We start from the raw sequence: 141627 nt of genomic DNA on the forward strand, positions 1-141627 counted from the left end.
CAGAAATGCCTACACACCTGGCCGAAAGCATTACTGCTTAGCGTGCTAAGATGAAAAGGCTGTGGGTTTCCATTGCAGTCTCTATTGCAAGCAATGGAAGGAGACTCTGCTCTGCCTCTGCATTGCATTGCGAGTGATCCAATATCGTTTTTATTGGCTCTGAACAGGTGTGCATCGTCCTGCTGTTTTGGATCTCAGATGTTTACCGGAAAGCAGGGCAGTAAGTGGATTTCCACTCGAGCACAGATCCCACCTGCCTGCAGGTGCTGCCTTCTCCACAGCAATGGTTAGTCCCAGAGGAGGGCTGAGGAGCTTGCAGAGAAAATCTGCCAAGGGCTGGCTCAGTGCCCACTGCAGGCCATGCAAGGGGTTACGACGACCCTGAGAGGATGTGTGTTTGGAGCTGACCTTGTGCTTTCCACCTCCTTTGCAAGGGTGACCATGTCTGCATGGGGCTGGAGGTTTCCCAGCCCAGCCTGTCTCGTCCACTTGGTCTGCAAGCAGAGACAGTCTGTCCCATTGCCCGCTGCTTCTACACCCCAGTCTCATCCATGGCACCCAAATTCCACCTTAATGCAAGTGGAAATATTAGTAACAAGATTTAGAAACCAACCTTTTTAGTCCCTGCTGCCACCACTCCAGCATGGCCAGGTCTCATGCTGAGCAGAAGGGAGCAAGTACACCACAACGATCCTTTACTTTCCATCTTGTGCGGTGGTACAAACCACGTAGCACAGGCTGGAAAACAGCTGTAGAAGCATCCTGGCATTCCTGCGTACCTTGCCGGGCAGTGCCACGTCAGGCCCGGCTTGGGCGAAGCCGCTGGCAGCGCGCGCAGCGCGGCTGGGCTGCACGCGGCCTCCCGGGGCTTTCACGGGGCGGCGAGGGAGAGGCTGCGGGGTGGGAGAAAAGACGACAAGCTCAGATGGGGCAGCGAGAGCCGCAGAGGCAACTCGAGTAGCGGTGAGAAAAGCCCTGCGACGAGAGCTGCACAGAGCTGTGCTTAACTTATTGAAAAAGATGAGAGAAGAGAAATTTGCATGAATACTGTTTTCAGAGGGAGAGTGTGCTGCTAGAGGATCCCCTAACGCAGGAGAGAAGGGTGGAAGATTAAATCTGTGGCTGCCAGCTGAAGCCTGGTAGAGGCTCCGGCTCTCGATAGCTTCGGATCCGTGCTCCAGGCACGTAACCCGGGCTGCGAACCCGTGCCAGGGCTTGGGCTAAGCACCCGGGCGCCGCCGGGATGGGGGAGAGGGGGATGTCGAGCTCTTTCATCGCTGCCTTCTGGTTTTAAGCTGAGCTAAGCTCTGAAATCGCTCGCTGCAGGAGCTGCTGGCGTTTCGCACCCCCACGGCCGGGCGAGCGCGGCCGCCGGGACCCCGGGAGGAGCCGCGGGCCCCTCGGGGCGCTCCGGAGCCTCTTGTTTTGTTTGCGAGTCCCACGCGGAGGCCAAAGGCACCGTCGTGCCTGCGGATGCCGAGGGCCCGGTCACGCCTGCGTTTCGGTCCCGTCTCGCCGGGGCGGGAGGAGGAGGAGGAGGAGGAGGCGCCGCGCCGGCGCTGCCGGGACCCTCCCCACCCACGGCGGTGCGGCGCCCCGGGGGAGGCGGCCGCCGGCCCCGCGGCGTTTGGCTCTTCCCCGCTCCGCGGGCGCCGCGGAGGGACGGAGCCTCGGCGGTGCCTTCGGCGGCGGTGGGCGCGCGCGGGGCGCTCCTGCCTCCCGCTTTCTTCCGCTCTGACTCACGCAGCAGGGGCTCGCTCGCGGGGCTCCTCGCGCCGGCCGCTATTTTTAGGAAGCCGGGAGCGGTAGGCGCAGCCGTCGCAGCGAGAAGTTTCTAGCGCGAGCTGTGGTTTCGCAGGCTCAGTAAGGTTCGGCATCAGCGGCTGGAGGCGAAGAGCCCTGCCGCGGCGCGGCCCAGATGTGCGGCCCAGATGTGGCGCTCTGGGGCCCACCAAGGCATCCCGAGGGGCTCGCTCCCCTGCTCCTCATCCGGCTGGATCCCCCAGCACGGCTGTCCCGGAGGCGTCCGTGGGTGGAGTGGCAGGGCCGGGCGCGAGGAAGGATGGAGGGAAGGGGACAGGGTGGGCGGCAGCCCTGGGAGAAGGACAACCACGGACAGCCTCAGAGGGACAGCAGCGTCCCGGTGCCTCCTCCAGCAGCTTCTCCCATCGCCCCTTGCCGCTCCGTGGGGCGGCAGGGAAGGACGTCTCTCACGGCTCCCAGCCCAACCTGCCTGCACTGCCCCCGAAGTGTGGTCAAAATAGCAGGAGCCACCTCAGACCTGGGTGACAGTGTGGAGCCACCGGTCACAGCGTGCTGGACCCCAGGGCCGCAGCCTGGCTCTGCTTCCAGCAGCTCCCAGCAGCAGGGTTTGGGGCTGGCAAGCCCCAGCCCCGGCAAAGCTGGGCTTACTTCACTCCTGCCAGAGCCCAAGACTTTTGGTAACCTCCGTGCAGGTGTCTCCATGGGTGAAGGACCATTTGTACAGGTTGTGAGTGGGCTGCAACCGCTACAATGGTGGCTGCTACAGCTATTCCCTGCGCTTTTCTTCCAAAAAGAGGTGTGATCATCCCAAGTAGTAACACTTTCTCCTATTCCTGAGGTTGTTTCTTGCCACTCTAGACACTGAAAGCTTTCCCTAATTAATACCAAGCTAAAAAATGATCAGAAATTGCAATAAAACCTTTCCGCAGATGCTTATGGTGTTTGCCAGGGGTTTCTGGCTATATGTGTTCTCTCCTTTGGTCTATTGACAAGGTTAGTCCTGGAGACATTAGATCGCTGAGGATGCAGGAGAGAGCAAACCTAAAGAAATTACAAAACAAAACATGGAAAAGCTCAAATTTCCCTTCTGCCCATAGCCCTATGCTGAAGGGACTAATTCAGATCTCATAGGTTCCCTTCTGAATCCCTCCCACGGCATTGCAGGCAAATGTCTTTCTTTTGTGACTCAGAATAAAATCTTCTTTCTGAATGTATTGTTCTCAAAACCCAACTTTTATTAGCTGTGAAGAATATGTGGGATAAGCATATTTTAAATAGCCAGTTACAAAACCACAGAGAGCACCCAGAAAAATCACTCTCTTTTCATCAGCTTTCACCTTACTGCGTTCATAAATGCTACTGGCATTTGACAGCTCACCGGGGCAGGCAACCGGATATTTTCTCGGTAAACAAAACTCTGAGCGCCGAGTGCAGTGGAGACAATTTGCTGATCAGCGGAAATACCACAACTAGGTCAATAGGAATGCAAGCGATGGATCACATTTTCCCATCGTCTCACCCGGCGGTTATCGGGCTGTAGGAACCACGCCACTTTGGCTTCACGGGAGGATGGTACAGCTGTGTTTGGAGTGATGAACTCTCTGAACATAACTGTGACCCTACTGGTTTCTCGGTGGTGGGCTCATGCTGAGCAGACTTCACCTTCCCTGGGTGTGGGCAGGTTCTTTGCTCTGGCATGAGGTCTGCTCTCCATTCCCCAGCATCTCTCCAGACCATGCCTCTCTTTCCCCAAGGATGTATCCCCTCTGCTACGCCCCCTCTGGTGTCTACTCCACCCAAGTGGCCAAAGAGGAGCAACCACAGTGTTGCCTGGACCTGGCATAGGCAAACACAGGTTTTGGCTTTATTCAAGACCTTGAAGACACAGGGTGTCTTTCCTCATCTCCACTATTCCCCATGTGAAACAGTGCGATGGACATCAGAGCACATCCCCTGGGCCATGCAATACCTGCAACTGCCAACAACACAGTGAACCCTGCTCTATCCTCCCAGGTTCTCTGGTGTTGGATGGCCAAGGTGACAGGGTGGACTGAAGGGATCTGCCTTCTCCTGCAGCCAGGACCTCTTTGGCGAAGTGATGCTGTCAGCTCTGCTCACGCTGCGCCCAGCATGGATGAAACCACCAGAGCAGACACCCAAGGAGTTGCTCCTACGCCAGCCTGCCAGGTCTGCAACAGCCACGAGAGCCAAGATGCGGGATGGCGGTGGGCTGGATAGCCGATATGAAGCAATGGTTTCCCAAAGAGGAGCTGTCAGCCGGCCCTCTCGGAGAGGCACACTGACGTAGCTGTACCAGGATTCCCCGTGTCATATTTTCCACCCGTTTCTGTTCGTCAGGGCGCTAGTGACTAGTGAGTCTTGATTTCCTCATTTTCAGAACAAGCTTGCTAGCCCTCTTGCAAAGTTTTGCATTGAGTACTCAAAACCGGAGCCTTTCCCCAGTCACCTCATCGAACCTGCCAGCCCCTCCGAGCGGGAGCCCCCAGCTCTGGCCTCCTCAGCAAGGTGCGTGCTATCCAGATAGCAAAATTGCTAGGGGTTTCCGGTGTTACTTACAGGTTCTTCTTATTTCGGTGAAACGGAGATGGGTAGCTATCCTGAAGCTGCTTGAAACAAGTTTCATCTGCAGGTGACAGCCAGGGCTTAGGAATATCTGTGTGAAACCTCACTTGCAGTTCTCTACACAACTCACTGCTGTGGTTTCACACATTTCAAGACTACCTTGATGCTCAGGATTCGGGGAAGGTATTAGGTAATGACTTCACATATCATTTTGGGTCTCATTTAAAGAGTTTCCCCAAATACGACTGTTAAATTTGGAGAAAATGCTGAAGAGCCTTGGAAAATGCTGATGAATGCCACCTGATTAAGCCATGGCACTAGGACTTGAAAACTAGGAGATAATGGTGATCTATGGTGGGATCCCAGGCCCTGCACATCAACTGGGCCATGGCTCTTGCCACGTGCGCTGGCTTTGGAGACGGCCACCACAAACTGGCTTTTTGCCCATGAGGGTAGCGAACTCTCCATTGCAGGGGCAGTGCCTTGGCACCAGGTTTCAGCTCATATACCTGTGAGGTGGCCAGGATTGCTGTTCCCAAAGATGATGCCAGCTGCAGGGTAAAAAGGAATGAAGCCACTGGCTTGGCAGTGCACTGTGGCTCATCCTTCGCACGGTGGGCTGTGAGCTCCAGTCAAGGACCAGATCCAAAGCCCTGCTGATGCCAAGGGAAACCTCTTTTGCCGTCTAGCACGGGGTGTCCCCAGCACCATCTAGGGTGATGCTTCTGCACAGCTGTGAAGCCAGTCCTGTCCTAGAGAGCTGGCAGAGCCAGGCAGCCCCAGGACAGAGAGATGGGTGGGCACACCGCCATGGGACAGAGAGATGGGTGGACACACCACACCCGCTGGCAGGGCACCCAGTGGCCGCACTGTCCTCTAGAAAACCAACGCAATGCTGAAGAGTGCAGCTGTATTCTCCCCTGGCCCCAGCACTGTCAGCCCCATGCCAAAGCTGCCCCTGGTGCTGGAGAGGTGACAGCCCAAGGGACAGCAAGGGCTGCGTGGCCCCAGGACGCCAGGCAAGATCTTGGCCCTGGGCCAATCGCTGCCCAGCCACTGAATTGCCTGCAGTGAAGCCCCTGGCACTGTCACATGCTTGTGACTTGGGTGCTATATTTAGGAACATGGTGACCTGTCAAGGTCAAATGCTGGCTTGGTTGCAGAGTTGTTTGTGCTTTGTTACCAGCGTTTGCATCTGCAGCTAACAGCGCCCTAACCACACAGGACAGGATGCGAGCAGGTGGGTAGGCAGCAACAGCAGACGCTGGACTCTATCCTGCAGGGTGCTGAGCAGCCTGAGAAGGTGCTGAGTCTCCTCTGCTCCCCAGGCTGCCAGCAAGCAGCACCCACACAGTGCCCTGCTACTTCCAGCAGGATCTGACCTTTTATTTGCTTTATGCACATCTGATAAGAGCATTGCCTTTAGCATATTACTTTCAAAACAACTTTACATGATGACTTGATCACTGCTTTAACACAGAGCCCCGGCCCTCCTTGCAGACAGCCATGCAGCCCTCGTCCTCTGCGTCCCAGCAGATGTCCAGATTTGTTCTCTTTCCACTAGCCTGGAGGATGGGAGATCTGCCCCTTGTTGCAAGCAGTGAGGACCCCTCTGCAGGTACCCCAAACTATTGCATGAATGCTGCATGGCCGGACAGGTGTCACATGTCCTGAGGAGCTCTGAATCCTGGTAAGCAAGGTACACGGTGGCAGGATGTTACTTCCGTGGTGCCAGCTGGAGAAGCAGAGGTTCAGTGTCACCATGGGATGCAAGGTTGAGGTTGCACGGAGGTTATTCGGGGAGGCCAGCAGCTGGCAGGAATGCCCAGCAGTCCCAAGAGCCCTTTCCATGCCTGTATAAATTGATATAGTTATTCCTCTATAAGTGAGGACATAGTCTGAGCATACATGTGCTCTTGGATGCAGAAGCACCTCGCTGGGGTACTGGGAAAGCTGTTGAAAATTTGTTTCCCTGAACAGAGGACCAAGAAGCAGCCTCAAGGTTAAAAGTCCTGCTGTCCATCAAGGGGCATGGAGGCTGGGCCCACACTGGGCTCCCAGGGCCCGCAGAGACGGCCCTTGCTCCAGGAGCATCCCATCCAACCGGGCAGAAGCCTCCTGTGCCCTTCATCCATGCAGAGCACCTGGCAAGGCCAGAAGCCACCACAGTCATCACAGTCCACTCGCTTCAGCCGAGTGGCTTAGCTGCAACCTCATCCTCCTCAGTGAAGGAACTAGAGAGCAAAAAGACTTTCCTCCCCTCTTGAGAAATGACCAGTTTCCACGTGCTTCCTCAGCCCTGGCAGCCCACACTGTGCTTCAGCAGCTCTGCCCAGGGAGTCACAGTCTTCATTTCTTTGAAGTCTATCAGCCGTGAGACAGCCATCCACAACAGGAAAAAAACCACTGGGGTACAGTCTGGAGTGTTTCGAAGGCAAATATGAATATATGGAATAAGAATTTGTAACTGCTTCTGGTAGGACGGTAGGAAAAAGCATGGAAGTGCACAAGAGAAGAAAGCCTAAGCAACCTTTTTTTTGTTGTGGGAGACGGTCGTGAACAAACGTACCCACTACGAAGAGTTTTTTCCAGGAAGTGTAGGTTGCTGCAACCTGTATCCCTTGAGTAGCGAGTGCTCACACAACAGTTCTCATGCTACGTGCAAGCAGCACATTTGAAGAGGGAGCCCCAGCAGCCTGCCCGGAGGATGAATGAACCCTACAGCCCCACAGCGCCCAGACCCATGACCAACACCTCGCCCAGCACCATGAAAATGTTCATGTGCTTCCTCACAGTATTTATGGTAGCACAGACGATTGGGACTGTACTGGTCTGTTTGTATCTTCACATGAAGATGGACAAGGTAAGTGCCGAGATATAGAGCTGGGGCTGCTGGATTGCTAACACGATTTGCCTTCAGCGCGGAGAGACCTGATAAATGCAAAGATGAAAACGCCACGAGGCGATGCCGGCCGCTGGACCGACGCAGGAGCGGCATCGATTGCGCCCGTGCTCTTGGTCCTGCTTTAACTCGCTGCTAAGCAAGCTGTGTGCTGACAACGAGAGATTTGTGCCCTCCTGTAACAAATCGGGGATGGATCGCTAACGAAGAGCCATTGCTAGCAAACCGAGCACTTGCTCTGCAAGGCGAGGAGAGCACGGCTTAAGCACACGCCGGGTTATTTTAGCCTTTGGGGGAGCTGCACGGTGGTTTTTCTGGTCCCGTAGAACTTGGCAGCTCTGTGACACCGAGGGGAAAGGGGGCCAGAAATAAATAACTTTTTTTTTAACGTTTTCATGTACTAGTAGTCATGTTACAGACAACTCGCTTCAGATGTTGTCTTTATGCTCTGGGAAGAAAAGAGCAGATCTCGATACTCTGACTTCTTTAAAGAGACGCTTTGTCAGTGATCGTGTTTCACCCCGGGGACATACTTACCAAAACTTTTAAAACTGAAGATCTGTTTCAAAGGTTGCCATGACTCCCGCTGAACCGTATGACGCTTATAAGCATTTACCTAAAACTATTTTCCTCCCCCCCCCCAAAAAAAAGAAAAAAGAGGCTGCCACTTACAGAAACTAAATGCATATAAACTCCAGAATGATTTCTCCTTACTAGCTACAAAGACACGGTCTTTAGTACTGGTTTTTAAATGGGGTGCCCCAGTTCACACTGAACTTCAAATGGGTGACTGCTGAGCTTCAAGGGTGGGCAGCAGCCCTCAGCGAGAGCGCTTTAAAAGCAAGGCGGGGGGCGGAAGGGGCCTGTCCGGGGCCGGAGGGCTGCAGCATCGGGGGGGCAGAGGCTCCCGGCAGGGCAAGACGGCGCCGCGCTGCGCCCGAGAAATGCTCTGCCTGTATTTCTTACTGCAGTTTAAATGGTTTTGGTTCTTTTCTCAGCATGCTGATCTTTTTCTAATCCTTTTTTTTTTTTTTTTTTTTTTTAACCTTGAAACTCTTGGCAGAATTCAGGCCCAATTCATCGGTCAGTTTGGTCTCTTAGAAACTTTTTGCTGTTAATAAACTTGATCCCAGGGCAGCCGTGCGGGGTCCCCGGTGCCGGCCGCAGCCGCCCCGAGCCCCTTGCTGCCGTTCCCGTGCCCCTCTCCCGAAACACCTTTGGGCAAACTTTTACCACTTGCCTTTTGGAGACGGTAGAGCAGAAACTCTGCTGAAGGAGGTGCTAGACCGCGGGTCTGGCCGGGACACGGAGCGATCCTCCGGCGCGGGCGCCTGCCCCTGCTCCGTGCCGGGGGCTCGTGCCCCTGCCCGGGGGCTGATGCTGGGCTTCGCCGGGCGCTTTTCGTCGCCGGAGGGAGGGGGGCCCCGCTCCGGCCCCGGCCGCTGCGCCCGTCCCCGCTGCGTCCCATTTACCCTCTCTCCTTTCCCTCGCTGGCAGATGGAAGAGGCGCTGAGCTTAAATGAAGATTACGTCTTCCTGCGGAAAGTACAGAAATGTCAGACGGCAGAAAGTCAGAAATCGAGCTTCTTGGACTGTGATAAGATTTTAAGAGGCTTCCAGGATCTCCAGTGCAAGGTAGAGCACTGCTGGAGGGCTGAGGACCCTGCTGCCGGTGGAGGGGGGCTCCCAGGCACCCGCCGCCCCCCCATCACCCACAGCTTTATTGAAAACCGCAGGTGTTATTTTTCCACTTTTCTCCTCGAGACGCTCTTGGCCGGCGCGTGCATGGCTGATGCCCGTGCGGCCGGCCCGCGTGCCTCCCAGGCCTGGCGTTCAAACGGCCCGAAAAGGGTTTTTATTTTTTTCCTCTTGGTGTGTTTTCAAATAACCTTTCCCAGCCGTGGTGTCTGAACTGCATAAAACCGCAGAGCCAGAGGCGCTGCTGGGGGCTCGGAGGCCTGGCCGCGCCGTGCACGGTGCTGCGGGAGCAGTCGGAGGGCTCGGTGGGCTCAGGCACCCTCCGCCGCCGGCCGGCAGGGCTGCGGTGGCCAAGGCAGCCTTTGCACAGAGGCTTTGAAACCTCTTGAGCCCCATATCTTAAAGAAAATTATATATATAAATATAAATATATATATATATATATATATAATTTTTGCTGCTCTTGCAGGACGGCGGGGTCAGCAAGGAGCAGCCGAAGTTCGAAATGCAGAAAGGTGAGCGCGGGGCCGGCGACGCTGGGTGCAGGGCACGGCGCTGGCCGCTCCACCAGCCGCTTTGCCCAAAGCCAGTGAAAATGAACACAAGATTAACCCCCCGCCCCCTTTCCCGTTGCAGGCCACGAGCGCTCCCACTCCAAGGGCAAGAACGAGACGGCGGCGGCAGGTGAGGCGCGGGGCCGGGGCGACGCTGGGCGCTCTGCTCCGCCGGGAATCCCGGTGCTGGGCGGACTGGGCGGGGGGCCGGATCCTGCCTCGCTCGGGGGGGGGGGGCGGGGGGTTTGCAGACCGTCTGGGCTGCATTTGGCCCACAAACACCAAGGCTGGGAGGGGGGGGGGGCATGCTGCTGCGGCACCGCTAACCGGGACCTTTTGCGCTTGCAGCGGAGAAGAGGCAGCCGATCGCCGCCCACCTGGCCGGGGCCAAGAGCAGCAAGGCGGTCCCAGGTACGAGGCAGCGCCTGCCTCGGCGCTCGGGCAGCTCGCCGCGCAGACGGGGCCGCGCCGCCGCCGCCGCCGCCGGCCCCGGCACCGAGGCTGGCCGGAGAGCGAGCGCCCGCGAGGTCGGGCGCTCGGCCCGGCGAGGATTTCTCAGGCTGAGCGCGCTCGATTTACTTAATTCTGGACTAACTGCCAGTAATTCGCAACTGCTCTTTCCATCTCTGACGCAGCAGTTCGCCCAGAGCTCAGTCTACCTGTGGAAAGCTTAGTCTTAGATAAGATCAAAGTGAGAAACTCGCTGCATTTTAAAACTCCCTGCTCAAGCATTTGTTGAGGTTATAAAGCAGAGACCAAAAGGCTGCCTGGAGCGGGAGGCTCGGGGCCGGAGGAACCGTCGCGGCGGGACGCGCCGCCGCCGCCGCCGCCGCAGCCCCGGCCCCGCAGCGGGCTCCTCGCCCTCGCTGCTCCCGCACGGGTCTCGCCGGGCTGCGGGAAGCGGAGGCACAAAAATATCCTCCCAGGTCTCGGCCGAGCCTGGCCCCAGGGCCACACGACCGATCCTCGGTGCCTCTGGCGGCAGTTTCGGTTCTGGGATGGGGGCACGTGAATATAGGGACCGGCGGGTTTTTTTTTTTTTTTTTTTTGGAGGGCTCGGAGGCCGTGCCGCCAAAAGCCGTGGGCAGGGCAGCCCGGGGCGACTGCTCGCAGCCCTCGGCCCCGAGCCCTCCCGGAGAAGACACCCAGCTGCTCCCACGGCGGCCAGAAACGCCGCGTTAAAGTGATCCTGGCCGCGGGCAAGGGGCACCTGCGTCCGAGGTGTCCCACCAGCGGCAGCCTGCCAGGCTGGTGTCCTGCATCTCCCAACTCACCAGCCATGTTCCCCCCCCCGCAGTTTTAGAGTGGAAGACGACGGGATACGCGCCCATGAACAGCCTGATCTCCTACCAGGCCGGGAAACTGAAGGTGGAAAGAGCAGGGCTCTACTACATCTACTCACAAGTCAGCTTCTGCACCAAGGCGACGGCTTCGGCACCGTTCACCCTCTATATTTATTTGTACCTCCCCATGGAAGACGACCGGCTCCTGCTGAAAGGACTGGACACGCACAGCACGTCGACAGCTTTCTGCGACCTCCAGTCCATCCGGGAGGGCGGCGTGTTCGAACTGCGGGAGGGCGACATGGTCTTTGTCAACGTGACAGACTCAACGCTAGTGAACTACAGCCACGGCAGCACCTACTTTGGCATCTTCAAGCTGTAGTGGGGAGGCCCGCCCCGGCTTTGCGGAGCAAAGGGTCTTTCCCTCTTTCCCCTATTTATGTTCCTCTGCATCTTTATTGTCTCATTTCTTAATTTGTATATTTTGTTATTTATTAATGAGGGCCCAGGGGCCTCCAGAACAGAAATGGAACAAAGTTTGAAAGTGTCGTTATTTGCACTTTGCTTTTTTCGTTGCCCCGTGGTTTTGTACGTGCCAGTGTCAAGGGGGTCTGAATCCTCCATGCCATGGGTGGCCCCGTGTGCCCGGCAGGGCAGATGTCCCGATTGTGTTGCATGAGCTTTATTTAGCAAAAACTCTCTCATCAGGGTTTCTTTCCTCATAACCTAGGACATCTCAGGGTGCTCCAGTTAAGCTAGGTTCAAGCTATACATATCTTTTGTATCAATCTGCTTGCAGAACTACGACGGAAAAACATTAAAAGGCTTAGGAACGTCTCCACTAAAGGAATCGATCAGCAGAACACTGTCCTTATGTGGTAACTGCTGGTGATGCATCATTGCCATCCCAACTGTCTACTTGGTCTCGAGAACCCCATTTTTTTCCACCCGTTCTTCTCTGCAGAGCTCAGCCAGCCTCCTTGCCATGTGTGGTGCTGGCTTGGCCCGGCTCGCACTGGCTGAAGCTCACCTTGCAGCAGAGAGGTGAGCGCTGGCCGCCAGCTGCCTGCCGATTTCAGAGCAGAGCTTTGGTGAGGCTCTGGCGGTGCTCAGCTCTCAGTGACTGAATCCACTGGCGAGACCTCCTCCTCCCATCCCTGCAGGGAGAGGACCTTCTGCCTGTGGGTTGTTTCACTCCCCTGTGGAAGGGCCACTGGCCACCGCCATCAAATTTGGACCTCTTCTGGGGCTGCCTCACCCAGGAGGAATGGGAAAGCACTGGGCTGGGTCAGGAATAACCACTCTTTTCTAGCCCTCCAAGATGTACATGCAGGGCATCTTCTGGCTGTCCTCAGTGAGGACATGTCCATGTCAGCATGGCTTCCTGGAGCTTCAGAAGAGCAACACTACGCAGATGGGCCAAGTCTCGTCTTGGGCAGGGGTGACCCAGGCACCGTCACACACCGGCGGGCTCCCTGCCCCTCATCCCTCCTGGCTCGACAGGTGTGGAAGATGCCCTGGGCCATAGTAGAGGTCAAGGATGTTGATGCAGCACCTTTTTTTTTCACCTGAAGATGCCAAGTGGTGGTGCGCCTGGGGTCAGTTGCAGAGGTCACGCTTATCTGAGTGCAGAAGTCTGGAAATACTGCTGGAAGTCACCAGGTTTGCAAGTGGAAGCGTTCTCAGATTCGGACAATCTTTAGGGTTTAGCACGTGGGAACCTGTGAGCTGCAGAGGAACCGCGCGCGGCTGACGCGGTGCAACGCGCTCCGGCAGTCGTGTCTCCACGGTGCCGGCGATCCTGTCCCCGGCGAAACGCGGGAGCGCGGCACGGGGGGGGGGGCGCAGCCCCGCCGGAGCCGCTTGGCACCCCGCAGGGCGCGAGGCTCGGCGTGGGAGAGATTTGCATGGGACACTAGAGGAAACAAAACAAAACAAAAACAAAAAAAAGGCACAAAACAGCTAAATAAAATGCAAGCGGCCGTCTCCGCCTGCACGCGGGGCTCCCGGCGGAGGCGGGGGATCGCTGCCCGCCGAGCCCCTCGGCTGCGCGTCCCGAGGCTTCTGCTTCTTGCGCTGCGTCTCGGCTTGCCAAAAATAGCCCCGTGGGATTCAGACGCGAGGTCGCGCGTGGGAGGGGAGGAGACGCGGTCGCTGCCGTCCCGCAGCGGCTTTCTCCCGAGCAGCCTCGGTTTGTGCCCGGGCCCCTGCTCGGGGCCTCGGCAGGCTCCTCTGCCCGGCCCCACGGAAAGTTTGAAGGTCATTGATACATCGATTTTTTTTCCCCCTCTCCACAGGACCTTTTCTGTGGCTTCTCGGGCTGTGGATTTTACAGTTTCCAAAGGTGATTTTCTTCTTTTTAAGTGAAGCAGACGCCATCCTCCGGTGTGTCGGCGTGAGTGGTGCCGGCAGCAGGACGGTCGCCCGGTGGGAGAGGGCTCGCAGGCGTATGCTGGGGGATTTATTTTTTCCTTTTTGTGTAAGAAATGACCCCTCCAAAAAAAAAAAAGAAAATGTTGCAGTGACCAAGCCGGCCTCGCTCAGCTCGTGCCCCGGCACCGGAGCTGCCGGGACAGCGAGGGCGCCCGCTGCACTCTGCGGCTCTCCGCGCGCCCGCGGCGGCTCGGGCTCACCTGTCTCATTAATTCGGGGTCTCTTTTCACTTTGCATTACAGGCACCGACGCCTTGCGAGAGGGTGCGAAACGCAGCCAAATGCGAAAGCCGGTGCCGCGTGCTGCCCTCGAGGCCGCGCAGTCCCGAGCGCGAGAGCGGGCAGAGCGGGGCGAGCAGCCCGCCGCGAGCGCCAGCGGGAGCCTCCGGGGCTTCCGCAGCCACCAGCCGTGCCGGTGGTTTGGGCTGCACGGATTCAGCTGCGTTTTTCTCTGTTTCCAGGCGGACGGTCGCTCGGAGGCTGCCCCCAGCCCCGGCGCTCGGAGGATGCTTGTGCTGCTGCATCAGCGCTCAGGTCTGCAAGGGGCCTGTTTGCAGTGTTGCGGGTCCCCCGTGGTGTATCCAGCAGGAGACTCACGCATTTGCGGAGGGAGGGCAGGGTTTGACTCCCCTTCTAGCCGTCGCGGGGGAGAGCAGCCGTCCTCCCGGGCTGCCTTTAGACTCAACTTGGCGGCAGCCACCGCCAGGCTTGGGCCTCAGCCGCGGCGTGTCACTACCGAAAGAGTTAAGAATACCAGCAGGCAGGAGAAGTCTTGTCCAAGCGGTAGACCAAAGGAAATCCTGTCACCACACCTAATCCCCAGAAAAAAAAACATGCACAAACTATACCAAAAAAAAAAAAAAAAAAACCCAACACCTTCCAACAGGCAGGAAGTGATTTATCTACAGAAAGCAACCGACCGATGCGGCAAAGAGCAGCTCTTTCTCCATAAAGTATCCTAGCTAGCAAAACGCAGGCAGGGCTTGAGGGATGAAACCGTGTCCGCTTCGCCTCGGAAAGGGCTGAGACGCCGGCGCAACCCTCCGCGCCGTCCCCCGCAGCGGCGTCGAGCGGATCGGGGCGCGCGAGGCGCCGGCACCGCTCTGTATTTCGAGCGGCTCTCCCGACCCCGCCGCCGGGGCCCTTGGGCTGCTCGCGGCCGGCAGGACGCGTCGCCCGGCGCCGCCAGGTTCTCACGCACAGCGCTGACCTGCTTTCCTGGGGCCAGTCCCGGAGGAAAACGGGAGGGGGAAACAACGGAAGCGGCACAGCGAGCTAAGAAGCGAGTTTTATCCTTCTTTATTTGTTGAAAATGTCAATTAAAAAACTGTTCAAAATAAAAACATGTTAGAAAAGTTGAACTTGCATAAGTAGTAACAGTAAATAAACCTACATGACAAAGATAAACTGGAAGGCAGCTGACAACATCCATCTAAAGACAGACTCACTGGAACCTATTTACAAAGCGCTGTAAACAAAGTAAATATGGAAACATTGCTGTCCATCCGGCATGGCTTCTTTTCCTTTTTTATTTTATATTTTCTTGTCTTTTTTGGCTTCTAGCTCTTGACAAACACTTGATCCAAAATGTCCCAGTGTGCCCTCCATCACATTACATCTTATGAACATGCATATGTACACAGCACAGGTTTCAACTAAACTGGGGGACAGCAGGCAAATATTTCTAGCCTTTCCTAGGAGTACAAATGATCCATTAGTTTGCTTCTTTGCACTGATTGCACATCGTGAGTTAGGCCTTAGCCCACTTTTGGGCTTGACTAGATGATGCCAGGAGGCTGCTGCAGCCCTGTTACAGGGTGTCTGGGCAACGCATCCCAAAACAGCAGCATAAGCTGACTTCAGGCTCAGCCACGCCAGCGCGAGCAGCAAAGGGACACCATCCTGGCAAGGGATTAACCAGCATAGTAGCACTTGACTGCTGTCCCAACAAATGTCAAATGCATGCCCAGGTGAGGGTGCAGAGAGCTACCACCTAGCTGGGATGCTCTGGGGTTGGCAAGTGTAGCCAGAAGCCAGAGCAAAAAACACACAAAAAACCCTATTTTGTCCCCAAAACAGCTTAGAATTAAATGGGGATGTTTTTTAAATTCCTTGTGATGTTTTTGGAGTTTAGCTCTCCCCAAACACCATTTGCTATGCTCTGGTTGAATTTTAATTGCAAGGAAGGAGTTTGCAGCTATTGCCTCTATTTTATCCTTCATGAATAATATAATGGTCTGACTGTGTAATGAGCTGTGGTGTGTCTGCATACCCTGGGACCACACTGCCCTGTGATTTTCATAAGACTTATCATTACCTTTAATAGAAGATTAGTTTTATAATGCTGCTAAGAGGAAAGGAAAACTTCAGTTATAAACTAGGGTGTAACACCAAATAGGATGAAGATACCTGATACATATGCATGTTGTCTGTGTGCTGTGCTTGAGGAGCTGTGCAGGGAGCCGGAAGGGTGCTACACGTCATTGCCCCAGGAGCATTCCAGCTCTTGTCAAAGTGTGAACAGAGATACCTTTCCTATCCCAAGAGAAATTTCCTTTTTCCTAGAACAAGCCCCTTTGGGGCGATGGGGGAGAAGTGGCCATTGGGAGCAGGGAACAAGCATATTTTGGGTCTTCTTTTGTCAAGCAGTGTTTGCATTTCATATGGAGAAAAGCATGTACTGCAAGGGGAGCACAGCAAAACTATCAACTCATACAATATCTGGACACTCAAAGTGAAAATGCAGCAGGGTGTAGGGGTTGCAGGTCATGCATAAGAAAAGGTACTGGGGCAGAACAGCAGGTACCTGTTGTGCTAACTGCGAGCTGTTAGGAGGCAGTACTGTGCAACATACCTTCCCATGCGCTCTGACAGGTGCTCCAGATCTGACTTCCCCAAGGACTTAAAATGTCTTCATGGTAATTGCACATTTTAATCAGTATCAAGGCCACATGGGAACCACAGTATTGCTGGGCTCTAATTCGCTACAGTCAACTAATGGGGGGAAAAAAGTGGATGGGAAAGGTTTCCCCAGTTGTGATTAACTGAAGAGAGGAGCATGGTGATTTTTGGTTTTTGCTCAATGCCAACTCAATAACATTTTCATTCAATAAATAGGTACCGGAGCTTTTAAAAGAATGAAAGCATTAAAAAGTGCTTACATTTCCTCTCTAGGAAACTATTGCCAAACCCCTTTGTGAGTGGCAATGATTAGCAGAGCTTGTATTTGCTTCCAGTAGCAGGTAGGATGAGGTATTAGTTGCTGCAGAAGAATTGTGAATTATGGACCGCTTCCTTATCGTTTTAACTGTGATTGTTTCTATGTTTGTTTTATTTCCTCATAGGATAAAAAAAAAAAAAAAAAAAAAAAAACTATTATTTTTCTGTGTGACTTATTTTTTGGTAACAAAATCCCCCAAACCAACAAAATAAGGAGCAAGAAGAGGCAAAGGATCCAGTTCTGCTTCCCGAAAAACACCTGAGGTCACACACCACTGCCAGCAGCTTCTCCCAGATTCAGGCTATCAGAGACGACTTGCGCCCTGTGTCCTCCCTGGCACACTCGTCTGTCTGCTTTAGCAGCCTTCTAACCAACTTCTCCAAGTCTTTCCTTGATTTAAGTTCTTCCTCCAAACACTGCTTCATCCTTTTGTTCTCCTGTGAGGTGAAAAATAAAGGAACAAAGATGCAGCTAACGCCCACGCACTTTATGTAGTGATGTACTTCTGCACGTCTAGCTGCCTGTGGCTTGGAGGTGATAAAATACCAGGATCTGACAGGTTAATGCCAGTTTGCAAGGACAAAAAATACAAGTTATCTGCAGTCAGATAGGCTCCAGCAGAGCCTTACTACCTTACAGACCTGCATAAAAGCCCCAGCAACTTTGAGCAGTCAGAAACATTCTCCTGAAAACCTTATTCCAAGCCTGATTTGAAGATCCTGTCCTCCTGCTGTGGTGTTCCCCATATTCAGGCTTGGGGCTGGAGGGAAGAGGATGCATTTCCCCTGAGCCCACAAGCACCTGCCATCTACCATACTCCTATCAAAAGAACAGTCAAGTTGAAAGAGAATTTAGACTTAGAGGGAAACTTCCATGTTACAGCAAAGGCCAAGTAGTCCCTTCCTCATGCTGGCTCTGGTACTCAAGTGACTACGTGGTGAGCTGATCCAGGGAGCTAAACTGGGAGAAAACTAGCCCAGCAAGGAGTGAATTTTTTTTTTTTTTTTTTTTTTTTTTTTTTTTTTGTCCTGAGTCACCCGTGAACCCACAGCACTGATGTAAAGGGCTGCACGGCCGCGGGACGGCAGGCTGCAGCTCTCCCCCATTGCGGCAGACAGACACACTACCTAAACAGCACTGCGGGCATAGCACCGCACAGCTCCCGCAGCAAGCGGCAGGGGTGACTCGCACTAAGCACCTGTAGGATCAGGTCTGCAATCTGCAGGACTTTTCCTCAGCAGCAGTTAAATATCCTTTTGTTCTCCTGTGAGAAGAACCTGCCAGTCAAACATGATGCCCCCAAGCACCTAAGAGCTGCTCTGGTTGGCTTTTGATCTACCCACAGCACAAACAAAACCACTCAGATTACCTGCTTCAGTTCTTTGACTTCATCTTTCAGTGCATAAACCGTGTCAACCAGGCTCCTACAAAAACAGGAATCCCAAAAAAAACTGAAACAGAGAAAACTAAAGTGCAATAAAACAAGAGAATGGGATTGTTGTGACGGAGACACTAATAGGAAGGTGCTTCTGGCTTCTGTTTTTCTCTGCTGCCCATTGCAATGGCACTGTCATTGCTGCCTATGAGGGCACTCTGAAAACACTGTTCAGAAGCATTTATTGGCCACTGGTCCAAAATTCAAAGATCTTTTCTTAAAACTGGAGAAAAATACCCCATTCTGCTGGCTTTAAATTATCAACAAAGTTCTGCAGCTTTGGCTTCCTTGTTTATGCTACTGCAAAAAATAATAATAATTTTTAAACTGGAAGTGCCTAAGTATCTTTCATAAAATTACCTTGATTCCTTGAGGTTATGTTGCAAAAGAAAAGAAAGGAATGCACTGTCTGGGCTGGAAAGAGAGCAGGCCTGTGCAATCACCCAGACACTGGAGCTCCATGAGAGTGCTCCAAGACAGCATTGCCCAGGTGATGACACGGAAGGGCTTCCAATAAGTAGCAGTAGCCAAGTACATCAGGAGTGCAAGAAAATTCAGCTGGTTCAGTCCTCCCTGACACTATTAACAAAATCAAGGACTCAATAAACTGGCTCTTGGAGCCTGGCATACCAACCCGCAGAGGGCTACAGCCAGTTCAAAGCAGCTGGGAATGTGGCTCTGTTCGCTAAAAGGGACAAATTCTCTACAGAAATAGCCCAGAGTTCCTCGCACAGCCAGGACCCCAGCGAGGACGGAGACTGCAGTCTCTGTCATGCTGTGACCACACCTGGCTATTCTGAGCTCCTCACTAGCTGTGCTGCTCTGCGGAAATGTAGGAGGGGGCATTAGTTCTTAACATCCTTCCAAAAAGCAACACGGGAATCTGCAAGTGGGGAGCGGTCTCACTTACTTTTCCTCTGTGACAGTCTGACCGTTGCTTCTCGTTTCTTCTATGATGATTTTCTCTTCCTCGGGAAGAAGGACTTGGGGGATGGAGTCTTTACGGGAGCCTGGGTACAAGAATTACTCATCAGGAAGAGAAACAGAGACTCTCCCTGACGCCTACGCCGTGCCAGAGACAGCACTGCAAATTCATATGTTGTTCACCTCCTCTGCAAACCTGGGACACAGCGGGGAACTGGGAGCTCAAGCAGATGCACAGCTCCCAGCACAGACCCCTGCGCTGCCCCCCTTGAATCCCCAACCTGTGCATGGGGGCCACCCCAGAGCCCTCTGCCCTTGAGCTAGCAGCCCCAATGCCTTGCACTCAGCTTTTGTTCAAGCCCAGTGAATGCAGAGGGGATGGAGCCAGCCAGGACATGGCTGCTGGTAACAGAAGCTAGCCCTGCTGTGCATCCCTCAGTGCGCGTGACAAGGTATTAAACACATGCACGTGGCCCCAGCCTGGAAACATGCCACGGCTTGAATGCTTGCTGTGACACCCACAGTAATTCCTGTTCTCTATGCAGGAAAAACTGAAAGGGGGGGGAGCACTTTGGTGAGACCTAAACATGCATGTATGCGCTCTACTGTGCAGGGAGGGACTTGGGTGTCTGTCACGGTTAAATATGGGCTTATACACTTTGCTGAACTGGAGCTAAAGCAGCAAGTGGAAAGATTTCAAGAATGCTCAGTGCACCAAAAGCTACATTTAGGTAATATAAATGAAATCATTTGATCAGGGTCAAGAGTCCTTGGGAGAAATATGGTCCTCCATTTTTAAATGTACCATTATTTCCTATTTTACTGATTTAATTTGACATCTCACCAGTAATGTTAAATAGTTTTATTTCCAGAGTTTAAGATGTTAGATAGTCAAGTTCTTATGAAGCTGCTAGTTCTTAAATACGTAGCTGATTGAGAGATAATATTCATGCTTCCTTTCTAAAGCTATATGCAACCAAAGATTACCATCAGGTTTTCATGCTGACAGCCACAGGCACTGACTAGGTTTGTTTAATTCCTAACAAGTGCTAGTGATGTAGCTGTGTCTCATCTACCCTCCTACTTACTCATTCTCTGTGTTTAGAAGAAAAACAATGGCAAATAAACCACTAGGCAGATGAAGCTTCCTTATCTTGAAGATTGAACACCACACAGTTTCCTAGCAGAAGCCTGATTGCTGCATGATGCAACCATCTGTTTTTTCCCAGAGAGGTTATCAGTGCAGCAGACTGAGAAGAAGAATTAAATAATCTGGTTGTGTGCCCACCTGAACTGAGGGCTTGCTGGAAGCCTGCCCCGGTACAGTATGCCTCGATCACCTTCAGGATCTGAGCATCTTCTTCTAATGCAGCAGTACCTGTAAAACATTACAGACAACAACTATCACTAAAAGCAAACTGCTCTGGCTTCATCCCTCCCAGCCCTTGCTCCAGAGACGAGCGTGTTGGTGCCCTAACTGACACTGTCTCTGCAAGCTTGCCCAACTCCTTTCTGAGCTTCTTTACACTTTCTGGCCTTTGCAGCATCCTGTGGCACTGAGCACCATGACTGAACGGTATGAAAACACACTTCCAGCTGCTTATCTCAGCAAAAGTCAGGGGGTGATGAATGACTTTGGCCGAGGAGAGCACTTGGACCTGGGTAGGCAGAGTAGCCCTCCTAGTAACGGTTCCCAGAGGAAATAAGTGTACCCATGACATCTGGTACAGCCGTGCCACAGCAGGATTGGGAAATGGAAAGTCCTCATTTCAAACTCTGGATCAATACTGTCTTCTCAAGTAAGACAACTGACCTCCAGCTTTTTATTGCTGCAGCTCACCAACTGACCAAGGCCCTTCACATAAAACCCAATAGGAGTGTCCCAAAATGGACTCCAGGCAGTTGTCTGAATTACCTTCTTTGCAGGTGAACACTCTGCATGGGTAGAGCCTTTTCTGTTCCCTGGTCCCCTATGAAAACGGATGCAGGACCTGATGGCATGGACAGATAAGAGCTTGTCCAAGCTCTCATCTTGCTCTCTATGATGTGTACTGTGCTCTCCCAGATCTGTTTTGATGATTGTTTGCTGATGTACTTTTAATGCAGTTTTTAACAGCTCCAAAGCGGTTCCCACACTTCATAGCCAGCAAAAGATTATCCACAACCACCTTATTCTGTGCTAGCAATCACAGTGAGGACAGCAGCATTGCTCAGTAGTTCTGACTCAGAGGGCAAGTATACAAGGTGGAAGAACACTGCACTTCCAGTCACCTCCCATGAACAGCAGCACATAGACCTGCTCATGTGTCTCATCATTTACTGCAAGAAAGGAGGCTCTACAAAGCTTGTGGAGATTACTGAGCAAACAGAAACCTCAGAAAAGAAAAGAAAAATTCAGCACTTACTTTTCCTAATAACAAACTCTTCATCAGAAGCTTTTCTCTCAGTTTTCCTTTTCGGAAGAAATTTCTTCATTGTTTTTGGACTCTTGCTGGAATCCTATAGAGAAACAGACTCCCGTGTTTAAACAGAACCAAAGGTAGCTTAAACGAAGGAGCAGCTCAGGTTGAACACAGCTATCCATGTTATGCACAACACGAGAGAACTACAAAGCAGACAATGACAAAATTGGGGAAAACAATGCTTTTTGCCTTCCCCATGTACTACACGTGCAGCCAGGGCTCCCTCTAATAGCAGTGGGAATTGCACCTGCAGATCTAGGACAGGACACAGTTCTTCAGTGAATGCAATCCTTAGCTAATATCCTTTAGCTAGAGAATTCAAAAACACTCCCAGTTCTTTTGGTCTCTTTACCAGTTCTGTGGGCTTTGTTAGAAAACTCTATAATATTGGTTATTTCCTTGACTCCATTTTTATTTCTAATATAAAACAGTTGATAAATGACATTGTTTCTAAATGCACACAATTTATTTGAGAGTATAAATACCCTCATAAACATACATTGGAAACAAATACACATAAAGTTAGTGTCTGCTATGAATCCATAAGTAAGAAGCAAAAGCTTTTATCTCCTTCACTGGATTATGAGTCTTGCTCATTTGGAGCAAATTAGTGTATTAGTAGGTTACATGCAACATAAATTTTAAGGAACATCTTAAAAAAGCAGAAGAGGCACACCAGGAAATTTCAGTATCATAGTCCTAAATTCTTGTTGAGATTTCTCTCAAAATATATTTGCCAATCACAATTGACTCTCATGTTACTGTACTGATATCGCCAGGCAAAATTAGGGTCATGCAAGCACAAGAAGCATGAACAGAAAGAACAAGCATTCTTTGCCACAATAAGTCAAAGAGATGTATCTACTCTTACCTTTAAGATATAAGACATCCTCTACAATGAATATGCAAAGAAAGAGAAGATGAGTGTGAGAGGTTGATGATCTTATTGACCAAGTCCATTAAATCCACAATTCTAAAACACGTTTGAATGTTAGTGTTGCGATTAATGTGTCACGCCCTCTGTACTGGTTTTAGAGCACTATCAGCATGCAAAGGAGCATGGTGTCATGCAAAACCGAAAAAATTACATGTCAAATGCATGGTCAGTGGGCATTAATACACTCTAAACACATCAAAATAGAGCACATGCCTCCTTGGTTAGCAGTAGACTTCTGAAGATATTGCCTGTTTAGGAGAATGCCTCTTGGAAAGGCAGCAGGCGGAGAGGACTGCAGCACCCAAACGCCTGCCAAGAGCCAACTCTGCAGCTGCCCGGTGCACCTGGCTCCGTCCAAGCCCTGGGAGCCACATGGGGCTTGGCTCCGTACTCAGTACTGGTCTCACCAGCTTTGGACTGACCCAGCAGGGTTGAAGGGATGCTCTGGACACCTTGGTGACAATCCCCCAGCACCATGTCTCCTCGAAGGAAGACATGTGCCATGTCTCCAAAGGGAAACAAAGACTGTGCGGTCCCATCCTACACTAGCAGAAGCCAATTAAAGCAACACTGGATGTCTGAAAATGTATAATCTTTTAATCAAACTCCCCCACTCCATTCCCTGCAAATAACCTTTGAAACTTCCCAGAGGGACCTGTTCTCCTCACTGGGAACCTGACAGCGTCAGGCATTGGCGTGGTGGGATTTCCCGGCTCCTGCTCCAGGAATGGGACTTCCCTGGAATGTCCTGGGGAGGGTCCAAGCCTGGCTGTCCCTGGGGCTGTGCAGAGGGCTCTCGGCATGGGGAGCTGGGCAGCTCTCCCGCAGATCTGGCCACTGGAACTAACGAATCCCCAGGTTACAAACCCATCACCTAATGCAAAGCAGGTTACTTAAAAAAAAAATAGAAATCATCTGTAAGTCTTTCTCACTTTGCTAACCTGAATCCAGACTCATCGCTTTACCCACAGCACCTGCTTTGTCATTTCAAATGATTACTGGAAACAGAACAGGAAAAATGACCCAATTTCAATGGAAATAACAACAGTGATGTGTGGTACGTAAGCAGGTTCTGGGGTTTCCTGAATATAGCAAGGTATGAGGAAATGCACAACACTGTGCCATCCCATCCTACACTAGCAGAAGCCAATTAAAGCAGCAATGGATGTCTGAAAATGCATAATCTTTTACTCAAACTCCCCCACTCCATTCCCTGCAAATAACCTTTGAAACTTGTATTCATTTATTTTATCCTCATAATAGAAACATACTTTGCTCTGAGCTATCGGCACAGTTTATTTTCTGTCCTACTTTATTTTTTTTCATTTTTAAATACAGTGAAATACGAGTTCTGCTTAGTGATTGAATATTCTGGGTCTGGAAGGAGGGACACGGCAGACAAAAATCTGCTTGGGCCAACAACCATACGTATTTTATGTCTGGCATCACATGCCTGTCTCCACAAGTCTCTCTGCATTTAAGAGGAGAGCAGCCTGCTAGGCTCGCACAGGTTGGCCTTTAGAGCCTTAAAATCACGTTGTGCACTTTCAGCTCTGCTCCAGCTCCGAGTGGAGTCCACTGGACTTTTGGTTTCCAATGATATGCTCAGCCAACTCGGTCAAGTATTGGAGCTGCCAGGGAGCCTTGAGTCAGTCATGTTTTCTTATAACTTGTTTCAGCTAGCAAAATGTTTGCAACAGGCAAAGCTTCATTTCCCAAGCTCCGCTTGCAGTCTAGGCAAAAAAAAAGAGCCTAAGCTGCTCAGCTGTGGCCACTTGGTCCCATCCAACCAACTGGCAGCTGTGGAAAATGACTGCAAGCCCAAGCCTAATGCAAGGAAAATCTTTTCATTATCTGGAGATTTTCTAGCCTCAGCAGGGTCTTTATAAGAAGGATCATTAGAGGCAAGTGAGGGCTGCACCCACTGCTTTCCACAGTAGGTCTGTGATACTGCTGTTCTCATGCAAACCATGGTTTTGGGTCCTTCTACACCTTGCATGCCACCATCCAGCCCAGGAGCATTGGCACATCCTGTTGGGCTCCCTGTCTGCACAGCCACTGCTGAAAAAACTCTCACGTCCTTTTAATGCAGATAGTTTTAACTCCTGCTCTGTGGGCAGGGAATAACTAAGAAAGTGTAAAGGATTGTGGCATTAATGATATTGCTCAATCTGTGTTTTTGTCCTGTGTTAAAAATAAATGTTTGTACTTTCACACAGAAAAGCTTCTCCTCAAAATAAAGCCCCATCCTACATTTTAATTCACCATGCAAACAAGAAACTGTTTAGTCTACATTAGGGATTTGGAACATGCAAAGATTAAAGGTCATTTTCAATTTGTTTGCTTGTTTTTTGAACAATTTAATTTCCAAACTGAAATTTATTATTTTACGAATTTTAAGAAATAAACATAACAGAACACCACGATGCCACCTAAAATCTCTGCCTGAAGCAGCAGCCCCACAGCTCCTCTGGCTACCAGGCTTTCTGTCCCGGAGAGCCGGGGGGCTGAGCTGGCAGCAGCGTGCGAGCCCCCTCCCTATGCCATGCCGCGCCGCACCACGCTCGGAGCCCCAGGCACCGACGCTCCCAGGGCTGCTGTACCCAGAAAGGCCAGTGACTCAGAACCGGAGTGCTGTATCAGTAAGAGGAACGTTACCTGAGTTACCAGTGAGTAATCCCAAAAGTTTAACGTGAGGTAGGGAAGGAGAGCATTGCAGTTACCGCAGGGGGTGAGAATAGGAGCTGGGTTTTATTTTGGGTTTCCCCACATCACCGTCCCAGGGGCCTCCTACCTCCCAGGCTCGGGGTTTCTGCTGGGGAAGCAATCGCGCAGGCCTGCTGCATCTCAGCAGGTTGCAGGTACGTAAAACACTCAGGTAGGCTGTGAAGGAGGGCTGAGCACAACTGCAGGACTGATGACACCCAGCAGCCAAGAGCGATGTGGACCACAGCAATGAAATCCTTGCACCTGCATCGCAGGGCACTGTCACTGACTGAGAGTGAGCTAGGGCAGCCGACTGAAAACACTGAGAATGGGACACTGACCGTGCAAATGCACATGCTGAAGCTCCACTCGCAGCATAAAGTTGCAGTGACAAGCATCCATCACACATGTTTGCAGGCCGGGGTGTGACTTGCACAGTATTTTCTCTTAACATAGCCATTGACCAAGAGTAATAAACATAAGCTCCTGTACCCTCATCATGAGATAAGAAATCTGGGCACAAACACTGGAGACTGTCATGAAATGATGGCACCCTGCATGCACAGGGGATTACCTCTTTGTAACTCAGCGCTGCTGATGGTCTGAGAGGAGGAGCAGGGCGGAGACAACTCAAGCTCCAAGGCTTGAGGATTTTGGGGGGCTCCAATGGGCCACGAATCTGTCCAGGTGAACTAAATGTCTGAGAAAATAGATGAGAAACAATGAAGACTTGGCCACCAAACAAATTATTCAAACAGAGGGCAACAGACAAAGCTTCACTATGAACTCCTTTAAGACACGTAGGTTGCAATCAAAATAGGGCAGGATATAGAAAAATGCTATGAGCAGTGCTGGTTGTGAACTACGTGGCTACAAACAAAACTGCAGTGATGCAAAAAGTTCTAGAGCTGTACAAATTATCTCGCTATCAAGGTGGCACTGCAGAAAAAGAGAGATCAGCCAGTGCTGAGAAACAAGAGGCAACAAGATAGGCTGGGGTGAAATACACTTACCGAATGAGCACTCCAGGACTGTGTTTTGGATATGATGTTGCACGTCCCTTTGGTGAGCCTTTGCAAATGGTCTAGCCATTCGTGCAAGTCCTGGCTGCTGCTGCAGGACACAGTGATCCGCTCTGTCATGTTCCCTGCAGCAGAGGGTTAAATAACATTCCTTAGCAAATGGCAGAGACCCAGGAAGAAACATAAGATAAGCTCAACTCATTATGACAGCAAGCAACTCCTCAGTTTGCAAAGCCCAGTGGCTTCAGAAAAGCCAGTGCAAAGACGTGACTGCCGGTTCTGTTTTGGGCACTCAGTCCCCAAAAGTATGAATGAAAAAGATAAGGAAAACGGAGGGATGAAAGCGTGCAAAATTGTTTAAAGATAAAAGTGAGCAAATGCAGTAATTCATTGATTAATGGGGCCCTGACACCAAATACCATCAGGCAAAAAGTGCTACTGGGAGGCATGATCGGCCCTTGTTGAAAATTTGTTGCTTATGAAACACTGCTCTCTTGGAAAGCAGCTGAGCACTAACCAGAAACAGAGCTCAGGGACATCAGAAGGAGACTGCCTCAGGCAGGGGGCAGATGCCCAGGAGCTCAGACAACACACAGCAGAGGGGCAGAAAGATGACCATGGCTCAGCAGGGATGCAGAGGTTGCAAGCAGGAGGACCGGTCCCTTTGGTGGCAGCTGCTGTTTGGACTGCGAGGATGGCCCCAGGTAGGGGCCACACTGACCTGCGATTTCAAACGTGTGCTCATTCCCTTCAGCATCTTCCAGCTTTGTCAGTGTCATTCCTGTTAAAGGCAGCTTTCCCTGGAAGAATTGAGGAAGAGTCAGTGTCTGCATCTGCCTCCCAGGCAGGTGTTGTTTTACTTGTTTCTAATGATTCATTTCTCTTTAGGATTTGCCATTAAAAACTAATTTGTGAAGGCTTCAGACTACACGAAAAGTCTCCTTTAATTTATGGATCTAGATTTCCCTGCGCAACTAGGTCAAATGTCTGAGAAGAAGCTCCCATGACAACGGAGTCATCCATCCCTGGCTCATCTGTCACCCTTGAAACTCACTGAGTGCAAAATCTTTTTACAGAGAAGTCAGGAACATGAACTTCCCTTGGTTTTCCTGAAAGCCTTCCATGTCCCTCTGCTTTGCATAGTGAACTGCCCACTTGCCTTACTTCCATTGGCAGACAAAATCTAAGCCCAGCAAAACTCTTCCCAAATTTTTCCTGTCTCCCTCATCATCCTTGCACACAACAAATGACACATCAATACAACAGTATCCTTTCCGGGAGTTTATTTATTGTTTATTGTTTATGTTTATGTTTTATTTTTGTTTATTTATTATTTATTTATTTAGAGAAAGATAAGCTCCAAACAGCCTGACTGCAGCCATTCAGAATGCATCATTTAGGCTGCATTGTACAGTGGAAATTTTGCCTATATACACAGGTGGCCTTTATAATAGTGAAATATTTTCCAAAAATAGCACAACGCTGAGAGTCAGTGGGCTGTTCATGCGGAGCAAAATCCTACAGCTGGGTCAGGACTCCTTACATGGACACACACACGCGTGCACACACACACACACACACACACACACACACAGATTTCACGAGAATAGCAGGTAGGGGAACGGCAGTAGCTGCGCTTGGTCCGAGTTGTTTTTTTTCCTAATTCCACAGCATTCACACTTACACATGCTGTTTAACCAGCCGGCAGGACAGAGGTACTTTCAGTAAGTGCCCGAGCATGTATGGTAAAATCAAGCCCTGCTTCCTTAGCGTGGAGCACTAACACCACAGCAGAGAGATTTGAGGAAGCAGAGGGTTTGAATGTTATAAGAGATATCTGATTTCCTTTTTCACACCTAATGCCTCATAACTTCAAATTAATCATGCCTACCTGATATATGAACCCGCTCATCCGTGGGCTTGCAGACAGCATAAGCAAAACATTTGAAAATAACAAGAAATAGCGCTCTTCTTTCTCCTGCGGAGACAAGAATTAAGGTCAGTCTAGTTTGCAACCTCTCCTCTCAGCAAAGTGAGCTTGTGGTGGTTGGAATCACAGCCTTAGCAGGACCAAGACCCAGACCAATTACTCTGGCTTATTTTCTTTACAGCACCACTTTTCTGCATTAACCACACTATTTTTTTTGAGGGAGCCTCCATACATTTTTGTTTGCAACTTGCTAATCCCAAAGATATTACTGACCTCCCTTTCTAATTCCATATGGTCTCAGAAGACCTTATGTCTCCCAGTATTTCAAATCCCAACCGAGACAGGAAGGACTAGACACTGAAGGGCTTTGTTTTACGGATCTTCTTTTCTAGGGGAAGTTGCTATAGCAAGCAATTCAGTGGTAACAGGCACATTTCCACACAGCAAACACCAAAAACTTGCAGTATTCATGGGTTTAACCCTACAGGAAAACGTCTGTTAAGAACACATACGCGATAATTCAGGACCAGCATTTGCTCTTACAGTACAGGAATCCCTTTAGCTATTTCCACAACGCAGTCAACTCTGGAGTGGGACGTCACGACAGCTACCAGGCTGTGCACAGGATGTTGCAAAATGATTATGCTAATGCACACTTTAAAGATACTCTTGTTTCTTAGAGTAAGTCACAGGGAGGAAGAAGGGAAATTGATGTGTTAAGTGACACTAAACCACCTTTTTTTTTGTTTGAAAAGTGTGTCATTGAAGGCCCGAAGCTAATCCCTCGGGACTTGATGCAGAGCTTGACTTCAAAGACATGCATCGTCCCAATGTGCAGCACTCCCTCAGATAAAACTAGGCATCATTTGTGAGCACTTTGCTGGTCTGGGGTCAGAGTAGCTCTCAGCTTGCATAGCTAATCCCATGAGCAAGTGGGGATTTCTTCAGCCAGGAGAAGGAAGGACCACTGCACTTACCTCACTTCCCCCACACTGTACCATAACCTGGGACATGTAGATTATGCTTCCCATCGTTTTTATGTCTTCTCCTTCCCAGCGCTGGATGGATTCTGAAAGGATTTGCAGTTCTAGTTGTTTCCTCTTCCTCAGCTCCTGGCACTGTGACTGGAAATCACAGCAACAGTGCTTTTTGTTAACAAAAGGTCAGACTCAAACTCGAACCATCCTAACAAAGATGGATTCACCAGCCACGCTTCCACGGCCTGACAGCTTTAGCCAAAGGGGCTCAGTGCTGAGCACGCCAAGGGATTGCACCACAAGCAGAATTTGACTGCAGGGCTCAAAGCGTTAATCCAAAAGAGACCCATGGCAATGAGAGGAACTCAGCAAAGATGGACAGCATCACATGCAATTGGATCTACCATTTTGCAAAAGCTTCATTACTTTGCACCAGGAAAGCCTGTACGGAACCCTGCTATGGCTCTATTACATAAAGTTTGTTTAAAATCACACCTTAGCAATTTACAAATTAATGAATTCATTAAAATGTCCAAAAAATTGCAAACTGCACTGAGCATGCTTTTCTTTCCAAACCAGTTCTATCTGAGAGAAGAGAGTCACATTTTCCAAACCAAGATAGCCAGAGTTAAATGTTTCTGATTTTGTTGGTGCTCAAAGAGACTCTCTCAATTTTGCCCAAACAGCAAATAAAGTCCTATCTGCAACAGTGCAGAGCCCCAAAAAATCATACTTGCAGATACTTTTCTAAGAAAATTTACAAAACACAGACTGGGAGCTTGGCACAATATTGCAGCAGCAGAGTAGAGTAATACAAAAGGAAGCTTTTGAAGCTATCATAATTTAGAAGCCTGCACCAGCGCGTAGCAGTTCTGGACTGGTAGAGCTCCTTGGAACAGCTAGTATTTCAGCAACTTTCAGCAAACAGAGGACAACGCTGACTAAACAGAGATGACCCTGCAAATCCACGCAAATTTTGTTATAATCATTTTTTTATAACCATTCTATATATATAAATATATATATATATATATATATATATATATATATATATATATAGAATGGTTATAACCGTTATAATCATTTTGTTATAACCATTTTGCTAAGGGAGAAAATTGCTGCAAGACCAAACCTGGGCTCAGTTTTCACCTACTTGTTTTTTTAAACCTCTGTTTCCCCCTTCAAAGTCAGGAAGGGGGTCAGTGGCATACAAATTCTTTAAACATCTAGATCTTTTCACAGGCCCAAAGGCAAGGCCATGCTGGGTCTAGCCTGAAAACACGTACAACTTTCGGATTGGACTGTGAGAGATTCCTCTGGTTTTGCAATTGTTATGTGTTTCAAATGGGTCTTTAGCTCCCTGAATGGCTGAACCTAAAGTTCACCTGGTGCAAATTCATAAAAAATCCACAACAATCCATCAGAATCTGTATAGCAGGCACCACTGCAAACCACACAGCTCTGCTCCTGCTGTGGCTCTGCAGGAACATCTGCTGTGCCTTCATGTAGCAGCCTTTCTGATCCTGGCTTCCTGGGAGTCGTGTGTTATGTCGCCGAAGGCATTTCTGCCCATCTCACCTCAAATCCACAGCGAACCACTTTAGTTACGCAGCAACTACCCTAAACTGCTGAGTGCCCAAGTATATATTTCAAGTAAAAATCTCTATCATTGATGAGCATTTCTAAAGATTAATGACATCGTACAATTTAACTGAGTTATTCCCCTATTATCTACTAGAATAAATGGAACGGGAGCTGAGTTTCTAAGTAAATGTAACATGATCGCCCTTTCCTGTTTTCTATGAACTTTCTCCTCCCCATCTTTTATCTGCACTGCTAAGCACTGAAAACTTGCATCTGCTCTGCTAAGGAAGGAAGTTGGACCACATCTGGAGCGGTTATAGTGAAAGGTATTCAGTGGCCTCAAAGAGAGAGTGCATATAGCTTCTTAATAACTGAAATAAGCTTTGCTGAGTAAAATATTTGTGCATGTGGATGGCTTTTCCCCCTTTCTTCATCTCATTGCAAAAGGACTTTGAGGGGTGTAGGTAACGCAGTTCACTGAAATAGGTTCAATATCGCTCTCTGACTCATTCCTTGGCTGCTGTTTGTGCAGCTCGTTCCATTCGCCGCTGATGGCCAGGGCACCTGGAGTGACAAATATCTGCGACGCAGCCAAAGCCTACTGATGTACTGTGGAACAAATCTCAACAAAATCAACAGCCATTCACTGGGCTCCGAGGAGGCCTTTCTGCTGGCACCAGCAGTTGAGTCAGACACCGGTGTTAACCTTTCATGGTTCATCTTAACGAGCAAGGGGTAGTACAGTTCCATGTGGCAAATGATTAGGGTATGAAGGTAAAACGAGATGAAAGAGCCCCGCCACCACCACTACCCACACACGGCTTTGTGTGAGGTGCTCTGCCTCTGCTGCTGGGATCACAGAGCCAGTGCGCGATTGCTGGAACGTGCAACCAAAGGGACAACTCTAGGCTTGAAACTTGAAATTTAAATAATCTTTACAAACCATCTTTTCCACTCCAAAAGACTTTTTTTCTTTTTCTTTTTCTTTTTCTTTTTTTTTTTTTTTTTTTTAAACAAGGAGACAAATGTCAGGCTTGACTCATTCTTTGTGAAACACAACCCTGAAATGGAGCACGCTATTTTAAGAATCACCACCTACCACAAGAGACTTGAAGGATGTGACTGCTTTCAAAATCTCTTCATGATCTGCATGCGCCTCCTAGTGAAGGAAAGAAAAATCTCTGAGCCATGAGCAGCAGCAGCCCTGGGAAGTGCAGAATTGCCCCTGTGCACTCAGGGCTGCAGGGCTTCAAAGGAAGTGGGACGCAGGGTGCAGGCAGCCAGGACAGCACAAGGGGACAAAAATCCCCCTGGTTCCAGACTTGACTTCCTCAATGCCCTGCTCAGCTTGACATGTTTTAAAGCAGCTATGTAATCCATTCATATCAAACTATTCAATGAGTGTTAAAATGGCCAGTGCAAGAGCAGGTCTGATTTTTCTTAGACCAAACAGCTTACAAAAAAAAAAAAAAAAAAAACCCAGTGAGAACAGCCAGACGGTGTAGGGTGAATCTCTGTTTTCAAACTCACACAGAAAAATTCTATTTGTGAGATATTCCAGCTATTGCCCCACCAAGGGTAGGATGTCCATGGTCAATGGGAACTCCACCTCCAAGTTTAAGGGAGAGCACACCTGATGGGAAGCTCTTGGGCTGAGCAGGAGAAAGCAGGATGCTGCTACTTATTTGATTCCAGCTGCACGCTGATACTCTCCCAGCACTTTCTTCTGTGGGTCTAGGGCCCTACATCATAAGCTCTTTGCCATCCAGACCCTATGCCCAACAACCAAACAAATCACAAGGAGTCAAGGCTGTGACGGAGCTGGCCCTGCGGCTGTAAAGGGTGTCTAGAGTCACTTACCCTTGAATCCTGGATTGGGCTGCCCTGAACAGACCTGCCCCGTTTCCAGCAGCGTGGCGGTGCAGGGAATGTTATGGCATACATCTGTACTGGATACATCCATTCTGCATGCATCGCAACTGCATATGCCCATATTCTTCCCAGGGGACCAAAACTCAAAACCTCCCCACCTCACAAAGCTCATCACAAGCTGCTGGACAGCACCAATGCAGGGGAAGCAGGAAATACAAACAGGCCCAAAAGCAATGAGCAAAACCCACCAAGGAGTATTAAATACAACCTTCAGCTTAAGAAGCCTGTGCTGCATGTAGCTCCTGTTCCTCCAGTACCAGCCCTTGCTGGAGGCTGGACACAAGGTGAGATATCGCATGGGTTTGTCAAGAATAGCCCTTCCTACGTCCTCCTCAGCCCCAGACTTCGGTGTCTCCACTGCCAGCACACCAAAATAAAGGGTGCTGCATGTTTTCTGGTCTTGCTGCAAAGGTCCCAATGCAAGAATCCAAACACAGAGGCCAAATCCTGCTCATAAGGTAGCAGTATCATACCTCCTCTTTGCTGCATTTCTAAAGGCACTTGAATACGCTTGCACTGCCACAGCATCACAGAGATGCAGCCAAGCTCAGCTCTGTCCTTGCTGCTTAGCTATGCCAGGTGAGGGCAGAACAGGTCAGTATACGGTCTTGTGGCCTCTCTTATGCAGAAAAAACTGTCTCAAGCACAGAGGTTTTAATTTTCTGGCTGGGATGTAGATTTGAACAAATATGGCTACCCTTGCCAAGTAATTAACTGGTGATTAATGCTGGAAGAAGCAAAAGCAAATCTGGTTAAAAAAAACAAGTTATTTCTGTTTTCTTCATCAGCTTGCATCCCCCCTGGAGATTTGCATCCCCATCGCTGCAGCACACCAGCAGGTGAATGGCAGAGGAATGTCCGAGAGCACATCTGCCACCCACCAAGAAGGTCTCTATCCTCCCCTCAGCGCACTCTTGCTCCCAGGCACTCCCTCCTCCGCCCCCACGTTTGTGCTCTGTGCCAGATCGATGTCTGCACGAGTGTGCTTCAGTTGATGAGCACAAACCTCGGGTGAGGGGGTGGAGCGTGCCTGTGTGTGGCAGGAGTGAGGGGCCGGGGAAAAGAATCTCAGAAAATGACAACAAAAACATGGAATTATAACCTCTGTGCAAATAAGTGTAACTAGCCTGACCGTGAACTCTTGCTTTAGCTTGGGCTAGAATTGGTCCATCTTTTGTGAAGGACTTGGGTGAAGAGCAGGCACTGCCTTCCCCCAACTCCCCCTCACAATCCTCCCTTGCTTTCCTACTTTTAAGCTGAAAGGCTCCCATGCAGGTATAATGCCCTTTCCCACCTCCTAAGCAATTTTAGAGTGTTGGGCTCAAATACTAGAGGAATGCGCAGAACTGCCTCTTGCCATCTGGGGACAGGTCCTGCAGCACCAAGGGACACAGTAGTCCCACACCTCACCTACCTCCATGTGCCGTTCCAGCTCCTGCAGAAGTGTCACATACTTATCCAGCCTCAGGAAGGGTTTGCTGAGGCTGGTGGTTAAGATGAGAATGCCTGGGTTGGCCGCACCCTGGCTCTCCATAAACTTCTCCAGCTCATCGCTATAAATAAAGACAACAACAAGTATCAGGGCTCGCCGCCACTGAGGGCTGTGTTCTGCTGCCTCCCACACCCTCCCAATGGCTGGGGCTCTGCTCTGAGCTATGCTGTTTTAACAGCAATCCAAAGCACCCTCCAGGGACCTCCCAGCTGCAACCCCAGCTGGTAAGGCGGGGAACAGCTAGCTTGTGATTGAGCAAGACCATACCTCCCGGGGACGCTGTGCGGTGGCAGGTCTTTGTGCGTGCAGTGTCCAGGGGTACATCGGTGCCAGCTGCTGGTACCCCAGGAAAGCGATGTGATACATGGCCAGCTGGATTCTCTAGAGCAAGGGCTGTAGGCACTCATGCTACGCGGGAGGATGTCACAGCAATAAGCTGCTCAGGTGCAGGGACCATGCTGAGAGCAGTGATGCCAATGTTAGCATGCACACCACTTTGGAAAATATGGCTTGTGCACATCCATACATTTGCCAAAACTGATTGTTTGCTTGATCAAAGAAAAAGGGTCAGATAAATGAACCAAATGAATGAGTCATTTACAGGAGCCAGGCTTTTCATTAGGCTCAATTAAAGTTGGATTTCAGAAGGTAAGTAAATACATTGCAATCTTCCATTGCAGAAAGGGAAGAACCAAGCAGTATGGCTGCAGTCTTGGCTTTCCCATCAGTGCGGGAAGGACAGCTAAATTGCATTAGAGATGACATAATTGTAGCCTTTCAGCATAGTATATTCTTTAGCATGACATTACACAAATTGAGGTGTCTGCTCAGGCTGCACATGTTGAAGGAAAACGCTATTACCGTGATGTACCAAAGACCCCTTAGAGCAACTGTCGTGTTGAACAGCAGCTTAGTTATTGAATTGGTTAACTCCAGGAGATTTTCTGAGCATCCTCCATTTGCAGTGATGTGCTCCATACCATAGCACCACACATAGGAAAAAATACTCCCATCTGCAAGCATGTGAGCATTTCAGCATCAGGGTTGAAACAGCATCTGGGTCCTTAAGCAAGGAGCAGTTGTAGGAGATGCTGCCGCGTGGCCAGAGTAAGGCAAACAGAGGTTGCCTCTGTTTTACTCAGGATACGAGAGTCTTGCATGTACAGATTCAACTTGTGAGACCAGCTCTGAACACTGGTCGCACAGATCAGTGCACAGCAGAGCTACAGGAGCTCACTACAGCTGCCAGACTTGTCTCCATGCTGAAGCTGAGAAGCCCTGCCAAAGAGCCCAAAGCCACAGTCACTTTCCTGGCAGCAGAATTCCTGTTATCTCCACACCCTATTGCCAAGATCCTGGGCAAAAGCCATGCCAGGCCACATATTAATAACATAAGTAACTTTTTAAAGGAGGAATTTACATTCCAATCTCCATCACTCACCTGTGTTGCGTGAGGACGTTGACTGCAGACGGGTGGTTAGCACAGTATGTCAGGTACAGGGAGCGGAACTGGGGCATCAGGTTCATAAAACAGCCTCCCACTCGCTGTTGATTCTCAGGGAGCCTACAAGCACCGACACACCAATCAAAACGTCAAGGCTCTCAACCTGGCACATCTTCCAGCCTCCCTGGGGGATATTATTACCTCTGATAATCTCCTCTCTTTCCACTGACAATCTCTACCTTTACGCTTGCCAGATCTCCCACCCTGCCCATGTCTGCATCTTTGGGCTTGCGACACTTTTGCGTCACGTGTTTCAGCAGATGCCTTAACAGTAGAAATAGCAAAGTTTCTTCTAGCTTCCCCCCTTTCAAAGCACTACCTTCTGCCTTTCTTCAATCCTGTTATTTTCTTCTATATGTAACAAGCCTAAGACAACAGTCAGGATGAACGTTAATGAATGGGTCTTTCTATTAGTTTTAGACATAGTCTAATAGCTTAACACTCTCAGTGCCACGGCGGGAGCTTACTTTGCAACTTCTTCCAAGGCTTGGTTCAGCGTTTGCTGAAACGCATAGATTTCTTCGACATTTCCCAGTAACGATGCAATGTCCACAGCACTGAGCCTAAAAGAGTCAAATCACCAATTAGCATCAAAGAAATGCCGCACAGTGCCTCTGAGCAGATCTTTTAGGAGGATCCCCACAGCGTCTGTGAGCAGTCCTTCCAAAAAGGCCCAGGAATTTTTGTTTCCCCTAGATATACCACTGAACATGATAAAACATCAAAATCTATGATCTGCGAGCTACAGACCACAACCTCCCAGAGATGATGTCTGCTGTCAAGGATTAACTTAATTGGATTTTAATCACTTAATCACACTAATCTTCTCAGATATTTAGCTGTCTAATAGACACAGACAGATGGGATTTCTTAAAGGGGTGGAGAGGGAGGTATGTGCACAGACACAAAACGAGCTTTGTCTTCACAGATTCATGCTGTGGGTTTTCCTATGTGAGGAGGGTCCTATAACGTGGCCCTTCAGGTATGGGTGTTCTGTTCCATGTGTAACACTGGATTTTTCCTAGCTAAAGGTAATGTCTTTGCTCCTGTCCTCCTCAGAGCCAAATGACTCACTGTCACTGTCTTACAATCCTCATACAAGTGATTTGCTGCCTGTGGCGTAGTTAGGCTGAGAGGATGAGAATTTTTCACAGCTGAAGTTATCTTATGTGAAGATTTGGGGAAGGAAGGAGAGATTTAAATAGACAGGCCTTAAGACACAGCTGTCCCATCTCTCCAGACTGGAAGATGTCTAAACATCTGCCTGCTCCCCATGATGCCTTGGAGTCAACCTGTCCCCTTGACAGCACACTCACACTCAACAGAGCAAACACAAGTGCAGGCTAAACGGTCAGGGCTGCCAACCTGGGTGCTATTTGGGGCAGACAACTGCAAAGTTGAGGCAAAAAGCATGGGATAAAGCTAACTGCACTGAGTATTTTATACACACTGGATCTATTGGTGCAAATCTGTTGATATGCAGAGAGCTGTATATCACCATCTGGATAAAGTGCAAGGGAATCCTACGGATGTGACTGGGTTTGTGCTGACTCTGAAGCGTACTCGTCGGCACTGATGAAAAACACGATGACTTATTTCCACAGGTAAACCTTGACAAAGGCACTCGGTTGTCCAAATGTTGCTTGGGCCATGAGGGACAGCAGCACGCTGTTTCTGAACAAGGAGACACTTCAAGCAGATCACAATATAGATGAGGAGAGAGGGGAAGCACTTCTTGCTCAGAAGCAGTTCAGATTAAGTGAGAGGCACTCTAGAGAGAATATACCTCCTGGCTTACCAAATGAAGAGATGACTAGGCAATGCCACTTGGGGCTGAGAAGTCACAAGACAAATTACAAGGGAAGAAGCCATGCAAGGCATACTGCCAGGAAACATGCATGTCAGGACTGTCACACACGAGCTTGCAAATGAATTATAACAGCCAGCCATCTACCAAAAAGAAATGCCCATCTCTAACACAATCATATGCCTGCATGACCACTGAGGAATAGGAAAAAGCAGAAACCTGTACAAACATAGTCTTTTTCTTGTTCACAGAGAAGTTTTAAGGTTTTACAAGAGCAGTAACAGTCCCTAAACATTCAAAAGAGGAGAAGTATGAACTATGGTCAATTTTACAGGGTTCTGTCCATCTCAGATGCCCTTATATCTTACTTATCATAAGACTGGAGGGGTCTTAAGTAAGTTCCCAGAAGTGACTGGAGTTCCTTCGCATAATCTCGTTCTGTTTCCAGAATATTTTGCAACACCTAGGGTGAGAGACAGAGCACTGAGTAGATCTTAGTACTAGTGACTAGTTACAGGAACAAGACATCAGCTTCCAAGTGTAGAGCTATCATGGAAGTGTATGTTAAGTCCATAAATGCCTTCACATTTGTTAATGCAGAACCCAGAATGCTCAGAAAAGCCCTAGAGATCCAATTTATGGATTTCACTTAGCAAACTGGGGGAGTCCTGAAAAACAGGTGTTAAGGGCTGCTCCTTCTTCTCTGGCAAAGCATGAAGACAATGTAAATTCAGATTTGAGTTTGGTATTTGACCCCTGAAAGGCTCATGCCTAACCCTGCATGCATAACTGGCTGCCAAGGTATGCAAACAAATGATTTGTGCATGCATCCTGGGACCACCATCTGCACGTAGGCAGGCAACGATTTAAATGTAACAGTGGCCAGAATGAAGACAACTCCTGCAACAGCTCAAGTCAGAGCACAGCTCACTTGCTATTTTGAGGAAATGCTGAGTTCAGTTTGGTCCTGCTAATCCATCTCAGCAGCTAAGTTGTCTCCAGCAGTAGGGTAGTCAAACCCACTGCCTTCACAATCTCAAGTTGCACAATGTTGATAGGGCTTTTGAGACAGTGGAGGTGGTTCCCAGTCTTGTAGACAGGTTGTTCCCACTTCGCTTTTTTTCAAATATATTTTGACATGCTGATGAACCATGTCACCTCTGTGACTGAGAGCCAGGGAAGTTCATGCAGGCATTTTAACTCTCTTGCACCAATGGGCTTACTCTAAGCTGGACACAGTAGGGAGGTACCACCCCCCTTTGCCAGACATTACCACTCCTGTAGCAAGATGGTAGAAGAGGAGATGTTTCTCTACCTCTTTTGCTGCCACAGTTCATAGCCTGGCATATTGTCCTGCTCCAAAATGAACTCCAGTTAACAGGTCAGGCTGTGAATTGCAGCAGCTGCTCCTCCTCTGAGCACTGTAACTTCTGGCAGAGGCACAGGGCAGACAGCTCAGGGTGCAACATCTCCAGCCACTGCAGCTAAACCAAAGAAGGGGCTCGTGGATCACAGCTCTATTTTGACTTGCTTTACTCCATGACACAGTTCATTATCTCCCCATCTTTATCAAAGGAAGATAACTGACATTCAAAGGAAAAGACTGGAACAGAAACATAATGACTTTTTCTCCAACACTAATCTCAAAACTGCTGTGTTATCTCAGTTGTCTACTTCAAGTTCTCCTTTAGACATCTTGCAGCATCTTCCATTTGTGGTTTTTTATATTGACAATCTAGTAAACATCCTGAATCAAGGAAATGGTAAAAGCTGCATTTAAATACAGAGTCATATCCCCAATTGTTACAAATTGCTTCAGTGATTTCTAAGGGAAGGAGCCAGTTCAGAAGATTAATAATATGCTACTTATTAAAATGTACAATCAGCGCTTTAGGACTTACCACAGGGTAATAATTCTTTGTCAGCTGAGTGCTTTCAAGTCCTTTTAATGCTTTGGGAGAGAGTGGTTTATCTGTACAAAGAAATACATCAGTAAATTATATTGCAGAACTCCCATTATCCTGCCAGGAAAAGTCACTGCTGTATTGTGTCCCTCAGACTGCAGAAAACCCTTCACCACTGTAAACACACATAAGAGCAACTGCAGGGTTGTCTGTCTGCTTAAAACAAAACAAAACAAAACAAAACAAAACAGAAGCAAACTTAAGGCACGCATGACACTGGCAGCTGGGGGAGACGCACTAGACCCAGAACGCAGCCTCTGCCGCAGACATTTACAGGTTTGCTCTGAAATCCCTGGCGGCAGCCCAGCGGCTGGCACTGTTTGGAGCTACAGTGTGGCTTCACCTAGACCACAAAATTTGGGTTTTAAAACTGGAAGTCCATCAGAAGTGCTGTATACAGGGTTTTGCTCCAGGTAATTCACGAGGTGTCTGAAGCAAACTCCAAGCAGTAAGTTGAACCCTGATCCCTGCGGTCTTTTGTGTTGTAAAATCCTCTGCGGAACGAAGGCAGATTTGAACAAAGAGCTCACACAAACCTGGAAGTCGATTTTCACGTTTGTTTTTTCCCATTTGCTAAATTGCTACGGATGCATCCAGCGAGGCACGCACGTGTGTGCACACGCACACCCGGCTCGATTGTTCCTTCCCTAGAAAAGAGCACTCCCTGCCAGTAAACACCCAACAACAATCAGCGTGTGCTTGCATGGGGGGAAACAACACCTCTGCCAGGAAGCTGCCTGTACTTTTTAGTTCCTCTGGCGTCGTGCTCTGGCTGTGCAATCCCCACATGTGCAGGGTGATGTCCCCACGGCAGGTTCGGTTTGGTCCTTGCTCTCCACGGGAGATGGGCTCTGACAGCACTCCTGGCACTGCAGAGGTAATGTTACTCCTCCAGGCTCGTGCAGGGCAGCGGCACAAGGCTCTAAGTGCAGGCCCTGAACGTGATGCTCTCTCTCGGTGGGCTGTGGGAAATGTGTCTGTGTAGGAAGAGCCCCAAAACTGCTGTGCAGAGCAGCCAGGCCTTCCTTTTTCCCTGCATTCAAGCAACAGCTTCTAAAAGGGAATTATTTTCACACTGATAGCAGGGAAGAAGCTGAAGTTGATAAATTTAGCCCCTGGAAACTGCAGCTTGATGTATTTTCTAATTATTGCCCTTGTGGAGTTTCCTGTCACTTCCAGCCCTGTGAGCTCTGCGCTTCATTTAAAGACTCAGTGGTGATTTGCTCCACGCAGCTGGTTACTACAACCCGAAGGGCGCACTCAGGACACAGAGTGAGCGCAGACACTGCTCAAAAGCAAGTAATTCTATTTAGAGTGGCAAGTCTCGCACCTTGGAGGCGAGGCTCAGGAAAGCAGCTCCTGCTGGCATGCAGCGAGGGTTGTACGCCCCGCAGGCAGAGCCCGTCCTGGGCCACAGCGGGCCGCGGCACGCGGGCGCGTTACGCAGGGTCGGGGTGATGGTCCCTGTGTCAGCCACTTGCAACACAGCCACGTCCCCTGGAGCAAGCGGAGACTGTTTGTGTCTGCACCCCGGAGGAATGAACTCTCCTCCCATATGGAACGGAAGAATGGTGGTTACTCAGCCTCGGTGCTGGAGAGAGCACCCAGAGGGAAAGACTTTGCAGATGGAAAAATCTGGCAAGCGTCCATCAGGAGCAACAGGAGATTTGTCCTTTGCTTCACTGAGGTGCTGCTATTTCATGAAACCCCCATTTGACTTCTCCCATGGGACTGAAGTTTGGTCTCCTTTTAAAAATGTTTCTCTTCTCCACTCACTGGCTTAGTTAGTCATTCCTGAGCCGTGCCAGACAAGCCTTCACTATGCTGTGACATCCAGCTCCAGCTCAGACATCTTTTCCCAGAGGGAAATACTGGGAAATCAAATATTCTAAAAATGATTGTTTTTCATTTAGAATTAAATAACAACTGGCCTAATTCTGAATGTTCACTCCTAAATTTTACTCTTCTATTTTTTGCTTTTTCACTTGCAAGTGCGGGAGCAAGAGTTTTAAATTCTGTATTCACTTTGCAGACTACTCTCACCATCTCAGTGTGTCTGAGGCCAGGACTGATCCTGAAATGTAAGTACATTTAGCACACAAGGGTTCTCTGATGAGGGTAAACCCTCAAGGCACATCAGGAAATTAAAGTTGGATTTTATCAATTTTACTATCACACAATGGTCTGAGAAATCCAGCAGACTGAGTTGTTTGAATGCATGTGGGCCACTACAGGGCACTTAGCCAGGGGTATCTTCCATGCTATCATCACTGCACATCTGGTTAAAATCACATCTCAGAAAATGCTAAGAAAACTCAGACAAAGCTCAAAGAAAGCAAATGTCATCAGACTGGTCATTCTCTCTCTCTTTGTTTCCTCAATATTGCCTGCAGCTTCGCAGCAGGATGCATCTGGGGGAAAAGGTACTAAGTGAAATCAACCATAGCTGTGCATGAAAACAGGGTACTGTTCCCTGTGGCCATATAGTTTTTGTTATCTTGTTCACGGAGATCATGAGCATTCATTCTACCACTGCCAGAAATGGCAGGATGAAAGCCAAATACACGGCCTGACAAAGGCCTTAAACAAAAAGGTAATTCTGTGCTTAGATGCTGGAAAGACCTCATAGCTCCCCATGACAAAGGGGGCTAAGCAGACCCCCAAAGCATTCTCCGGCCTCTTCCTCCAGTGCCAGAAGCTGTCCCTGCTCCTGCGCTGTGCTGCTGGACGCACTGGATTGGAGAAGAGGGAGAGGCAGCTCTAAAACAAGTCATGCGAAAGGCTACTCTTTCCCATTCTCGTCCATTCATACTTCCATTAGCACTGTTGCTTAAAGCACACTAACAGTCCTTAATAAATAGCAGCAATTTCCCAAAGGCATAAGGATCTACACTGCATTATACTGCTGTCATTCAATCAGCCCTTGAAAGCAATTTGCTTACCGGTAGATTTGATTTCTCTGACGTAGTTGCTTGGGAACCAGCCTGTTTTTCCATTCAACGTCCCTTCCCACCAGCCCCCTTCTTCAACTCGGGTAACATAAATAATGTCTCCTTTGTTAACAGACAGTTCATCCTCATTGGTCTGCTTAAAATTGAACCTGGCTTTCACCACCAGCTGATGACTGCCATTCTCTGTCATCTCCTACGGAAAGAAACATGGAAAAACATTAGCAAATCATCCAAAAGGTAAAGCAGAAGCCACTAGGACAAGCCATTGTTTTTTCTTGTTGTTACAGTTGGCTTTTTCAGTATTGCAATTTTTAACAGCAGTAACACTCTTGCTCTTGTGTAAGCACTCCCAGAGGACCACAACGTTGCTCCCAAATATCAATTATGTTTCATAGTGCAATGGAAAGCAGATAAGCATGGTTCTCCTCATCTCGCAGAGAGGAGCACCAAAGCTTGGAGGAGCTGTGAGACTACCTCCAGCTGGGGCAGCAAAGCTATGATGGAGCTGAGAGCAGAATACAAGTCACTTCACCATACATGACCCACAGGTACCACTCACACCTCTCTGCCCCACAGCTATCAAACCCTTGAATAGATTTTAAATAAAGGATACCACAGGCTTGGACTGCCTCCTTAACACCTTTGTTGACTGTGAAGCTGTGCTGTTGGAGTTAGCGTGGGGACCTCCAGCTGCGGAGCTAAGAGACGATACTTGAGAACATGGTCTTTTTGATGGCTGATCTGGTAAAGTAAAAACAAAGTCTGCATTTTACTCAACTGTCTACATTCCTTCTGCATCACAGCAAAGAGAGTAAAACACTTAGAAGACAACGGCAGGGCACAATGGCTGAAGGAGCACCTAACTGAGCAAAATAGCTAGTGCACTGCACCTCTCATGCGGGCATCCCTCACTGGCAGTGAGAATGCTTTTGCAGTGCTGATGGTTTTGCTAACTCTCTTCCATGATGGAGTGAGTTGAACAGCATCCCAAGGCACTCCTAGGTTACACCAGCTCTACAGCCACTCTTCTGACTGCAATATTTTTTTGAAATCTCCCTCAAAACATTGAGAACTAGGAAGAACTAAATCCACACTTAGTCCAACGCTGCCCCCGTGGGAATGTTCCTGGCATCCAAGTTAGCACTGTTGATGGTATTTCAAAGGTTAGCTCACAAGTGAGCCCTCGCTGCTGCAGCTGTAGTGCATGCTTCCTCGCAGAGGAAGAACGCTGAACAGCTGTTAAACACAATCATTTCCCTATTTAGATGAGTCCTTCTGGGTTCATTATATAGCTGGAAGAGGCTATGCACAATTTTGATTACTGTTTGTGGACTGCTGCTATTAACCATGTGAGTGAGGGGTGCAGACCACACTGAGGAAGGGCAGTAGTGTCACCCTCTAGAGACTGACAGCCCACAGAAAGGATCGAACATTTGAGTTGCTTCCTTCCTACGCTCAAAGCTCACTCTCTTGCAAGGTAGTCCCTGGGCCTGTTCCTGACCCCACATGCCTGATGCTGGAGATAATGACAACACTCTGACACATATTTATGTTTCATGATTAGTGATTTGTTTCTGTGTTGCTACTGAAAAGCCTCCTGGCTGGTAGAAAGCTTCCTGGTCACAGCTAACTCGAGCTGAGATTGAACCAGTGGCCTCACCACAAAAAGCAGTATCTACTACTACAGGACCTCCTACCACTCAACACAGTATTCTGCTCGGATACTGCAGATCAGTAAAAACATGGGTTTCATGCCACTGTAATTTCCAGTAGTTCTTTGCTACTGTATTTCATACCACACTGTGGAAAAGTAATCAAATCATCTCCATTTTATGTGGCATCATGCACAAACGAAGCAAAGGCAGCTATTAACATTTCAGTAAACTGTGAAGTGTGGTGAATTTAGAGATCTGCATTATGTCCTCTTTTTAAATTAAAGAACATTTCTCTATTCTCAATAACTTGTTTTCTATCTGCAGCGTGGACCCAGTCTCCTGTGAACCACTAAAGGATGACTGGGAAGAGGAGACTACAGTCCATAGGCTTATCCTCAGTGTGCAACGCCCCTGGAAAATGTTTAGAGTCTCTCTTTGAAAACTTTACAACAGAAGAAGGTGATCAAGCACTCTCCAGAAGAACAGTTACCATGTGTGTCCAGGAACTAGAAAATACAGACTGTAATACTGTTATGCCCCCATTATCCTCCAGTCTCAACATCAATATGGGAAAAACATCCTGAAAGGGAAGTTTAGTGGGAGTTACAGGAACTTGGCTGGGTCTTTTCTTCTCCCCAGAGGATTTTTGTTTAAATAGGAAAACACCTCAGTCTTAGACTGGACCAGGAGCAACACAAATGGCAATTTCTTTGAAGAGGAGACTGCCTTTTGCTTTGTCCTTCTACAGTGCCTTATGCAATGTAGATGAGGTCCGTGACTACAACTCCCAGGCATTGCTGCCTTGCAAACCAACAGCCTTGCTCTGCCTGGTCCATGCAGCCAACAGGGACAACACTCATGTTAAATCTAGAGCGCTGTCCGTGAGTCAGCTCTGCTTCTTGCCTTACTTGTTACACAATTGCCTGATGACCACACGTGGAATTCTCAGCTCTCTGGACTGCAGCAGCAACAGCAAAACATTTCAGCACAGAAAGCCCACTGTGCAAACATAGGATTTTTTCTCTGAAGTATCCTGATATTTGAGCAGGAGTGGTTTCAGCTGTTTCAAGCAACTTGCAGACCAGGAGGGGTGGACAGCTGCCAGTTTGAGATGTTCTTCCCTTGATTTGTTCTAAAAAGGGAGGGCGTAAACCACGAGTCTAGACTTCTCCGCTTATTCAAGCAGTGAGCAACAGTCCCAAGGAAATGACTTGGTTACTGTAGATTTTATGATTCTCCCCACCCCTCCCTATCCTCCAAGCTTTTATAAATATCTGCAGCAACCTAGAAACAAATGTAAAACTGACTTTGACAGTTTGGCAAGGAAGCATATCATTTATATTGCATCATGACAGTGTCCTATTTTATGCCTGGTCCAGCATAGAATGCTTCTGCCATATGTTGTTTAAACTATGGTGAAAATAGCTAGGTTTTCTGTTCACATTCTTACAGTATTTTAGGCAGATCAGCCTAGCCTCATCCATCGCAGCTGCATTTCCTCCCCGGCCATCTCTTGCAGATAAAAGCATCAAGGTCTATATTGCTGTTATTTGATAGACAGCTGCTATGCTGAATTTATACATTACAAAGATGCTTCCAGTTATTTGTATAACAGGATCCATGAAGACACAAGGATTTAGGGTTCAAATGGATGCTCAGAAACCCACTGTCACATCACTTCTTAGCTGTCACCTACTCCTCTCTGTCTCCTACAAGGGTGTCAGGATGCAGTCACTCTGGAGGTAGGGGCTGTATGCACAGGCATGTTGCAGCCCTTGAGACAGCAGTGCTCCCAATCCCTCCTCTGGGACAGCTGCAGCCAGCACCGCAGAGCACTGCTGGGGATCACTGCAGGGAACGGCTGGTTCATCCCCAGGCAGCCAAGCACCACTGGGGCAGGCTTCCCTGCCCTGTGCTGTTCCCCCAGCTCAGCCCAGCACTGCTAAGAGCAAGGTGGAGAAGGAGAAAGGAGGAGGTTTTATCCTGACCCTGCATTCAGCTGTTGGCCCCTCTGGTGAGATGGACAAACTGGGTCATCTGCAGTCGTGGTTTGCAGGACACAGGCTTCAGTTTCTCAGGAACTTGGCCAAGCCACCAAAAAGGCAAGCGTTCTAGACATGTAGTTTTTTTACCCTGTACTTTCCCCAAGGGTGCTCTCTGTCTGAGCAGCTAATTATATCACAGGCATTGCGCTTTTTAATATTTAAACAGAGAAAGCATATGTTTAAGCAGATGTTTGCCATGAAACCAAGAGGATCCCAGCTTCCCTATAGCCCTTTCAGTAATGTGTGGTAGAAACTACTGCACAGTAAAGCCGTATCTCTAACCTCGTGCAGTGATTGTCGACCTCAGCTGAGAAACACCGATGACTGCAAGAACAGAGATGGGGCTGTTATCAAAGGCACCGCTGCAACAGCAGCTTACACCTTTTGCTTTCAGAATAATGAAGCTAATACCATAATTACATCATTTGCAATGGCTGTCTAGGTAACCTGCATTTTATATCCCCATCCTACTGAACCTTCTGATTCGGGTTGCTAGGAATGGTCATTTAATGGACCAGTAAGAGTCTTTAAGAAGATGTGCTGAGGCTGAATTACCATCACTGACTTCTAGGGAGCGAGCTGGCAGCAGCGCTGTGTGCTGCCTTGAGTGAGGCAGCCTAAGAATTCGCATTTCTTCAGAGTAGAATTCAGCAACACACATATATGTGTGCGTGTATATATACATATATTTTTGTATGTATATATATGTATAATGTACATATGTTGCTGCTGTTGATATAATATATGCATTTATGTAATACAAAATATAGTATTTATATATACAACCATACATACATATATGAGATATTACAAAACACCAGAACAAAAAAGATAAAAAGGGGAAGGAGGTGCTTCAGTTCCAGTGATGAGATTGTTTAACTGAGCAGCTCTGCAGCTCTGTACTAGCAGAGAGGAATCCAAAAGCAAAAGCTAACTAGAAAAAGAAATGAAATGAAACCACTACATACCAAATGGGGGAAAATGCAGTAAGTTGAGGGAAGATCTTTCCCATGAAAGAAAAATGGTGTTTGGGGAGGTTTAATTTCTTCTGCTTTTAATCATCTAAAATGCAATTTACAATAGAGAAATCAAGCTCTGATCCTGGTCTTGGATTTTGGTGGATACACAGGACTCTTCATGAAAATATGACGGGGCCCTTAAACACTTTCTCTCCTCTATACTCTTTTCAGATTAACGTGGACCTGTTCCTCAGCCCCTCACTAAAGACCCCTTAGTCCTCTCAACCCTTCACAGAACATCCTGTTATAATGATTTCCTCCAGCTGGTACAAAAGCAGGGAGCTGCCTACAAAAATACAGAAAATCTGTTTGCACTCCCTATCAAACTTCTCCTTTCAAAGCCTATTTGTCTGAATATTAGTACAAAGCAGCATGTAGAGAACAGCTAAATATTTAAGAAGGGAAAAAAAAAAAAAAAAAAAAAAAGGAAAAAAAGAGGAGCTGATGTATGTTGCTTTGGCAGCCGGCTGCTGCACTTAGTGGAGCAGGACAAGTCATCAGCGGCAATTGTCAGCATTTGATTTCCAGTTACGGGAGTCTACTTCACAGACCGAGGGAGAGGAGGGGTAGAAATGTCAATAAAATCGACTGAGCATCTGGCAACTATGTTTGTTTTGACATTCAGTAGAGCTATTATACAGATGGACCTATTTTTCTGTTCAGTTTTAAAACATACTACTTAAAATCTGACATTTGCATTTTGGGAGGTGTGTACTAATTTATGTTCAGGCTCTTTTACAATGACCTACTTTGAGGTCCCTTAATACTGTCAAAATTGTCCAGAGGTCCCTTAGTGTAAAGTGATAATTTAGCTCTGTAAAGTGCATGCAGCAACTGAAATATTACATTTAAACCTAAAATCAGTAAAAATATGAAATGTTGATCCTACTGTCTGGTACAGAGTGCTGGCAGCACAATTAGTCAAACCTCCAGAAATCATTATAAGCTATGAATTATCAAAAAAAAAAAAAAAAAAAAACCCTCAGCTTACATAAGAGACAGCATTTGAAAAGAAGATAGAAAAAAACTTTTTCTTACCTTCAGTGGCTTTATTTACAGCTGTTAATGTGCTCAGGACCTTGGAGAACTGTTCTCCTGTGTACAAATCATGTGGATCAAATAGCTGTGAAAGAGGAATTTTGTCAGTTTAGCATGAAACATCTTACTATCATTGTCTGACCAGCCCACGGTGATATACGGTGACAGTGATGATTAAATAGCCCGCATGTCTCTGCAGGGATGGGGCATTCATTCAGGGCTGACAAGTCCAATTTCCTTTTGAGCTAATGAATTCCCGGGGTACAGGTGACACACGGTACGGGAAGGGCAGTGGTACTCATCATCAGCTGGAGAGTGTAGCACTGGGGACATGAAATCAGTGCTGTCTGCAGAGAAGGGTCAGATCTCAGTCCTTTGAAAATCGCTGAGAAGGTTATTGCTTGCCTTGAGGGAAGGAAAGCTATTTTTGTTATCTAAAGCTATAGAGATTAAGGCTGTGTGTGCACGTGTGTGTGTGCATATATATATACATACATATGTATGTATATGTATACATTCTAAAGCAGAAGAAACAAACGCACAGAATTTTCTGCTATTGCAATATGGCATACGTAATGCATTTACACATTTTTACAGGAAGCCAGAAAAGGTTATTTTATGTGCAAAAAATTCAATCTAAAGAATTTTGTGCTCTAAGTGGGAAATAAAAATAAGAAATAACCTCTACATCATAAATTATTCTTTCTTTTACATCTCAACTGAGTAGTGTAGATGAGGGGCAACAGAGTTTCCAAAACACTGCAATTCTCTCTAACATGTGAGAAATGCCCTCAAGTTCAGACAGCCTCTGCAAATCCTTTCCTTAATGAAGCTAAGATAAGCAATACAAAAATCTTGTGGTATTGGTAGAACCAGCAAAAACTTAACTTTAACACAAGGCACCACCTGCTACTGCACAAATACACACTGTCTTGCAGATACGGAACAGAGATCTGCAAATCCAGGGAACAGGGAAGACAACTTTAAAGCTCTCCTGTCAGACACTATCTGCTTACAAATTCTTCCAATGCACTGAAGAGTATATCCTCCCAGATAAGTACTAGAGCATTAATTATCTTAAAGACGGTTCTGCCCTTTGTAACGGCCCTTTCTTGGTTTCCTTGCATAGCTCCTTCAGTCTGCTTTGCAGGAATCACTAAGAAAGGTGACTGGCCTTTTCTGCGACCCTGGATGCCTGCAGTGTCTCCTTCTCCCTGTGCACGAGCTATGTGTCAGCGCAGCAACGAAGTTCAACACGAGTAGGACAAAGGCTGCTCTTTGGTGAGAGTATTTTTAAAACTCAACTCAGCCATTCAGTACTAGGAGCAAGACCTTACCCGATTTAATCCATCATCAGTGAGGAAACAAGACTGCCATGGCTCACACTCAAATACTACATGTATTAAAATCAGCAGCTTCTGCATCAAACCACAGCGCTCCAGAGCAACCGCTCCACTCGCACCTACAACTCTGCACATTTCAGAGAAGCCCCCACCTGCCTTGGGCTATCTGAAGCTGATCCGCTCCTGCCTGCGCTCACCTGGTTTTGCTGCAGCGGACCCCGCGGACCCCCTCCCCTGTGCTAACTGTTCCCTGGTGCGTGAACCAGTTTTCCTGCTTTGCAATAGGTGCTATCCGAGAATCTCCTCCAGCTTTAAATAGCAACGTTAGAGTCTCCGTTGAAAGGCACAGAGAGCCTGGGAGTCCGCTGACCCTGCTGGCAGTGGCTAACATATGCAACGTTACGGGAGCACGTCTTCACTCTACTGCCACGCAGAAGAGGAAAGTAAACACCGAGGTTACAGTGTTTGCTAATATCTATTTGGTGTGTCGTTTTCTCAGTTATGTCCTTTTTCTTCCACTTCACTAGTCAAGAAAAACATGTCCTGCCTTGAATGGTGGCATCTCTCTCTCTTTTTTTTTTTTTTTTTTTTTTTTTTTCCAAGGGGAAAAGCACATTCCTGGTCTTTTAATGCACAAAATAACGTAAGCTCTGATTCATCAGACTGACAAAGCCCAGAGGGAAATGGTGGCAGGAGGGATGCAAAGGAAATTCTAGCACAAAGCAAACAACTCTCAGCACTTTCTTCATAAAAAATTGTCTGGAATAGCTACTGTGGAACAGAATGTGTCTATATGGAAAACTATTCTGAATCAGCTACTGTTCTTTAAAAATATTTTGCACCTTATTCCAGAATAAACTCATCATAGAGATGAGTCTTCAATTATGAGCTAAAAAATAACTTTTTCCAGCGAAATGCATCCAATAATTCCATTCTTAATTAAAAGACAAGCTGCAAAGCTGGAAGGAAAATACAGAGGGAAGAGGATTTCACTACTTTCATGGAAAAAACTGTACAGAAGTAAAACTCCTCTTAAGCCTGCAGTTGTCATTTGAAGATATCAGTTAAAATGCTTTTTTCCTTCATTCAAAATCACAGACTGCAGCTTCCTCTAGCAAAATATTCCAGCTGCTCAGTCAGGCATTGCACCAGAATAGATAAAACCTGCACTGGGCTGCACTTCCAGTCCTCACTGGAAAAACAGCAAGAAAGTGAGGAAGGGTCAGTGCTTGCAGGGTAGGGACTGGAAGAGCATTCAGCTTTTCCCATGGCCAGGGGACCGACACCTCCCCAATCAGCGCTTCTGAAAAATCAAACCGAGGTGCATTTAGCAGATGACCACAGCCAAAATCCCAGCGCTTGGATGCCAGGCCCAGGAAAGTTAGGGAAAGCTGGGTGCTAAGCCTGAGACAAGCTGCTTTTTATCTGCACAAACTATTTCCACCATTAGACAAAACCCTGGCAAAGCCCCAAGCTGCACACCAAAGCTCAGCGTGAACACGACAGCGAGGACGGGGACCCACCGGCCAAAGCGGAACCGCAGGCTGGAGCCGGAGCAGCCCGAAGCCAGGCAGAGACCGGCGTTTCGGGCGCTTAACAGCCCCCGCAGCTCGGCGGGAGGTTTGCCTCCGACTCCAGCAGGAGCAGCGCCGCGGCCGAACTCTGCCGGCTCTGCGAAAGCCGGTGGGCCGGAGACCCGCGGGCGGCCGCGCTGCCCTTCGCGGAGCGCGGGTCCAGCCCCCGTCGCCTCCAAGGACGGGGAGCCCGGAGCCGGGCCGGCTCTTGCCCCCTCCTCCTGTGCTGCAACGCCTCCGCGCCCCCACGACCGACCGACCGGCCCCCGCACGGGGCTGGGCAGCGCAGCCGGGAGCCGCGGCCGCCTCCGGCCGGCGCAGCGCGGCCGGCACGGGCGCCCCCGCGGAGCGCCCCGGCTGGCGGCACCGCTGCGAGCTGCCGGGCGCCGCTGGAGGGGGGCACACGCGCGCTCCCGCGGACCGGCTCGTGACCGCGCCGCCCGCAGAGCCCCCCGGCGGCACGGGGCGGGGGTACTCACGGCGGCGGGCGGGCGGGCGCGCAGCCCCGGGGCATGGCGGCGGCGGGCGGTGCTGCGGGCCGCGGGGCGGCCGCTGCGGCTCTGACCCGGAGCCGGATCGCGGCGCGGCGAAGGCGACGGCGAAGGAAGGGGAAGTGCGAGGCGGCGCCGGCGCCCCGCTCCGCTCCGCTCCGCCCCGCCGCGGCCGGGAGGCGAGCGGGGGTCCGAGGGGAGGGGACGGGAGCGGGGAGAGCCGGGGGGAGAGGGGAAGGGAAGAGCAAGGGGGAAAGCAGAGCAGAAGGGGGGGGGGGGGGAAGGGAAAGGAAAGTCAGGACAGGAAAAGGGAGAAATAACAGGAAAATAAAGGGAAAGGGGAAAGCAAAGGGAAAGGAGAAGGCAAAGGGAAAAGAAGAAAGGAAGGGAGAAAGGAGAAAGAAGCAGAAAGGGGAAGACGAGAGGAGAAATGAAGGAGAGAAGCAGAAGGAAAAAAAGAGCAAAAAGGACAGGAAAGGGGGAGAAAGGAGGGAGAGAAGACAGGAGAAATGAAGAGGAGAAGGAAAAGGGACAGGAAAAAAGGAGGAAAGGTCAGGAAAAGGAGAAGAGAGGAGAAATGAAGGGAGAAAGAAAAAAGAGGAAAAGGACGGGGGCGGGGGGGGGGGGAAGCGGCAGAAAGGACAGGAAAAGAGAGCAAAATCCAGGCTATTGAATTGGTAATTACAGCACTTTGCAACACTTAGAAATGCTGTGAAAGGACTGCGGTAGATGAGCCACAATTCAGTCGAGGCAGTGACATTCTCAGAAACAGCTCGTCCTCACTGCACGGCGAACGCAGCGCCTCTCTGCTGCCTGTGTCCATCTGTTCTACGAAAACTCCTGCAGGGAGCGTGAAATTCCCCGGACATTTCAGCACAACAGCAGGCTGCAATATGGAAAGGAAATGAAGCACTGGACTGAATCCAGTGTGAAGCCAGGTTTGAAGGGATACAGGACATCCAGAGACACCCTGTAGATCTGCAAAAGCAGGAGGTCTTCAGGACAGTGGGTCCTTCTGAATTCCCGCAGGTGCTGTCAGAGAAACCCCTTCGCCAGTGCTTCCACTGGTGGCTGCTGGGCACAGGATCTCCCTCCTGACGTTATCCAGCCAGGGAAATAGGAATAAAGCCAAAGCAGAGCAGGCCCTGGGGGCACACTGATGGGGAGTAAAACGATGACAATTTTTTCTTCTCCTCCTAAGACAAGACCTCAGTCCTAGCACAAAGAGTTTGGAGAAGATTTGCAAACACTTCCAACTGCAATACAGAAATGATTTCAATTCTGCCCACAACGGCAACAACTAGACGGCATACCATTCTTGGCAGTATAGTTTAATACAGCCATTGATTTATCTTGCAGATACCTTTCTTAGTTCACAAAATCCAGGCCACTGCCAGAGGTTTTGTGGTCATCTTAGTAATAAAATGCTACTGCTGAATGAAGGTTAGGATCTTGTGCTTCTTCAGCAGTATGTGAGGCTGTTGAACTGCTGTTACTATATGCATAGCAGTTTCAACAGCAAAGCAAATACTGTAACAGTTCCTACCCGTGCTGTTAAGAACGGGCTACAGGGTTGTGCAGTACCATTTGATATACTACTCACACTTTACCTTTCAGGTGACATAGCTTTCAGTCTGCTGTTTTAGAATCCCTTGCTTTCCATCTGCTTCATTATTTTCTTTTTCATCACAATCTTTCCATATTTTCTACACTAGACTCCATCTGGCCCTTGGGACAGAACATCTTGCCTTCCTATTCCCACCTTCATCCAAGTGTTACTATTTTAGCAGTACTCACTTAATGGATCAGATCTTGGGTCATGTACACAGCTCAGAAGTTGAAGCCACAGTCTAGATAAAGTACCACCAGGTCATCCGCACCGTTCCTCAGTCCAAATGACCAAATAATTCATCATCTAAGGGTTAGTTCCAAGTGAGTGCTCTAGTCTTCTTTCTCAACAGAGTCAGACTGATAGACATGAAAATTTTGGCACTGAAAAAGCACTGTGAAAATTTTAGACGCCGTCTCATTGTTTCATCTAATTATAGCACTTGTCTAGTTAGGAGTTGATTGCCCTGCTTGCCTTCTTTTTTTGGACTAAAACATTTGAAGCAGCAAACCTTTGCTGAGTTTAGCCCTGGATTGAAGCTAAGGAAAAGTGAAGTTTAGTTATTTACACCCTGGAATGAGATGGACTCTTCCAGCTCACACCACTGCCTGCAGAGCTGCTGCAGCTTGAACGGAGCCACCTCATAGCAGGAAGGTCACAGAGTCCTTTTCCATCCCTTCCACTATGCCCAAATGTTTCACTGTTCCTACACAAAGGGAGAAGGTGCTATTTGCTTTGCTGTGTCTCTTTCTTTCACTTCCTGAGTTACCAGGACGACAAAGAAGAAGGGTAGGAGGGAACTGCGTAGCTGTAGCTCTACAGGGGTAACCTCTTGAATGCCCTCCCACAGGAACAGACTGGAAAGCAGCAGCAATTCAATGGAAAGTCAGACATGGGTTTCAACCAAATTGTGTTGAAAACATTACCCTTTCTAACTGATCTCCTACCCTGCATACTAGCAATGCTTGGTAGAAGTATCTATTCGGCTTCCGAAAGGAAGCTGCACAAACACAACAGAAACAAAAACAAATTTAAGGCATAGTCTGAAAAGTGGCCACTGCTGTAGCAAGGTGTGATGAAGCCATGGGGTACTAGGATGGAATGCTAATATGTATGAAATTTCTCATGCTTGAGATTCCCTGAGATGAGGCCTCTTGTAGAAGTCAGGATATCCAGAACAGAAGTCTGCAACAGGAAGAAAATCTCTGACCTGAACACACACTTATCATCCTAAAGACAGTAGAAGCACCTCAAATGCAACGGCAGGCTATTTCTTTGTCCTAAAGAATGGGCGTCCCTTGTGGCATGTGGAAAAAAGGCAGAATTTGATGGAATCATCAGGTTTTTATTGTCAAATCCAAAGTTTGAGTAATCAGCAGCATGGCATTTAGGGGAATCAAACCTGTTATTAAGATTAAAACTTTCCTTGTGTTACTCTTTCCTCAAGCTAGATTACTAGAGCAGACTGTATTTTCTATGCTATGCTTATCTTCCTTAGACATCACAAATGCCAGTCACTGCAGTTTCACGGCTGCAGGATTCTGGAACAACGTTTCCTATTTGTTGTGATGCTCCTAACGTGACTTCAGAGTAAATGGAGACAACCCCTCTCTGAAGGGCAGTAGCCCTTCCCCACTGAACATCTGACATGAGGGAAAGCCAGCAAAATGTATGCTGCTTAGTCTCTGCCAGGAAGGTCCAGACAGGACATTTAGGGGCAACAGAGATGGCAAAGGACCCAGAGGGAGCTATAACCACTCTGATATGTACCATTTTTTGATCCACCATCTGAGCTGTACCATCCGAAGCATTCCTCTGTGTGGGACTATCGAGGGGAACCATGAATTCCCATCTTTGCTTGGTGTTCTAATATGACTGTACTAATGTATCTGGTATTGTGAAAAAATAGTAAGAAATCATTTTCATTTGTCTGCAAATTTAAATGCTAGCTTGAGATATTTGAGCTTTTATTTAGCTTTAGAGGCCTACTTTCACAGGAACTGAGACAGGGCAATCACATGTGCACTATGAAAGTAACTGAAGGCTCAGAGTATTTCAAAGATTACAGGGCTTATAAATCAGAAAAATAAACAAATTGGAACTCTTAAAATAAAACCAAGAAAGAAAAGGAACAAGTATGATCAGAGCAACATCCAGAGCTGGATGCAAAATATTGCTTGTCCCTGGTATATGAAAATTGTGTAGTGGGGCCGCAATATTTCAGAATTAGCTTAAAAATTACAAGATTTTAAAGCATGACAGAGTTCAGGACTGTCCCCTTGTCTTCTCTTTTTGCAGTTTGGTTCTTATTTTTAATATTTCCCACCACAACAATTATGACTAGTTCTGTTTTTTAAATAGAAAAATAATTTCACAGAAAAACTGAAAAAAACCCCACATGGTTAAGTACCAGAAGACTAGCAACACTGAAATTTAACCGCTGTATCAAAATTTTAAAACACACTTTAAATGCATATGCACTTGTAAAAATACATATGGTAGAATTACCTGAACTCTTAATTGATGCATTTAGACTCTAATCTTGTAAATATGAACTATGCTTAGGCATAAGAATTATACAGGACCAGGAACAGACATTGAAAAGTTATTTTTTGCCTACATTAGGATTATTTGTATGTATAAAGACCAATTTATATGATGTATTTGGCAGAATCTCACTCAGTGCTTGTGAAGGGATAAAAATACTATAGTGTTAAGAATATTTCACCTTTATACTAAAGCAAGACTAAAAATGGCAACCCCTAGTCTCTAATAATGGAAAATGCAAACCGGTTCACGCAGCTCAACTGTGTTTAGACAGGATTTCTGTTATTGCTGTGTATATTTCTATTTGACTGCTTAGTTCTCTCAAAATTTTGGAGGAATCTGTTAAGCTCACAGTCAAAATATTCCATTTCTAAATTCTTCAGCCAGAATATTACATTACCCACATTCTTATTTGCATTACTCAATGAATTGAAGATCAGAAACGACTACCTGTCCCTCTGGTATTCAGCTTCCTTTTAGAGTATGTATTAAACAAGCACATTATGAGAAAAAATAACGTAAAAGATACAACTTGACTTACCTCCACTTTAAGAAGTGCACAGCCTTTTAAGAACTCTTGAATATTACCGATGCAATCAGCTTCATTTTTAGGCTCCAGACAATACTAAAGAAACAAAATCCACCAAGATCACTACGTTGCCTTCTCTACAGCCTCTATTCAGAAGGCCTGCATGAATATTGACATGTGCGTTTTATGCCGAATTAGGGAAGCTTCTTAAGGGGGCGGGTGGGGGTGGCAGGCAAGCTGTCGAACCAGGAAGAAAGAGCCACTGGAGGAAGTGATGCATAAATCGAAATGGTCGGCATCTTGTTTTGAATGTCAACATATGACAATGCCCTAAGTGATGGTGGGAAACTGATGACCTTTAAGAATGCACTGCCCCAAACCACCATATACAAGAGACAAGAAGCTATCAAAAATTTTTTTGCTTTTTAAATAAAGGCTTCTATTTTACAGTGTGTAGGGGGGTTTGTTCTTTGATTAAAACAGCTTCTCTTCTGTGTTGCCATTTCCTATCTCTCATCCTAATCCTTCCCCTTTCCCTCCCCAGTTACTTACCACTGTTTTGAACTGTCTGCATATATGCCTAGTAAAACTGTAATACGGTGTATTCCGATGGCTTAAATGGCTTCAATATAAATGTATTTGCTGGACTTGAAATAGTTCAAAAAGGCATATATGCAAAGTTCATTTATACCTAGCCTCATCTCATTCTCCAACATATTTCCTGAATAGCAAGGTACTTTACAGTGAGAGTTACGAAAGACTGAATATATTTACATTTTTATAATTTATTTATGTAAATACAGAAAAAAATTCAAGTCCATCTACTTAAAACCAAGGGTTTTTTTGTGGTTTTTTAACTTCTGGTAGGCCTAGTATTTCCTCTGCCACTGGAAGGAGATGCCTAACTCACTGAACTACAACCTTTTAGGTTTTTGTGAACGTTACAGAGAAGATCAAAAACCAAAAGCTAAGATCTTGCTTTACCCTTATTCAGAATTAACTAGCAGCTTAAACATACTGATCTTGATACTCCTTGCTGATGCTGCCTACTAAAGAACAACACATCCTAAAATGACCAGTGCAGTATTTTACCAAACAGTGCTCTAGCAAAACAGATCTAAAAAGTTACCTTTTCTGCAGATCCCGGAAGAAGACGATTAATGAGTTTACAAAGCACTATTCCATCTTTCAGAGAAGTTTTCAGGAACTCCTCTGGATCCTCTATTAATTTCTTGGGAGAATTCAAAACTCCTAAAGAAATAAGCCATGTTACAACTTGCTCTTCTGGATTCATCGCTGAGAGTTCTGCCTTCAGTGTACTTCTGCGCAGCAACTCGCTGTAACCCACATCCGTGATTACATCTTCCTGCCTCTTCTGGTGTTTGCAGAGCTTAAGAGCACCAAATTTTAAGAACCGGAACTGTAGTTACTATAACGTAGGAACTATCCTTGTATAATGGTTTCTAGAACTCTGTTACTTTAAAGGGATATAATGAAAGCACATCGACCATACATTATCAGCTTTCCTCAAAACAGAGGTATTCTATGTGGATACTTGCATTGTACCAAGGTCTTTAGTTATTTTCTCCTTCTGTCAGATGACCTCCTACAACCTGGTAAACTTGGTCTTGTGGCTACTGTCCAATGAAGTAAATGCCAGTAATTCCTAGCACACTGTTGTATTTACACTAATAAAATTGCATTTCACACTAAAGATGATTTGGGGGGAAACATGCCATGCAGTATTTTAATAAAATTTAAATTTTAACTTTCTGTAGTAGAAGTCTTTAAAATTTAAAATCATGTCATTTTATGATAGTTTTCTATTTGCAAGGTCTGATCATGATTCTGATCATGTTTGTCAAAATCTTTTTTTTCCCAACTGTTTTATACAATATACATAAAATCCAAAACATTCTTTTGCAAATTACCATGTCAAAGCAAACATCTTGGATAACTGTGAAAACTTCGTAAAACAAATCTGTCTTTTTAATATAAAGCAGAAAATGAAAATTTCCAACTATTTTACTTGTCCCATTAAAGCATCTCTTTCTGCTCTCTGCAGGATCCACTGCATTATGACAGAGTAGTTTAATTTTTTACCCCACTCTGGTGTAGTTATTAGGTAGCACTATTGGTGATGTTAACTAGTAATCTCATGATTTTTTCTTCTTAATTGTCCTTTCACCAACACAGAGAGAAAACTATACCATTTTCTAACCAGCTCATAATCCCTCAGAATTCCTAAAGCATCAGGGAGAGAAGCAATGAAATAGGAACAAGTATTTGTATTAGAGACCAAATATTCTCTGACAATGTTCTGAACTATGTACTGATTCCTAGGCCTGTTCCTTGAAGTAGCTGGTTTCAAGACAGCAGCTCTCTTGGCTTGCTGAGCCTAATAATTTGAGGTGTAAGAAGAAAAGAAGAGCAAAATGAAAAGTTGCATGCAATAAATACGGTTTTCTGTGTCCCCACTTTGCAGGTCTTATGATTGGGACATAACAATTGGGATTATTTTTAATAGCTACCAGCAAGAATTCACAACTGTCCTTTTAGGTTTAGATTTTTGGCCACAGGATGTGCGGACGAGTTACGCTTTATACAAGAATACTGGCAATACTAGCAGCTGCCAGAGTAAATGACTGAAGCTAAATCACAGAATTCTTACTGCCATCTGGTAAAGTTCACCTACAGCTATTCACATGTGCACAAAATATTTACTTCAAATTTATAATTAATTCTAAGCCCCTCAAAACAGTAGTTGTTAGGGCGGGGGGCTTTTTTTTTTTTTTTTTTTTTTTTTAAAGTTCTGTATCTGTAGTAGGCAGGGTAAGAGGTATGCTCATTCATATACTGGGGACCACCATTCACAAACAGAAGACAACCACGTCAGTAATCTTAATTAGAATCCACCAGTTTCTGATGTAGAGCAAGAGAAATATTTCAAAACAGGGAGAAATTCACACCTGCTTCATTATATTCAGTATTACACACCTGAACACAGAATAATACTTTGCCCATTCCCTCTTCCAAAACAATTGATCTTTTTTTGACAGACAGTCTTAATAAGAGTTCCATGCCTATTCTGCATGCCTCAGTTGCAACTATGATTAAATGAGTCTACATTCTGGACACTTACCAACAGCCTGAAAGATGACTCAGAGCCATTTGCTCTCTCACACAGACAGCCCCAGAAATGTAGGTTACTCTGAAAAACCACTTTGAGGCCAACTTTCACATTTTTCAGAAGATAAGAACCCAACTGAATATGCACCCATTTTTTTCACCAATTCTCACTGGTGAATAAATCTGTAGCAGAACCATGGGTAACAAGGTAGATCCAAAGTGAGAAACAACTTCTTGCTTGGACTTTCCTTGGAAAAAGCTATTCCCTCTTATTTCAACATTAGCTATCTGCTGACACGGACAATGAACTGTCAATCATGTCTTGCAGAATCAAATTTCACAACCAAGTTACCAATAAACTTTTATTTGCAGCCTTAGATAATAACTAATAATGACTATATTATAGTATTGGCTTAAAAGAAGGGCGTTGGTATACATCCAATTAGCAAAGGACACAGATAGTATATAGGCTGTAACAGGAGAGAATTAGAATAGTGTTTAGGTACCATTCTATTCTTCTCAAAGCCAAATTTGTGTCTAAACTAGACACTTTCAAGAATGTAACTTGAGTTAGTGCACAAGCTAATGGGAATGCAGCACTAACACAACATATTTACCATCTGAGACAGACATATTTTTTTTTTTTTCATACAGTAGCTCATGTGCTGGGATTACATTTTAGATAGGATGATCTGTTGCAGCCTGAACAGCAGCAGCAAAACTACAAACTACTGCTGAAAAGGTGTCTTAATAGCAGAGCGTATTATACGTTCTTGAAGAAATCAAGCACACTAAGACCGATTTGTAAGAATAAACTTCCATTACTGTGTAATAATGGTTATTTTTTCTACCATATAAGTGTGGCTAAGAAGCAGAGATTTCTTTAAACAAATTGATAGTACTTTTGTTTGACTGTAAGTTTATTAGTTCTGGAAAATAATGCAATTCTGCCCATCTGCTTGCTACATACAGGTAGACTCACTCCTAGAGTCTGCAGTCTGTAACTGAAGCTCAAAGTGATAACTTTATCCCAAACCCAAAGACAGTTTTAAGTCCTTTCAGTAAGAAATGTTTTTTTTTCTAAAACTAATCCTTGTAAATCAAGTATAGTTTAAATGAAGTCAGTTTGTCTACTGTACAAGAAGTCAATATGAAATTTATTAGCCGTGATTGTGCAAGGATTTCCATTAATCTAAAGTCAGTTTTCTGTATGAAAAAAATGGTATCTGAGGATTACTCTCACATATATTGGTACATTAACACATATGGAGGTATGAATGCACCGAAGCCTAGCCAAATTAAGAAAACACCTTGTTTCTATGGAATTGTACATGTGTAAGAGGAGGTACTGCTGGCTGGAGTTTTGTAAGAATACCATTCTGGGGATTTATCATAAATGTGGTCTCATCAATATTGCTTTCATTCATCAGAAAGGACTGGACAATTATACCAATGTTAATGCAAGAATGTCATAAAACTTTTAACGATCTCTCTTTGTGAAGGATACCCTTTTCCTCTGTATTCTGGAGGGTGCAAACTCACTTTTATGCAAGTTGCTCCTTTTTCAGCATACAGGAAAAACATTCTATGTGAAGACCAACACTGGAATGTTCTTCTGCTGCACAATCCACTGATGCATATATACTGACTAAAAAAAAGGGAGGGCTTACTCTTGACTCTTCTTGGAAGAGGTTAGCTACAGAAATAGCAACTGGTTTTCATTTATCTAGAGCCTCTTACATTCAAGAAATTAGTAGCACTACTTTCAGATGCAATTCCTGAATGAAATATACCCCTCTAAAACAAATACTGGTCAACACCATATTCAAAGCCCAAGTTTTATCAGTTGTATTTTGTTATCCTTCGATTTTCCAGCACATATCCACTGCTCCACTGCCTTCTTCCAGTCACCTTCACTGAAAAACGGAAGTCAAGTTAGTATACTCTCAGAAACCAGCAGACAGACAAAAAGGCTACATCATCTTTCGGTTGATCAGTGTTTTTATACACATAGATGCATGTATTTGGGTTCTATTCTATTTGTGCCAAGGGTATGAAAATACATCAGTGCTTAACCACAATAATCAAAATGCTCTGAGGTCTACTTGTATTGCTATTGTACAACAGTATCTCCACAGTGAGCACCAAGTAAAGGTTCTGAAATTCCAGCGTACATTCCCTCAAAACTGCCCATAACAAAATCCTACTGGCACTCAACCACTGCAGGATGATATTCAGGAATCTCGTAATAAAATGGTACGCATATACACACATCTGTAAATAATGATGAGTGGTGAACTGATTTACAAAGTATTGTATTCAATTCATAATTAAGAAAAGGCAAACAGCTTACCTAATTAATACAAATAATTCTTATTTTTAGCAAGACAGCACTAGCATTCCTGTCATGTAGTCAGGTAAGTCCTATCTACTGCTCCCTGAACTAACATTGTCACCTTTCCTGTTAGAAAATTCAGAAATGTTTGTAAGCTACAAAGTAGGCTAAGAAAATGTATTTTTATCTTGAATATCTTTATTTATGACAATATGATCTACCAAGTACTGATCTATAGTAAAGCAAATTAATTTTCCAAAAAGAGAGTAGCCTTTTCACTTGCCAAGGGTAATTTATTCTATCTTCTGCTTCCCCATAAATAAAGAATTGGAGCTAAAATGGTGCACACATATGCAGAAGTTGAAACTATTCTCACAAAATCTGCAAGGTGATTTGGCAAGACCTTGTTATGTCACCAAGGATGCAGCATATTCAAGGCAATACCTCACTTTTTATTAGAGGATTATCTCGGCCAGCCTCAAACTGTGAATTTAAGTTTACTTCTACTAGGTCTTAGAAAAAAGAGTTTACTTATAGACACACTCCTCTAATCCAGCATGGTATCATACTGTTGAGATCAGTTGTTTTTGAATGAAAAATAGATTATGCTACACAATTGATTTATTCTTAAAAAAGACCCTGTAGTTCAAACAGTGTCCTGTCTGGTAGGTTTTGTGATTTTAATATACTAACAGTAATGCTTAAGAAGAACATGAAAATGAAGAAAAGTAGGGGCTTTTTGTTGAAATTGTATAAAAAGTGATAGAAAATTCAAAGTTGGTCAGGTAGCAGCTTTTCTTTAATTGGTTTAGGTCTATGCTTCATCTAACTGGTAGCAAGGAAATACACAAGATGTTCCCATTGCTTTCTTAAGTAAAAACCAGTACCCTGAAATAGAACAGACTTTTCCCTCTGTATCAATGGAACAGGAGTAATATATAGAGTCTCCTAACAAAAACACTGCAGATATTTAGTTGCTGAGGCTTTAAATCAGGAAGAATAAATTTAAGTAAACTGAAATTAGAAGTATGTCTTTTGCAACATGATCCATCCTTCACACAAAACACAGCTTCCCTAAAATCATTAACAGTGCTTCAGATGAACACCATCCTACCAAATAAAGCTTTTTCTTTCTCCAATTTAAAAAGTTGGTGCTTAAAAGCAGCATTTGAAAATAATTATGTTCTTATATTTGTAAGGTACTTTGAAAACTAAGCATTACATAAAAAGACGCAGATTTGCCATCATTATTTACTGCATACTAGTTTTTAACAGGTATCTCACACACACTAAAAAGCTATTTCAAATCTTTTTGTCACAGTTATCTGGCACTTGGAAGTTTTTCAAAAAGTTGTGTTAGCAGGACAGAAACTATTTTCATTCTGTATGAGTGCCATAGGAGTACCAGGGGACCAGAATCCGATGGTCACTCTTCTACATAAAGTCTGAAGACAGCTGCACCTCTACCTATTCGTCCCACTGTTCACAGAAAGTATTAATGTGGTAGCCTTCAAAGCCATGAAACACAGCTGACGTACCAAGTTTTGAGTCCTTTTTTAACTGCTTGAAAGTCTACTATTTAATCTAAAGTCCTTTGAAGAGATAAACTCCTAATGACTACACACTGTCATTTAATTTTATGCTCTGCCTATTATATAATAAGTGTCTGTACAGACATCTATTATTTCAACTCATATTTGTATTTTTGATGGTCTTATTTTACGCTACGATTCCTGAACTAAGTAAATGAGGACCATTTATAATAATAGTTAATCTGCTGTACCCCAGACCAATTTCTGCAGATAAGAAATCTCTCCTTATCATCCCTAACTTAGTAATTAAAAGGCCCACTTTAACCTTCTGCTCCCCAAAACTTGCTTTCAAACAAAAAGCAGAGTATTTAGCCACTTGGAACTGCAGATTACACCAGGGATGCCCACCCATGCCTATAAACACAAAACCTCCAGCAATCTTCTATCCAGCTATTACAATAGCATGCTACTTACCTTCTGCACTGGTATAGCTGCCACCCATCTCTGTCATTAACACGTATGAGTTGGCATTATTTCAGAGGTTATCTTCAAAAGATTATCAACCTGCAACTAAAGTAAGATACAACAAACTGAGAATAAGCAAATTTTAGGTTAAGATTCCACTTATAATGCTCCCCCCTTCCAAAAGAGTCACAAGTTTGGGTTTGAAGATTAGTCTGTTGCAAGTTTTACTACTTCTCAAGTGGTGGAAGATTCACTGGCTTGGAATGGACTGGAATGGTTTAGTGATAGGTTGCATGGCTTATGGATTCTCATTCCTTTCCAATGGTGCACTGCCACGTTAAATCCATAAGTTGAACGACAAAATTTACTGAGGATTAAACAGTAGTACAATGCTTTTTTTTTTTTTTTTTTAGTTGGAGGTCTTCACGTCTACTATATTCAAGAGCATCTTTTGAACTTCATGGCGTTACCTGAGTCACGACAACTTGCCACAGGTTCTGCCACATGTACTGCAATATTCCTGTAATGTAGTGTCAAACTAAATAGTCAGGCATCCAACTAAATGTCAAGTTTGCAATGGCGTGCTTCAAACTCCCAATAGTCGAGCTGATATTTGTTAATATAAACCAATTCCTGATTTCACAAGACTTTAATTTTATTAAAATATAGTATACGTAGCCTGCTTTAGCATCTTCACTGAAAGATACTGGGCACAACATACCCCCTCCCAGCCCTACTTCACTGTATTCTGTCTATAGTGAGCTGCATTCTTAATGTCTTTAGTTTCAGAATTGGTGCCATGAATGCTTTTATCCAAGAAGAAATGTTGAATTTGGAGAACTTCTAATGTACTGCAGCATTTTCTTTTTTTAAAAAAATCTAGACAGCATTTCCATTGCCATGACGTGCAGCTTGTCTTACTGTACTAGATGATAACTTGGTTCAATTTTGACTTAGACTGAAAAACTAGTTTGCTTTGCTTACCATCTTTGCTGTTTCACAGGTATTTGATGCTTTAAATCAGTTGTGGAATGCTGAAAGATTCACTTGTTTTTATGAAGCCATAAGCCTTTGAGAGGTTGGAGAAAGACTTCTTTTGCTTATCTTATTTTCTCCTTTGGAATCAAAGATGTTCCTTTAAAAGCGAGACACTACAGAGTTGCAAAAATTTGAAACAGTATGAGTAAGCACCGTTTTGCAGCTTCTTTGATGGAACTGGTCAACCTTTTTATTTTACAGTATTCTGTAGCTGACTTACATGTACATGGTTTATTTGGTTGGGAGATCTTTTCAAACTCCCTATCAAACAGTAGGAAGGCAAAGAATAATATTATCCATTTGCTTTTTCAAGTTAAGTGACCAATATCCTGTATTTCTCTTTACACAAAAATTTGAAGGCATTTTGTATTGGGAACACCACGTGACTTCAGTATCTAGCCAAACTGAACTTCTAGTGTGGAACAGCCCCACCACCCTCCAAATCACAAGCAACTACTTTTTTTAAGAATGAGTGGCTGAATATGTAGAACAATCCATCTCCATGTTAGATGGTTGGATGTTGTGTGGAAGATCTTAAGAACTGCTTGTTCCATTCATGAGGAAAATCAGATGGGAAGTGTGGCATTTCAGGGAAACTTTACTTTGAAAATTACAACACTAGTACACAGCTCAAGTTTTATACATTTAACATCTGCTTTTTGAAAGAAATGTTAACAATTTTGAAATGAAATTAAACATTGGTTTAACTTTTCCTCACAAAAGCATAAAAGTCATGGAGGGGAAAACTTAACAGGCAACAATAAAAAAAAAGGTAAAAACAACTTTTCCTTTAGTAGTCCTCTGGTAGTAAAGATAGAACAACTTCCACTTTTCATTTGTTTGAGAAGTAATCTGTCTTGGTCCAAAAGTTTAAGAATGTTTTTAGTATCTGCTTCTGCCTCCACCTCTATCAGATCGGCTTCCACCACGGCCACCACCTCTGGGTGCTCCGCGGCTTGAACTACTGTATGAATCACGAGGAGGTGGATAGCCCCTTTCCATGGATGGGGGAAGACCCCTGTCTTGTCTTCCAACACGATCACGGCCACTTGAGTAGACATCACTTCTGCTGCTTGAGTAACTTTCTCGGCTTCCATATCCATCTCGTGTGCTGCCGTAATCATCATATCGACTGCTTCCACCATAAGATGGCGGGGGCCCTCGTGCAGGTGGAGCACTACGTGAGTTACCTGCAGGGTCAACGGTCAGGTAATATGGCAACACTATAAGTTATATATAAACAATTCTTTATCTGAGTTTACAGAATTGCTGTATTAAATGTTTACGCTTACTCTGCTGTAAATATTGAGAATAATCTGCCACGTTAGGGGTATTTAAAGTAGGGGCTGCCTATCAAGCAGTGAGTGGATTTAAAGACTTTGAAGCAATGAAGACGGTGTTTACTCAGGCAGGCACTTTACTGGGTACTCCAGAACAGGTTGTTATTTTAGAGAAGAAACTCAGCCATATTTTCCAGAGATAGTTGCAATTCTGAACTGTTGACTTCGCTTCTTTAGTTTATAGCTTATTTAACAAGATGATCAAATGATAACCAACAACTGCACTTTCACTGTGGGGGGGGAAAAAAGGTTTGCCATTTCCCCCTGAAACACGAGCAGCCTAGTAAAAACCAGGATGACGCCTGTACAATTACTACACAATCCTCAAAATGTATTCTTACCATAACTCTCATATGAATCTCTGTAGGAGCCTCCACTTGGATGATCTGAATAGTCTCTGTCACGTCCACCACCATATCCATCACGATCACTGTAAGAGGAAAGACTACTGAGACTTAGTACAAATCAGTGAGATCACAGCAAAGTAACTGATGTGAAGCAAAATCCAATGCTAGGTACCTATAGCCTCTAGAGGGGTACTCATCACGTGAACTGGAATGACCATAATCACGATACGCATAGTCTCGTGGAGGTGGTGCATAGTCCCGTGTATCCCTGGAACTGGGATAATCTCTACTTGAGTAACTAGGAAAAAAAAAAAAAAAAGTTTTATTAGCTGTATGTCACACTAAGATCAGGGACTTTACCTGGAGAACTACAAACATTAAGCCACAATGAACTGGTGAAAGAATTTACCCATCTTTAGTGCTATAGCCATCATCTCTTGGAGACATGTAGACATCTCTTCGGGATGGCATTGGCTCTCTGCGTGGAGGACCACCATAGCTGTCTCTTCCACGTGACACAGGAGCTTAAGAGAAGCAGTTCAAATTAAAAGTTAAAAAAGTTCACAGAAGACTCCAAAGCAAGTATTAGTAGCAGGCTGTTAACAGTGATTTCAAAGCTTCATCACTGTAGCCTGTTTTCATGAATTTCTTGTTCCTGCCTGCATGCTTTTAAAGTTGCATTAGAAGAACATGTTCATCAAAATGCATGAAAATCTTTTAGGAAGAGAACTGCTAATTAGTAAAACAATGCACTATCTCACAGGTTTAAAGTCTATCGATAATTTACATCAGTGCCTGAAAACAGATTAGGGTGTTGCAAGATTCTGCAAGAAAATAATTCAGTAAGTTGTAACTTACCTCTTCCTCCCATACTACTGCTACGCACTGGTCCTGACGGTGCAGATCTTTTAGGTGGTGGACCGCCACTCCGTGGAGGTGGACCTCTCTTCATAGGAAGTGGCCCTCGAGAAGACCCTAGAAGGATAAGGTATGCACCAACTTATTTTTGTGATACTCATCTGCATGCCCCTATAATCTGAACTATGATAACCTGAAGTGCTGTATCATCACTGTATAGTAAACAGTAAACTTAAAATCAGACCTTAGCAAAGCTTTCTTTAGTATTTTGGTCACAGCTAGATGCCACAGGCAGAACTGAGAGCATACCAGATTAATACAGTCTAAATTCCTGCTAAGAACTGATCCAAAAACCACAGACTGTGGCACAAAGGGAGAAAGACAACTGATGTTTGCTGATCAGTCACAGCTTAGATGCTCAACAAGTTAACAGTTCTCAGAAGACAGGAGCCACCTGGAAAGATGTACTAGAGAAGATTCTACACAGAGAAGGGTCAGAGGCCCTAAATGGTCTGTGGGACCTAGTACACAGACTCTTCAAGAATGGAATTTTCAGTATTTCCAGTTTTTTTCTGCATTACAGCTTTTACAGTTATGTCTCAGGTGCTGCTTGCTTTTTTATTAAGTGACAGTTTGTTTTGATACTGAAAAGTCTCTGAATGAACAGATACATCTTAAGTTAAAGAATATCCAGTATCAAATATTGTACTGACCTTCCTACCTCAAACTTCAACTCAACACTACATATATTAAAAAAAAAGCTCAGCTTCCCAAATTCCCACTAGAATCTGGAAGGATCCATCATTTAAAAAGCTACAATTTAATGAGCTTAGATCTCTTGCTAGTAAGAATGAAAGGCAGTCCCCTTTCTGGTGGAAGAATCACTTTTTCGACTTGAATACCAGAAAGCTTCCTTTCTCACGTGCAGGGCAGGAGTTTTGCTTTCCTTTCATAGCCAAAAGTCAAGTGGAGTGTTAGATGTAGAAGGGAATCTTCATATTTGAAAGCCTTTTCTTAAGGTGTGCTTGCCTAATCAAAAATTTGACTCAACTGCTGAGATCATATTTCATCATTTTAATAAAGAACATTGAGTGCACTATTCAGCTGTTTGACTTTTTTTCCAGTAGGATTATTGTCATCTTCCAATGGGATTGTCTTGTATGTTGTCCAAGTATATAATGAGATAGGTAAATACATACCCAAGTGACTCCCTCTTGAAGGTGGTCCTCTCGCGCCACTTCCGCCTCTTCCACCTCTAAGGCCCCTGGGAGGACCTCTGCTTCGTGGAGGGGGTGGCGGCCCACGCCTGCCACCACTTTCAAAGGATGGCTTGGTTGCTTGTTCCACTTTAATTGCTTTCCCATCTAATGACTAAAGAAGAAGCTGCTTTACTTATTGCTCAGTCATGTTTGTATTTCTTAAATTAAGCCCCTCTTGTTTCATTATTATAGGGCTTCCATTTTATAAAGTTAGAGCAACTCTAGAACTGATTCAAGTCTTCAGTATTAGTCCCCATGTACTCAGCAGCACGTTGGGCCTAATTTCTACAGTACTCCATTCCTGTGGTATTGATGAAAAAAAATCTAGAGCAGCATCAGAATGGACTTTCAGTCAAAACATAAGTGTCCAATGATTACGGCAGCCCCATGTCATTTATTCTGTAAATGAAATATGATTTATGATCTCCAATTTATTTTCAATTGCCAAGGACTTTTGCACCAAACTACGACTGCACCAGTAGTTACAGGATTAAGCTGAAGATATCTTAGCTTCAGTTGGGGTTTCTGGCAATGGGGAGGCCGTTTAGTACATTTTCTTCATGTCCTGATAAAACGGTGATCACTGAAGTATTTTAAAGTAAATTCAGCATCTACAAAGCAGAATGGATATGACAGTTCACACCTTTTCTACTGTTTCAAGCTGTGTATTCAAAAAAGGTGACTGTCACAATTTTATGACTTTTTTCCCCTCAGACTTTTTTTGAAAGTGGTTGCTGTTTCTGGAGTTTAGACCTGCAATAACAGGAACTCTGTGCCACCTACTGCATTTCATGTATGAGGTGGTAAGACACATTCAGTAATGCAACTTAGTTAAGCAAATTTCTGTGCAATCTATCAGTCACCACACATTTGCTAATTAGAACAGAGCCAAGATCACAAGCCCTACAGAAGATGTGCCATGTAGGTAGTGCACTTCTAGAAGACAAACGAGGTTTATCTGCCTTTTTGTAAGTTAAATGTTTACCTCAAGTGCAAAAACTAATGAATGGCATAAAATTGTTTATTGCATTTGTTTGCTCCAATAAATGAACAAGAACACTTCTGCTACTGTTTTTCTCTAGACTGCTGGTAGTTGTTTGCTGAGGCTTTAACTTTTTTCCACTGAAACCCTTCCTAAAAACAAATTACCACTTCAATGGCTCAAGTACTCTACCAGCATACATAGTGCTAACTACTTTTGAAAAAAACTATGTATACTCAGTGGTTCAACTCAACACATTGTTGGGGGGGGGGTGGGAGGGGAGTGGGCACGGGCAGGGAAAAAGCATCAGCAAAACCATACTGGTTTTTGGCTTTGCCTAAACCAAAATACTCTAGTAATGTAAGGCTCCCCAAAAAGCCTTTGGCATAACAAGCTGAAGTATTCCTGGAGTGAGCATTTGTACCTATAATCACTGGAACTTATTAAATCCATTACTTTGTCATCATCTCTTCTCTTAGTCATCTTTTTGTAACAGGAAAAAGCAGGCTTGAAGCCTTAAGCTTTGCTGTCATGACAACTGCTGTCCTCAATTTCATAGCAGTTTCCTGACAGCTCGTCTGAATCTTGGAAACCATCACCCCTTCTGCTAGCAGGGGTCTGAACACCTGGATGCCAGTTCCAAGTCTTTTCTTTTTTAATATAAGCAGGAACAGTTTTCTTAACCATTTCTATTTCATTTTGCCTTACACTTAAGCATCAGGCAAAATACAGTTCCCCCCCCCCCCCCCCCCCCCGAACTGCTTTATGCAAAGAAGTCTTAAAAAGCTAAGCTGAAGGCCCAGGAAATTCTTATCTTTCCTCTCCAGTAACTAGGAAAAAAAATCTCTTAAAGTTTGTCCTATTTTAAAGCAAAAGGGACAACTTCATTTTAAAAGTTCTCAGAACAGGTAAGAACTGTAGGTCTCATCTCACTGAAGAGATGAAACTCAGTCAAGTCATCTCACAGGAAGAAGTTTTCTCAATAGGCCCAAAGCACCAGCTGTCAGCATAAACAATCACTTGCTGGCATTTACAACATCGATTCAGTGTTGTAGTAGCATTTTTATTATAATCTGGGCACCACACAGTTGTATCAGCTGGGTGCTAAAAGCAGGAAAGTTACTACACAGATCTATTTAAGAATAGTAAGGATATAATTGGTAATCATAATTAAAACTCCTGTATATGGAATGAACAATCCATACAGCTTTTTAAGAGCAAGACTGGGAACCTCAAACAGAATCAAAGAACAGTCCTGCATATGTCTCCAGATTTCAGAGAAGTTAAACAAAATATGTACTTGGAAAGTTTTATGACTGGCAGAATTTAAGTACTCCAAAGAAATAGTAAAAAGAAGCTGGTCAGAAACTGCAAGCTGACACCACACAGGGCTCTCCTCTCCAACAGATCACTTCATTGTTTATACTGCAATGATTCTACAATTGCTGCATGTTCCTTGACTGCACAGCAAGAGGGCTTGCATTCACCAAGTATATTCAAGAACTGGAAGATTGCTTTATATCAGGCTGAGCTTCTCCATGTTCTATCACTTCTGGAAATTCTTTCCTGTTGATTAAAGGAAGACAAACTTCTGTAGCACAATATGCAGTTTAGGCTGTCATTTGGATTGTAATATTTGCTGCCAACCTCTAACACAGTCCAACTGGCTTGGCAAGTCTTCACTTGAATTAAACCTCTGCCTCATTCAGGATGTTTCCTCTAAGGTCGTACTTTAATTATTCATTTTGTCCTCAGGGCTCAAAACCAAAAAACCGTAAAATAGCCTGATGCATAAACGTCCTCTTGTAGTATTCACACTTGTGTCCATGTACAGATTTGTATTTCAAGACATCAGGATGCAGACTTGATTACTATACAACTGATGTGGTTCTTTAAGAAGGCTAGTATTTTGTTATGTTAAATTATTTCCAACATATCTTCCAAGCTGCTCAGACAGGTTTAGTTAGATCTGATTCTGCAGAGAAGGTAATTTAAGTGAAAGATCTCTGCTGCTGTCTCTCCCCCCACTCCAAACATTTTTCTCCTGACCTCTTTCTACAGGACTGAAATTAATCCTCAGCAAGCACTTAGACTGGCCTATGCTTGCTGCATTTTAGAGTAAAATGTTAACCCCCTTCCTTCTCTCCACCCAGAAAAGAAAACAAACATTGGACACATTTTGTTCTTAAACATCTGCAAAGATTAAAAAAGAGAAACAACCTGCAGATTTACCCTTACAGAGTTTATCTAAGTCTGTCTCTTCTAACAGTTTCACCTTTGAGTTCCTTTGGAATAATAGAATCAACCAGAGGCTGGCAATACAGTTCTCTTTCCCCTGGATAGACAGTTAAACTAACTACTTAAAATAAACAGATTGCTTGAATTCCCTGCACAGAGCTTTGGCTTCTTCTCTTTAAATGCCTGGAAGCCTCATGAATGCTCTAATCCATCACTTCAGAACATCCTCAGAATTCCAAATACTGATTGATTAGAAGAACCTCTTCCAACAACATGCCTCAAGCATCACTCCTCCGTGGGTGTAGGATGCAGAGTCTCTGAGGTACAAGCAGCAGTTGCTGTCCAGAAGGCTTGCTGGAGATGAGGACAAGAGACCACCTCACCATCATTTTCTAAGTCTTTGATATCCACCATCGAAATAAGCTAAATCGATACAGAATATGCAATTTCACTGTAACACTTGAAGCATTATGATTTAGGTCTTTCTCAGTCAAATCCTGAATAGGGATTTTTTCCATACAATATTTGCTTTAATTCCACAGCAGATGAAGATACTTTTACCTTTGTAACTTTAAGATAGAAACTATGGTGACCCACAAGGCAGTACTTTCTAGCAGTTCTTGAAGTAACGTAGATGGCGCATTCCAAAACATGCAGACATTACCTCAGACAAACATTAAATCTTATTCAGCTAATTTACTAGCCATTCCTTTCCTAAAGGTTTCCAATGTGATCAGGCACATGTCCTAACATTCAAGATTCAAAACAGTTGGAGATTTATTTATTTCCAGATGGATTTTCATTTAAGAGATGCACTCCACAAACTTCTTGAGATTAGCAAATGAATTCCTTCCAGTCTGTCAAACAGTCATTAGTGCTTGAAGTTACCTTACAGAAGGTATGGCTGAAGGATTACTTCAGAGCAATTCAGGGCTTAACCGCAGCCAACAAATCTTCAGTACCGCAGCAAACTACACAACGGAGGTAAAATCAAGTAACAGGAGCATCTTTAACCATGTTTAGACTGGTACAGAAAGGACTTCTCAGTTGTCACTCTATCTTCACAAGAATCATTTAAGAGAAGGCAAGTCTCCAAAGAAAGTGTAACAAGTTGTTTTAAGAATGTCCACAAACACCAACAAATTAAGCACACACAGCTGCAAGACTGCTATAACTTTAAAAATACAAAACAATAAAGTTTTTCTAGCCATTAGAGTTCATTGTGAACACTCAAAGCAAGCTGGTTTTATTTTTGAAGTGAAACTATTCACTAAGCTTTACCTACTGACTCTGCAAACTGTTTTTTCTGCAGACTGGTTTTTCTTTCAGCTCAGTATGTTATGTTAACAAGACACGTGGCTATCAAGAGCCTGTATCCTTCTTAACACAAACAGTATCACTAAAGGCTTTTTCACCTTACAGGAGCAGCATTTAGGAGGACAATTCAGTTTGACCTTAACACAACTGTTTATGTAAAGAGCAATCACAGCCTGAAATTCAAGTTAACTAGGATGACAGTTTGCACTGTCTAAAGAGACAGCACCTCTATTAAGATAGTCAGCTGTTGACCATTAAGTTGCAGATTTGCACCTAGCTTTTCAAACAGATGCTGAATCAGATCATAATAACCTATAACCCTCCTACAAATTATCCCAAAGTCAATCTCAAAACTCTTGCTCCAAGCTCTCCTTGAAAAAAAAGGGAAAAAATGTATTTCCACTTTAAATCACATAGTTTCACTGTAGGGTGTAAACAAGCAAATTCCATTCCTGGCTAACAGCAAAATCATTTCACAGTAACTGGCAATATGTTTCTCAAACATGCCAAGTGGGTTAGTGATGTAACTCACAAATGTATGAAGATACCTATACACTAATAAATAGCATTATCAACACTCAGCTTAATGGGCAAGTCACATGAAACTCATTTTAAGGGAAGCATTAGTAGTTTCCAGATGCTTCACTTCTTGAAATTATCATTTACACATTACTACAGTCAAATACCGTAAAACAAAAATATTAGAAGAGACATAAAAGAATGAAGTGCTGTCTACTAGAAAGCCCTCCATCACCAATTTTGTGTGGGAGGAGAAGAGTATGACTGACTGACAGCCAGACTTTAATTACTCCTGTCAAATCCAGGATCAGAGGTGATTCCAGCTTCATGGGGATAGAGCAAAAATTTTTTTGAAGTTTTGAATTATGACTTGTCTCTAGGAGCTTTTAATTCAATACCTTTCCAAGTTTTATTTCAGCAGCAACAACAACATACGATTGGCCACAATTCCTACCTTTCCATTCATGTCTCTGGCAGCATCTTTTGCATCTGCTGGACTCTCAAAGGTGACAAATGCAAATCCTCTGGACTTGTTGGTTTCACGATCTTTCATCAAGAGAACTGCAGAAACAAAGTTACATGTTAACCTTTTCTGTAGTTAGGCAGCAGCACTTAACTTTTACTTAACCTTTACTTAACCTTAGCTCAGAACTTCTTAGAGGACATGAAAAAATCATCACTTCAGATGATCAACATCACAAAATTCATCACAGCCAAGTGGGTTCTTTTGGGGTTTGGGGTATTTTTTTGTTTTGTTTTACCTTCCACAATGCGTCCATATTTGCCGAATACAGCCTCAAGGGCTTTTTCATTAGTCTCTGTGTTCAGGCCCCCAATGAACAGTTTCCCAGGACGATCTGCTTCAACCATTTTGATTCTGTAATGACCTATTAAAAGCATAAAATTGTTATTAACAAAGCATTAGACTACAACAGAGACTTCCAGACAACCCCACGGAATATAACTTCTCTCAAACGTACAATTCTCTTGAACAGGATGTCAACAAAGAGCTTTGAGGTATGAAGAGTAAAGTAAGAAACAACTGTTAAACCAAAAAAAAAAAAGATTAAGTAGTGCTTACAGTTACTTCTTCATAGTATATATGTTATTTCAAATAGACTGAATTAACCTTGGAAGGGGAACCAAAGTGAAGATGGCAATAGTTTTAAGATCAAACAGTTCAGGTGGATATGAAATCCTCTCAGGGTTCCCATAGTTTTGTTCTCAATAATAAACCTAGCATCCCCTCCCTAAGCATCCTGCTGTAGATCAAGAAGTATACGACTATGTCAAGATACAATCAAATAGTGAATTTATAATCAGCTGTTGACATTTCAGTTTAAGTAAATTATTTAATTTACTCAAAATATGTTGACACCACGTGAAGATCTTGGCCTAGACCGCCTATCAGCTTGAAAGGACATCACCCCACCAATGCAGTCCTACATAGCAAGGCCACGGCCGCGGGAAGGGAGAGAAGAACCCGCCGAACACAAAGAAATGAAAACCCCAAAGCTCCTGGCGAAGTGCCTAGCGCCCGTGGACAAGCGCTACCCAAAGGACGCCAGCCCTGCGGCGGGAGAGCGCGGAGCAGCCCACGAGGAGGGCCCGCGCGGCCCCCGCGGCGCGCAAGGACCGCGGAGACAAAAGCGGCCCCCAAGGCGGCGGGACCCTGGCGCGGCCCGGGCCATCCCGGCTGCGCAGGCCGCCGAGGAGACCGCGGCGCGCGCGGCCGTCCTGCTCCCTGCCCCGGCAAGACGCCCGCCCGGTCGGCAGAACGGGGACGAGGAGGGGGGAAGGGGGCGTTAGACCCTCCGCGGTCTCCAGGCGCCTCCACAAAATGGCGGCCACCGCGGGCAGGGACTCTTTTCCTTGCCGGCACTGGCCCATCGTCTCGGCGCGAACAGGACCGCGCGCCTCAACCCCGCTTCGACCTATCCGCCCGGCCTTTGAGGCGAGGCCGCCGCCTCTTTGTCCTCCTCTTGGAGGAAGACGATCACGCGGCGGGACCCCGAAGAGAACCCCCGCACCTAAAATGGCGGCCACGCCGCCTCACGCGACTGGGACCCCCCCCCGCGCCCCGCCACAGCCATGCTAGTCCTTCCACCCGGCGCGGGGGCAGGCAGCCAGGCGCAGGCCCGGCCCCGCCGCGCCTGGCCTCGGGCCCCACGCGGCGTGCGTGCAAAACGCAGCTCTTTCACCTACTGGCCGGAGCTACCGCCGCGTGCCGGCTGCCGCAGCGCCGAGCCCCGCGGGGTCGCGCTTCCCGCCGCCCCGGAGCCCCCGGCCTGCTCGCGGCGCCTTGCAGCACTCACCTCCGCTCCGACCGAACTGCAACTGCGCAATGAGAGCGAACAAAGGCGCTCCAGGCCTTTATACCGCTGACGTCACCGGCCGGCCGGAGCCCCGGATGCAGGCGGCGAGGAGAGGCCACTATCCGCCAGTGGCGCCGGCGGCCTCGCTGGGGATGGGGCTGGCTCTGCCTTCGCTCGTCGGCTTATTGCGGCCGCAGGTGCGGGGCAGGCGCGGCCTCAGCGAGTGCGGGGAGGCTGGAGCACCCCGTCCTGTGTGGAGACGGGTGTGCGGGGGCGCCGCGAGGCGGTAAGCGAGTGTGGCTTGGTCAGCTGCGGCGGAGCAGGGCAGGCCTCGGCTGTCCGGGCACCTCCGCGGTTCCCTCGCCTCGCTGCTTGTCCTATTTCCGAACTGGGTGCCCAGAACAGCAGTTATTTCACTCTGGAGGCGAATAACTCCCACGAGGGTCCCTTAATCTTGTGAAAGTGCAGGAAATTAACACAATTCAGCTAAAACAGCCTGAAGGCAGTTCTGGTTCATTTGGATTAGTGTGCCTGTCAATACTCCTTCCTAGGAGACTGATAGTAAACTGAAATAGGCTTAGCTAAACTAGTGCAAAACTTTGTATTATAAAAAATGTAGGTCACTTCAAACTATCGTTATTATCGTACATGAAATTCAGTTGTAGCTACTTTTATCAACTAAACTAGATAACTGAAAATGGAAAAGTTAGGAGGAAATCTATGGATATGAAAATACAATTTAAAACAATAGAAAATTGCTATTTTAGCTGAACTGCTCATTCAACAAGGCCCAGTTTAATTAACACTTAATCTTTTAATTCAAACACAAAACTGGATTTTTAGTTATCTTCTTTAAAGTAATTGACAACAAAAGTGGAGTTGTCTGATTGTGTTTTTTGTGTCTTTTTTTAAATAGAATGGCTTTTGTTTATAAGAATGGAGAAAAACAGACTTGGAACTTTTTTACAGAAGACCAATATGCACTCTGCATACTGTCACTGAAAACTGGTAGCCAGAATCTAAAAACAACACCCATTCCCACTCTTTGGAATACCCTTAGAGTTAACTTCAACAAGATGCATAATCAAAGGAATTGCACATTCCTAAAATGTTTCAGGATTTAATGCAGCTCCTAGTTCATTCTTGTGCAGTGAGGGAACAGTGCCAAGAGGTATTGCAGAGAAGTTACTTCATGCACCTGGTTCCCATGCTGAAGTCCCATTAAGATTAACAAGGAGACTTAGAAAATCAAGTGAAGCCACTGATCCCAAGTTTGACTAAGAATCCTCTGACCAGGGGCCAGTCCCCATGCATTTGGGGGGGACTGAGGAGCTATCTCTACAGATGTGTTTCTATACTGCACCTCCATCAGCTGTTCAGGTCACCAGGTGGCTTTTTTAACAGCTTTTCAAAGGGTATATGTGCTGTATAATAAGCAGTGCTGCTTAGTACCTTTTCAGGTTCTCACCTGTACATACTTAGGATATCAGATATCATAGCCTGTCTGAGCCTATGAAGTCTCTAGAGCTGGCAGCGCTCCATAGCTAACCAGCTGGGAGATAATAAGAAAAAGTTTTCCTTCCATCTATCCCTACTGCCCTTCCAACTTGTTCCCACACTGTTACTTGCCCCAGCTGCATGGAGGAACAGCAGCAGCTGTGTAAGGTTGAAGCACTCAGAAATGCTGTCCTATAATAATCATAGGAGATAAAGAATATGGTCCCCCAGCATATTACCTTATTCACTTTCTTAATGCATGGAATGAGCATTGCTCACTCCTCTGTGATTTCTATTCTCTGTGGTATTCTTCAGACTTTGCTTTCTGAAAGGTTGCACAAAATCTGAGGCTCCTTACTAATACTGCCCAGTGCATACAGTCACAGGGCTTCATAATTTTCACATCTGGATCAGAGAACCTCTGACTCTATTCTTCAAATTTTCAATCTCCTCTGTTCAGTTACAGACATTCAACAGCTCCACATATTAGAGCAGAAGGCAACATTACCTCATAGATTTGTTGAGAATGCAAAAGAAGGTATACAAATACTTCTCTGGACTGCAGTGTGCACTGAAAAGAGAATCACCTTTCCAGCCTAGATGCTAAGAGGTTGTGGATACTATTACTGTGTGTAGGAAAAGGGAAAGATGACCTCTGGTCAGGATGTGGGAGGGCACTGCGTGGGATAGCGATGCAGAGACTGAGGACTTGCATCTGGCATAGCCAGATACTCATCCAATTATAATGTAAAAAAACAGGTACAAATTCTAATTTCAATACAAATAATTTTAAGCCTCATAAGGTAGTGAAAAATGTGAATTTTTAGCCACTGTAAGAAACATGCTAAAAATAGCCCCCCTCTCCTGCATATGAAGTCTCTCTATGTAATTCTATAACATACACTGGTGTATATGCTGACCTCTGGCCAGGTAAATGGAAATAAAAGCAAATGGAAACTCAGCTCTCTTTTATTCTCTTCTGATTAAAAGAGTAAAATACTTTGTGGATAACTTGAGGCTTATTTTTTTTTTACATTCTGTTAACAAGTACTGTACATGTAGCTAGATGTCACTAGCAGCAAAATAATTACAAGATGTGACATTTGAACATGGCTGCCCTAATTGTATCAGGGCTAAGTTCTTCTAAAAGATATCTTCATCATGCTTCACATTAAGATGTTGTTTCCATCTATATTGCAAATTGGAACTCTATTTCACTATAATCCATTACATAGTTTATATACCATGTTGCACCAAGTTCAGTGAGCTAGATCTTTTTTCATAGAGGATATTTAATTTCTCCCTCTCCTTTTTTTTTTTAAGTTTGTATTTTGTAAAAAAAAAATCTGAAATATTCAGAAAACGATCTGAGGCCTGAATGGAAACTTATCAGTAATGTTCAGTTAATAAAGAAGTTCAAGAATAAAGAGCCATGACAGTTTCTTTTGCAGATCAGTTTTCAACTTTGATTCTTCTGATAGGAAATGAAGTAATAAGTCCTAATATTGGTCCCTACAGAATAGGAAATAAAGTTAGAGGGGAAATCCAAGGAAACAGATTCAAGGAAAACCTCCAACTGCCTTTACATGGAAGACAGTTCCTGTCTGACCAGTGTAGATTACTTGCACTTCAATACTGCTTGCATTATTATAGATTAGAAAGTTTTCCTTATGTTTTTAAGAGAAAAATGCAATCAAATACATTAATGACAAGCCCACTTACATATAAAAAACAGATCAATTCATGCCTTTTCATTGATAACCATAAAAATGAACACCCTAGACAGAAACAGGAGAGGGAGACATTTCCACGAGGAGAACACTTCATGCATTTTTTCTGTAGCTTTCATTTATGTTACTCTCCTGAATGACCTCTGTGGTGTTTAACACCACAGCTGGGTTTAAACTGCAAACCTTTCCATATGAAGTGCAATAATTTGGATCTCCCTCATACCTAGCTGCATATTTTCATCAAACATCTCGTTCTTATAGCAAGTTCAGTACAAATAGAAAATAGTTCAGTCAGTTCAAAAATAAATACTTCCATGACAACCTGCACAAAGATCAATTTCCAGATAGCTACAAATTCATAGATATTTATAGAAATTCAATACCTTTTGTGCATGAAACTCAGACGAGTAGATCAGAGCAGCACAGTCTCTGGCAAGGACTTTGTCCACTGCTTCCACACTGCAACTCCATGACCTGCTTTTCCCCAGTCACCTATTTGGGACTAATTGTGGCCATCTATAGTTCAGCAGTGTAGGATCACAATTCCCTAAGCCATAGCTGAGACCTGCCTGCAGTGACTGCTCAATTTTTCCAGGTCAGGCTGCAAAGAAATGCAAGAGTTAGTATCCCTTTCTTCATTTGCCTGGTTCTGTCCTATGGAAAGGGCAACTTGCTCCTGATTGCTGAGTTGGGTAAAATGGTTTTACATGGTGGTTTTGCAGGGGTAATGCAAATGTCATGTCCGAGGTAGGAAACAAAATGGAGAGGCAGCAGCTTCTAGATGGGAGATACACAGAAGATGGTAGAGGCGGTGTCTGCTCTGCATTGACAGTGATGCCTTCACCGTAACGAGTCAGTAGGGAATATTGGTCTTGCCAAGAAGCTCGGCTTGCAGCCATCGCTTGTGCTTACCAAGCTTCCAAACAGGTTTTGCAGCCCTGCCTTCAGTACCACAACCAGCTAGCCCAGGGCCTGGCGCCAGGGCCACAGCGCTGCTGCGGCTGCTGCACGTCCATCCAAAATGTCTTAAATTTTAAGGCAAACAAGTCACCGTGTTTAAAATATGGGTCGCAATACAATATCTTGGATTTCCCCTCCTAATTTCTGAGCTGCTAAGGTCTTATTTAAGCCTTTCCCTGCAACCCTGGCAGCTGAAAACTGAAGAGCGTTTCTGGTAAGAGTCACCATAGGGAACTTTGAGGGGGAAAAATCGGTATTTACTAAAAAATAGATAGAAATAAGACGTAGCAGAGTGCAGCTGCGTGGAGCAGAGGCGTAGGAGCCATACGCTTGGGAGAAGGCGCAAGGACTGACGCGCCAGGGGCACGCGGGAGCGCGGCAAAGCGCACTGCCACCTCCCCGCCGACGGGGCGGCGACTGCCCGCCCCAACGGCCCGGAGCCAACGGCCGCCGCGGCCGCGCCTCAGGGCGCCCTGCTCCAAGATGGCGCCCGGGGCCTCACGCCCTCAGAGCGCGCAGGCGCCGCAGCGCCGTTGTGACGCCGCCGCCGCCGCCGGCCTCCGCCTCGGCTGAGGCCGCCTTCGCTAAGGCGCTGGCCGCGGGTGCGGGGCTCATGCTGCCTGCGCCCCTTCAGGCTGGAAGATGAGGCTGCTGGCGGCCGGCCTCCTGCTGGCGGGCCCTCTCTGCGTCGCCTTCTACCTGCCCGGCTTGGCGCCCGTCAGCTTCTGCAAGGAGGGCAAGGAGACCGAGGGCTGCAAGGTGAGCGCCCGCGCGGGAGGCCCCGGCGCGGCGCCCCGCGCTCCGGCTTTCCGCGGCGGGGAGGGGGCCGCCGAGCGCCCCCCTCGCCGCGCGGCACCCCCGCCCCACCCCGTTGCTCGGGGAAGTCAGCCTCGCCCTGCTGCCCGGCCCGCGCAGCCCGCCGAGCTCCGGCGCTGGAGGGGGCAAAACCCGCCGTCCCTCTCCCGCTGAAGTTCGCAGCGAGCGCCGGCAGCGGCCGCCGCGGGTGGCCGCCGCTTGGCGGGCCGGGCGGGAGGAGCCGCGGCCGCCGGGGCCTGGCGCGGCTCGCTGGAGCGGGCTCTGCCAAGCGGGCGGTGGCTCCTGCCCGCCAGCGGAACGCTCCGCGTTGTTACGCGGGTTCTCACGCGGTTTTGTTCCTCCCTCCCCTTCCCCTCTTTCAGTCCCTGATCGAGCTCTTCGTGAACAGGCTGGACTCGGTCGAGTCGGTGCTGCCCTACGAGTACGACACGTAAGTACAGGGTGATCCGGGAGGAGCAGGTTTTCCGTTCTTCTGGGTGAAGTGACATAATTCATAGCTTGACAGGGCACACGTGTGCATCGAAAACATTATTGCAGGTGTGCAAACAGAATTGTGAACCCAGCGGCAGGAATGAAATACAAGAGGGTGCAAAGGTCGAGGGCGGTAAGCAGTGCGTCCGCACGGTCTGCGCTCTTCCCTCGCTGGTGAAGATGAGGCGTCTTCGTGGGTTTCTAATGGGTGCGTTTTTTGACTCTAGTTTTGGATTTAGTGTAAACTGCTGCATTTAAAAGTCCTTCCATCAAGTCTATAAGATGGGAGCTTTGTGTTCGTTGCTTGTGGCAAATAGAAGAAATTGGAAGAAAAGTCTTTGTTACTTTCCTTTTCCCTCGAAGCTCTGTATCAAATTCTTGAATGCTTTTTCTTTTTGATTCTTGTCTGTGAAAACTGTTACCTGCCTTTGGGGATAGTTGTAAGCTAACTAAACAGTGGTACATAATTAATATGATTGTGAGGCTTGCTGTTGAGCATACAGAAGAGAGAAACTTGCCAGTGTTGTACCTCTTACTGTGTTACACAGCAGTGATAACATTGGCAAAGACTGAGGAGTAGTTCCAAAAGCCAACACTGTTCCTGCTTAAATTAAACTTTATGGAAGTCAATGATTTTAGTTCCGCACACTGAGAAAAGATACGTACTCACCAGTGACAAGTAGACCTCTTTTTTCATAACCTACTGCTGCCAATGCATAAATAACGAAGATCCAGAATGGTTATGTTCTCCTCTATTTAGCTGTTTCAGAGTGGAAGAGTAGTGGAAAAGAGTCAATGAATAGCATCTTGCAATATGACATGTTAGTATTAACAATATTTCTCTTCTTTGGAACATGTTTCATGTTAAATATTACTTATAAAGACTCTACTAAGAAAGGAGATTTATTTTATTTTACTTTTTTTTTGGGGGGGGGGCAAGAGGAGAGAACAGTCCTTTGCATTATAGTTTAAATCATCATTTGAAAAGTGTACTTGGATTTAATGTCATGGATTCTGTTAAAATACTTCAGCTATGGCGCATCTTAGTTGAAATTGATATAAAAAATTTGGCACATGCCAAACTTCTTTGCATCGCAAGTCAGATTTTTACTAACAGTGGCCAATGCACTGAAAGAAGCAAGAAAAATGCAATGTTAAGGTTATAACTTAAGATACTGATTTAGGCTGATATTTACAATTTTCTGTCAATTAAAAGTAATCTTTTCTGCTTTTTTCTAGTTTTGACTTCTGTCAAGATACAGAAGAAAAAAGGCCATCAGAAAATCTTGGACAAGTATTGTTTGGGGAGAGAATAGCTTCGTCTCCATATAAGGTATCCTTGGATATGGTCCTGTTTAAACTTGACAGTTGTCATTTTGATGCCTGTAATCTTGTCTTAGGATATAGCTGAAGAGTTGGTGATCATCTGCCTTTATAATAAAAGGGCTTACAACCTACTGTGTTAAGTAATATGAAATCATTAGATTTTTGACTCTAATAGAAGATGTAAGCTGGTGGTTCAGACACTGTTACTGGGGTTCTCCAAGTTCTGTCTTCTTGCTTGAAATTAACTTCTGTTGTCTAAAGCTAAACTTTACATTGTTGATATATATCACTTGATATCTTCTATAAAATAAAAATACAGAAGCATTTTGTAGTTCAGATATAAAATGTTCTAGCTTCTCATGCATTGCATTAACAATGACCAAAAGTAGTATCTCTCACATACTGGTCAATTAAAATCAAATTGGCAAAAATTATTGTCAGTAAAGGAGACATGAAATGCTCGTGAAGTGCTTGGAAGCTCAGGTGCAGTTTGCAGACTGGGATTTGCTGGTGAAACTGCAAACTTGGCTTTGTTTGTGTACTAGTTGCTAGATAATCCAAATCTCTCTGAGGAAATGAGGCAGCAGAGTTTGAGTCTATTGCTGCTCAGTCATAAGGGACCTCCTTACATTTTTTCATAGGATGTTAAGGAGGTGATGCCTCTTCCCATGTGGTGACTGCTCCTAGAAGTCTCTTCTTCCTTGATTTTTTTGAGCTAATGTAGTTTTAAGTCTTACTGCAGGCTGCAAAGTGCTTTTAAGTGTGAAGCATGATGAGTCATTTGGGTTAGATACCCACTGAATAGTCTGTTAAGTTTTATAACAGTTACTTCCTTGAAATGGCAGCACATTGCAATAATTAAGTGCTTTGTTATTCCGACCACTTTGGCCTTGACTGTGTTAGAATTTTCAATCGTGTTTTATGTCAGCCTACTAACAGCTAAGCTCTAACCGAGTTTTAGAATGCAAACTTGATACACAGATGTGAACACCTTTGTGTTAGGAAGTGTCTGCACTTGAAGCTCAGATGTTGTGCAACATGTTGCATTTTGGCAGCATTATCTAATAACTTAGTCGTCATGGGGAAATGCAGCTAAAAATTAACATGGAAGACTCCAAAAAGTATTGTTAAAAGCCTGGTGTAGCAGGTGATGAAATTATCAAAATAAAACAAAATGAAGAAAAAAGCAATACCTTTTCTACCAATTCTCAGATTTGGATTTTCAGGATTTATCTGAATATCTGGCCTGTTGTTGAGATCTTTAGCAATGTGAAAGGGGAGTGTTGATGCTGGATGTACAGAATTCTTGAAATTTAAGCTGAAGTGGTAAATCTGGGATTCAGAATTTTTATAGCAAGAAAGTGAAGCTTCTGGGGGGGGAAAAAGTAATCTTTACATTAAAAATAAGTCTAATTGAAGCAAAGTTTAAGTTGCTCTTTTTGTTGACTTTTGTAACAGTTCACTTTTGATAAGCCAGAAACATGCAAGAAAGTTTGTACAAGATCATACGACCCAGAAAACAATGTTGACAAAAATAAACTGGCTTTTTTGAAGAAAGGAATGCAGTTGAATTATCAACATCACTGGTAAGTTAACATCTGTGTTTGGACTTTTTTTCTGCTGTTCAGTTGTTTACATCATGTAAGTTATTTTCTAAGTGGTGACAGACTTTCTTTTATTTGATAGTTGTCCTCTATCATACATCTTGTGGGCACTAATTGAAAACTATGTGCATTACATGAGTATTAAATGTCAGTGTGAAACAAGGTAGGTCTTTTTCTGAGGACCTGTTTTTCAATGTTTTTTGTCCAGGATTATTGATAACATGCCTGTAACATGGTGCTATGATGTAGAAGATGGACAAAAATACTGTAATCCAGGCTTTCCAATAGGATGCTTTGTTACTCCAGATGGTAGAGTTAAAGATGCCTGCGTTATAAATGTAAGTGATGGAACTTTTTTTTTAGTATAGCAGATGTAATTTCATTTCGAGCTTTATTGTTAAGTTTTATTTTCCTGAAAAAGAACAGATATCTTTATAAACATTAGAACATGGACAGTGACAAAACCAAATGCTTTTTCTATATGCAGTTTCTCACCAATGCACCATAAAAATTTATTTGCGTACAGTTTTTGACTTATATAGTTGAAGCTATAAAACAACTGTATTGATGGCATCTGAATATTTGTAAGATTTGAGTTTTGTTCTGAAATAAGTTTCATATGTATCCACCCTTGTACTTACTCATTCTCTATCCATACAACTAAGATATATCTGTGGGCAAGACCTTCTTTTATTGCTTTGAGGGAGAAGCTTTCTAGTGAACATCTAGAAATGAGCACTGCATTCTAGTTGCAAAAGCTGTGTAGCACAGATTACAAGCCAAATTCCTCTTGATTTTCCCAGATAGCTGGAAAATATCAAAACACAGCTGTGACAGGAGAAAGAATTATATGGACAACAATTTGAGGTGTGTCAGTCATCCCTAAAGTTGCTTGGTGAACTAGTGCTGTTTCATGTAATAGTGATTACTCAGTTTTATTTCTCCCAGGATGAGGGACTGTGCTGTCCTCAGTGAGAGGATGAGCTGTCAGCTCTGCCACAGGTTTACTGCTCAGATTTATTTGTATTCAGTAGGTCTGATGCTTCTTGGAAGTGCTGCATTTATCATGCATGTGCAAATCAACTGCTGTGCATGCACAGCAAGTCTGTCTACAGTCTTCTCCCTGCTTAGTTACTTCTCAAGTTCTATAGAAAGAAGGCCATTGAAAATGGTCTGTGGGTTGAATAACCTGTTTTAGCTAGGTATTCAACTATAGTTCTTTGTATGTGATGTTGTATTGTAGGGCTATGGGGAAGTTGTTTGTAGGTTAAACTGATACTAGTATCTTGTGATGGAAACTAGCTAATTTATGGGAAATGGTTTTAGCAAAGTCAACAGCTAAGATGAAAAGATTAATTTTTTGTGGGGGGTCTACATACATAGCAATGGTTTAATTTTTTTAGTGAGCACTCAAAGCTTGTACTATATATCAGTGAAGAGCTATGCAAATTATGTATGTTAGTGGTCGTGTGGATGCTCTGCCATAGGAGCCGTCATATCCAGAATCAGTTTTTGTCTGTGCACGAAATGAGAATATTACAGGGCATAGCTCTGGAGGAACAAGTATTACATGGGCAAGAAAGAATGTATCGCTTTGGATATGACTGTCTAATCTCTGTCCTGGAGTCAGAGGAGGTCATCTGGAAGTATACCCAAATATATATTCCTGCAGAGATAGTTATCCCTTAAAATAGTGAGGGGAAAGGGTTATTACTGTTCATTTGTATGACTATAGTACGTCCTCAGTGTTATACAGCTAATGAATTGTGCTACCTCCTCAACTGTTACCTTGGAATTACAGAGAACAGGTGTCTCTGTAATGTCAGGTGTCTCTGAAGACAGGGTTATAATGGAATCCATATAACTTTAGAACAAGTGTAATATTTTGGTGGAGGGCAGGACAGGAAGGTTATACAGCAATTCGTAAACAGCTAATTTGAATGTTTTAAGGACCATTTAGGTTAATATTCACAATTCTTTTTTTTTTATTATTATTTTATTTTACTTGGAAACTCAGTTGGCAGTCTGTCTTCCTAGCCTGTAAATCAGATTAAAGTTATGGTCAAATAAAATAATTTAACAATGTGGAGGAGATAAGAAAATTCAAGTCACCCTAGTCAGCTCAGGTATCATCTGTTACTCTGAACATGAGCTTTGTATAGTTTTCATAATTCTATCTCCTGGGAGAATAGATGACAAAGCAGAATAGCTATTGAAGGTGAAGTGTATTTTCTTGAAGCAGACCTTGGTTTGTAAGCTTCAGTAGTTGGAGTGTCCACCGTGAAGTGTATATGTTCGGGGGGAACAACTATGAACCTGAGTTCCTTGTACCTTGAATGATAGATCTTTGAATTTGCTTTGGCAGCTTTCTGTTGTAACTTTACAAAAATGGTGTCGGATGCTTTTAAATCTTACGTAATGCAGATGTGATGTTTCAACAGTTCTGAGTGTTACACATGTGGATTTGTTTTTATAAATAACATTTATGTGAACATTGAAGTTTTTTTTTTTTTTGTCACCTTCTTTCCTGCTCATTCATGTAACAAGTCTAATTTTGTTCTTGACCACATTGTGCCCTCTCCTACTGGAGAAATTTTTAAATCTCTTGGTATTTTGTAGTCGGAGTTTAACAAGAAGAACACTTTCTACCTCTTCAACCATGTTGACATAACAATCATGTACCATAAGGATGAAAACTGGCCTGGTGCAAGACTGGTGATGGCACGACTGAGACCACAAAGGTAACTGCCTACTATAACAGCAGGTACAAGTAGCAGGGAATCCTAACAGTACTTACAAACTTAGAAATAGTACTTGGTGTAATGTGGCTCTTGATTTTCTGAGGAGCTGGTTGTTCTTAACTGTGGTAAGGCTTTCAGTATACTGGTTCACAACTGGGCTTGTACTTACAAAGAACAGTTCTTTATCTGAGGAACATGTAAAAAGCAAAGTTGCATTACGTTTACAGTGTCCCTTCCAATGAGGAAAAGGCTGCTTTTGCAAACTCTTAGAACTTGACATAAACGATTAATAGAAGTTTTCTAATTTTTTTTATAGAGTTGCATCTAGTTGTAAATTAACAATTTTCTTCTAAAAGACTTTTTTTTTCAGGTACACTGACAAACATCCTTTAACTGGGTGACAGTTTCCCATGTCATCTCTCTCAATCTTGCTGCGCTGCCTATCAAATGTGCTTTCTTTGTACAGATATGCAGTCTTTGTGCAAGTATATGAGTATTGGTTTAGATACTGAGGTGTGGATGAAATACTAAATTAATACTGATACTCAAAGAAGCTAAGCATCTAACAATAATTTGCTTTCTTAAACCATAACTTTTTAGTTTCTGCACTATGTTAACCAGAGAGGAGTTAAAGCCCTTCAGAGGTCAGGAATGGACTTAAGTAATTATTTTGCTTTGGCCCCTGTCACTGTTCATACATTTTATATTTTAAAAACTGCAGTTCATGTATACAATTTCAAAGTAGATTGCTTTTTTCCCTAACCTATACTCTTCCCTTTATAGAGATTACATTCTTAAATTACATGACAACAATTATTCAAATCATATAGACATGCTGTATGGTATCACATGACTTGGGTATAGTGCCTTAGTTTTTCAGTTGCAATGATATGGTGTGTTTTCAGTGAATTAGGCTTCCTATATAAGCTTGTTCTTGCCCTTTTCACCTGCTCCCAGATGGTAACAAGAAGACTCTAACAACCTTTGCCATTTTAACCCTTTATTTGTTGCATACTGAATGGTTGAAAAAATAATGGGGATAAGTTGCTTGTTCGTGGGTAATGCAGACCACAAGGGGGCACAATTAGGTGGCACATAAAACCTTAATTTTTGTCCTTTTCTGACTTGGTGTTTTGCTGTGCAGCTTTGAAGCTCTCCTGATGGAGTATTCATGTTTGGAACACCTTAGTTCTTTCATGAAAGTTTTTATTGTCTTGGTCTAGTTATTAATATATAATACATGTAAGGTAGAGTTACTTAGCTGGATTTGGTAAGTACACCTTGAAAAAAGGATATGAGAAGGAAGCTATTTTTTGTTGTTACAGGAGATTCATAGGAGTGAATTCAAGAAAACCTTACGGTTTCCTTATTTGTTTTTCTTTTTGTGCTTCTCCAGCTGCAGTACTTCTAAGGTACTGCAGAGAAGGATTTACATGTATGCCTTTATAATGCTGCTCTGAATTACTTTTTTTTTTTCCAGAGTACACAAGCCCGAAGAAGGGGGAAATTAGACTATTTAAATATTAAGGGAAAATGGAAAGGTTGTCACAGTCATTTCTGTTGCCTCAGTGTAAAAATAAATAAATAAATATTAAAACAAGATACCTGAAATCTATCAAAATGAAAAACACCCTTCCCCTGTGACTTTAGAGGGAAGGTGAGGACTTCTGGGGGATCCATTAGAAATTCCTTGTCAGTGTTATTGACAAGCACACTGAGATTAGGTCCCACCCCAATAATGCAATCTTGTTAGAGATGTGGTAGGAGATATGGTGGCAGAGAAAGGGTAGCTTGTGTTAAAACTTTACTGTCTTACCAGTTAAGGATTTCCAGACTTCACAACCCAGTTAACACAGCAGCATATTCGCTTAAGACTTCCCTCTGATCATGGCAGAAAAGTGAGTAGGCTGAAACCACATTCCATGACTTTTAAGGTATGCCACCTCTGTCTCATCTGTCTCACATGCATAGCAAACAATTTTATCTATCATGTTCTCACCTGCGCAGATTTCTGGGCATTTATTAACTGAGTCTAGGAGAGTCAAGGCTGCAGTCCCTAGGACTCTTCCTGTGGATTTTTTTTAGCTCTCACCGTGAGTGCTGATGAGAGCTAGAATTCAATTCTGATGTGGCTCAAGGACTGTTACAGAAATTCTGAAGTGTGTGTGTATGTATGTGTATGCAAATCTTATTTAACTTTTTTTTTTCTTAGCTACAAACATACAGATGAGAACAACTTAAGTTGTGAAGGTCCACCTATGGAGATTCCTGGTGAATTCAGCAATAAACTGAATTTGATCTATACTTACTCTGTGACGTTTGAAGTAAGTATCTTTGATCAGTTATACAAATATGTAAATTCTCCAAAAGAATGAGATCTAAACAACTGGATGATTTGATAATAGTCATAACTGAATTAAGGCAGTGTAAATTGCTTGAGGACTGTTTTGTAAAACAGTTTTCTTATTGTTTGTTTTTCCCCAAACCATTACATTTTCAGTAGTAGAAGTTTAAGTGACACTTGAAATGTATAAATAAAGAGGACTTCTCTTTCCCCCCCCCCCCCTAGTGTCCAGTTTCAGACAGGAAAGCATGCATCTTTTTTCCCCTCTTAAACTGCATCCCTGATTTAGAAAATTCAACTACATGATTATTGTAGTTGAATAATCTCCATTATTAGCATCATCTTTCAGGATTCTGTGGGTCTAATGATATTCTCAAACTTTTCCTGCAGCTGCTGTCTTAAATGTCTTGTTGAGAACCAGCTCTTTTTAGGCCTGAGAAAATGCAATAAAAGAAATATAGCCTTCAGTTTTGCTGTTTTATTACTAATTAAAAGTTTAGTAGATTAAAGAGTTGCTTTCCTTGAGGTACGTTCTTCATTTTCAGAGCTCAACTAGGGAAGTGCGAGTTTCATAATGAAGAAGAAATATTTATATAATATTAAAGACAAAAATGTCTCCAGATATTAATTTAGAGTAAACATATTATAAAGTTTTTTTCTAGAGGAGTTGCTGTCTGTCTCATTCTGGAGCGCTTTCATTTCATTCGCTAGCTTTTTGAATAGATAACTATTTGTTGTTTAGAGTGCCATGCTTCATTCAGCCTGTTTCAACTCTAGGAAGGAGGAAATCAAGCTTATTTGCAGCTGGGTCTTTACCCCAGCCTGGAAAGTCTGCCTCCTATGAGGTGAGAATAATGTGGTTTGTGCTACTTCAAACCTTGGTGCCCCCATTCCAGTCTACCCTAAAAGCGCTGTTGTTTTTGTGATGTGAGATACCCATCTTCGAGGATCTAGCCTGAGACCACCAGCTTATTTTGCATAGGCAGCCAAGCAGCCGTCATATGGTAACAGCTTTCATTCTACCAAATTGAATTTGATTTGAACCTGTGACCTTGAGGTGCAAGGCTCTATATCCTGTTACTTTTCCCTTGAGACATCCAGTCCTCCTTAGACTCTAATTTTACTACATGAATGAACCTCCTGTCTATTAATACTAATGTTTAAATCTTGATGATATATTGCAATTAAGAATCGCAAGGTGAAATTTGTCCAATTATTACAAATGCATAACATGTTTTGTGAATATCTGTTGCCTTTTTCTTTGTAGTGGAGCAGGTAAGTTTTAATTGCTGTCAGTTCAGATACTTCCAGCAGATGGCACTGTGTACATCTTAATCGCTGGATACTTCAAAATTGACTTAATTTCTCTGTTACCCTTAAGCCTTGATTTGGAATGAAAGAATACTTAATGTGTTTTACTTTTTATCAGTAATTTCAGAGTAACTTGTAAGAAGAGTAATTACCAGCAAAAGGAATTCTAAAGGAAAAAGAGGGAAGCGTTATTTTCAGCAAACTTAGATGCATAAACCAGGAAAAGGAATAATTGATTTGTGGTCCTTTCTAATATGACAGCTGACTTTTAATAATAAAGTTATGATGGCCATTTTAATTCATCATAGCAGGCAAGGTATTCAGCCCTGAACATGTGCAAAAATATAAACAGTCGTGCCTCACACATTTAATAGAGAAAATAGAGAAAAATAAGCAAGTGAGCAGTGTGATGTTCAAATAACAAACTACAGAGCCACACTTCTGAAAATCTGTCCTGACTAGCTGCTAGCTGTGAACTGCTGATAAAATTGGGCTGGTAATTTCTAGGAGTAACTTGTAGCAATTTCAGTCTCTTACCTGCGTTAGTGCAGTTTTGCAGTGAAACATGTTTTTTTTTTTTTTTTTTTTTTTTTTTTTGTTCCAGAGCACTAATTCTAACTTTAAAATTCTAGGGAATAGACTATGTAGTCTAAATTTGCAGAATTAACTAACACCTGGTGAATAAACTAAGAAGTTCTGTTGAACTTCGTTCCAGTTAGGAGATTTGAGGGCAGACAGTGAACATGCAGTCCGTGAGACAAGCTGGTGGAGGACAAGTTTTGAGGGTCCGAGAGAATCATTACTTGTACAACCCTCATGTGAAATGTTTGGAGGAGGACGTGCGAGAGGATGAAAGCCTCTTTTAAAGGTAGTGAAAGTTGCTGAATGATTTCTAAGTATTCTTGTGAAGGATTTAAGAAAAATCTAAGTTGTCTGCCAGGAATCAAAATGCAAAATAAGTCTGTATTAGATACCATCATGGTAAGAGGCAAGGAACTCTGAGCTAAATACATTAAAGAAGAGAGAAATTCCAAGGGAAACTAGAGTGTATTCATAAAGTGTGTTTAACAAAGCTGAAGTTGAAAGTTGACTGTGGTATGTTAAGAGTATTTTGGAGTGATGGCCTGGTTATTTTCCAGCCTGCGTTTGGGAGCTGCAGCACCTACATACCACATGACGGAGAGAAGAGGCTTAGTGAAGCCCCAAAAGTCAGAGGTTAAGGTAGAAGGTATGGATTGGACACTTAGCAGACTTGAGATATTCTTTGAGAGAGTAAAGAACTAAATATTTAATGCAAGAAGGAAGATTAATATCCAGGGTTGAATCCAAGCTTAGGCAGTAATGCTGAATGGAAGGTTTGTGGAACAGATCTCAGACTGCAACAAACTCGTGCTTGTTTTTATTCATTGATATGTGTGTGTGTGTGTGTGTGTATATATATATCTATCTTTTTTATAGGAAAAGAGTAATATTAAGTGGGCTTCCAGATGGGACTACATTTTGGAGTCCATGCCACATACCAATATCCAGTGGTTTAGGTAAGACTTGTATTTATTAAATGCCTAACTTTTGCAAGGGAGCACAGAAATTTCTTATCTGTGTTTCTAGGGATATGTAACTTCTGCTGTGGTAAAACAAAGTCTGTTAGTTTTCAGGCCAGTAAAATTTCTTGTTTCCATATGTGGAATAACTTTTATCAGTCTTAGTTCTCTTGGGAGCAACTGTAGTATTGCATTTCACCAAAGGAATGTAGCATTAGTATCCAAAAGGAAAGCAACCTCCATGCTTTTACTTTGTCATCTCTATTCTGTAGAACTTTTGAGTTGTTGCTGCTTTTCAGTGTTCTTATTGTTACTGTCTGGCTTTCTCCAGCTGTCAAGTGAGAGTTACATATGTACACTGGCTGTTTTGTACTCAGCGGCTGCTTACGGTAAAAAGAAGGGTTTCTTTTAAGAGTAAAAGATATATATCAAAAGCTCTCACTTATTTCCCTCTGTACCACACAATGGTAAGTTTATAATTTGTTATGTAGAAATTATAACATTTAGCAATATAAAGTGTTTGAAAAGGGTAATCTAATGAAATATGTATCCACAAAATACTAAATGATATGGTGTAGATTTGGTTGATTCATAGGTATAAAATCTACTTGACAAAGTCTGCTTTGAGAGCCTTAGCTTTCTCACTGGGAAAATTACTTCTGAGCTATATAGAGAGGAAGGTTACCATAGTGTGTGGTTTTTTGATAAATTGTAACTACAGTGGTGAAGAAACAGAAAAAAACATGGCTGTGGTGTGGTGTTAGTTTCCAAGCAGTTCTCAGCAAGCGTATGTACATGTAACTAACATTCAGAAGCCAAATTCACTTTAGAAACTATTTGTGTCTTTTGCCTGTTTCTTTTGGTTGTTGTGTTTCCTGTTCCTCTCCCACTCCACCCCCGTGTCCTTTTTTTTTTAATCTTGCCTTCGTCTTCTCTTCTTATGAAACTTCTGTCCTCCTCTTCTGTACTGAGCATCCTTACTTTTTTCATAACGCATCATCTTTGTGATGTTATAAACCAGCAGCGGAACACTTCTTGCATTGTTATCACTGCTTCATGATATATGGCCGAAACTCGTGTGATTAGACCCATTTAATTTAATGGCACCGTTTTTCTCAAAGTTTGCAAGCTTTGAATGTCTCAGCTTTCATTTCCATCTGTGCTGTATATTGTGCACCCCTGCATTCATTCCAGGATTGTTCTGGAAGCTAGTGTTTAAGAGAGCATTTTGAATCTGTCATAAGTAGTGTGCAACCTGGCAGTGCTTGACATGGAAAATGAAGTCAAGCAAATGCAACTGTCTTGAGAATAAACAGTACATCATAAAATACTGTTTGCCTCACTTGTCTGTCTCTAACAAAACATGAAGGTACGTGCTAAAAGGTCTAATAGAATGGCTTATATGAAATCTGAGTATCTAAGGCTATTCCTCAGACTTGAGCTGTACGTGTGCTGTGAGTAGGAGTGCGTATCCTGAGATCTGAAAAAGTGGATTAAAAGTTTGACTTTTTCCTTTATTCACAGTATAATGAATTCCCTCGTAATTGTTCTCTTCTTATCTGGCATGGTGGCTATGATCATTCTGAGAACTCTTCATAAAGATATTGCAAGATACAACCAGATTGACTCTTCTGTGAGTAAAACGTAAAGCTTTTGTAGGAGCACATTTTCCAGCAATAATGATGTCTATCAATAGTTTTGAATGTGATATAAAGAAATCTATAACTCTTAAAAAAAAAAAAAAAAAAAAAAAAAAAAAAAACCCTGATAAATGCAAAAAGATTTGAGAGTTAAAAGTAGCTTTACTACTATTTCATCTTTTCTAATGGCAATAATGTGTTTGTATATGTGACAGTCTTAGTTCTTCAGCATCATTTTTGAACTTGTAATATGAAGGTTTATGAAGCGTGTGGGTGATTCACAAAAACTTCTTGATAGTGAGCAAACTCGTAATTAAAATAAAGTACTTTCATTCCAGGGTCTCAAACAAGGAAAAAAAAATAAAGATTTGCACAGTATAATAACAGCCAAGATGCACCACAGGCATTTGAAATTTGATGATAGTGGTTCGCCATCAAGATGTGGCAATTGTTTCTGAGTTTTGGCTGCATTATGGAGTCTGTCTGGGTAGGTAGCTGATAGTATGACACAGATCTCAGTAGCCAGTGTGTCATTTATGATGACCTGGGATTACGCATGAGATTTTCTGTCAGTGCAGTGCTATTTTGAAATCATATTATGTGGCTTTAGTGTGAGAGCTGCACTGCAACCATTGCAGAGATGTCTTCAGCTTAGAAATAAAAACTTTGCTTTGACATACATTTTTTTTCCTAAAAATACATATAAAGTCTAAGCTTCCAAAGTTGAAGAACATATTTTTATTGACAGTTATGTCTTCTCCCTGGCCGTAAGGGACAGGCTTAAAACTACTGCAGACATATTGCCCATATCTTAATGAACTTATGTTAAGAAGCTCAGTTATTGTAATTTTTCCAATATGTAATTTTTATGCAATGTATATATGATTTTTTTTTTAATATAATTCTTTTGATAGCACCTGCACCAAACTGAGGGTGGCCTGTCTGGCTTTACATAGTGACTGAAGCTTTTCGCCTTGTGGCTGAACTTGTTGCTAGTTCTTTTGAAATATGTGCTCCTTAAAAATGGAAAGGGAATGAGTTCCTGCAGTGACTTGCTGCCTTGGTGCAAGAGAATATAATTAAGTAAAAAGACTTGACCAGTAGACTGGGAGTAAAAGACTGAGTAAAAATGGACTCTTTCTAATTGGTAAAAATAGTATCTGCAAGCCAAAGATGAGAAACAATGTCAAATACTACAAAGGTTTGAGTTTCTACTGGTGTTCTTGTCTATCTAGTTAAAGAAATACTTTAAAATGCACGAAAATGTTTCATATTGAAACTGAAACATCTGAAAGTGCTTTTATTTTTATGAATTTCTTTGATATTTAATATCCTTTGTTAATGCAAATCCAGACAGTAATTAAAGTGGAAGAATTTTTCCACATTCCTTTAACTGATCATTTTTGTGAAGCTCCTCTTTGATCTCTCAATTAAATTATGTTCACTATCTTATAGTGTGTTGTCTTTATTAGTTGGTCATTCTTAATGTAATAAATACCATGACTTGTAGAAGATTGATTAGTTTTTATGGGTAACAATGGGGATAGGTGTGACTTTCAAAAAAAAAAAAAAAACTCTCACACACTTTCTAGTTTCTTGTCAGTCATAAGAGACTTCTTAGGTCTACTGTAGTTAAAGGATTTTGATTTACAAAGCTGTAAAATAATTGTGTGAAGGGAGACCTGGGCTGAGGAACCAACATTGAAACAAATTACTATCTCACACTTAAGGAAAGTTGGTAATTCCACTTGAAAACACCTAGATGCTTGAGCATCATACATGAATGTGGTCTTAGTATGCATGTTTAAAGTTAATACTAGCTGACTTTTAGCGTAACATAATCTTAGTGAGAAATACATTAATGAAGTGTTGAGAGTTTATTAGATTACCGTTTAGATTTTATGACTAAGAGAAGATTTCTGAATTAAGAGAATATAATCCAACCTTTACTTGGATTAGTTATGCAATTCTTATCCCCATCTTTAAACTCTAAAGATTAGCAATATAAAATACTGTGTAATTCTCTGAACAAAAATCTGGAAAATACTCTAGACTCTTAGCTGATGGACTTGTAATGAAAGGGTTTATTAAAGATTCAGTCTGGAGAAGAGCACTCAGGCCCATTGGCGCATATAAGGTAAATCAAGAGTCTCAATCATTCCAGGTTGATTCCCTCATTTTTTTGTTTAACCAAGATATTTTACTATGTAGTTGTACATTTTAAAGACTGTGTTAAAACCATAGGTGGATTTTGGGGTGGTTTTTGTTTGTTTGCTTTGATACTGCTTTTGCCGGGTTAGTGGCTGATAGGAGATCTAATTCTAACTTCTTTACAGGTTAATCCCTTCCATGTTTGTACATTTACCTTGTTTTGTCAGGAACTAAAATGCTAAGCATTTCTTTATGCTTAGCACCTACCATTCTGTACACAGATAGGAATTTATTTCAGATGGTAACATTCTGAATTTTTTTTTCTTCACTTATAATTATCTGGAAAGTCTTTCTACTATCCTAACTCAACAACTTTTTTCATTGACTGATGTTGAACTAATTGGTGTCTTACAGGACAGTTGGGGAGAGCTGGTGTGTTACTGTTTTTTAAATGCTTCTTAACAGAACGAAGTGTTTTTTTCCTGGAAAAACATGTATGTGTGTGTTGGAATTAGTGTAGTCTCCGCATACCTAGATCCCTGGTATTTTGCAGGTGTAGTTTTTATCGAACTGTTATCTCATGTTTAGGGGTCATATGAACTCATATAAGTAAGTTAAATTTCAGACCTCTGAGAGTGATTTATTGTTAACAAAGTGGAAGCAAAGGTACCAACATGAGGAAGATAAAGATATAAGATAAAAGAAGTCAGAGAATCTGTCACAAGTTAAGCTATGCTGTGTCATTCACTGGTTTGGTCTGTCTTCCTTCTTGCCCCGTTTTTTGTGTGCTGTAATTCTAGGGTTAAACAGTCCAGTGACCTGTATGCAATACTCTGGGGCTGAGTGAAACCTGCAGCTTTTAACTGTGTAGGGAAAAGTGTGGTATTTGTTGTTTTTTTGTTGTTGGGGGACACTTTTTGTTTTGAGCAAGTTCATGGTAAAGCTTGGACTGTGGATCCCCCCCCCACACACACTCCATCCATTCACCTCTCAGCAGTGGGGCAAGGAATGCTTAGTGATTTGCAGGGAGCAGACCCTCTTCTGGAGTAGAGGGAACAAAGCACTTCATTCTTTTGCAGTGTTGTCATTGAGACTGATATGTTTTCTCATGGAAACAAGAAAAGATAAATGTTTGAACTAGACTGAAATGTTATAATCCAAGTTAATTTGAATGCTTTGTTTTAGTTTAAATTTAGAATTATGTTGTATGGTCTTGGCTAATTACTTTTTTTTCACTCTAAAAGATGAAGATTTTCATGGTAAACCTTGCCTTTTTCTTTCAGTGAACCCTTAGGGGGTTGTAAAATCAATGGGTGATGAATCAGTGTAATTAGTCTGGTTTTGGAACTAAACTGAAAGTTAATCAAACTTCTAATATGTATTTCACATCTTACTTGTATTAATTCACTGCAGTATTATGTATCTTTGCTAATGACACTGTTGATTTTGTACAGGAAGATGCCCAAGAGGAATTTGGCTGGAAGCTGGTTCACGGAGATGTGTTTAGACCTCCAAGAAAGGGAATGTTACTGTCTGTCTTTTTGGGTCAAGGAACGCAAATTTTCATTATGACTTTTATTACTTTATGTAAGTAACATTAACTTAAGGTGATCTGATTATAGAGTAACGGTTTAAGAAAGGTGCAGCATTATGCAAGAAATGATAGAGGCCGCATTTTGGAAGTGAAGTCCTTCCTGTAGTAAAGGAAGATGTTAATGCTATTTCATAACAATAATTTAGTTCCAGTAATGCTGTCGTAAATGGTAATGTTTAGAATTTGATGTGTGGACTAATTCACGTTCTTTATGGTTGCAGAAATAAAGCTTCCCTGTTAAAAGCTTCTTTTTTAAAAAAACATAAACAATTTTTGTCATGCTGTAAATGATTTCAGGATCCAATAATACAAGCTCAAAGACATCTAATCAAAGCTTTAATGTTTTCGGAATACTTTGTCTGATATACTTGACGCAACAGCCTGCAACCAGGCAGAAATAATAGCTAGAATGCATGCCAATGAAAGGATACTGACAACACTGAGATAAGGTAGTGAGCTTGCCATGAGTAGCTAGATACAGATGTGATATTGTAACCTGCTACAGGTCAGTGTTTTGTTATATGTTGTTTCTTAACATCACCATTCATTTTCTTACTGTATAGTAAAATTGGGAAGTATACTTATATTTATGTACAATAGAAGTTTTTTTTCAAACTGCAATTTGCTTTTTCTAGGCAATACCATCTTTCAGTGCTATCACAGACACTCCTTTTTTTCTGTTTATTAGGTGATGCTACCTAACCTTTTGTTTCTTGGTAGGTTTGTCTTTTGTTACAGATTGCAATTCTTTTGTAACTTATTTTTAACTGCAATAGTTTACTGTGCCAACAGGGTAGTAGTGTAGGAAGGAATTGGAGACTAATCCTTTTTGTGAAAAGGAAACTTCCCCCTAGAGCTCATTGACAAACTTTTTCCAAAAATCACTCTGGCTTGACCCCTACAATTAGTTCATACTCAGATAACCTTCTTTTAATAGGTGTATTTTCAAAATAGCACATTATTGAGGATAAGTGTTGTCCATCATAGTGGCTGACAGTCTCTTCTGGATTTTCAGGAAAATTCCAATATTCGTACTCCTAAGATCTTCTTTTATCTTCACACCAGTTTCTACACTAAAAAAAACCCCAAACCCCAAAACCAAAAAAAGAAAAAAAAAAGCTTAATTTGACAGTTTTTGGCTTCTCCAGACCTGCTGTTCTTGGAAGTCCTTTATGCCACATAATAATTTTCTGCTACATGATGTGTATGAGTTGTGTCCATGTATGTTTATAGGAGCACTGCAGAATCTCAAAAACAGATTTTTAATCAGGAAGTTTGGTTCAAGTTCATTGTTTAGCCCTGTGTAGGGTTTTGTTTTTCAGCTTTCTAACTACAAGAAACTTTCTCCTTAGAAGACGAGGCAAAAATAACGTAGTTCTTTCTTATGAGTTAGGCATTGAGGTTAAGGGTGCACTCATGTGATGGGACAAATGATAGCTTATGCATATAATCTTCATTTGAATATCTGCCAGTGAAAGTGGTGGAACCTGTACAGCAGCATTTGTTACAGGGTAATTTGTATTGATGTACTGATGAGTAAGTCTTTTTGTATCTTCAGTTCTAGCTTGCCTTGGTTTTCTTTCTCCTGCCAACCGTGGTGCTTTGATGACCTGTGCAGTTGTATTATGGGTCTTACTGGGAACTCCAGCTGGTTATGTGTCTGCTAGAATGTACAAGAGTAAGTATACACATTTGTTTAATATGACACAGCAGGTTAAATTCAGAATTGCTGGGCTCAGTATAAGCCTCAGAATGGAGATGGTGTCTCAGATAGCAAATCTGCTCCTTGCTGTCTTTCTGCAAACAAATTGGAAAAAGTGCTCCATTTGAAATTGTTTTTACTTTTTCCCTCAGCATTTAGAGGCGAGAAGTGGAAGACAAATGTTTTGCTTACAGCTCTGCTTTGCCCTGGGTTAGTATTGCTTCTCCTCTTTTTTCGTTTATTCCTTAGTATGATGGAGGGGAAGAGTGAATTGTTACTATGGTACTTGTTTGTGGGATTATTTTCTTTATTGCTCTCCTAACTGCAGTTCCTTTCATGTGTAGCCTGTCTTCTGAATATAAAACAAACTAGATTTTGAGGAATTTGAACCCAATACTCTAGAACATAGCTTCTTAGCATCTGGTTTGTTTTATAATCAGCTGTGGGTGTGGGAGGAATGATGTGACTTTCTCTTGCAAGGTAGCATCACAGTCTTTGAGAACCTGTAATGATGAAGTAATTTTGATTTGGTACCACAGCACTGAGTCTACTCCAGATAATCCTGTCTCAACTATTAATAGGAAGGGTCAGTTCATTAGGTAGTATGTAGTTTTGTGGTAACTTTAGCATGTCTATAGTGCTTTTCTGTAAACAGGGAGATGTCCTATTCTCAAAGCTGGTCACAACATACCTGCAGTTGAGCCTGGAAATTAACGTGCGAGACATGAGTTTAATGGGGATAGCTAAACTGTAGTTACTATTTGTCAGTAAGATCATTTAGTTAGTGTGAATCTATGTTCTAGGTCTGTTGCTGCTAAGCTAACAATTTTATAACAGCATGGGTATCTCTTTACCTGCGTTGAAGTTAATGTTGACAACCCTGTAGGCAGAACCTCTGTTACCTTAGTTATAGCATCAGCGTTGTTAACTTACAGAAAAGGATATAGGAGTCATAGTTTAATTTTTTTTTTTTTGGAAGGAAATGGCTATATGCTACTATACTGGAAAACAACCTTAAAAGTGATGAAAGGTTGTTGCTTACAAAGTGTAATGTGGGGGTTTTGTATGGCTTGTAAATGAATATGAAAATCTCCTTTAGAAAGCTTGGAAGTCTGGGCTCTTTTATGCTTTGAGATAATCAGTGTTCTAAAATGTTGGAATTGTGTTAAAGGTAACTTAAAGTGGTCCTCTAATGCAGACAGCTGCTCTTTGGAAGTGTGTTTTTTCACTGTATGTTTGAAGGACAAATGAAGTAGACACAGCAGTCTGGTCATTTCAGCACTCTGGGTCCAGTTTTGGGACACCTCCATACACCTTTTTCTGGATTCCTGTAATATTTATCTCAGGGCTAAAAACTTCTGGTTTTTGAGGCCTACTTCAATGACAAAATCAGAGTATAAAGATGGTGAGCTGCATGGAACATCTTACCCTATGCCATAAATATAGGTACAGAAATAACTTCTGAATATTATGTGCTGCTTTTTGTGATCTTGGGATTCTTATTAGTGCCTTGTTGCAAAATGTGGCTTAGGAAGGCTTATCTTCAGCAATATAGCTCTATTTTTAATAGGTAATAAATCTTAATCCCAAACAGGTAATAATTTGGAGTTTAGTATGCTTCCAGGTGGGAACAGTGCAGAGTTTCTCTTAAGCTGGTAGTATCTTTATATAAATGTAGGCAGTGTCTTGTTTTTGAGATTGGTATAATGTTTATTGTAGTGTTTACGGCCAACAGTGTTGTACTTGGGAAGGGTTGATAGCTCTTCTTCCATTCATTTTCTCAAAGCTCTCAAGACCTTTCAGGCGAATGAGGTCAGTGCAGAAAGGAGGAAAGAAGCTAATTTCTTCTGCAAGCCTTCTGTATTTCTTGGTTGCGGCCTTGGGTACATGAAGTTATCCCTTGACATATGTCCTTGGCAAAGGTTGAGGAAAAGATTATAAATAATTTCTTAAGGTGTTTCTGCCCCAAAATAGAATGAATAAAAGATGATCTACTTTTGAGTAAAATAGAATTTGATCAAATGAAAGGTAATGTGTTTTTTGTTAACAACTGACTGTTGTATTTATGTTTGGAAATATTATTTCCAAACAACATGTGCTTCAGTCTCCCTGCTGTCATTTAGATACTAAAACTCCCAAATAAATGTAGTTTCTCAGAGGGAGTAAAATGATTGGGGATGGTAAAATAGGAACAGATGTCTTGATTATACAATCCTAGTTCAGTGAATTTGCATAATATCGTAAACAACTAAAGGCAGTTATATTCTCAAACTGATGGGAATTCATATTTGGAATGTTTTCCCATAACTTTGGAGGGAGGTTATTGGGATCTGTACCACAAGTATGGGCAGATTAGCAAGGTTTTAAAAATTGAGTTCACTTTTCTTTTTCATCAAAAAAGATGATGATATGTGAAGTAGCTTAGATGTGTTCATTTTACAAGTCTGTTCCCTGAAATAGTTATGGCAGCTGTAAGGCCTCTCCTAGGAGAAGAGGCCCCCACCTTTTATCTATCTATCTATCTATTTATTTATTTATTTTTAATTAAATACAGTGCAGTATGTGTGTTTTCTTAAGGGCAGTGTAAAATCTGCCTTTTTTTTTTTAACAAAACCCAGGGAATGGTGACATTGGGTAGAAGCCTTTCCTGAGGCTGACTCTTCTCTGTTGCATCTCTGAAGCTATGAATAATGTAAATTCAAGCAGGTTCCTATGTGAGGCTCCCTTGCAGAATATTTTGCTTTGTTTTCAGAATGAGATGTTCAAAATGTTCATCGTATTTCTTGGAGCTGTTTTCTAGTATTTCCCAGGATGTTTATAAAACTAAGGGGGTGCACCTAGCTGAGGAAGGAAGAATTGGGCTGGACATGGGCTGTTACTGTCCGATAGATCTTCAAGGCTTTAGAGATTTATGTATGTATATATGTATGTATATATCTCGAATGATTTTTAGAATAGATTTTTACGTGTTTGAATGATGAGCAGAGCTGGATGGGGATTGATTTGAAGGTCAGGTGCACATTGTTAGAGAAGATTAGAATTTCATGTTTAAAATACTATTCTTGAGGGATTAAGAATTGCTGAGTAGCTTGTGCCTCTTGTACATTTTGAGAAAGTAGAAAGCTTCCTGCTGACTGAAACCACTAAATACTGTCCTAAAAATAGCTTAGGTTCAGTTTCACCAAGCACTTACAGGCTTACACACTACCTGAATCAGTTTCTGCTGATTCTGTGCTGAAAAATACATGAGATGTTACTATAAAAATTCTTGTAGGGAAGAGCCATCCCTCTGGTGCCATGCTGCTATGACATAAACCATAGCATGGTGTATGTTTATTGTGAGACTGACTGGTGAACTGCTAATACTAGATTTTGCTATAACTGAATGTGTTTTGCAGAAAAAATGTTCTGATTAGAAAGCAGCTATGTGAAGGAATTAAATGACTGGCAATAATAGGAAAGGTGGTCTGGATGAGGGTTTTCTTAGCACACTTTTATGTAAAATTTTTAGAATTTTTTTTCTGTTACTTTTTTAGGTTTTTTTTTTTTTTTTTTTTGTGCAGAGTCTTTATAGTGGCTTTACCATAGATTTAGAATTAGATTTAGATTTAGAATTAGAGGAATCGGGTTTGGCAAGCATTTCTACGCTAACTGCATTATGAGACCTTCATCTAGTGAATTACTGCTGAAAGTATCTAGGACTGTAAGAGAATAAAAGAGAGCAAGAAGCTACATTTTTCTGATGCAGACTCCTTATAGATTTATGTTTTTAATACTAAATTTTATTCTTTTCTGAATATTCCAATATCTTTTCTGATCTCACTTCAGGATTGTCTTTGCTGACTTCTTCATTATGAATCTAATTCTGTGGATGAAAGGATCCTCAGCTGCTATCCCTTTTGGCACTTTGGTTGCTATCCTAGCCATGTGGTTTGGAATTTCAGTCCCATTAACCTTTGTCGGTGCATATTTTGGCTTCAAAGAGAAGGTAGGGCTCTTTGAATACAATTTTGGAATACGCTTCTCCTTTGCAGTTGAGACATTGAATCCCTAAGTCTATAAGAGCTGGTTTGGTTGAAATGTCCATGGCCCTTTGATTGTAAAATCATTTTTCTGTTTCTCCTGGTTTATACTCATAACTGAGACTGAATATAGTCTCATAATGTCATACAAAACCTTCTTCTATCCATTCATGCAGAGTAAGAATTTGATAGTTGTCTTTCAGGTCTTGCTTGCTTTATTTGTACATCAGTAGTTTAAGGTAAAGCTAGACAATTAAGAAAAAAAATCAGTAATAATGAAATAGATATTTCCTTCATGTTGCTTAATGACCAACAATTGGAGTGTCTATATATATGTATATATATATGTGTGTGTGTGTTTTTTTGTTTTTTTTTTCCCCTAATGACTGATACCAGGTTCACAGTGTTTTGGCTTGATATATATTTTTTTTCTTGTGATGGTTTATGGATGAGAATAATGGGAGAGTTAGGCATATCAGCTCTTTAGGTACTAATATTTGGGAAAAGTAATTTATGATGAAATAATTTCTCTTTTAATCATATTAATTTCTTTCAAAGCCTATTGAACATCCAGTTCGTACAAACCAGATTCCTCGCCAGATTCCAGAACAGTCCTTTTTCACAAAGCCGTTGCCTGGCATCATAATGGGTGGCATCCTGCCCTTTGGCTGTATTTTTATTCAGCTCTTTTTCATTCTCAATAGCATTTGGTAAGTATCACTTCTTTGTTCTGATTAGGCTGGTTTGATATAAACACACAGCGAGCTTGGACATCCCAAAAGAATGAATGTGAGATATAAACCAAATCTTAAAATTTTTGATTATCTTGCAGGCTTTTGTGATGTCTCCAAAATCTGCGTGTATATTCCTATACTTAAACAATATAAATCTAGTTTTTCTTTACTGACATCTGTGAGGTGTGAAATCAGTGCTGTTGCCTTGTTTTATCTTTCAGACTCCAAACAGCACAAACATCATTTCATGCTGTTGTGCTTAGGTGGAACCTAATCTGTTACGGAACTGTATTATATTTTATGAAACTAATATGATCTAGCTGCTTCAGCTATTAAATCAGGTCAAGGTTTTGGGATTCTATGTTGTGCAATACAGAACAACAAAACAAAATCCCCAAACGCCCACACCACTCCTGAATCTTGCTAAAATCTAGTCAAGCATGTGTTTTCAAAATTAAAATAACACAATCTTTCATAACGTAATTATGAAGAGTGTAATGCTTTGTTTAACCATAACATGACAGTTCTTTTGACCAGGTGTGTTGTGTCTATGATGAGATTGCTTACAGAAAAATTTTCTGAATAAATTTTTAAGCACAAATATATGATGTATTTGTAAGCCTTTTTGTATTAGTCCTCAAATTAAAGTAGTAACTGTGTAATATAACCATGCTGGAAAACATAATCATCTGTCGTAGAGGTACATAATGGACCTTCGTAGTTGAAAGTATTGAATTCCTGAACTATTTCTTATTACTTCTCTTACAGAAGGCTAGCAAGGAGGGAATATGTAACTTATTCTCCTTTTGGCAAGTCTTACATTGCAGTAATTGTCACCTTCATCAGTCAGTAAAGCTGATTTGGTTACTTCTATCATCTGAGAGCAAACAAATTAAAAATAAATTCAAGGGAAGTGTGTGTATTTATTTTTGTGTTTGGTTTACTTTTGGATTGGAGTAAGACTTGACTTGTGGATAGAGTGGGAGCGGAGGAACACCTGGATGTAGTGAGGTGCTGCAAAGACACCTGGAAAACTTAGCTGCTGTAGTAGGAAGGAAGCACGTGTTGTAACTAGGGAACGAATATAGGTGATGCAAGAGTCAGGAAAACTTAAGGCCCTTTTCACAGTAAGGTTTGGAATGATAGAAGCATCTCTGGTGGAAATTGTCCACAGCTTTTCTCCATGATGGACTTATAGAAGCTAATATCCTGGAAAGTATAGGGTGAGGCCTTTTAGCATTGCTTTGTGGATGCGTATTTACAGAGTAAATGGAGACAAGAACAAAAATTTTTTTGAATCTGCTAGGAGTGGTATAAACAAAGTTGCTCCCCCCTCTTTTTTTGTTATTATTAGCTTAGCTTTTGGTCACATAATGTTGTTTTTTATTTTAGGTCTCATCAGATGTACTACATGTTTGGTTTCCTGTTCCTAGTTTTTATAATTCTTCTAATTACCTGTTCCGAAGCTACAGTTTTGCTGTGCTACTTCCATCTGTGTGCAGAGGTAAAAAGTATAGTTTTGACAAATATCTTCCAGCTAAAAGCAGTATCTTAGAGATAAAAGCAGTTGAGTTATTCACAAGAACTTCTGTAATATGCTAGACACTGTAAATTGGTTGTTTTGTCAGTATCTGTACATCAGTTGTTTATATCCTTGACATGCTTTGCACTAGCCACTCTTTTGAAACATACCTTGTACTTTAAAAAGTTCTTACAGTTTTTCCCACTAGTACTACAGCCAACTGTATAAACTCTGTCTGCCCCTTGTTACAGTGAGGAGTTTCTAAAGGTAATTGGACATCAGCGTTAACCTTGTTGTGGTACTGTTTATGATTATAAGCAGCCTGAGTAAGGAAACTGCTGCACAGACTTGCTTTGTGCAAAACTTCAGGCTGTTTGATGCTATTACTTGGTATGGTGATTGAGAACTATGAATATGAAAGGAGGAAGATCTTTTTCAAGTTAGCTTTTGAGCTTTTGTTTTTTAATTTCTTGTTCTTTGTTTTATGTTATTGTTTTGATACTACTGGGGGGGGTAAAATATGATTTACATTCTGTTTTCTATATGGGGTCTTTTACTGAATGGCTTATTGTTTCTTTCAGGATTATCATTGGTGGTGGAGATCATTCTTAACAAGCAGCTTTACAGCTGTTTATCTCTTTATCTATGCAGTTCATTACTTCTTCTCTAAACTCCAGATAACAGGCACTGCTAGCACCATTTTATACTTCGGTTATACATTGATCATGGTTTTGATTTTTTTCCTTTTCACAGGTAAGTACAGCAGTTGCTGTAAAAACAAATACAGGCGGTTCAGTATTTGACATCTGCTTTTGAATATTTTATAGCTAGAGAGAAATGAGAAATGTTAGGTGAAATTTAGAACATCTGAAATATTAAACAAAATTTATGACTCTCCTGGCAGAATTATTTTTGTGGTTTGTGAAACTGCACGTCACGGTAAGATATTCTTTGAGTTTTTTTTTTTGTCTAACCTGAAATTACTTTTATAGTGTAATTAATCTTCCTTTATTGCATATTATAACAACAGTGAGTTGAAACCATTTTATTTTCAAATTCCCATCTTGTTCGCTTTGATAGAGGTATTCTTAACTTCATTCTGAATTTTGTAATCAGTTCTGGAAGTTCTATATTTAGAGACATTGTACTTGGCATATGGAGAATAAAAGATGTTTTTAGCTTTCACTCATTATCAAGTGAAGCAAGGTGGTACTGGAAAAATGTGCCTCTTTGCACAGTGAACTCTAGTACTATTAGAGCTGGTCTTTACCTGCTGAATTGTGGTACTGCTTCTTAATGACAGGAAGGTACCATAACTAGAGGAATGTCTTAGAAGCCAGACTACCAAAAATGGGGAGCCAAATTTCAAACTGATTCCTGATGTTACTCAAGCAGACTAAGCGTCTTCTATTTAATTTCTCCAATATTCATAAACATTTGGCTCAAACTGTAATTTTGAGGCTGATTGATTGGGAAACCTGTATCAAATATACCATGTATAAGATGAAATCAGAAGCCCTTATAAACAGACAGGAGCATCTCGTGTTGCCATTCATTGCACCAGTGCTGTTTTATACATAGTTTTAATGCATGAAGTCAGATCTGTTATATATCATTCTATTCAGTATCTTAAAAGTACTGCAGTGGTGGAAATGCCTAGTACTCATGAGTTGTTCATAAAACAACTTTACATTTGCATTTGTTCCTAAGACCCGTAATGAGGGATCTCCTTGTGGATGTCATAATGGTTCAGTATGTTGCTGCTTCATGTCTTCTACCTGATTTTTGAAACTTGCTATAAATATTTTGTGTTGGCTTCATGGAATGCATCCTTTAGCAAGCCTTTTTTTTTTTTTTTTTTTTAACTGCATCAAGGAAGTTAAAATAATTATAAAAATAAAGATCCTAGCATCAGGTTTATAGAAGCTTGCTAGGTCAACAGTGAGAAGGACTTCTGTCATCTTTTTGCCTCTAAAATTGAATGAATGCTTTAGGCAAAAAATAGCACTGTTAATACTAAAATACTGAAGAATATTACTGCATATGTTTGAGCAAAGGAAATATACTGTAGAGATTATAGTTAATAATAGCAACTAGCATTAATTGCTAGATTTTCTTGTTTGTTGTTTAGACGTGTGTGTGTGTATCAAATTATTTTAATGCTTTTTTTGGCAGTTTTCAACATCTTTAAAATGTGAAAAACAGGAAGGGTTTAGTTCTCTATTTTTTTATTTATTAGAAAACAGAATTTGGCATATTGCCAGTTAAGCATGTTCTTTAATCCTGGCAAAACAGATGAACTACAGATGTCTTCTATTTTATATCTACACACACACAGAGTCATATATGTATATAATTAATATTAGAATCAATACTTTTTATATATACACAATCTATGGTAAAATTTTAATTTTAAACTAAGGCAATATATTAATGTATGTCTGGGCTTTAGTGTAGGCTAGCTGCTATTTTGCTAATTCCAATTTCACTTACAAGATGTGAATTGGTAGAATGAAAAATAACCTTTTCATATATAAAACAGTAATTGAAATTGTCATGGCAGCTGCTGAAATGGTATTAAAAGCTTCAGATGTGCTGATCCTGGAGTTCTTGATGTGGAGGTTAGTGAGGCCCCAAAAGTAAAATAATAAACTATGCCACTGTTACTTTTTCTTTTTTCTTTTTTTTAATTTTTATAGAACCACATGAATGTGGTTGTGCTTTACTTACATATTTATAGTTCACGAAGAAAGCTGCTATATGGTCACTTTTTTTTTGCTTAAATAAAATAGCTCATTACTGGAAAGGTAAAAGGTATGTAGAATATTTAATAAACACTTGCTAATGTGGAATGCTGTGATAAATTTCATTCCCATATTTAGTTTGACAGTTGATGCTGAGATGTGAGTTGTTATAGCTAGATGATTCAAGCAAAGTTATATGTTTTCTGTTTTGTATTGTAGAGTATTTGTTAATATCACTTGTTTTGAAAAGTAAGGATTCAGTCATTCACAAGTTTATGGAGGTGAGGGCGTTTAATATCATAGCTACTACTGCAAACAGCATGTAGAGTTTTCTGTATATGTGTTCCCAAAACTGGGACCTTGATCGCTTCCAGTTAAGTTAGCAGTAGGTATTTTGTTTTTCTGTATTCTTGCATATTAGTTCTCAGCAACTGTGACAGAGAAATATAAAGGGCAGAATTAATACCTCCTGCACAGCAGCATGTTTTGTTACTGTGGACATTACAAAAGAGATCATAATGAATAACTAAATAGGAACTGAATGCTTTCATGACAGCAGTGACAATAATATAATCTGACTGGTGAAATTTAACAATTAACTTGCACACGCAAACGAGAAATTTTATTGCACAAAGTACAGTTAATTTTTCAAAAAGTACTAAGTCTAGTTGAATGGGGATAGTTACATGATTACATGCATTTTGTGCTAGGAGACAAAAATTGCTGAGTGTAGTCAAAGCATGTTGCTTTAGTGACCTCTATTTTTGAACATCATTTTCACTTGTGAGTTAATGCCATTTTCAAAATTGAGTTTTGATCTTCGGGGTAGATTGTGTTTAGAATCCAAGATTCTGAAGCACCCACCACTGTGCAGTGATTGAAAGCAGTATGATACAGAGAGCTTTTAAGGTACCTAAGAAGTATCAGCCAAGTGCAGAGTGCTTTTCTATTTGCTTTCTTACAATCTGTTCGTGCTTTGAATTCTTTTTTCTTCGTTAAGCAATAAAGCTAGAAGAGATGAGTAGAGCAGAACAGTCCGCTTAGTGTTTTGGTATTGCTCTGCGACAGTCTTATTTTTAGTATTAAATTCAAATTAAACTAGTTTACTAATAACTTTTCTTTACCTGGTTAGCCTGTGGTCGTCTTTCTGTGTACAAGAAAACACTTGTACAAGAAAACTTCCTGTTGCTGAGTGATATTATATATTACAGAGCAGAGTATTCAACAGTACAGGAACTGGAGGACAAAAGATCAAGAAACAGCCAAGATGTCGGTGTCTTCTGATAAGTGTAAAAGGACGTATTAGATGTATTTTGCATCTTGACTAGAGAAATTACTCAAGACACCTTGATTACCAGGTTCATGCTTTTTTAATAAACAGCACCCACAAAAATGATCTCTTAGCTGTACCTCTTAGAATGAAGATTGATAATGCACTGCAGCCCACAGTTTATGATGGGTTAGGGGTTATTTAGAAAGGCAGAATCTTAAAGTATCACCGTATTGGGAAAAATAAAGACTTGCTGACCTCTCCCCAGCAAATTCTTAAATGTGTGTCCTTCAGATACTCTTTCATACAACTTAAGCTGGTAGGTGATTAGGATCAACTAAAGTAAACATTAGCTTAAAAATTCATTCATAATGTTGGATTAAAAAATATCAGATTGGATTTTACAGCCTCATTAGGGCAATTGGTGTCAGGCTTGATGTCTTTGTGCTGTGTTGTTTGATAGAGATGTGCATATTAGAGCTCTGAAAACCTTAAAATGGAATGCAGTATAGACCATCAGAAAATCATTTTAGAATGATTTGAACCAATTTTTTCTGAAAACACTGTTAGAATTTGTTTAATGTATTAAAAAAAAAAGGTTTAGATATGTTTTCTGTCTCTGTGTTCACTACTGTACATCAGTGAAGCAGTAAGGCAAAGAGGTAGGCTCCTTCTCGATTGTGCCTCAAGACTTTGGTTTTAGTTTGACTGTTCAAAGGAACAAATGTTGTGAACGGGATCCTTGAGTGACTGCAGCTTATCCAAACAGTGCTGCTATTCTAAGGAGGTGGATAATTCTTTCATCTGGTGCGAGGAAAAGTGCTCAGGAGCTGAGTATGCTCTTCAAGAAAATACACTTAAACCATGCCATTTTCAGATGCAAAGGTATTACTTTAAAGTTACACAAAATAGCAATGGCAATTCTAATGGGTAAAGCTACAATTAAGGAATCACATACATATCTATAATTTAAGAATTGACTTAGAATAGTTAAAACAAAAGGGGAATCCGAGAACCTGCCATGTGAGTCAGCATTGGCTTAATATTCAGTATGCAGATGCTTTTCTGTATGAAGTGCTAAAGTTTGGAATAGGAGATTTGGAACAAATGGCAAATTTGCAGATTGGTCTAAAATGCGGAAAACATGTTCTGGCTGGGATTTTCAAAGTAAAAAAATAGGTCAGATTTATTTTTCTTCTTTCCCGGTCCGTATTCATTTGCAGATCCCTTTCTGATCAGGATATGTACTCCTTTGTAGAAAATTGGAAGCTTTCTGACTGAATTACCTTTTGTGGACCTCTTGGAAGCAGTTCATGGAGTGCCAGGTGCCTGCAGATCTCAGGTGGAAAAAAGCACTGAATTTCAGTGGAGCCAGGCACTGTACTCTTTCCCGCCTTCCTCCCTCCTCCCCTCCCCCCCCCCCCCAAAAAAAAAAAAAAAAGAAAAAAGCTTTTTCATTATGTTAACCTAGGCAAGATTCTGTAATACCAATGAAATTGGGCATTGACCTGAGCTTTCAGAACCTCTTAGTCTGGAGATTTGGCCATGTTGTTTTAAAAAAATGGGAATATTTAAAACTCCTAATTGATTTACTGTGATTAATTCTTACCTCTAAATCTACAGTTGGATTCTTGAGGTGGATTTTTCAATCTAGTTCTGACTCCACCATCATCTTTCAAACCATTCTGATCTTTGAGTGTGGAATATACTATTAGGAGAGGTACGTTGGTCAAATAATGGGATCTCTAGTTTGGTGCCCTTTTTCAAAGTTTCTAGTCCATAGAGCTGCCACATCTGGAATTCACAGGACACATTCCTTCTTCGATGGGAAGAAGGAATTGAAGTACTAGTAAGCCCTAACTATAGGTGTGTGAATAAAACACTGCTGAAGCAAAAATGGAAGGAAACTTTTGTGACAGAGAAGGTAGTGACTACATAAGACTGTACTGAACAGACTCTTTTTAGGAGGGATGTTGAAAATCAATGTGACTGAAACCTGTGAAGGTCTGTTTATAGATGAAATGCTCATTCAGAATCTGAAGTCTGTAGATTCTGCCGTGAATGAGGTCATGAAATAGAAAGCTGGTGTGTCAGAAGGATTCAGTGTGACAAGAATTGGAGGAAAATGCTGTGGATTGACAGTATATTCCTATATTACGTTATAACATGATCAGAACACTTGCTGTAAATCTCATTCTCATGTTGCAGTTTTTTTTTCTTCTGATACTATGATTTTGTTCTGGAACAGTATATAGATTTTTAAGATACCTCATCTGTTAAACATTGGGAAGAAGCCCTTTTCAAAGACATAAAAGGCTCAAAGTGGACTATATTAAAAAAAACAACTAGGAAGCAGATGCTGAGAACCATTATTAGGAAAAAAACATGAAGGTGAGGCTGGGAGTAACAATGCTGATATTGGAGTATTGGACACAGTAGGAAGGAGGGAGAATTGACCATAAACTGTAAAGACTTAGTGATGTCAAGTCTACAAAGGAATTAAATTCCTTCTGTGGCTGGTGTCTGATCTTCTTTCAACAGCAGTAAATCTGCCATCTCCTACTGTTTCAGAGGATGATAACTGCAAACTCAGAGGGAAAGGGTAATCTGTGGCACATAATAGTAGGCTGTCAAAAAGCCTTTAGCCTCAAATATACATGGCAGCATGAAGGACACAAGAACTGACATATAGATAATAAGCATCCAAAGACAGGTTGCTCAATTATCAAATGTAGATGTGGTCTGAAGGACAAAGAATGTAACGAATGAAGAAAAGGCAAATGCTTAATAAAGAACCTTGCAAAGAAATAGGAGTGAGAAAAGTGGGAGCTGATATTAAACATGGTCTGTACAAACAGAAAATTATGGATGTAAATCTGACGGAGCTGAATGCATGATCTTGCAAGTGACTAGTGCTGCTGGCTGCCTGTGGCTGTTTCTTTGAGCTAGTTCAGCCAAAACTGACACCTTCCTTTTTTTAGCTGGTCAGGCTTAACATTTGTGTCAAAGTTTGCCCATGGGTAAAAACATGTGGAACGATGTGTCACTCCCGTTACAGAGACTTAAGACTTTATGGAAGTCATTGTCTGCTTGAGTACCAGGTTCCTAAGGTAATTCAAATAAATGCGATGGACCCCATCTTTTGCAATTTCTGTGATTGTTGGGAGAAAACCACAGACTCATTCTTCAGCTTAAAAATAAACTAGTACAGACTAATTTCTTCATGTCACTTCCTCTCTCTGTCACCTTACTGCACACTGTGGTAACTCGAGCCATAGGTCTTCACGTATGCCGAAAGTGCCTTCTGAAGTTGTTGCTCCCTGTCCCTGTACTGTTGATTTGGATGACTACAGAACTGGATTAGTAAGAAACTAAGGAAGGCCGTGCTAAGCCAGACCTAGATCTGCTACCCCAACACCCTGTCGAACAGAGGGGGATGTGAGAACAGGGCAGATGTGTAGAGGTACTTTCTCCCAGTTTCCCATCAGCTGTGACTCAAGGGCATTCTGAGCACTTGAAGCAGTGTCTCTGTAATTAATAGCCTTTGGATTTCTTTGTTCATGAATTTGTTCAGTCCTCTGAACTAACGTATAGTTTTAGTATCTGTAGTGGCCTGTAGCAAGAAAATCCACAACTTGAATACGCGTTACGTGAGATTGGCTCATTTAGGGTTGAGCTTGTCACAGCTAGTTTCAGTTGATGCTTGCTCTCAACTGCTATAGTGCTCAGAGCATAGCTGCAACAAAAGGAAGTAACTGGATATACAGAGTGAAGGTCGCTGTTTTTTATGTATTATATCTAAAGAGATAGAACAGGGTGAACAGAAAAACAGGCCAGGTGACTTCTCCCAAGGTCACATTTGATGGCATATCTCGTAAGTGGCTTTGCAAGACTGTAGATCTAAAAACCACTGAATGATTTCAGGTAGATGTCAACTTTACCTGTGTATGAAAGTCAGTTTCTTAAATGGTGCTTGTGTGCCTGCTTGTGGTGTTACAGTAGTGTGTTTAATCATCACCTTCAGTAGTTTAAATGTACATCATGCACTCTGGTCCTAAGAGTCATCTTTGATCTAAATCAATAACTTTGCCTAGGGATGAATGTGTGTTGTTAAATTTAACAAGTGTTATTATTCTGGATAGTTAGATGGATTACAATGTTATGCTCTGCCCTGCTGTGAAATGCTTAAGATTTTTCTCTCAGAGCAAATTGGAAGATAAACTAACCATTTTAACTTTCTCATTGTAGGGACTATTGGATTTTTTGCCTGCTTCTGGTTTGTAAGTAAGATTTACAGTGTTGTGAAAGTGGACTGAAGAGTTTCAAAGTGTCTTTTGAACATATCTCCCTTGCTGTTTGATAATTTTTACCATGTATTGGGAAACATACTGTGTAATTATTCTAATTTGTAAAAGCTGAAGAGCAAACTACAACATAAAATATATGCCTTTATGCAAGGAAATGGCACCACTGGAAAAATGTTTACATCAATATACTCACTGAACATGTTAATTCTAATCATTCTAAAAATTGTATCCAAAGTTTGATTTAGAACAAATAAAAAATCTGTGAACAGTTTATTTGAACAATGAGTACATTATATAGCTTTCCATTTTAAATTTCTTAAATTTCTTGTGGATTTCTTTTTGGTTACCTCTTCTGGTTAGCAGCTATACCATCAAAGCATAGGACTGTCAAGTAAATCTTATGTAAAATGTGAATTTTTTTTAACTTAACTATGATTGTACATACTATCCTGCACCTTCTTTACAACTAGTTTATCTTCTTACAAATGTACATGCATTTAGTGTAATGTAGACTTTATTAAAAATATCGACACTGGTTTTTGTTTAAATAAACCTGCACAACTCCCACTGACTTGTCTCCTCTGCTGTTAATTAGGCCTTCACTATTTGAGTACAGATTGCACAAGTTGGGCTAGCTCAGCAGGAGCCAGCTGATAGCTCTCAAGTCTCCTATCACTAGTAAGCAGTTTGGGTATGATCTCCATGTGTTAGCTGTCCTGTGTGGCTGGAAATTACCTGTGCTGGCACACTGGAATCCATGGCTGCAGAACTGCCAGAGACTTTGGAAACTACTGCTGCTATTACCTGTGTCTCAGCTATGCACTTACTCTTAACTTCCCCCAAATGTTGCTAGGCAAACCACCTAGGAGCAAAATCTTCCCCCTTTTTAAGCCCCCTGAAACATGTATCTTACTGTTCTTAGCCCTTTGATTGTGCAGCTTGCCAGGAAGGAAGCCATGAATGTAGTTGGGCTTGAGAAGAGATGATTCTCAAAGATGAAACCTTCCTTCTTACTCTGCAGAGCTGGCTCTTAAATGCTGTGCTGTGCTGCTGTGGAGGAGCTGGAAACCCGTGAAATACTCATGGTTAGTTGTGAGGGAAGGATGCTTTTTGCTGAAAGCTTGTCTTTGTTGTCTTATTTAATGCTTCTTGTATCATTTGTGCTTTTATGTTTGACAGCACATTCTAAGTGCACATCTAAAGTTCGTCTAGAAATTGTTTCAAGACTACTCTGCTCATAGCTTGAGCTTTCAGAGAAATCTGTTGCAAAGGGCTAGAGGAAAGTTTAAACCAAACCTTGCCTGCTCCTAAACCCTACATGTTGTCCCTTCTGGAACATGTGGTTGAGATCACCACGCAGAGATCCCATTGTGAAAATCAGGTGTAAAAGACAGACTGTTAGCCACTGTGGATCGTAAGGACTGGGGGGGAGAAGACAAATGACTGCTGAAGTGGATGGAGCAAGGTTAGGTCACACTAGTTGCCAACTGCATGGAGAGGATGAGTGTTAGACATGTAATTTCCTGATGGAGATCGGTCCTCCTCGGTTCTAATACCACATGTTCTGATGTCTAATTTCATTCCCATGAGCTGTATCACTGGAGCCAGTGGAAATACCTATGCAAGGAAAGTTTAGCACAGGTATAACCGTTTCTCTGACCAGTCTCATGTTACTTTACATATGGGTCAGATCAGAATAAATTCATTTTCCCCTGAACGCAGGAATGAAAACACTGCATTCCTATAGAACGTGACTGTTGCTTTCAGACTTAAGAACAGAAACCTGAGGCTGCTGCGCTCTTTGAGTGCAAAAATGACATGCTTAATTCAACTAAAGTTAGATCAAAACCAGTGTCTGCTAAACTCATGTCAGGGTGCTCAGTTATTTCGATATCCCTATTTCTATTAAATATGAACTATATGCAAGATGTAACAAGGGATTTGAGGTGAAAAATGTGAAGGCGCTATGTACAGACAATGCCTACTGACAGAAATAGAGGATTTAATTAATTCAGTGATTATTTTGACAATACATGTATTTTCCCAATCAGTAAGCATGTATGCTGATAAAATGCACTAAAAGCAATAAGGAAAAGCTTAATTAAAAATCCTCCAAGGAAAAACTTTCAGCCTGCGATATGGACAGTCCCGTTATCTTTACAAGCTCATTAAATTTATCGATAGCGCGTGCTTAGTTTAAAATGCTGCCAGCTACGGATGCAAATACCACGGTGGTGCGGTGCAGCCTGTGAAATGCTCGCCCCTGGCAGCCCCTGATGTCGACAGGAAAGCGCAAGGCCAGCTCCAAGCGTGGGTGCAGGCACCCTCTGTGTCAAAAGTAGCTGCAGTTACAGAGGTCACGGTATGGTACTTTATCTTCTAATCTATGTGTTCCTTAGCTGCAGTCTGCGTGCACTAATTAGCTTTACTCGTACAAAATGGGAAGCCCTTACACTTTCCATGAAGTTATTAGTGCCAGGATTTTATAGATAATATTAGCGTCTGCAGAGTTTACCCAAGGTAATTTATGTTCTATTTGCAACTGAAGGAAAACTCTTAGATGTTTGAGATCATAACACAGTGGAACAGGGAGATTTATTGCAGGGGCAGAGAGAACAGGGCCCTCGGGCTGCTTTGTTCGTCATTAAAAGTGGGGTTAATAAGAGGTGCACATGTGCCTCCCGTGTTTTGGGGTTTCGTTTCTCTCCTGTGCTGTTCCTGCTTGACAGGGTTTTGCAGTCTGTGAAAAGGTGCGAGAGCCATGGCACAAATTCCTTGGACTCTGGAGTATGAGGGTGATATTTGTACATCCAAAGGATATTTATCTCCTTCCTGAGCTACTGTTACTGAAGAAGGAATGTATGCAGTGAAACGCTCAGTGAATCTGTAATTTTTTCCAGGCAAAAGGAAATATAGGAAGTTATATTGGATAAGAGCTGCGGGCAAAAAAAGGATACATTAAAGAATTTTGAAAAGGAAGGGATTTGTCCCAAAAGAGAGACCACCAGAAGAAACGGCTGGGCGCAGATGGAGATGGACCTCCCTTGCTCCTCTTGGGCACAGGTTGGAGGTAGAGAGGAGCCAGGAGCAAACGTGGCCCCTGGCGGGCAGGCAGGAGCTGGGGGCATTGCTGAGCGTCTTGCAGGTATCTTCAGGGAAATGCTGTTGCCTTGGTGGCTCCGTGGCCGGCATAGAGAGAGCAGCCTCCCCAAACTGCCCCGCAGCCGGGGGAACGTTTGGCTTGGCTCGGCCGGCAGATGCTGCTCGCGGCTTTACATTCGTGTGAAGGTGCCTGCTTTGGATGGCCTGGTCATGCACTCAGGGTTAAATTTAATCCAGATTAAGACACAATCCATCAAACTGGCAGGAACTGATGAATGATTTCCCCTCCAAGCGAGCGTGGAGTATTTTATCTAACAAATTCCCTAGCGACGCAGGGTCTGGGCTCTAGTTGTGCAGTTTGTGTCATTTCACCGCTGGTCTGCGCTTTGCCTCGTTTGCCCCGTGGCCATATGTGCATGGGGTGCACTACATAAATGTTCCCTGAGGGTCTCCAGAGCTTGGCATCTGCCATGGGTTTGTCCAGGAGGGGACTTGCTTCAATGGGCTGATGGTCACTTCCTCATTCTCATGGGATACAAGCTCTAAGGAGAAGATACTGCAGCCAGCCAGCCCGATAGCCCTGCCTGATTGGCAGGAGAGGGCCTTCGGGGCGGTTTCTCACTGAGGTTGGCCTGTGAGCAGAAGGAGAAGCACTGTCAGCATCAGGCTGGTTTGTTGGCGAAGGAGCAGGGCAGCTCTCGGAGAGGATGGGGAGATGGAGATCCCCATCTCGGAGATATCTGAGGAGCTTTCCCCAGACAGGCTGGCGAAAGCTGGGTCATGGGACTGGCTGTGAGTCCTTGGGCTCTGCAAGGCTCAGCTTTCCTTTAGCTTCTTCCTCTCTGTCCGCTCTGAACACCTCCCTTGGAGGCTGCATCAGCAGGTACATTTTGGTTAAGAAGGAAGAGAAAAAAAGGCAGAGGTTTTAGCTGGAAGCATGCTGACCCAGCTGCCCCTGATCCTGCAGCATGGCATGGGGAGGGCAAGCTCCTCCTGCAGAAAGAGGGAATCCTCCAGGAAACAGGGCAGCTGAAGCAGAGGTAGCAGAAAAGCAGGTAAAACCCCTCAAAAAAGCCAAACCAGCAGTTCAGCAAGGCACTCTTCTCCCAGGAGGTCTGAGCTGCTGGAAAAGCCCCAGTGGGGCAGCTCAAGGCGGGTGCCCGCTGCAACCTGCCCGGGGCTGAGCACGTGCTCCATGAGTGCTCTGGGCAGCTTAGCAGCGTTACGGCCCGGGAAGGGCTGGCGAGTCAGCACCAACGAGGGAAGCCAGCTAATTGGCATCACCTGTGTAGCCAAGGGGGGCAACCAGCAAAGCCTCCAGGAGCCCCTGGTGCTCCTAGGTGAAGCGTGGACAGGAGCTGGGGCAGGAGCCAGCACCAACGAGGGAAGCCAGCTAATTGGCATCACCTGTGTAGCCAAGGGGGGCAATCAGCAAAGCCTCCAGGAGCCCCTGGTGCTCCCAGGTGCAGCGTGGACAGGAGCTGGGGCAGGAGCCTCGCGCCGGGTCGGGAGCCCCACGCAGCAGGACGGGGCAGGAGCCTCGCGCCGGGTCAGGAGCCCCACGCAGCAGGACGAGGTGTGAGTTAGCCATTACTGAGCCCCCTCTCCTGAGCGAGAGCGAGGGGGTTTGGCGGGGCCGAGTGGGAAGCGCGCGAGTGCTGGGCTCTCGGCGCCAGCTCTGACTGCCGCAGCGAGAGCGTGAAATCTCTGGGAGTGTTTTCTGTTAATTAATTACTGCTTGCTGCTGCTTGGAAGTGTAAGAGGACAACTGCGCCGTAACAGGGACCTGCACGAAATTGTCCCCGTTTACGGCTGCGATGGCCGGAAAGCTGAGGGAGTTGCTTGCCGTTTGCAGCACTCGTCTTCCGCAATGCGGGGAGGTCAAAACCCCCGTTTTGCACCTTTTTGGTTGGCGAAGTTGCGTGTTCCCCCCGCTCGGTGAGGGACGGCTCGGGTGGGCGGGCGGGCGGCCGAGGCTCCCGCGCCGTCCCCGTGGGAAGCTGGGGGACCCTGGCAGCCAGCGCGGGATCTCTGCCAGCATTCATGCCCAAGTGCTTCCTTTGGAAATTAATGTCTGAAATTAGCCTGGCAGAGCCCCTGACGCCTAGGGCGAGGGTGTAAGCATCTGGCCAAGATAAGCTTGCTTGAATTTGAGGCCTTAAACTGTAGGGCATGGCTGATAAAGCTCCCTGGCTTTGCCTTGCAGCCTCTGCCTGGTTCCGCTGGTTTAAAATGGATGGGATGCGTCTCCCTTAGCAGGCAGCGTGCGCTCGGAAATGTCAAGGACCTGCCAGGCTGCTTAAAAACATTAGAGAAAGGTTTCTTGTTATTAAATACGAGACACGTTTCCTGTTTCTCTTCCTCTTTCTAGTTTAGAAAAGATGGAAAATTGATGGGGAGAAGAGGTGAAATCTGCACCTCCAACTGGAGGACTAATAGCTGACAACAGAGCTGCAGTGATTTATCGCTGGGTAATTTTCCAGCTGCCGTAGCTTGTGTTAGCGCAAATGAAAATTGATGGCAGCTTGCGCGCGTCGCCCGCGCGGCAGGGATCGGGCGCGCGGCCGGCAGCCAGCGCCGGAGCGCGGGAACGCCGCGCGCGTGCGGGGCCAGAGGGGGAGAAATTCGGGATCCTCTGTCTTTTACCCTCCCCCCCCCCCCTTACCGACCTGGAGCCCTGTCCCGGGCACGGAGGGCTCCTCGATCCGTGGCCGTCGGGTTGATGGAGGGGAGGCGTTTAGTGGAGCGTTAATGAAGCACATTTATCAAACACGATGCAAAAAAGCTGAAAGTTTTGCCCCTCGGAGCTGCCCAGAGCGTCCTGCTGCCAAACCCGTGCTACAGCAGCAGCGAAGGGTCCCCAAACCAAGCCCGACGCCCTCCATAAGGCACTCGCAATTTTTCATTGGATTTCTTTTTTTTTTCCCTCCCCCTTGGCCTGAGCCGGGGGGGGAAGGAGGCTTTTATTCTAATGTGGTTTATTTTTGATAATTAAGAAGGGTAGTAAGACAATTACTGGTAAAGTACATTGCTTATAGCCTAAATAGTCTTTGTTTTAAGGTTTTCCCCAGTGTCAGAGTTCTTCAGCGATTCTCATTAGAAAATATAACATACAGCCGCCTTTGAAAAGTGGCAGCGAGCAGAACGTAGCCTAGTGGGAAAACTCTAAAATATTTAAATATAAATTATTTACCTCAAAAGTTCACTCCTTGAATTCTTCCTGCCATGGTACCTAACTAATTATCATGTTATCAAAGGAGTGTGCAAACCTGTAAGCCTCGGCGGTTGGAGTGGTTTGACAGATAAGCCTTTCTGCCTGAAATAGATGTAACTTTGCTATTATGAGTCTGGTTCTCTTTTGAATTTTGAATTACTATTTTTTTTTTTTAACTAATAGTCTGTTTTATGTAAACCTCTCGGAGATTAGGAGTTGATTTCAAAGATCATCCTCTATAAAGTCTCTTGATCATATTTTACGGCTCCTGTGACTTGTGGGTGTAATCTTGTATCCCTAGGATATTTATGACATGTTCGCGTAATTCCCCACGGTAGCTAATCTCAGTTCTGTACCTTAAAAATATTAAAATATCTTTAAAGCAGGGCTGGTAAAAAGGCAACTTTTACAGCCAATCTTCAGCTCCAATTGCTCCTGCTGGGGAAGTTATAATGATGAATTTGTGACATAATTTCTGTGGCAACATGCTGGGATTTCATAAATGGGGATGGTGATTATAGAGCAGGATCAGGTGAAGCTGGATTGTGATGGAAAAAGCCCCAATTCAAATGCAAATCGTTCAATAACGGCATAGGGGATACCAGAAATTACTGGCAATTTATTTTATTTGGGTTAAGCTCCTCATTCAGTCTTCTCCAGTTGGAAAGTCACTGTTAAGGAAGCGAGCAAAAGAAATGGCTGGGGAAGGAATCTCCTCTTCAGAGACCCAAGTTGTTCTAATTTAATAACAATTAATCGGTTAGTGTAATTAATAACAATATTTTATATTTCTGTGATTCCTCCCATTCAAGTCACTCCAGGTGCTCCACAGGGTCTAACTTAGCACTCCCCCCCAAGCAAAACCGCATAGTTTTCCCCCCTTTCTGGAGAAGGGAGCAGTGCTCGCTGGGCACAGAGGGTAAATCGTTTGCCCGGGGGAGCCGAAGCCGGGGCAGATCTGCATCTCGACGACGAGCCTCTGCCCGGCTGGGTTTTAGCTGCTTGACCCTCCGTGCGGTCACTGCTGGCGGCTTCAGTGCTGGCGTCTAACGCAGCCTCCGACGCTCCGGGCGGTTTTGCGGTGTCTGGCACGTGGCATCGGGAACGGGAGCGAGCGGCGCTGGTGCGGCTGTCGGCAAGCCCCGTGGGCACGCGTCGGCAGCGAAACCAGCAGAATTGGCTGTTGGGCGGTTGTTACTGCTGAAATTAGAAGCTAGTTTGTTCTGTTTTGGTTTTTTCTTCCTTTTTTTCCCCCCCCCTCCCTCCCTCCCCCAAATAGCTTGGAATTTAAACTGTTTAGCGGAGGATTAAACTAATTGCTTGTGTAAAACGCTGTTCCCACACCATCTAGTGTACATCTGTTAGGTGGGGAGGGATAACCGAGCCAGTTGCCAGATGGTCGCTTGGATTTGGGTGGCCAGGAGCCAAGTAGCCGCCAGTTGGCGGTTTGCGGGGTCCTGGCGGAGGAGTCACGCTACGGGCACGTGCCCCTCGGTTGCTCCCCTCCGCCTTAATGAAGGCACCGGCTAATGCAATAAAGCAGCCATTAGCCCCCTCCCCAGAAGCGACCGAGCTTGTAAGTCTGATTTGTCCGACAGAAGTCGGCTTTCGCAGGAGCTCGCGTTCTCGGCACGCGACGTGCCCAAAGGCGCTTTCTCAGAGATGCGAGTTACTCGGGGTTGTGCCCGCCAGCTGCCTGGTTTTACTCTGTAATAGGAAGGTGTGGCTACGACAAAACCCAGTATTTTGAAAGCGTTTTCACCTTTCAAGCTAGCAGCTCGGGAGCCTTCGTGGCTTAACCTTAATCTCTGACTGGCACGTACATTACGCGTATTGGTTGGCATCACCACGTACCACTTTAAAAATTGTCAATCAGTTATATACTACGCCTTCTGCTTTTGGGTTTTGTTTTTCCCCCCAAAGCATGTGGCATTTAGCCATGCTTGAAGGAAGATATGGTCCTGCCCTGCTGGAAGGGAGGGTTATGCTGGTAGCAGGTTAAAGCAGCTGCCCTTGATCCAAGCGCAGAGCGGGAACAGCCACGCGGCCCAGCCGGCGGGCGGCTCGCTTGCGGCTCTCCTTCCGCTGCAGGTAGGGTGCAACAAGGCAGTGTCTGAACTGATGGCCAGGTTAGACTATTTTTGCACTTAAACTTTGCACAAGCAAGTTTACCTCTTCAGGACTCCAACCTTTGCCTATAAGCCATTAAAATGCAGAGCTGCCTGCTGTGGTAGGAAAGGGAAGGGCTGGGAGCAAATGCAGTCTTACACTCCATGCCAGAAGGAAACAGTACTGTATTTACTGTGAAAGATTGGGGTTACGTAATGTGTGTTTTACACTAAACGCTGCGATGTGAGTAACTGGATCCACTGCAGTGTGAGTACCAAGCAGCGATGCTGTTGCTTTTCTTTTGAGCGCAAGAGCATGCGCAGGTCTGTCCGGGTGAAACGCTGGTCAGGGCTTCACCTGGAGCCTGCGCGGAGTTTCCCACTGAACCGGGCGGATCCTGCATGCAGGAGTTGCCTTCGCCTGGGGGATTTCTCCCAGGTGCCTTGCAGAGAGGTAGGAGGTATCAAAACGGGGGCTTCTTGTGGAGGAAAGCCGGAGGCGGTTTCCTGCCGCTCTGCGGGCACGATGGAGCGGCAGTGCCTCCAAAGCCATCGGTGCGGGGCCGGACCGCGGGGCCGTGATCCCAAACCCGACCGCCTGGCTGATCCCGCGCCTGGAGCCAACGGGAAAGGGGAATCCCAGATTGCCAAAGACTTCAGAATTTTAGGATTTTGGAGATCACTTGCTGCCTTGTAGGCATCTCTAACTGGGCTTTTGGGGACTTCTTTTGACTGTGCACAGGTGACTTTGCCCCCGGTGCTCAAGGCAGGGGACGGGGCCCTTTTCTGGTGGCAGCACAGTGTGGTGAGGGTTGCAGTGTCTCCAGCCTGGCATCACCAGGGTGGGGAGACTGAGTCCACTTCCACTTGCATCAGGAAAAGATCTCTCTCTTTTAAGTCACTAGGCAAAAAGCTACTTCCCATAGTCAGTAACTACTAACTTGTTGAGGTTTGTCTAATGTACCAAAACAGGGAAGTAACGTAGCAGCTAACGAATATTGCCCTGTGCCACATCCGAAGTACTTCTCTGCCCAGGATATACACTGCATCTTTTGGCCCTGCTAATGATGGTGTTAAATAGACTGTGCAGCAGTTGCAGTTTGAGGGGCAGAAGTGGGATGTGCACCCCCCGGGCTGGGTGAGGCCCTAGAAGATCTTGCGAACACACCTGGGGCTGGCCCAGCGAGCTGGCCCAACGGCATGAGCAGACCGGGGCTAGACGAGCCGTTGTGCACCTCTTTGTGCCCCCCCGCGCTGCGCGGCTTTGCTGGTCGGGGAGTAGCGCCATGGACAGCGCTGTGGTCCACAGCCCTGCGCAATGCACGTGCAACGCAGCACAGCCCTGGTGCAGCGGCTCTCTGGGGTATGTGGTGTCCTCTTGAATATTTCTACAGCCCCTAGCCTAACTAGGACCAGCACACAGGAACCACGAGGAACCCTGTATGATGTGGGAAATAGTCCCTGTCCCATAGAGCTTGCTTTTGGCTTCTCCTGGCTTGCCATGCTGTGCGCCGGCGCATCGCAAGCTTTCTCTGCGAGCCCCTGAGTGTGCCTCTTGCTGAGCACAAGAGCGTGTTGGGAAGTGGCTTCCCCCAGGCAGGAGGTTGCGTGGGATGAGAATAGCACACGGCTATATACGGCGATGTTTGTGTGGCAGTGAAAACCCATGTCCTTTTGTTTCCCCCTCTGGAGGAACGGGACGTTCCCTGCCAAAGCTCTGCTCTCCAGAGGGGTGATGCCCCATGCCAGGAGCCTAGTGCCGTGAGCAGGCAGCCCCAGGAGACGGGGAGCAGTGATGCCTTCTCCTTTTGCTGCAGCTTTGGTGTGAAAAGTCTTCCAAGAAGTATGTCCAAATGCTTAGAGTTTGGGAGAGGACCGGGGGAGCAAGGAATGGGGTCACTAGTGGGTATTTGTAGCCTGTTCTCTTCTGGGGATGTTCTTGCTTCTATCAAACTGTCCTCATCTGCTCCAACCCCAGTGTGCCATGGAGTTGGTTTACGGAAATAGCCGATGCTGCTGTTGGGTGTTGCAGGCTTCATCCTCCCCAGCAGTCTGTTGTGATACTCCAGACCTTGGTTGCATCCCTGGACCTCCTTGCAGTCTGCAGGTTGTGCAGGCAATGATGCAGCATGATAGTGAGGAGACAGAAGACAAATGGGGGGAAAAAAGAGAGTTAGTTGTTCTGTTCCTGGCTGTAGCCACAGGGAACTTGTGGATGCCCTCATATCACCTTTGCAGTGCTTGTGTCCCTGGAGGAGTTCTGCTGTGCAAGGAGCAGGGATGTACCATAAGGGGTGTAGGTAGTGATGTGACTGAACCACGCTGGAGAACAGCTGCTGTGCAGCAAGTAGATGAACACCACGTGTGTAGATGGCAAGGCTCTTACCTGTGCTTCCACACTGCATTTCAAGAGGGCCAGTGACAGCAGCATGTATGTGGCCAGGTCCCACTGGGTTTGTGACCATAGCAATTTTGAGGATCCACCTTTTTAAATCAAGATGAGCTTCTTCAGAGGTGCTATCAACATCCGCAAAATGAAAATACAGCACCTCTCAACGTTTATGTCCCTGCTCTTAGCTTTTGAGGGTTACAGGACAGCTTGCTCACAGCCCCACTTCAGTTTAGCCCCACTTCAGCTTAGCCCCACAGTGTCCTTCTGGTTGATACCAGCTTGGTTTCCTGGGCTGCTTGTCTGCTGCTCTGGCAGGTCAAATAGTGTGGGAGGATGCAATGGAAGCATGCAGTGCTGGAGAAGGAGGTGGTGAATGGACTTGGACTTGGAGGTGAGTTTTGCCTGCTGAGTGTTTATATGGATGTGGATAAGGCCTTTGCTGATATTCCTGAGGAATATAAAGTGGCAAATAGCATGCTGACTTAAAGGGGGGAAAAATACAGCAAAATGTGCCCTGAACAAGACCCATCAATAGTGCTGTGCTGCTGCTTGGATGTTCAAAGGGAAGGGCCCAGAGGCTAACCTTGAAGGAATATTAGCTGTATCACCAAGTCAATACATGTGGATGTGCAAACTTCAACGCAGTCACCTTCTGACCTGCACATCCTCAGGAAAGGAGCTGGTGTGTTTTTGTCCTCAGAGGTATTCCTAAGAAACAGAGGATGAAAAGTGAAGCAAGTCTTTATTTTTTTTTTAAGGATGAATCAAAGAGGTAAAGGCAAACGGAGATGCTGAGAAGGTGCACATATGGAAGCAGCTCCTTTATTGAAATTACAGGCACGCAAATCCAGAAAAGCCTTGTGGGCTGGGTCTAAGAAGCTTACCAAAATCGGCACCTAATCAGCATGATCCCTCCTTGCCCGGGCTCTGGGGAACTGACCTTCAGAAACCTGGGGCTGGGATGAGCACGGCAATCCCTGAGGCCACACAGCACGCGAGGGGCACGGCTGAGTCCTCGCTCTGCAGGGGTATGACAGGATGCAGAAATACAAAGGGAATGGGCAAGTGCTCAGTACAACCCCAAAACACTTGGTGTCCCAATTTCCTGAGACAAAGCCGAGCTCTGATGCTTACAGACCCTACGTGAGGTGCCTTCGGAAATGACTGATAGAGAAATGTTTCCTTCGATTTCCTTACCTGTCTGTTGCATTTTTAGGAGAGCTGCATTCTCACCTTGTCTAAAGTTTGGGTTAACTGAGGCATTTTTGTGGAAGGGTTCATGGCGTGTTGCAAAAGCCCTGTACAGCTTGGAAATGTGGGCTGGTGTTAGGATAGTGTGTGGCTTTGCCTGCTCGCCGCACAGAGCTGCCTCACTCTTTTGCACATCCAAGGCATTAACGTGCAAGGAAATTTGGGAGATCATCACTCAAAACTCCACATCTTCCATGTAATGGTTTGTCTTGATTTCTCTGAGTTCGTTTGGAACATGTTTGAGGATCAAATGAGAAATGAGGCAGGATCAGAATTAGCCAGAGGGAAGCTCCAGTTTACGTGCACACACTGGAGACTTTTTTTTAAATTATTATTTTTTTTGGGGGGGGGGGGGGGAATGGAGAAATGCTTGTGTAGCAGAAAGTGGTCTGGGCAAAGAACATGCCCTGAAAGTAATTCCAGCTCTGTCTCAGGCATGTGCCTTGCATTTTGCATAAACTGAACCTGGTCCAACATACTCTGCATGTTAGAATATGGCTTCATGAGCATGTTCAGATGAGACTAGTGTTAGTAGGCACTCTCTCTTCAATTTATGCTAAAAGTCAACAGATGGGAGAAGTAAATGCCAGGAAACCAGGCCCCTGATCAGGTGGCTTTAGCTGTGCTCATACTCTATTCAGACAATAGGCTACATTGCATATTTGGAGGCTGATCTTGTGAAAATGAAATCCTGCTGGTGCTAACCCATAGAGGCTTAGCACACTGGGAAAATGGCCAAATTCCTCTGGAAAATGGTGAACCTCCAGCTGGGGAATAAATGAAAATTCACTTTTGCCAAAGAGCAGAATTTCATTTTTTTTGTATGACAAAGAGGGGCTCTCGCTGGTGGAATCCCTCTCTTGCCTGATCTTGCACATGTGCAGCAAGAAGCCCAAGATGGTGAAATACATGAAATAATGGCTGCAGGGAAGAAGGGTAGTTTGCTCCCTATATCTGCCAGGACTAAAGTGAGAAGTCAGAGGTTGGGTTGCAGCAGGAATAGGTAGGTTTGCTGCTCCAAAACCCTTCCTACGTGCAGGGAGTTGCCAGGGACTAGATTGCCTAGGGCATCTCTGCCAATGGAGGCTTTGGGGAATGATGTAGATGAGTATGATTGCAGCGAAGCTTACATAGTCTGTCTTTAGGTGGGGAACAGCCTCGGGCATCTCTTCTAGTGTCGTTTCCTGTGATTTCTGAGGCATACTCCTCAAACTAGCTATTGCTCCTGCTTGGTTACCAGAGGAGACAGCTGGCTGCACAGCTCCTTCCCCGGGCAGCTGGCCTTGGCCTGGGGGCTTGCTGTGACTCCCAGAAACCTCCATCATGATGCTGTGTTCACAGCTAGACCTCGCTTGGTTTTGACCCTTCACTGGATCCTTTTCTCCCTCTGAAGTGAGGCTAGGCTTTTGCTCTTCAAACCAGCTGTGTCTGTGAGCACCTGCTTGCCCAGATTGTCTTCAAGGAGACCAAATTCACAAGGACCACGTGTGTGAGGCAAGCTCTCTGGAGAGTGACAGCTCCTCAGTCCTCCATGGTTCAAGACTTTCAGGGAGTTTTGATCCAAATGACTTTTTTCCCTGACCAATTTTCTTAAGACTCCTGATTTCCCACACTTTCTGGAGTGAATGTGCATTTCCCCTGTGTTAGCTTAGCTCCTCTCCTTCTCTGGCACAGGCTGCAGGATTTATGCTATTAGCACTAGCAAGATAACCAAGCAACTTATACAGATGCGGTGATCCAGGTGTGATTTTTGTTTTTTGAAGTGCACTAAGAACATTTGAAAGATCCTGCTCTCGCTGCAGAGGTGTCTGCTTGTTTCCGAATAGAAACCTGATCAAAGCGCTCTTGTAAAGCCTCATGCTATTATTTTCTTCAATAGCTCTGTGGTTAAGTTCCTTGACAATATCTCTTAGCTGAACTGACTGGTAATCACAACGGGAGCAAGCGAGAAGGCCAGTTTATCTTCAAATGCAATAATCATCTGCGGAAGAAAAATAACTCAGCATGATGCTGAGCCATATTTTGCTGCCCTGCCTAAGGAGAGCTCGCAATGAGATGAATGGCAGGACGGGTATGCTGCTGCATTGGTGAAGAGGCCTGTTTTTCTCTCAATCTGAGCTTTGTCCTTGGCACTAGATTTTAATTTACGCTTACGGAGAAACAAGGGGAAACTCGACCTTTGTGGTTCCGAATTTGAAAGGGAAAAAAGTGATCTGGGGATTTTTTTTATTATTATTATATGTTTGAATCCCATATCTGTCTGGAAGGAGCTATAAAGGGTCGTGTCAGGGAAAATCTGCCTAATGTGAAAGATGATTAGTATTTAGGCTTATAGTTTGAGGAGATTCAAAGTTTATTGTAGGTGTTCATGATAAATAACAGCAAAGCAATTTCTCTCCCTTGGGGACCAGTAAGTGGCAGAGCTGTAGCCAGAGGTAACTAGACTCTATACACTCCTAAATCAGGTACCTGGCAACTACCGGCTTCTTGTACGGCTCCAACAGGTGAGTTTACCCAGTGATGCTTTTGCCATGTAAGTTTGCATGCTCGTTTTAAAAGCTGACGTCTGGGGACTCTCGGCAGGAGATAGAGGAGCCTGGTGCCATCGGCCCACAGCGCGTGCTGAGCATCCCCGTGGGATCTTGCCTCGCCTTCCCACGGGATGAGCACCAGGCGTCGGAGTGGGTCCCTGGCCGCTGAAGGTGCTGCCGGGCTCAAGGCACCCAGCCTGGCTCCTGCCACCGGGACTCGCTTTGCAGCTGTGGCTCTGGCTTTCGGGACAGCGCAGCTGCATTTAACAAATATGGGCTGTAAGGAGAAATGAGAACATCTTTAACCATCCCGGAGAGATCTGGATTGTGCTTATAACTTGAATGTTTACTTGATGAACAGTAAATTGATGCATTTCCCCCGCCCCTTTCCCCCTTGCAGCCCTTGGGAACCACTTGTGAAATGAATAGCAATTGTTCTCTGCTCAATTAGTCATATATAAGTGAATGCCTCGTGGTCGCCGTCCCCCGAATGCTGTGTAATTGAGGCATTTAACCGACGGTTACACCAGAAGGATCTCACTTTCTTTGCATGGCAAAGTATGGTGAAAAGATACAATGACTGCTAAGTTGTCCTCAGCCTCTCGAGGGGAAGCGTGCAGCCGCTGTATGGGATGCTATTGAACCGAGCGTGGGGCTCTTGAAACATATTGAGCTTATTAGAAGCGCGTGTTGACTCTGGGACTTCAGTCTGACTGCGTGGCAAAACGGTTAGGCCAAGGAATATGTGATAATGTTTTTTTATAAATGTGATAATTAGATAAAAGAAGGGGGAGTTGGAGTTTAGACTCGAAGACACTAATTAAATTCACATTGACAAATCAACATATTGGTCTCATATGGATTAAAGCAGCCCTGAAATGCTTCTTTTGTTTAGATTACACTAATTAAATTCACACATTTTGCCAATCCACAACAGTTACCTTAAAACACAAAAGGCAAAAGCTGAAGCTTTGAAATGCGCTTCAATGAACATGGCTAAATCAGAGCTAATAGCCGAGAATTTTAAGAAACTTGAGGACTAATAATTTGTGAAAATTTCAAACCCTCGCAACAAAATGCTGTCAGAATGATGCATGCTTTTACTTAAACGCTGAGTGCTTAACTGCAGTTTTAAATTATGCTCAGTGATGAGGTAATAAAGTATTTCAGTAAATATGTCTCAGAGGAGAACTTGGGAAGGAAAAAAACCACTTATATTCCCAGTAGCCAGGCTGTTCAGGTCAGTATTTAAAAACCATAGGTCACACGTCGGAGAATTATGGCCTGCTGCCGGCGATATTTTTGGAATTTAGGACTTCATAAATACATCAACTGCTCTATGCGGGGCTGCCCCACAGCAGCCACGGAGCAAAAGCCAAAAAGAAAAAAAAATGAAGTTAATATTTGCGTTCCCGCGACAGCCAGTTTCTGTCGGCCTCGGTCTTCGGAAGAGGCTGCGGGGATGGGGCGGCGTGGGGCGGCGCGGGGAGCAGCGGGGACGGGGCTCCCGCGAGCCCCGGGGGGCTCCCGCCGGGAGCGGGGCAGCGCTGCGGCTCGGCGGCCCCCGCGACGGTCCCGAGACGTCGTCCTCATCCAGGCGTTTTCCGTCGGTAAACGCAATTTAAGCACTTCGCAGTTAGGCTTCTCTAAGATTCATAGCTGATGAGGGAGCAATTAGGGCAGGATGTTAATGAGCACGCAGCAACGCGGGGCTCGCGCCGGGGGGGACGGCGAGGGTCGCCAGCTGAATTCGGCGGCCGGCGCGCGGCGGTGAAACGCGGCCCCGCAGGGGCGCTTCGCTTCGGAGCTAGTTTTGGTAACCTTCTCCCCGTTACCTGTTTAAAATGTACCTGTCTAGCAGTCCGGCCCCGGTGGCGGAGCTTCGACCTGCGGCGTGGCGCGGCCCTGCTGCCGTGATTTTCTTACAGGAGCCCTTGCTGCCCACGCTTCTCGCGGGAGGTTGGACGGCCAAAGGGTTGGATCCCAAGCGCGGGGCTTTATTGCAACGCAAGCTGTGCTTCCAACTTTGTTTTAACGTGCTCCTTCCCTTGGGTGGAAGGAGAATCCGTGTGGGATAGGGGGTAAATACGAAGAAGGGCTTTTGCTAGCGCTGCAGGTCCAAGGGCTGTGCCAGGAGCGCGCGGGCTGTGCCGGTGGTGTCCCCTCTTCTGAAGGCGACGACCCCTTGCAGGCACGTGCTGCGGGCCCGCAGCCGCGTGTCCCCCTGAGCCCCGTGGTTCCAGGGCTCTACGAGACCTGCTGGGTGCAGGTGCTCTGCGGCAGCTGGGTGGCATCAGTATAACGTACGGCTGAGTGGGGAGACTGGAAAGCGCCGTGACCTGCAGCAACCAGAGCCGTCGCATCCCACCTGGGAGCGGGCATCCTGTGCCTGCGCTCGTGGAGGGGCACGTTGGGCGCTGGGGCCTGCAATGCTCCAAACCCCCACAGCGCTCACCTGCAAGAGCCCGCAGTTGGCTGAAACAAACTGCCTTAAACCATTGCAGGCTGGTGTGCAACACCTGCAGGTACTTGTCATCTTCAGACTGCTTTACAGCTGTTATCAAATTAGGCAAGATTGATTAATTCTGTTAGTCAATGACTTGCACTTGTTCTTTATCAACCAAGCTGGAAAGTGGGGTAGGTTGTTGCAAGGTGAGGTCCAGTGGCAGCAAGGACTGGTTCCTGGGAATAGTCTGATAGCTGGGTTTTTTTTTGTTTGTTTTTGTTTGGTTTTTTTTTGTTCTGTTTTTTTGGTGGTGTGTGTGGGGGGGATATCTATTCATTGCAATATGCTTTCTGTCAGCTGTCTCTGCCTGAGGTAAGGTTTCTGAGCACCACTGAGCCCCCAGGTGAGATGCTCCCATGGTGCTGGTGCAGAGACTGGCTCTGAGGGCCCCAGGGCCCCAGCTCCCAGCGGGGAGGTGACGGGGAGGTCCCTGGGTTGGATCCAGCAGGGTACATTCCCAGCAGCACGGGTCTTGCTTCTCTGGGGAGGGCGAAAGTTTCTGCTTGAGCATCGAAAGCTCCTTAAAGCCTCTAGCTTTGTCTCAGTGCACCACAGGGGTTGCTGCTGCTGCTGAAACTGCAGTTCTTACTTAGCTCTGCTGGTGACAGTGTCGTCTGCCTAAAAATCCCACAGTGTCTCTTTAGGGTGTTGAAACACTTGGCGGAGTGGAGCTGCTGGTTGTGTCCCAGGGACTCGTGTGACTGCAGGCAGATGGCAAGGGCAGGTGCTTGGGCTGTTAGGGGTATGAGAGGAGGCCAGGTTGGATGGGAGGAAGCAGGTGAGGAGGAAGGTAAGGAATGAAGTGCAGGAGGCTTGTGTGAGTTCTAGCTAAATGTTCAGATTTGAGACTTAGCTTAAGCTACTGAAAGTCTGGAGTAATGCTGCTAAGATCTATCTAAAAATATCTTTTACTTGGAGGGTGCTCAGGTCCTCAGCCCATCTCCAATGAGCTGGGAACTGGCTTGACTCAGCCCTTGGATTGCAGTGATTTTGTGGAATTGCTCCTAATACCCCCCCACTCCGCCAAGACATTTGTATGGTGACAGAGAGGTAGCAACTGGCTGAAACAGTTGGAGAACTCAAGATCTTGGGCGATTAGACTTCCAGAGAGCAGAAATGCCCTTTTTGTTTGTTTGTTTTTATCGCTGTTAGTTTGTAGCAGATAAAGTACACAAGACAAGATACTTCGGTGTGGCCAAGGCACAAGAAAGACACCGACTTCATCCAAGTATCTCAACTATGTAATTACACTTTGCAGAGGGTTTAAGTACAGTGCCTACACACTACACACTGAAGTCAGTCTCCACGAGATAGCCTGCTCCATGGACAGACACTTCATGGAAATGAGCTGGGTTTTAGCCTAGCTGTGACCAGTGGTGCAGTGTGGTGTCCTTGCAAGGAGAAATGCTCAGCCATGTATAAGGTACACTAGAAAATCACACAAGAAATGAAGCCATGCAGAAACTTCAATGGGAACTGATTTGTTGATGAACTAAATACTTCCATGCTGCCATGCTCTATTTATGTAAGTATAATGAGCACATACTTCAGGTAATGAGCAAAAAGCAAAGGCATGCCCTACATGCTGGTGGGCTGCAGGACCAGAAGAGTCCCTGGGACTTGATCTGACACTGGTGTGATTCAGACCACCAATGTTAACCAGTGCTTCCTGCCCTCAGCTATCCTCTGGAAAAAAAACTGCTCTTAAATTTTTACCTTTCACATCCTTTTGCAGATGCTGCCTTGTGCTTGTTACCCTCCTTGATTTAAAAGTAAAGTGAAGAGCACCCGCTTTGACATGGTGATGAGAGGCTCTGTTGCCCCTCCAAGACCTCTGCCACCCTCAGCTAACAGTATAGGCCTTCTGGGTGCTCTAAGGCCTGTAGACCTGAACTCCCTGTAGGCCACCTGGGAGGCAGGGCTGCAGCTTGCTGCAGACTCTCCCTGTTCAGCCAGAGCGGCACTGCCTCAACTGTTGCACTGGAGCTGCTGAAGATGAATGCTCTGTAGGGCAGCTGGTACCCAGGTGCTAACAGGCTTAGGGGTCCGCAGGGATGCTCCTCTGGGTGCTTTCTGTCTGCAAGACCCCAAGAAAGAACATTCAGAGAGGTGCAGACACATGGGTGTTTAATTCACCTATTGATAACAGACCACTTTTCTTGGTTGTGTTTCCCCAGGTGGCACATGAGACTCTTGGGTCATGTGGGAGTCCCACGGTGCCAGGCATTGGCAGAAGCAGTGCTGCTCATGCAGAAATGCCTGCAGGTTGAAAGGGACTGGGCATGCTTGCATCTTTACCTTTTCCTTCTCTCTCCAGCAGCACACCTGGCCCGCTGGTAGGGATCCCGCAGCAATTCCCGGGCGTGTAACGTTGTGCGCATTGCTGGGCCTGTCTGACAGGCACACCAGCGCCCTGGATGCCTAGGTGCTATCTGTCAGTGCATCCTTCCCATTTGTATAGCTCCTGGGAACCTAAGGAAGAAAAGTGCTGTGATGAGCCAGAGGTTGCTGTTGATCATAAACCCTCAAAGCTGCTCATTTCTTGGCATATGAGCTTGGGGCATGCAAAGCTAATTTTTCTGTGGCTTTTGATCTGTGATAGGGCTCTAACAATAAGTTTATCCAGCCTAAAGAAGGCTGGTGGGTATCTCGGTTACCTTTTGGGGGCATTGTAACTCATTTGAGGGCTTTTTGCAGGCTTCCAGCCCAAAACCTTCCTTTCTCTTTTTCAGCACAAACTATTTTCAAAAGGAAAAAAGGAAAGAGAAAAAACAACCAATATAATAATTTGCTTAAGACTCAGATTCACAGTAGCAAGTAAGATATAATTGCACCCTTTGATCTTCAAAGATCTCATCCAGTGTCTGCTGAAGTCAGTGAAAGCCACTCGGTTTGACTTCAATGAACATTTATAATATACAGCTCAGAAATATCCTTCCATTTTATCTATATACATCTCTCTGGTGAAAATAAACTTCGATGTTTAAGTTTGGGTGATTTAACATAATTTTACGTGACATGAAAGTGTTTCATACTTGAACATGAAAGGAATAAAATTTGTGTTTGCCCCAAAAAAACAACTGCTACTAAAGAACTGTGTGGCATCAAGCCCAGATCACCTAATAGGAGTTTATGCAACACTTGTAGCTGCATCAGCATTGCAGAAACAAGTGCTCAGTTGCTAATGAGCTGCCTGCCTAGCCTGCCAGGCAGCTATTCTGCCATCTGAAAACCTTTCTGTGGCTTGATATCTGCCTATAAAAGAGATGTACGATATATGAGCCTGGAAAATTATCTTAATTATGCCAGATTAATTTTGCACATAGTCCAGTGTTTTAGCTTACTGTAGGACTGGAACTATCTTTATGCAAGTACACTAAATAATTATCTGAGATTTGGCTCTGTGTGAAGGTTTGGCGTCTTTCATCCTTATATCCTTCCTAGGCAGCAAATGCTCCAGACTAGTCCGGAGGGGGAGGTTTTAGTAGCATGAGAATTTGTAATAGAAATCAAATATTAGTACAAGCAAGATGATATCTTGCTCAAATGAGACCTGATTACATTATTAATTTAGATAGTTATACATGATTTTGTGTGCATGTGATTTGAATACTAGATTTAAGAGCCAGGAGGTGAGTCACTGAGATGATGCCTTTTCTTGTGGAATCCGGGCAGAAAGGTGCATTTAACATTGAGAAGAATGTCTATGGACTCTGGGATGAGTTTTCAGGGATTTTCTTCTGCTTGAAAGCCAAAGGAGGTCTTTGCCTGTATAAGCTGCGACCAGGACTACCCATCATACTGGCCTTGTTTAGCAAAGCAATGCAACGTACTCGAGCACCCCTGCCACCAAGGAGGAGCAGAGCCCTCTGATACTGTTAAGCAAAAGCCTGCGTTTCTGATTAACAGGAATGGTTTTAACAACATGCTAACGATTGTCAGTATTATGGCATCAGTATGTTTTCTTTAAATTTGCCATCACCTAATGGAGCAAACAGTTTTGTGCAGAAGCATCACTACAATTCCTTGTTTTCTCTTCTTTCCAGCCTTACCTGCACTTCACCCTTGTTTCCTCTATTGTTATTTCTTCATATGGCTTTGTAGACTGTCCCCCCCCGACCCGCTCCATTTTTTAGTGTTTTCAGTCAAGGGAGCACCAGGATGAGGTCCTGTTCCCAGTGGCAAACCTTGCTGAGTGGATATTAGGGAAAGCCTGACTCTCCTTGGCAACATCAGGCTCTCTGCAAACTCAGGTGGTGAAGTTTGGAGCATCTCCAGCAGTGGAGAGGGCTGGTTGTCCCTGAAGTGTCCAGGCTCCCAAATATCTTCCCACTTGGTTTCTGTATGGGACAACTCATACTCCTTTTTTTTCTTCCTCTTTCTTTTCCACCCAAGTTTTTTTATTTTATTTTTTTTGTATGAACTAGTCCTAATTGCAGGGAAGTCTGTTTAGTCTTTATTTTTCATGGGTTTGCTATAATTCTCCTACCTCCTATTTGAAGGCTTGTAGTTCAGCTAAGCACAATATTGCAAGAAACAGTAATTTCTCTTAAAAAAAAAAAAAAAAAAAAAAAAAAAAAAACCACTACAACCTCCCTTCACAGACTGATTTTTATTGAGCAGGATAGTAATTAATCTGCAAGTCCCTTAGAGTCTGCTAGGAATCTGGTAGGAAAATAGAAAAAGCCACAAGAGTGTCTTTGAAAAGGTAAACATGCCTGCGTTCACTACATAAGAGGAAAATAAGATACAGCAAAATCTGCTTTTTTAAAAATGTGTTTGAAATTACCAGCATTTCTAAAGAGACCGAGCTTTTTAGACCAGACTGAGGGAAGAGTGAATCTTAAGCACCATGAACATTGAATTTTGCTTTTCAGGCACTTGTTAACTATTAATTTTGGGGTAATATTGTGGGTAAAATGATCTTGACTTTGGTAATTTTTCTCTATTTAATTTAGTGCCAAGTAATGTAAACCTTTAATTACATTAAGCTGGGGGTTTTGCCTACAGCTCCTGCTATTGGTCCCCCTCAAGGTCCCTTGAGGTGTCCCTGCTCCAGCATGGGTTTCCTGTGGTCCCTCCATTTCCATTCTGAGCAAGTGAAGCTCAGCAAAGCCCAGCTGCTGTGTCTGTGCTGGTTTTCTCTTCCATCAGGGAGCTGGAGCTGGCAGAGCCCGTGTTTGTGCCCCTTAAAGCTGGGCAAAGGGAGGCAGGAGCAGGCCCTGTCCTGAACTACCGGCACGGACCTTGAGATTCAAGGTTGCTTGGGTGGGGGGGAATGGAGCAAACTTAAAAAGGTGACTGCACGCAACTATTTGTATTTGTTTTAAATTCCTGTGAGTTATTTCACTCTCTTTGCCCACTCTTTAAAAATCAAGCCCGTCTCAGTGCAGTCTGCAGGGACATGGGCTTTCTGACAGCTCCTGCCTGGCAAGTGCCCTTGGTGATGTGTGCTGCAAATGTGAATTCCCCACCAGAAAGAAGTAGGCAGGAGATGGGATATAGAAAAGCTTGTGAGATGGAGAGCAAGTGAGAAACCAACAGTGTAGGTGCTACAGCTCTCTGGTCAGACATATGCAGCTAGAAACTTGGATGGGTTGGCTTCTGCACTAATAGATAGGTGGTTTTGTAATCGGGGTGTCAGTCTTGCTGGATTTTGGAGAATTATTCTGGATAAGAGACTTATTTCCTAAGCTGCTGCCAGAGCAAGACTCAATGAGAGCAGAGAGGCCTGATGGGGAAAGTGCTCTCTACACAAGGAGATGAACCCCCCCCCAGGGAGATGAGCCTGAGTGGGTGGGTGCTCATCCGTGGATGCTCCTGAAATGTCATGTGTGGTAGTTTGCAAACCACTAATAGTACTGTGCAACTTTTGCAAGGGTTATCATCATGCATGAGAGAGACTTTGATGGAAGAAAGCTTGGGAGCTGGACATAGCCATGACAAGATGTGGACTGTGCAATGGAGGTTGTGCCTCTTGGTATCTCTGGCATTGCAGATTAGAGTTAGCTCATCGAGATATGGAAACCTACTACAGCAACATCACCAAAGAACATAAATGACACCTCATTCCCAGGAATGTTTTTGAAGTCCCATCATTAATGACTGCGTTACGTACAGCCAGGATAGACTGGATGTTACTCCATTTTAATGGTGCAACAGTGACAACCAGTGGCCATCTGGGCTAATCCGAGCGGAGCGTCATCTTTTCAAACCAGATCTCTAGACCCTGAGAATTTTGACTCCTGGATGGGATTAAACTGACACTGCTCTGCTCCTGAGAGATGCAGACACCCTACCAAAGAGGCTCCTGTGAGCAGCAGGGTCGAGATCTTGTAGTGCTAACAGGTAAAACATCAGTGCAACAATTTTGGGTGGATTTCTGGCACTGGGTACGTGGAAGCTGTAATGCAATTTGAGGACAGCATTTGGGTAGCCAGTGCACTTGCTGGAGAAAGGCTCTGCTGCTGCTGGTAGGCTGCAGGAGAAGGGTTTTCTCCTCACTGCCTCAGGGTTGCAGCAGTGCCAATTTACACCCGTTGCAGGGATATGGTCCCCTCCAATGCCTTTATCTGCCTGCTGCATACATCTGTGCTATAAGTGAATATGGTCTCGAACACAGCAAATGGAACATGGTGAACATCTCATTAGGACTTTGATCTGCCTCTCCTAGGGGATGAGAGGGAGCAAAGAAACCAATGCATGTTCCCCAAGGGTCTGTCCTGTATTCCAGGAGCTCCTGCAGGCTTGAGTGAGATGTGGATCCTTTAGCGGCTGTAGGCTCAAGGGAAGTCGGTCCAGGCAGTCTGTTGAGAGGTGAATGTCTGCAGAGAGAACCTCAGTGCACCTTTCTCTGGCCAGAAGCACTCAGGGCCGGCCTGGGTGTGAGTGGAGGTGTAACCAGATTTTATTTAACGTGTGACTAATTCTGTTGGCTAAATGCTTCTGTTTCTCTGGAGGCCATTGTGCTATCTTGGCCCTGCGTCAGTTTGGATCCGTCCTGTTCTGCATTATAATGGTTTGGGCTGCACTGCTGGACAATTATACTCTCTCTGATTTATCCTGAGAAATGGGTCTCCCTTGCTGGTCAGGGATGCCTGGTGCTTAGGGGCTGAACCAGTAAAAGAAACTGAAATGAGCCAGGAAGTGAAGCACACGACCTTGTGGGTGTCTGCCAAAGGCAAGACGGTCTCTTTTGCGCTGGCTCCCCTGGGGTGCTGTGTACCAAGTTATCCCAAGCAACCTGTCCACCACAGCCCTTGCACTGGGCCAGCACAACAACTGCCTCTGAAAGCTCAGTTTTGGCTTGAGCTTGAACAGCTTTCACCCCTTTCCTGGCTGGTGTGAGCAAGGTCCTTATTTTGCGTGTGTAGCTGCTTTGGAAAGGTGGCGAAGTGGCTGGTATCCTGTGCGCGCTCTGGCTCGGAGCAGCTCCCTTCTCTGTAGCCTCGCTCTTTGTTTGCTCATTTTGTTTTTCCCTCCCCTCAACCCCAAAGAAGTCATTTAGACTCCAAAGTGCTTGTCTTGCTCTTTGTGTGCGGAGGACCGTGCCATTGGACAAACGCTTTTATCCTGATAAAAGCAGAAATCCCACTGCCTGCCTGCATCTAGCCCCAGCTCTGTTGTGTTGACAGCATCCCAGAGGCCTCAGAGCCTTGTGTAGCACATGATCTTATTCCTGGCTTTTCCCCTCTCGAGAGAAGTTCAGTGCTGCGCAGGAGCTCAAGGTGCTTGAGGTCCTCCTGCCCCACATCTGCCATCAGTTTTGGACAGCTCTTGGTCCCTTCCGGAGAGCAGTAAAGCCCTCCCTGGAGGCTACCACGGGGCTCCTTCCCCCCCCCCCCCCCCCCCCCCCGGGGAGAGGGCTATGGGGAGGGCAGACTTGGCTTTTCCGTGCACGTTTTACATTTCAGACTGATTTTGCTGCTGCTTGCAAATGGGTAGTTTATTTGATTGCGGATGTATTTGTGCTATAACCGGATGTGCATTGGAAAATGCCTTTTCACAAGCAAGGGCTTGAACACTCAAGCTCTGCAGCTGGCTGAGCCATCTCAAGCTGGGGGTGTCACGCTGAGCCATGTCTGCACGCACGGAGCTGTGCAAGGACTTGAGCAAGAGCTGTGGGCTGGGCCAAGCTGCTCTGCAGGCCTCTAGGATGCTCTGAAACACCAGAGAGCAGCTTTTGGCCCTTGGCAAATGAATGTAGCTAAAATCCAATGCTCTGAAGCTAGACATGGGAAAATCCTTTATTTTTTTCTTGGCCCAATGGAGATGCTTTGTGTGTTCCCATTTGGGCTTTTGCAGGTGAGCTGCAGCTCCCAGTGAAGTGGTGTCAACTTCCAACTATGCTGCGGTCAACTTAATTAGGACTAGCTCATTTGAATTACCAAATGAACAGACAGAGCCCAGAGTTTGCAGTTCGTAAGATCTTAAATTCTCCCCGGTGCCACATTAGCTGGTTTGACCTCCAGGCCTTGCTACTTGAAACAATTACGTTGAGTTTTTTGGCTTTTTCTTTTTTCCTTTTTTTTTTTTTTTAATTTGCAAATTCATTAAAAACACATAAGGGCACCCAAACACGAAGCTTAGCCCCCTGCTTATCGCCCTGCCGCAACAAGCCTGCGAATCGTTTGTGCCGCCCTGCTCCAGAGCCGGGCAAAGGGAAGGGAAGGCGGAGGAGCAGCCCGGCCGGCCTCGCGCCGTGCCGCTCCGTCTGCGAGCAGAGAAAGCGCCGGGGCCGGCAAGGGGCCGGCAAGGGGCCGGCGGCGGCCGCGGGCCTCTCCTTCGGGGCGCCCGGGTTGCTGCGCCCGCTCGGGTTATGCTCCGCTTTACTCGTGCGCCTTGTTTCTCTGACCAGATTGGGCTAAAAGTAAAAAGTAAAACAGGAGGTGAAAACCCTTACTGCTGTTTGTTAATCTTTCTTCTTCTATCTTTTTCTCCTTTCTTTCTGCCCCCTCTTCTTTCTTTCTTTTTTTCTTTATTTTTTTTTTTTTTTTTTTATTAGCAGGGCTCCTTTTTTCTCTCTCTTTTGCCTCAATAGAAAGAAAAAAAGTTTTGTCAGCACTCCTGTTTCTTTTGTTGTTTTCTTTTTCTCAGAAGTCTTTTCTGCTTTTATCCTAATCCCAGGCATGCATGAGGGAACAGTTGTGCTCTGTTGTTTGTCTGTTCTGCTAGTTTTGAACCAGTAGGGCTCCCGCTTTGTTCTCTTTATTTTCTGAACACAGAAAGGTAAAAGAGTAGGAATAGTGATTGAAACTCTTAAGAAGAGAAGCCTTCGATATTTATTTAGATTTAATTCATTTTTTGCCATGTTGGTAATAATTAAGGGATGATGACAAATAAAAAGGGGGGAAAAAAGGGAGGGGGGGAGAAAAGAAACCTCCTCCTACCCCCCCTAAGATCAGTGTTTCCTTACCCAGAACATTTTTAAGTTGTATCCCTTGAGACATTGCATTTTTAGCCACGTTGTCCAATTTATTCATTCTCTGGAAGCAGACAATGATTTAACATATGCCAGTTTTCTTTTATTTTTTTTTCCTTTTTCTTTTTTTCCTCTTTTTTTTTCCTCTTTTTTTTTCCTCCTCTTTTTTTTTTTTTTTCTTCCCCCCCCTTAGCACTTGGAGTTGTTAGTTTACAGAGATGGTTTTACGATTCAGACGCATATTTGAAAAGCAGTATTGGGCTGGTTTACCTGATGTGATGTCAGCTTGATTTTCAAGTCGGATCGGCGTTTTTAAGCCTTCTATTTACGCCTTTAAGCCCACCGGCGCTCTTCACAGAGATTTGAGGCATGTGTTGCAGGACTCTTGGTAGGGCTTGTGCAGGTTCTCTTATTTTTAGGTGTTTCTTTAATATTCTGGCATACCGGACGATAAATCGCCTGAAACATTTTAACAAATTAAACTAAAACTGAGCACCGATCCATCTGTTTCTGTTTCATCCCTGCAAAACAAACCTTTCATGATTTTGCTGTCCCACATGTGCTTGTTCTCTGTTGCCATGGAGATGCTGTAGGCCTGAAATTTTTTTCACAGGCTCTTACGATGAAGTTTCTGAAAACTGTTTTGATTAATTTTTCCTCCACTTCAACTTCTCTCTCACTTAAACTGTTTTCTCTTTTGTTTCCCACTTGATTTATGGCAGGTTGCTGTCATTTAAATAGATGTGCGTTTTGAAATTCCTCCTTTCTGTTCTAATGCATAGAAAAAATAACCCATGCAAGTCATGCTCAAAGACTTGGTTATTGTTGCTTGTTGGATTTCTGCTCTCTGTGGTTGTCGGGCCTAATTCAAAGTAATTCAGGCTACTCAGTGGGGGCAGTGCATAGCTCCACAGGAAATTATGATAGCAAAAGTCTTCCTGTAGAGCTCTACACTTGGCACTACAAAGTGCCTCGGGCTGCAGTTACCTGAATAGGGTTGAATTAGACCAGACAACCGCATCATCCCACTTCTTAATCTATTAGAGCGATATACAAGTGGCAATTGTTGATTGCAAAAATGGGATTAAGAGGCTCTTCAAGTGAATTGATTTTCTTGTGAGAACAAAAAGAGGAAAGAGAAGGCTCGTTTGAATCACACAGCCAGAAAGTTTCGTGAATGGGTTCCACTCCAAATGTTAGAATTAAAGCAATCAGTGTTTCCCCATGGAGCATGCAGGTGAGAGGAATAAACTGCTGAAAGATGGAAAATGATGTCTAAAACTTAAAGTTTGTGGTGCTCTGGCTAAATCACAGCTCTCCTCCCGCCGCCCCTCCCTCTCTCCCTCCTCCTGGCAGCAGCAACAAATCCTTGTTTCAGCCAAAGACTTTGTTGCTGTTCATCAGTCTCTGCTTTTTTTTCTACTGACACGTTTTATTTATTTATTTTGTTTTAACTCACAGAAATAAAGAGGAGAAAAGCTGTTTTGC

At 44.2% G+C, this 141627-nt stretch overlaps 4 protein-coding genes and 1 non-coding gene across 10 annotated transcripts; 2 read left to right on the top strand and 3 right to left on the bottom strand.

The window, feature by feature from the left end:
- Positions 1 to 6973: 6973 nt before the first annotated feature.
- Positions 6974 to 11244, top strand: CD40LG (CD40 ligand). The gene is made up of 6 exons (XM_062584710.1): positions 6974 to 7210; positions 8747 to 8884; positions 9417 to 9462; positions 9584 to 9631; positions 9850 to 9912; positions 10799 to 11244. Exons 1-6 carry the CDS (start codon positions 7055 to 7057, stop codon positions 11164 to 11166), a joined length of 819 nt encoding a protein of 272 aa, XP_062440694.1. The 5' UTR covers positions 6974 to 7054; the 3' UTR covers positions 11167 to 11244.
- Positions 11245 to 14492: 3248 nt separating this feature from the next.
- On the bottom strand, positions 14493 to 57665 carry ARHGEF6 (Rac/Cdc42 guanine nucleotide exchange factor 6). Of its 3 annotated transcripts, XM_062584408.1 has the most exons (22): positions 57043 to 57665; positions 55926 to 56009; positions 47821 to 47905; positions 42677 to 42804; positions 42055 to 42256; positions 39050 to 39120; positions 37517 to 37611; positions 35809 to 35904; positions 35279 to 35401; positions 33760 to 33898; positions 31513 to 31572; positions 28830 to 28976; positions 27814 to 27900; positions 26644 to 26722; positions 25914 to 26047; positions 25475 to 25600; positions 22129 to 22149; positions 21201 to 21294; positions 20084 to 20173; positions 18782 to 18881; positions 17806 to 17860; positions 14493 to 16873 (listed from the first exon to the last, which is right to left on the bottom strand). In XM_062584408.1, exons 1-22 carry the CDS (start codon positions 57205 to 57207, stop codon positions 16733 to 16735), a joined length of 2322 nt encoding a protein of 773 aa, XP_062440392.1. In that variant the 5' UTR covers positions 57208 to 57665; the 3' UTR covers positions 14493 to 16732. The 3 variants fall into 3 exon arrangements, with proteins under 3 accessions (XP_062440392.1, XP_062440393.1, XP_062440394.1); XM_062584409.1 differs by lacking the exon at positions 22129 to 22149; XM_062584410.1 differs by lacking the exons at positions 55926 to 56009; positions 57043 to 57665 and adding an exon at positions 51217 to 51276.
- Positions 57666 to 64992: 7327 nt separating this feature from the next.
- RBMX (RNA binding motif protein X-linked) lies at positions 64993 to 75606 on the bottom strand. Of its 3 annotated transcripts, none has more exons than XM_062584412.1 (9): positions 75588 to 75606; positions 74034 to 74159; positions 73727 to 73833; positions 68157 to 68328; positions 66958 to 67074; positions 66509 to 66623; positions 66272 to 66397; positions 66094 to 66197; positions 64993 to 65602 (listed from the first exon to the last, which is right to left on the bottom strand). In XM_062584412.1, the coding sequence occupies exons 2-9, from the start codon at positions 74140 to 74142 to the stop codon at positions 65295 to 65297; spliced, it is 1158 nt and encodes a 385-aa protein (XP_062440396.1). In that variant the 5' UTR covers positions 74143 to 74159; positions 75588 to 75606; the 3' UTR covers positions 64993 to 65294. The 3 variants fall into 3 exon arrangements, with proteins under 3 accessions (XP_062440396.1, XP_062440397.1, XP_062440395.1); XM_062584413.1 differs by lacking the exon at positions 75588 to 75606 and adding an exon at positions 75478 to 75498 and having other exon boundaries at positions 66094 to 66182; XM_062584411.1 differs by lacking the exon at positions 75588 to 75606 and adding an exon at positions 75478 to 75498.
- Positions 73914 to 73986, bottom strand: LOC134145545 (small nucleolar RNA SNORD61). The gene has a single exon (XR_009959632.1). It is a non-coding gene; the product is annotated as a small nucleolar RNA SNORD61 (small nucleolar RNA).
- A 4712-nt stretch (positions 75607 to 80318) lies between the features above and the next one.
- Positions 80319 to 114181, top strand: LOC134145306 (transmembrane 9 superfamily member 2-like). 2 transcript variants are annotated; one of them, XM_062584678.1, is made up of 17 exons: positions 80319 to 80533; positions 80953 to 81020; positions 82301 to 82394; positions 83846 to 83973; positions 84200 to 84329; positions 86611 to 86732; positions 88945 to 89056; positions 91846 to 91925; positions 93453 to 93561; positions 97174 to 97306; positions 98872 to 98991; positions 99168 to 99225; positions 102844 to 103003; positions 103596 to 103747; positions 105164 to 105275; positions 105875 to 106046; positions 113556 to 114181. In XM_062584678.1, the coding sequence occupies exons 1-17, from the start codon at positions 80417 to 80419 to the stop codon at positions 113621 to 113623; spliced, it is 1935 nt and encodes a 644-aa protein (XP_062440662.1). In that variant the 5' UTR covers positions 80319 to 80416; the 3' UTR covers positions 113624 to 114181. The 2 variants fall into 2 exon arrangements, with proteins under 2 accessions (XP_062440662.1, XP_062440663.1); XM_062584679.1 differs by lacking the exons at positions 80319 to 80533; positions 80953 to 81020 and adding exons at positions 81227 to 81269; positions 81822 to 81882.
- The last annotated feature ends 27446 nt before the right edge of the window (positions 114182 to 141627 follow it).

Source organism: Rhea pennata, chromosome 11 (genome assembly GCF_028389875.1).
Source record: "Rhea pennata isolate bPtePen1 chromosome 11, bPtePen1.pri, whole genome shotgun sequence".
NCBI lineage: Eukaryota > Metazoa > Chordata > Aves > Rheiformes > Rheidae > Rhea > Rhea pennata.

What these genes read in the sequence shown, in the direction of transcription:
- CD40LG (XM_062584710.1), top strand. Translation starts at nt 7,055, where the DNA reads ATGAATGAACCCTACAGCCCCACAGCGCCCAGACCCATGACCAACACC. An exon ending in TCCAGGATCTCCAGTGCAAG is followed by an intron (nt 8,885 to 9,416) that starts GTAGAGCACTGC and finishes CTGCTCTTGCAG; the next exon opens with GACGGCGGGGTCAGCAAGGA. An exon ending in GAGCAGCAAGGCGGTCCCAG is followed by an intron (nt 9,913 to 10,798) that starts GTACGAGGCAGC and finishes CCCCCCCCGCAG; the next exon opens with TTTTAGAGTGGAAGACGACG.
- ARHGEF6 (XM_062584408.1), bottom strand. Translation starts at nt 57,207, where the DNA reads ATGAATCCAGAAGAGCAAGTTGTAACATGGCTTATTTCTTTAGGAGTT. An exon ending in TGTAAATAAAGCCACTGAAG is followed by an intron (nt 42,805 to 47,820) that starts GTAAGAAAAAGT and finishes TTACTTTACCAG; the next exon opens with ATCAGCCATCAAAAAGACCA. An exon ending in TGAGCGGGTTCATATATCAG is followed by an intron (nt 26,723 to 27,813) that starts GTAGGCATGATT and finishes CAATTCTTCCAG; the next exon opens with GGAAAGCTGCCTTTAACAGG.
- RBMX (XM_062584412.1), bottom strand. Translation starts at nt 74,142, where the DNA reads ATGGTTGAAGCAGATCGTCCTGGGAAACTGTTCATTGGGGGCCTGAAC. An exon ending in GGCTATAGCACTAAAGATGG is followed by an intron (nt 66,398 to 66,508) that starts GTAAATTCTTTC and finishes TTTTTTTCCTAG; the next exon opens with TTACTCAAGTAGAGATTATC. An exon ending in AGATTCATATGAGAGTTATG is followed by an intron (nt 65,603 to 66,093) that starts GTAAGAATACAT and finishes TTGACCCTGCAG; the next exon opens with GTAACTCACGTAGTGCTCCA.
- LOC134145306 (XM_062584678.1), top strand. Translation starts at nt 80,417, where the DNA reads ATGAGGCTGCTGGCGGCCGGCCTCCTGCTGGCGGGCCCTCTCTGCGTC. An exon ending in TTGAATTATCAACATCACTG is followed by an intron (nt 83,974 to 84,199) that starts GTAAGTTAACAT and finishes TTTTTTGTCCAG; the next exon opens with GATTATTGATAACATGCCTG. An exon ending in ACTTCCATCTGTGTGCAGAG is followed by an intron (nt 105,276 to 105,874) that starts GTAAAAAGTATA and finishes TGTTTCTTTCAG; the next exon opens with GATTATCATTGGTGGTGGAG.